This window comes from Nothoprocta perdicaria, unplaced genomic scaffold (genome assembly GCF_003342845.1).
Source record: "Nothoprocta perdicaria isolate Ctin4 unplaced genomic scaffold, notPer1 scaffold_10, whole genome shotgun sequence".
NCBI lineage: Eukaryota > Metazoa > Chordata > Aves > Tinamiformes > Tinamidae > Nothoprocta > Nothoprocta perdicaria.
The window spans coordinates 1,191,032-1,335,210 of record NW_020454094.1 but is presented as its reverse complement, the minus strand read 5'-3'; the positions used below and the strand labels follow the sequence as shown (position 1 = coordinate 1,335,210).

General features: G+C 45.3%; 2 protein-coding genes and 1 long non-coding RNA gene across 7 annotated transcripts; all 3 read right to left on the bottom strand.

Annotated features, from left to right (window-relative positions):
- Window positions 1-23,996: 23,996 nt before the first annotated feature.
- Window positions 23,997-35,055, bottom strand: LOC112946916. 3 transcript variants are annotated; one of them, XR_003249309.1, is made up of 5 exons: window positions 34,956-35,055; window positions 33,072-33,200; window positions 32,872-32,950; window positions 26,873-27,019; window positions 23,997-25,486 (listed from the first exon to the last, which is right to left on the bottom strand). It is a non-coding gene; the product is annotated as an uncharacterized LOC112946916 (long non-coding RNA). The 3 variants fall into 3 exon arrangements; XR_003249308.1 differs by having other exon boundaries at window positions 33,072-33,194; XR_003249307.1 differs by lacking the exon at window positions 33,072-33,200.
- A 3,717-nt stretch (window positions 35,056-38,772) lies between these two features.
- On the bottom strand, window positions 38,773-54,863 carry ACAA2 (acetyl-CoA acyltransferase 2). Of its 2 annotated transcripts, none has more exons than XM_026039923.1 (10): window positions 54,820-54,863; window positions 51,544-51,710; window positions 49,041-49,169; window positions 47,320-47,436; window positions 45,694-45,841; window positions 43,902-44,077; window positions 42,843-42,972; window positions 40,360-40,430; window positions 39,596-39,750; window positions 38,773-39,378 (listed from the first exon to the last, which is right to left on the bottom strand). In XM_026039923.1, exons 1-10 carry the CDS (start codon window positions 54,833-54,835, stop codon window positions 39,294-39,296), a joined length of 1,194 nt encoding a protein of 397 aa, XP_025895708.1. In that variant the 5' UTR covers window positions 54,836-54,863; the 3' UTR covers window positions 38,773-39,293. The 2 variants fall into 2 exon arrangements, with proteins under 2 accessions (XP_025895708.1, XP_025895702.1); XM_026039917.1 differs by lacking the exon at window positions 54,820-54,863 and adding an exon at window positions 52,438-52,514.
- Window positions 54,864-59,598: 4,735 nt separating this feature from the next.
- On the bottom strand, window positions 59,599-133,257 carry MYO5B (myosin VB). Of its 2 annotated transcripts, XM_026039867.1 has the most exons (39): window positions 133,177-133,257; window positions 131,421-131,592; window positions 130,063-130,207; window positions 126,557-126,713; window positions 124,619-124,762; window positions 123,636-123,717; window positions 120,484-120,591; window positions 120,058-120,167; window positions 117,986-118,251; window positions 115,419-115,500; window positions 113,944-114,084; window positions 108,346-108,468; window positions 107,452-107,535; window positions 103,441-103,590; window positions 101,773-101,870; window positions 100,157-100,243; window positions 94,119-94,230; window positions 93,114-93,325; window positions 90,980-91,136; window positions 89,424-89,663; window positions 86,760-86,999; window positions 84,301-84,385; window positions 83,890-84,038; window positions 83,152-83,271; window positions 82,065-82,202; window positions 79,653-79,715; window positions 75,148-75,387; window positions 74,230-74,330; window positions 70,245-70,322; window positions 68,664-68,862; window positions 67,856-67,949; window positions 66,271-66,414; window positions 65,324-65,475; window positions 64,710-64,799; window positions 62,803-62,953; window positions 62,212-62,497; window positions 61,964-62,138; window positions 60,822-60,902; window positions 59,599-59,866 (listed from the first exon to the last, which is right to left on the bottom strand). In XM_026039867.1, the coding sequence occupies exons 3-39, from the start codon at window positions 130,122-130,124 to the stop codon at window positions 59,714-59,716; spliced, it is 5,154 nt and encodes a 1,717-aa protein (XP_025895652.1). In that variant the 5' UTR covers window positions 130,125-130,207; window positions 131,421-131,592; window positions 133,177-133,257; the 3' UTR covers window positions 59,599-59,713. The 2 variants fall into 2 exon arrangements, with proteins under 2 accessions (XP_025895652.1, XP_025895644.1); XM_026039859.1 differs by lacking the exon at window positions 70,245-70,322.
- Window positions 133,258-144,179: the final 10,922 nt, after the last annotated feature.

Genomic DNA, 144,179 nt, shown 5'->3' with positions numbered 1-144,179 from the left:
CCAGAGCAGGGCTCATCCCAAAATAAAAATCAGTGTACAGGAAGATTAATGGGCCCATCAATTCCAGAAGAGGACTCATCCCAACATAAAAATGAGCACACAAGAAGATAAATGGCTGATCACCTTCTGAAGTTATCCCTGCTCAGTGACTACCCAGAGGGTCTGGATGACTAGCTCATACTAAACACTTACCTCTCTCGGCAGCTAGCCAAGGGAGACGCATCTCACCACCACAATAAAGAAGAGATCAAAGGTTATTTTGACATAATAGAGCTTATATCTAATAACGCATCACTGTGAAGCAGGAAAAGAAAAATGCAAAGGATTTCATCCAAGGGTGTGCCTTAATTCCCCAAATACCTAAAGATGAACTGTTCCTATGTAAGATGCCCTGTGCTGAGACATTACTAATATAGACTGCTTCTGGGACTGTGAACTAGGAAATGATCTAATGTTTTATCCACAGAATCTCAGCTCATCTATTTTGTGGGACTTCTGGAATTTATTGTCTTCATTTCTAGCCCAACAAAAAGAGATTTTTTCTTTCACCACTGTATTTGGAAAAACTCCCCTAAATCATGATTTTAGGAAAGTTGAGGTTCAAATGGATGTTAATCTCAGTGTAACATGTACAGGGTTTTATGAATCAATTTCAAAAGCAAAGATGCATATGGTTTATATGATCTGAACATACTGAAGCTGACAATAAACATTGCTTTAAAAAATAAAGCAAAACTCTCACAGTTGAAAATATCAGAAATGTCCATACTATATTAATGGGAATTGACTTCCCTTCAAAATTTATTTAAAATTAAGAACTTCCCCTGTTTTTCAAGTAGCTCTTCCTTGCTTCCAAGAAATACAATCATTCATACTGTATTAGGTGAGAAAAACAATATAACCTTAAGAAAAGCCATTAGAATAGGAAAGGGAAACAATAAAAATAAAAAACCCAGGATATGAGTAATTCATGATAACTTGTTTTCCAAATGTTATGCACTCCATCCACTTCCATTTCCATTCCGAGAATTATATTAGACACCTTTAGATGAAGAGAGGCTCCAGAAAGGAAAACTGCTCAGCTTGTTCCTCCATAAAGAATCACACCAAAGTCTCTAACAAGTGCAAAATACACAGTACCATCTTCCCTACTCCTTAGTTTGCCATCAGTCTATCAGAAACAGATGAAATGCGAGAGGCCCTAATTAATGTCATTAGCGATGTTGTGTCTTTAGCTACAAAAATATCCCACAGCTTGCTCTGAATAGAGATCAGCGTGTTGTATGGAAACGAGCAAACACCCTCGTATCCACCTTTCTGRCCACCCATGAACACATGATTTCCTCCCCTATCTTCTTAAATAATGACAAAAAGCACACAGGAAGAAAAACATAAAAATAAAGCACTCTTCTTTCAGGTGAACTTTTCACTGGGACCCAAAGGCCAGGGACAGCTGCCCAGTTCCTAAGTAGTTGTGTGGACTAAAGGAACTACTGTCCTATCTTGCTTCTTTCCTAGAAAACAGCACTGAACGCAGTGGTGCTTTATTGGGGAGTTCATGGGAGCACTGCCCTGGTTGCCCCATTGGTAGCAGCAGCATCCTTGGTGGCTGGAGATGACTAGATGTTGACTGAAGGTGGGCCCATGTGGTCCCTCATAGCGAGAGATGTTGGAGCAGCTGCTTCCACCTGGTGGGGGTAATTAGTGGTGGGGTGATTAGCAGCTCAGCCAGCTGTAAGGCTGTAATTACCCCTGGCCAAGGCCTTTTCAGGAACTGTCTTTCAAGGAACTACCACCATGAGCAGCTGCTCTGTGGTCTGCAAGTTCAAGGACTTCTCAACCACTGGACTCCTGTAATTCACAGCACCATGGAGATGAAATGGGAAGGAAGAATTAAAGCAAAGCACAAGAGGTTGAATGTGAGCTGTGGTTTTACTGCAAGTTTGGCTTTGTCTTCTATTCTCCAGCCACGCAGCTGAGCTCTGGAAGAAACAGCAGCTCAACAAGCTGTCTTGTACCTGGTGAATTCAACAATGTCCTGACTTCAATAAAGCCTTTTCTTTGAATCCTTTGACTGCATTTGGATTTCCAAAACAAAGACTGATGTCCTCTGCATACTTGGGCTTCTCACTTGGAAGACATTCTGATAATTAATTGCATGTGTCTTTCTAGAGACAATTCATTACTATTTTACCCTACAGGTAAGCTTTTTCTTCTGGTGTTGTCTGGAAATATTCTTAGAAGATTAAGTTTTAGCTGAAGAGAGCTACTTTATATTGAGATGAGAGTTCACTTCATTACTATGGAGCTCTAAATATGTGTAACAGCAGTGATTTATGTATTGCTGAGACTGTACTTATTAGTTAAGAGAGTTTCAGAAACGGGTGATGGAGCAATTACCTCTACATTTCCTCATATGGCTACATTCTCCCAGGTACATGCAGTGGCTTCACCAGGATTGCCTAAATTTAATGATGAGGAAATTTAGTTTGTAGGTGGAAGCAAAAATTCTAATTAATTCYTCAGTGTTAATTGATAACTGAGGTAATCCACCTGGAACCAACTATTAGCTGGCTTCCTGTGGCTAATGGGGGGGTGGGGAGAGGAAAGAAAGAGAGAGGAGAAGAGGTGGAAACAAAAAAAAAACAAACAAAAAAAACCCCAAAAACAAACAAACAAAAAAAAGGTAGTGTATCTCCATTAAAAGCAGAAGATAGGATGGCAGGGCTCATCCATCTGGCCAAAGACTGCAAAGACTGGATGAAAAGTGTCTGAAACCATCATTCARCTCTGCTCCAGGGTAAATTCTTGTGATGATTGGAGAGAATGTAAAGGTTACTTCACATCCTGCTCCCTACCTCTTCTGTTAAGTAACGTGGTATGATGCTAACTACTTTGGCAAAAGAAAATTTAAGGTTTTTTTTTTGTTGTTGTTCAAGAATCTGTCTTTGAAAAGCTCTGGGAAGTTCAGAACATTTCCTCATCTTYCCTCCTGACTTTCAAACCCAGATCAACCTGGGCTTGGTGTGTTTTAATGGCATGGACAACGTGAAGCACATCTGGATTCTGGAGAGCTCGTTGCAGCGTGGTCTGCTTTGTGGCCATATRAAAAATCCTCCCTTCTCTTTGCTTCACATAGCTCCTACTGGGTAATAAAAAATATGCTCCGGCACCATGTTTGAAAGCAAAATGAGCTTTCTGTTCAAAAAAAAAAAAATTTCCACAGATTTTTCAACTAATGGTGTGCATGAAACCTTATGCCCGGTGTGTCCTCCAAATTCAGCCCTATTGCTTTGCCCCCTTGGTTAGTTATGCCTTAATCAGAAAATGCTTTACTGCAAAAAACAGTACGCTACAGTGCAGCGAACAAAACCTAAGCATGTTTGAGATGCATGTTCTGTAGATGTGGGATCTGAATGATTTTTATGGTGTATATAATATCCTAACCTACCAAAATGTTGCAAGATGTGAGTGGAATAAAAGTTTCCAGTTTAGGAAATGTAATTATGTCGCTGTTAAATTTACTCTTTTTTTTTTTTTTTCCTTCTCCCCTACATCATGTACTTCCAATCAACCTCCCTATAAGGCAGAGATGATGGAGGTGACATTAGAGAGACACATTGACCTTACTTGTGCTAGACTGTTGCTATGCTTGCATGGAAATTGAGGGAAAAAGTGAATGACTTCTGGTTCTGGAGAAGCACAGGGAGTTATCTTCTCTTTGCTGGCACTGGGAGTGATTGGGAAGAGCATCCAACAAGATGACACCAAAGACAAATACTTTGCATTCCTGCAAAGGCAGAGCATCATTCACATATGATGGCAATGAATTAAAACCAACTTTGTTTCAGACTTTAAAAAAACAAATGGATTCAATGGTAATCCTGTGAAAAGAAAATGGAAGTATAATTCTAAATCCTTTAAAGGCAAATCTTCCAATACGAACGAGTCTAATTTGTGAAGAGTTACTGCAGGGTTTATCTTGTAAAGGAGACTACGAAGGCATAATCTAACTACAAGAAGTGATTTAGTAAGTAAATGATCTGTAATTCACAAATATATCTATTGAGGGGAAAAAGTGTTTAGATGCAACTAGTCTGTGTGGTTCATTTTTGCAGACACAGCTAAAGCCAAAAGCTCTGTGGATTGCCATAAAAGACACGATGTTTAATGRTCAGTGAGAACATCCTGTGCTCCCCTACCATGTCAAGAAATAAAACAAAAAGACTCAAAGACAGGTCTTTGGAAGGGCACAGTCAAATTGAGAGAATAGTTCATTCCCTGCAAGAAGCTTTCCCTAAAACCTAGCTTTCCCAATTAAGGTTCTTGGCACTTTCCTCGGAGACATCCTGTACAGGACTACTGGAAGTAAGCTGGACCACAGCTTTGATTCCTTAATAATTAGGAATACCTAGGAAAAGAAGTTCCTTAATAATTAACAGTAGATGAGTATATCTGCATAGTGGGTGCTCCTCAAAATCTCCAGTGCACCTTTTTTTTGAAGGAAATTTTTGGTAAAGGGTTGTCAGCAGAACATAAGGCCTGAATGAGATCTGGACAACGGTGGTGCTAAAGGCTGGAGAACGTGCTTTGCCCTCAGGGCAGACACAGGTGCTGGTCCTTCTCTGGTCTCCTGCTGAACTGATGAGACTTCCACTCACTGTGATGGGAACTCACACACCTACTGCACTCAGAGACACGGGTACACATCTAAATATGGACACTGACAGTCCAGACCTGACTCCCACCCACTACGTCCTTCACAGAATCACAGAATATTTAAGTTTGGAAGGGACCTCTAGAGATCATCTAGTCCAACTAGATGATCTAGAGATCATCTAGTCCAACTTCATAAAAACTTGCCCCGAAAGGGAATCCACACCAGTGCCAGGTACTAGATCAGGCCCTCCCAAGGGATTGGATACGATCTCATCGCCAAAGCTGTCTCCTTGAACTCCCCCCAAGCTATTTTCATTGATATCTTTCTTGTTTGAGTTCAATGACTGGAACACTTGGAGGCAAATAACATTTTTCAGGTAGGACTCAATTAAAATCCTTTTTTTTTTTTTTCCCCTCTGAAGCCAAAAATAGCTATTCTTTCCCTCTTATTCTGTCTGCATGCTTTAACACTAACTTCCTGGGAACTCTGGACCAAGACACATCCTCTGAAACAAAGGCTGAGAAGCCAGAAAGATGCCAGTCTCCAAGGTACGAGTCATGCTCTCACTTCATTGGGAGGTGCCCACAAACATGCAATGCATATATTTTGGCACTTGCCCATTCTGAGGGTACTTCCTAATGCTGGAGAAAAAATGTACCCAGCCGTTACCCTCCACTTACTTCAAGCACCTGCAGTGTCACTGTCCAGAAGGCGGGTCCAAGCCCTCGGCAATCCTCTGCTTCCCAAAGCCTCTTCCCATTTATCCACTGTCTCTGCTGGCGCCAGAACCGAGGTGCTATGCGGGAGATAAAATAACAGGCACTTTTAGGGCAYGTTAGCTAAGGTCACCTGAGATGCACAGTGCGGTTTCAGATCAGTTCTCTGCTGTTTGCACACAAACCCACATTTATCCCAGCACGTTTCCGCCTGTACCTGTGATTTCACCTGAATTTCAGACAGGAGGTGTGTGTCCACACTGCGGGTTTCCTTCCTGAGACTGGAAGACTGCAGGTAAATAAGGAGATTATCCAGTCCAAAAAAACTTTGGAACCTCCCAGGTCTGCTCCACGCACAGCTGCCCTCTTATTTTTATATATTTCCTTTCTGCAGCGAGAAGTGAGATGAGGCAGAGATGGGTCATCATTCCCCAATTCTGCACGAGACACAAGGCCCTGCCTGTCCTGCACTGTGGGAAAATGTACAAAATCCCTCCTTTTCTCGTAATGCTTCATTTTTGCCCTGTAAACTCCCATGAACCCACTTCAAGTGGTCTCTTAAGACAAGATTGCTGCATGGCTTTGGAGCACGCCACGGATGTTCCCAGCTCGAGCTGGCGGTCTTTCCGCAGCGTTTGCTTCCCTGCTTGCAGGACACAGCCTGGAGAAGGCAGAGAGCAAGTCTGGGAGCTGAACTAAGATGCTACAGATGCCGAGTCTCGTGGAGCCTCCCTGGTCCTGCCTGGGGCTCCGTGCTGCTCCTTGCACTGCAGGACGTGGAGCTGATGCCGCATCCTGGGGCKGGGAGAAGCTCTATTCCAAAGCGGGGAAAGGCACCCACAGCATCCGCTGGTGCAAATTCATGACCACGGGACAGGTGACAACATTCTCCCTGGCCCAACGCACAACACGTGGTAACAACTGCCTCCTGAAAGCGTCCCAAGAAAAAAACCAGCAGACTTTTCCCTCCATTCCTAAACTAGATCTGCATTTTGAGATAGCTGCAGTTAATACACCCATTTGCCAAAGCAGGCAACACCCTCAATACGGGAGGGYGAATCTGCCAGGTTTATTCCTCCAGCACCACCACTCCTCGCAGACCTGTCGCGGCCGGGGTGACCTTGTGCTCAGGGCCACTGCGTTGGCCGTGCACTGTCCTGTCCCCCCTCGGTGGAGCAGGGCGGTGGGACGCGAGCTGACGTTTGAAAAGACACTTTTCTTCGGCGAGGCCAGCAGTTTCTTAAGCAGATTTCTCCCCGCCTGGCTCGCTCCCCTCCCACCRCTCCCTCTCCCACAAAAGAAAAAACATAAATGGCTCCTGTAGTGTCTGCAATGTAAAGAATTAGCTGAATGGGAAGAAATGAACCATGGGCTTTATGTCCTGGTTACAGTCAGTGCAAACATTGCCTCTAATCCCTGTTGTTGGGGGGCCGGGGGGAGCGGCACCGGGAGATGCCCACTGGGAACATTTTGTCTCTCTCCATCTACACTTGAGATCGCATTTTTTGTGTAATAAGATTGAGCTGCATTAAGAGGCCTCCGTCTAACGCGGAGCTGGGGGGACATTGTCCGGTCGTTCCTACCGAGTGTAGCACCTACAATCTTCCTATTGCAGGGAGGTCTTAGCAACCCATTCTTTTCACGGAAGAAAAAGCCAGCTATTCATGCCCAGCAAATCCCATTTTGCCATGGCAACCCCCCCTCCCCGCCCCTCGCACACAACAGTTGTTCACAGGGGCTGTTTAAAACACCGCAAGAAAAACAAACCGCGGTCCAGCCCGCGCGGGCGCTCGGGCCTTGGAGCCTCCCGGCAGCGTCGAGGCTCTGCCGCCCCGAGAGGCCGCGTGGAATTAAACCGGTGGCCACGGAGGGAAGGAGTCAAGGGGCTTCGCTCTCCCSCAGGGCCTCCTCCATCCCGAATCGCACCGTTTTGGAGACAGGGTGATGCTGGTAACCCGTCCGTGTTGGCTCCGTGTTGGATTTCTCTTTTCTCTCATTGCCCTGCAGCATGCCTGTCCTGCCACTGCAGGTGCCCAGTGTGATCTCCCCAATCATCCTCGCCTGCAAAGCTGCACTTGCCTCATCCCAGGGCGAGGAGACCCAGCCCAGGTGCTCCCTGGACGTGCAGGAGCTGCTCTGTGGCTTTGCAGACCACTGATCTTGCCCTCAAAGCACAGCTCAAGTGAGAATTTCAAACAAAGAAAGAGTGGTTCAAACAAACCGCTAAGAAAGAAATCATTCATCTGCTGTCCAAGTATGGGAGACCCTCTCCAAGCAAAGTGTGGTTCCTGGACACAGCTCTTATCTGAGCAGAAGACCAGTTATTATGTTGAAAGATGCTTATTTGACAAGCAACAGAAGAGTAGAGAAATGTCACACACTGGGATGCCAGAGCGGGATCTATCAAAATACAGGCAAGCAGCATTGGGAAGATACAATCTCCTCAAGGTCCATTCTGCAGGCTGTGCTGCAGATATAGCTGTGCTGTCCATATATACAGCTGTGCTGCATCTGCAAGAGTTTCTCTGCAAGGGGGGCCAAGGCCAAGAGCTGTGGTGGATCTTGGCACTCGGGCACTGCAGGCAAGAGGCTAGATTTTCCTCGGGTTATTTTGTTTGTAAATATTTTCTTAGAGAGACCACAGCCTCCCCCCGGGGGTTTCTCAAGTTCCTCATTTCAGGTGAAGAASAGATAGCCTCCTCCAAGAGAATCTGAATTTGAATTAGAGAGCAAGTGGGGATTATGGGCCTAAATTCAGTTTCCGTAAAAAAACAGAATTAGGAACTAGCTTTGTTTATTTTCTTTTTACAAATATATAGAGAATGAAAAACTTTGGAAAGTTAAAACACGTCTTTGCACCAGACACTTCCAGAATAAGTCCCTGTGATTCCACATATTTTCTCCTACCCTCAATTGTTGACTGAGGCAAATGAAGCCCTTCTGGYGACCCAGACTTCCCCTCCAACGCCACAAGCATAAACCCCATACTTCTCCACAGGCAAACACAGTTAGTCTGCTGGTCAACCACAGTCTATTAATATGCAGATATTTTAAGCGCCATCCAGATCCTTTGGCAAACAACCGTGCCTGGGTTTTTCAAGGAACACAACTAATTTCCTGATTTTCAGGCATGCTTCAGATGGTTCTAGCCTCCCCTGAGCATCTTCTCCTTCCCAGGACGTGCAGCTCATGTTGATGTCTACTCTGAGTGCTGCAATCTCAGAACAAGGAGCTGGGAAGCCAGTGGAGGGTCCTGTCTGCAGAAGGCAACTTGTCTTCTCCTAAGGCAGAAATCCGATTTGGCCGAATTGCCCTTTGCTCCCACCTACTTCTCCCCATTCCCAGCAATAAGCATTTAAGATGAGTTGCTCAGACATTTTCGGTTAGTCGAGATGGATCCCACCAAAAAGCCGCCCTAGAAATTAAATTAAGGGAAAATAAATCCCTTAATGACACCGCTTGGCTCCTGTGAGACAAAGTGCAATCATCAGATAGGGGAGGAAAAGAAACCTAAGGGCCTCTCCACTCTCAGATTTTCACTTGGAGGGCTCTGAGCTGAGGAAAGGCAGATTAAAGCTAAGTGGCTGCGGGAATTCCTGCTCACAGCTGTCTCCATTGCYTCTTTCCCTTCAGCGTCCCCATGCACATGCCACAGACAGCCTGGCTCAAGCAGCAGCTGGGAAACCGCTGGAAATTTCACACCGATTTGGGGCTCCTTTCATATGCAGCGCGCACCGTGCAGCTGCCGGGCAGCTGCTCGGGGACGGCTTAGCCACCCGTGCAGCGGCGATGGGAACCCCCGGGAGGCGCGGGGGGGACGCCTGCCGGGGGCAAAACCCACCGGGGCACCAGCCTGTGCCTCGGGATCAGAGCTTGGCCCCATCCAGCCCTCCTGCTCCGAGATGATTCCAGCTCTCGAGCTGCGGAGGGGCCTCTCCGAAAGGCTCCTGCTGCGTTTCGGGTTGGTACTGAGCACGGCAGCACGTTGCTTTGGTGCTCACTGCTTTTTATCCTCCAGCTGCTGATGTCCACCAGGATGGGGCTTTTCTAGAGGGCTTTGGCTCCAGAGAGCAGGCAGAGCATCAAGTGGCAGGGTTACTCCTCAGGCTGGAGGACCTCCTTGAGCAGAGGGTTGAGGCCATGCATATTCATCATGTGAGCTGCAAGGACCCAGCTTGCTCCTGTAAGCCTTGCTAAAAGGAAACGTAGCCTTAATACCTGTGGAAGGGGCCAAAAGGCACATCGAACCAAGAGCCTGCATCACCAACCTGAGGAGCCACCACTGCACTGGCAAGAAAACTATTCACATATCCCTCAAAAAACCCAGGAGCTTTACCACCATTGCAGCATTTCTTGGGATTTGCACTTACAGAAGTAGCTGAGATACCAGCAAAGGGAAGGAACCAGCATTTCATCCTGCAGCTTCAGCAGGTTCCACTGCAGTTGCATCTCCACGCTTGCTTTTTCCCACCTGCTCTCTGAATCTTTCTCTAACGAACTGAAGGAGACAACAGTGCAGTGAGATTATCCCGTGATCCCGTGGCCCTTCTAATAAGTTAAGCATGACTGTTGATGTATAATTGTRGCCTCTTGATCAGGAAGAGTCAGTTTGTCACTCTTCCAGATGGAAAGATCTTTGGCTTAATTTGTAATCCTAATGATCCTAATTCATATTCCATAATTTGACTAATCTCCTCCATGCTAGATGGGCTAAGAAAACCAAGCAGAGCATCAGCAAATTTCCCCTTAGAAAGAACAGCTGAATAAGTTATGTCTACTAATCTTCATAAAGAGTTCCAGCTCAACCCATCAGTGATCCTGTAAACTGTATTTCCCATGGGAATTATCCCATCCTCTTCCTGGTCTCCTAACAGAGCTACATAAAAGCAGCCCTACATCCCTCTATCATGGACCACATATTTCCTCAATACGTCCACCCAAGAGCAGAAGGTTTTCCTTTCCTTCTAAAGGAAGTAACTAAGTGAAATTCAGGCTGTGTGTTTTAAGGAGCTGCACGCTCTGCAACATTTTTATTGAGGATACATATTAAAAATAACTAAAACACTCGCTCCAACTTGTTACCTCATATAAGCCTCTGCCAAAAGACATCCCTGCCAACGCTGAGCCCTGGGGGTGGGAAATGCCACCAGTCCGGCACTGCAACCAAGTGCTTTCCAAAGGGAAGCAGTGGAAATTCGCTATTTGCGTGGGCTATTTCAAAGCAGGAAGGGCAGAACATCTGATCTACCCAGGCTTGAATTTCCCAGGGTTTCCTATATGCATTACGGTATGAATTTATCTATTCCCACCTTTTGACTTGCTCCCAAAAGTAGTGTTGAACTCTCGTGGATGGGGACTACTTATAGAGGCTGGCAAGTTGGGATTTTTTCCCCCAGAAACACACAGAAAAAAAAAAAATGCCACAATTTTACACATCCTCATCCCCAGTTTTATGCACTCTGCAGATATTCTGATGTGAGAGCATGGACTTGTAGAAACCTGGGTGAGCAGAARCGTTTAAAAACTTCAAACTGAAGAGACAACTTCCCCAGTGCAACATCATYGGCATTTTCCTTTCCTTTTAAAGGAAGCACCTCAAGGCTTTGGAAGCAACTCCATGGGGTGTTTTTTAGGTGTGAAATATTGCAGTGCTAACTGACCTTTTTAATCAACGATGCTGAAACGTGCCCACACAACCCCAACGATAAAATCGATGGCAGCTCTTGCGGAGGGCAGGTCTGTGGCAGGGAGTGCCGAGGCTCCTTCTGCCAGCCAGACAGACTCAGACAAATCCCATTTTCACCCAGCTCTATAGCAAATCGCAGAACAACAAAGCAGACGGGTTTTCTCTGCACAGCGGGAGCTGTGTCCAGGATGGTTTTGGCTGAGAAAGGCCCAGGCATTGCCCTGGCCATGAAACTCCTCCTGGCCTCCAGCTGGATGCTATGGCGTAAAAGAAATGCATGAACAGAGCAAGAATGAGGGCTATTAGACTGGTGGCTTTTCTCTCTATACACAACACTGGCAAGACTAATGCCGGAATAAAACCGTCAATCCTGGAAACCCTCCTTTTAAAAGTGATGTTGTCTCCTGAGGTCTTTCTGGAGCCACCCACATTCAAGGCTGCTTGGATCCAAAGCACAACAGCAACGTCYACCCTCCGAGCCAGCGGGTTTGCTCCAAGCTAACTGGGAAAACAGCTTAGTTAGTGCACACCAATGCTGGGGGAATTCTGGAGATGGGGCTGGAGTTACAGGTTGAGCTCCTCAGCAGCTGGAAGGTCTCCAGGGCAGACCCTATCCCGCTCAAGCCTTTAAGGCACTATGTACTCAGTTAAAAGGAAGATTCAGCCACGTCTTGATYATTGCATATTGACTTCTGGGTTGGGAGAAAGCAAATGGGTACAGGTTAGTATAACTTTAGCGGTGAGTTCTCTTGGCAAGCGGCACAAGAAGTGCCCTCTGAAGTCTGTGTCCRCTTCCAGGGAGCAAGAACCTAGTTTTTCCTGCTGTGCTCACCAGCTCCACCTCATTTGGGAAAAGACCGCRTCTTTCTGCAGTTGTGTCAGGATAGATGTCACCACTCGAAGGAGAGACAGTTTGAAGTCATTGCCTAATGCTTCAGTCCTTCCCTGACAGAAGTTGGTGCGTTTCCAAGCCCATCTCTCATTCTGGGAGCTGAGCAAGCACAAGAGCACCTGTGACCTGGGCAATGCCAAAGAAACCCTGGGGTAGGAAAAAGCATCCCCAAGTAATGTTATTAGTCCTTGAGAGCAGTAAAAATGCGCTTAGCTGTAAAAACTCTGCTGGGGGAAGTTGGCAGGACTCAGGTTGATGAGAAAGGACCTTCACGCAGGCCCAAAGCGTGGACTCCAACCACCATCACCTGGGACATCTCCCAGGCCAGGAACCTGCGAGCATCCAAGCACTGCGAGAATCAGAGTCAGACACTGCAGACAAAAGAGCCACCACCAAGTTAGGGGTTCCTGCAGAGAGAGAGGACCTTTCTGCTCAATGTACCACATCAAGCTTTCCACCTGGTTCCTGCTGATGACAAATTGAGCAGAAGTGAAGCACCCGCTTTGTTTATTTTTTTGTAATTATATTTCTCACCCAATTCATTCAAGTTGTACAGTGCAAAGTTTATTTGCTTGGTGGCCTTTGTCACAGGGTTCCTCTTCCTCTTGAAGGCCCCTCGGAGATGCTCTACAATAATTTTAGGCTTATGAAATTGTTCCAACCTCTGCAGCCCGGTCCCGGGTGGAACAAAGCGTTCTCTGTGCCCTAATGAATAGAAAACATCAGGCCATAGTGATGGAGCTCAAGCTAGTGCCCAGCCCGAGCCACTGCATAAAAGTGCTTTTCAGCATGCACTTGGGAAAAAAAATGTCTTTTTTAATGCTCCCACAGTACTCCTTTTAAAATGCTAACGCCACTTACAGCTATTGATAGGAAGAAGTCAGACTAATCTTAGCAAGAGGTTCCCATGACCTTTTGGTATCTGCAAAACTGCAACTTTGAAAATTATCTTTGCGGGGCACACAATGTAAAATATAGCAAAGGATTTATAGCAGACAAATGAGTACTTGTTAAGAAGCCAAGGTATTGCAGGAAGGGGTTTTTGCTGCTGTCACTGCACATCGGGTGCTGGGGCATGAAGATGAAGAATGAAGAGCAAAAGCAATATTAGCCAAAGGTTTCGGGGTGACTTCTATGACGCAAAACATACCAGAGGAACTGCCTGCCCTGTGAGGTTGCCCCAAAAGGGTTCCTCAAGCAATGCAATGGGGATGAGAGCCTGCAATTCCCTTCATGTTCTTAGCAACAAAGGAAAGGGGGAAATAAAGTTCCAAATGTCTTTTGTGAGGGATCAAATCTGTGGAAGTTGGCAAGGCCTGCAGCCTCTGCATGTCTCTGGCGAGGGTGACTGAAATCCAGAGGGAAAAAAAATGTCAGTTGGAAGAAAATAGTAATTTTGTCAAAGAAATGTGTCAAAGTGGTGCTGAGCGCTACCGGAGAGCAAGGTGGGGAGCCCYGTGAAACAGTCCGAGAGCAGAACTGGAAGTGAAATGCAGTTAGGTCTTCTGAAGCTCCCCAAATGTGTCACCTCTGAGGAGCAATACTGAAAACTACACCAAAATAGCTGTAAAAAAAAAAAAAAAAACCCTATGCAGTTCCCAAGTGGGAAGCACAATATTTCAGAACCAGACCTTTTCCATCCGTAAATGATGAGAGAAGCACCTCATTTCTGATGGCATGGGACGAAAAGTAAAAAATCTAACCCAAGACTCAATTGTTGAGTGCAATTAAAATCTTATAGCCAGATACAGCTGGATTTGAACAAATTTTCCCTTTATTGCCTGTGGCATTTCCTAGGGCTGTGCTAGCACCTGGGGAAATGCTCAAGTTTGCAGAATCTCAACAGGGAAACAGAGACATTAGAGCTCTGGGATTGGCCTCTCTTTCCTGGTACCCAAAGCAAATGCTATCACTGGTGGCTCTGCATGTCCCAGCGTGTGTCCCGACGTGATCCCAGCACTGGTCAGTGAGTGGGATGGACTTGCGGTCATTCCTATCCCACTGCCCTTCTGAAGACTGCAAAAACGTGCATAGATGCTGTTTATTTGCAGGGGGACTGTGTGTTTTTTTGTGTGTTTTAACAGAAAGAAGCAGGCTGGGGTTTTTTTTTTTGCAAACAAACGTGCAAGTTTAAGTAGAAAATTAAACAAACTCCTTCATTTCAAGCAGGCTTTGGAGACTGCATCATTCGCTCTTTACAGGATGTCCTTTCAAGATGTTTTTTTTCTACAGCGCTTACAAAGCAGGAGCTGCAGTTTTTGCTCAAGCAAAACTCTTTTTCTGCTGTCAAGGAGCAGTTTTGTCCCAGTATAAGCAATTATTTATACTAGTAACAGCTGTTGTCCTGGACCTGGCCCAGAAGCATCCATTTCCCCTGTTAGATGTGGCTACTCACAGTGTGCGACCGTCTATTTTGAAAACATCAACCTAATTTCAGCCCCTTTTTTCTAAAGACACTTGGGCTAAAGAAAGCTTTGTCTAATGYGACTTATCCATAATTACTCAAGCTGTTAATTTTACTCTTATGCAAATGTCCTGGGGAAGCAAGGCATGAAGGCAACCACGTGCTGGGTGGCACTGGGGAGACACTGGAGAGACAAGAGGACATCTCTGGGTGCAGGGACAGGGTTCAGCAATGTGGAAATGCTCTCACGAATTCCTAGGAATTCAGGTGGGCTACGTTCAAATTCACATGCCAGCCAAAACATTTTAAATCCCTAACTTTTCCTTTCATCTGGAAAAAAAAAATCATTTTTGTGCACCAGCTCTCCCTACATTGACCCTTCTCAGCCTGGTGGTTCACAGTCCCCACTTCAAACCTTCCAATGGTGAAGCCCTCTGAGGTGTCTTGGTCAGGATTTACAAGGACATTAATTGCCTTAATTCACTTTGTTTGCAAACTTCCAAAGCCGCCTTATAAACAAGCTTATTTTTGCTCCCCACCTGACAGCTGAGAATATGCAGCTCTTCACACATAGGCACCAGCCACTCATTTGGTCTTGGAGGCAAAGCAAACCCAAGCAGACGTGCACAGCAATTACCAGCAGCCTCTCCTRGGCTGTGCAGCCGCAGTGCTAATATTTAGCAGCGTAACCAGCTCTGGTTTTCTAGTCTAAATGTCATTATTCTCTAATAAAAGTGAGCTAGCACTTGGAGCACATACCTCTGGTTGGTTTTGCAAGCCACAAAGATGTTGAGAGCAGGCAAGCGCTCTGCAGAGCCTCGGTGCTGTTGCTTGTCCACTGTAATGGTGGTAAGTGCTGAAAAAGCAAAACACATCCTTAAAAAAAGAAAAAAAAAACCACTATCAGGGCCACCACAAATCACAAGCTCGGCAAATTAACAGACTTTAAGGCTAATTTGTTCAACCGTAAACCTTCACTTCTTAACCACAGACGTGGGCTGAGGTTTTCACATGTCTCTGTTAATTTTTAACATAATGGGGCTGTACCCTACGGCCAGGATTTTTCATCTTGTATTATTTCTTGGGCCTCATTTTTTTTTTCCACTGAAGGTTGAGATTTGTGTGCAGGGAAGTGCACTCCCTTTTCTTAGCTCCCTTGCGCAGACACTTTGCAGGCAACCCACGGAYGTCTGCTACGGATCCTCAGACCCAAAAACGGGGCCCTAGATGTCTTGGAAAGCTTACCAGCTCCTTCCTCTCAGCTATGGAAACACCTTCAGGAGAGGAATAAAGGCAAACACTTTGCTAACTCAAGTCCAGCATCACATTCCCAGCTTCACCATGCAATGTCGTATCATTCTATGGTACTTCTGGAGGGAAAAAAAATAAAGAAAAAAAAAAAGAGGATATTCTCAAGATTTCAAAAGTTTTACCAACCTATCTTTAGACAAATAGTTAGGGAGAAAGCAGCCAGCAAAGCTCTAAATGAGAAGTAAACGTTTGTAGAGGACTACAGGAAAGCAGGACGTCACCTCTCCCAAGTCCACATATTTAATCTAGAAGAAAGCCAAATTGCTTTTGTGCTAGCCAAATTGCTGCTCTAGCTAAGGACATCCTCTGTAATTAAGTATAATCGTAAGAAGGTGTTTGCTCATTTCATCTTGTTTTATCTTTATTCCTTTTCTCCAAATCCATGTTTTTAGCTCCATGTATTCACTCATCTGCTTGTCCTGTCTGGAGGTAGATCAGAACAAGGTGTTCTGCTTTTCCAAGTGCAGGGACCCCTAAAACTGGGGCACAGGGACATACTTGGTAGCTTTAACTCASCAAAACACTGCCAAGGCAAGAGGTTTGCTTTGGGTCAAACAGTGTCTGCGTCACCAGTCATGTTGCACACACAAGGCCTTCCAGCTCCAGCAAGTCACAACTGCTGATTTTCCCCATAACGCCCAAATTTACAACATGGTCAGAAGAAAACTCATGCTTTGTGTTTTGGGATGCAGCTTGGTGAAATATCTGTCACACAGTTACCTGCTGTGTCATTCCTTATTTCCTGCCCTTAGCATTCAGTAGCAGCACAGCTCAGGGCAGCAACCTTCACGTACAACAAGCTATGTCAGTTCTCCTCGTGCTTTAAAATCCACCCAAAGATGCAAAACTTCAACTTTCCCAACTCTAGCTAATCATCGTTATTCATGATAATCTTATTCACAATAAATCTTTTTGACATTTGCTCCAGAAGAGAGGTGCCCAAATTCTGGCCAACAAGCCATGCCCTTTCCACCAGGGCGGTTTATCCAGCCAGCCAACAATTTACGGCCACCCTCATTTTTCAAAGTCCCTACAATATGCTCAGGCACTTGTTTGAGGCCTCATGAATCAACCATTTATAGGAGAATAAAATTAAATAAATAATAAAATAAATAATAAAACAAAACAAAACAAAACAAAATAAAATAAAATAAAATAAAATAAAATAAAATAAAATAATAAAATAAAATAAAATCCTTGAACCTTGACCCCAAGAGTGATTTTACATGTTATCCTCTCAAATATTCCCTAGAAGTCAAATTGTATCTAAACAACAGGCTCGGACACTTCAGAAACCTGTAAAACGTAATGAAAAAGGACTCTGTGTTGRGGCCCCAACGAAGGTATGAGGCTGCTGAAAACCTACGGTGCTGGGGGCTTATGAGTTTGCCCCTCCTGGGAGGATGTTAGGAAGAGCTTTCAGTGCCCAATGGGAACCATACGCTCTTCTTAGTGCTTTACACACTAAAACTCATAATATCCCTTCACATAACATTGGAAAYGCGCCCAAAGCAACTCCACAATCACTTACCAGGCATCGAGCAGCAGAAAAAAATGTCCCTGTTTCATTTCATACATCTTTTTTTTTTAACCACCTAAGCTAAAAGCACACCCAAGGCGGCATTATGTGCAAGCTGAACCTTGCCCATCTAAAAGTACCTTTTATGATGGGTTAATAACGAAATCACAGCTGGTTCACTCCTCCTGGCTGTTATCGGCTCCTGAGGATCGTGGTGTTTAGTGGTTTCCTCAAAATCTTAGCCGCTGGGCTTTAGTGATTACACAAAAACCTTGCTATCACCAGGATAAAACCAAATCCGCAGTTCTTGTGGTTGCTGGAAAAACAATGATGGAAAAGCCCAGAAAGGTGAATAAATCCCACGGAACACACTGCTCCAGACAAGCTCCTACTATTGCAAGAAATCTTTTGGGCTGGTGGTTTGTTGGGAAGATTGGACAGACAAGAAGACTGGACATGATGAAGACTGGACATGATGACTGCGGAAGCTAAACACTTAGGGTGGACACGGAATTCAAAAGTTTCTGGAAGACAGAAGTGAGGGGTGATTTTTTTTCCAGTGACAGCTTCATTTATAAAAATGTTCCGATCCACATGTAAATTATGGCAGGAATCCTGGTGTGATTAAGCATTTTTCCTGGGCTGGAAAGGCCAAGGAAAAACCTCTATAAAGGCTGAATTTTGGAACCCTGACATGAACTGAAAGTGAACAATAAGAACCAGAAACACAACATTAGGCTACCCAGAGCTTCAAAGTTTCAAAAGAGGACTTAGGCCAAACATGATCTAATATTTGAGGCGTCGTTTTTTGTCTCGTATGAGTTAGCTCAGCTGCTCTGTATGAACACAGTAGCCGGCTGGAGCAGAGAACAGCAGCAAGAGGAGCACGTTTCAGATGGACACTGAAGTTAGCAGGGGAGCAGAGCAACGTCCAGTCTACAAAAGACATTTGGCTCAGGGCTGGAGACAACATTTAAGTCCAGGAGCTCCCACAGCTGGGAGAGAAAGAGGACACAAGGATTCACAGAGCAGGTGCATTCTAAGGACCTGAAGACCCTGTGATAAGGCTAAAACCTGCGCAGACTTGGTCTAGCTACAGGTCCACTCTCTTGACCACATTCCCRGGGAGCTCCCTAGTACAAAGGCTCTCTCTGTTGCCATATTAGCACACGAGCTTGCTCCTTTCTTGAGATCTACTCTAGAAGCCCTGGTTTCTGGTGTAATTCGGATCCAYGACCCAACCTCAAACAAACCATCTCTGACCTCTTGAGGTGAATGAAACTTCAAGGAAGTTCTGCGAGGGCTCCCAAAGACCTGGCTTCTGTCCCTGCCCGCGCTTCCCAGCTCTCCGCACACCGCCCTTGCAGGGACCTCTGCTCCCACAGCCCAAGTCACGTCTGGAAACGCTCCCTTCAGACCCACGTTCTACAAAGAACTGCCCCCCCACACAAAAGCTTTTGCAACAGCTTCCCACCAAGCTCAGGCTGTCTAAGAACTACTGCTTCGCTTGTCAACCGGATTCCTATTTCTCTATTTTCTTGTGGTATAAGCACACAGAAGTAGAAGGAACTTTCTGGAGGCACAATTTCTGGTTTCTCTTTGAACTGCACCGCATAACAAATCATTGTCATCAGGGCATTTATTCATTTTCCCCTCCCTCTCTAAATTCTGATGTCTACAAAATGAGTAACTAACAGCACCCAGGAACGGCTCTGCCTCTATAAACTATTAAAAGTCAATTCACAGCATGGAAATGACCAAGCAACAAGGAAAAGGATTTACCGGTGTCTATGTCAGCAAACACACCAGCTCTTGATGCTACGCTGTTTGAGGATTAAGGTGAAGGGACATTAAACAGACAAAGGAATAATTTTAAGGTAGACCATTAAAATGGATTATTTCATTGCTGGGCCAGATTACAGCGTCTACTTCCTCCTATCTCACGTCTGAYTTGTGCTGTCCTTGCAAACTGCTTGTTGTGAGGATGGGGTGCAGGATGAGGCCCCAAAACACATCAGTGCAGGGGAGGAACGTGCCTCTCCATAGGAGAGCAGTTGATATTCAGAGATCACTTGGAGGGGAAAGTAGAAAAAGGAAAGCTGAGACTTAGGATGCAGGATGCCTGAGAAGAACAAAACTAAAGCAGGATAACAGTGAGCTTCAATAAGCAAAATTAACTGGCCCACACGAGCTAATCTTGCACAAACACATTTGCTGACCAGGCAAAGGCAAGATGGACACATCTGATGCTCCCCAAAGTCAAACCTCCCAAATTCGAGAGCAACTGATCCAGGCACGGGACGAGGGCTCAGCAGASGTTTTTACGTCTCGCTGATAAGACTGCTGGGGGTTTCTTTGAACGGCAGCAGCGGATGGCAGGAAACCAAATTCCCCAGCTAGCATTTCAAGGAAACGAGAAGCCTCGCAGGCCGCGTTGAAAGCGCRGCAGAGGCACATCCGCTGAGTTCATTCCTGGAAAATCCCTCTCCGGAGTCGGAGTGCTGAAACCTTCTCAGATGATGAGACCCAGGGAATTTCGCTTGAAGTCAGAAATTCATTTCTGCCAAAGGGAGCGTAAATTTGCTGAAAGAACGAATACAGCTATGTCAAATTTGCTGAGAGAAAGTTTTCATAGATGGGTTTCCTTTTAAATACTGGTGCTGTGGAAGGCATTTCTTCCAACCCTCGGCTGCTCTGCAGAGGGAGAGGGAAGCCCAGGAATTCTCCTAAGCCTGTAGGACAGGATTTTCTTTAGCGGCACCTGGCACTTTTATGGCCTGTCAAATTCCAGTATCGCCCTTCTTGCGCAAACACCAGTAACCTGGCGGCCAAAGCCCTGTGATCTGTGTTCAACTAAGCTAAAGCCTTGATCAGGGTGGTTTATGGCTTTTGAACCATGTGCAACCAATGGGGAGGTTGGGCGCAGGCCCTGGGCCACGTGACAGCTGCCTTGGGCACCCTTGGGTGACGGGAGCGCTTCCAGCACTTCTTCGGGTGGTGGAATAGGGTTTTCTCTGCAGAGATCCCTCCTGTTACCGCTGGTGGGCCTGGGGCTACAGCTCTTCCCGCTGAGCCCTGCAAGGGAGACCCRGGTTCTTCCAGGCTGGAGCCCCCTCATCCAGAACACATGTGGAACATGATTGACACTGGGACAAGGTGGCAGCAACGAGGTTATAGAAATGTCCCAGCTGCACAGGTTCCAGGCAAACACTCCCGGGCACTTCCAGCCACCTGGCTGCTTCCTCCTCGGCTCCCTCGGATTTGGGCTGCCCTCCGCACGCCCTTGCAGCGGTGCCTGTGGTGCTGCACCCGGAGCTGCTCACAAGCAGCCCAGCTCCCAGCCCTGCCATGCAAATACTGTAATTAGAGGGTTTTCTAGGCCCTTGCAGTACGCAGCAAAGCTGGCTACATTATGCACTTTGATGCAGACCACGACATGACTGAGGAACTGTCATGATTGACCAGTTTGGCCTCTTCCACGGAATTATTTGGCTGGGGGTGGTGAAGGCTCCCAGATCAGACTGCCCTCATGCAGGATGAGCAGGACTGAACCACGCTTTCAAGCACAGTGGGGAACAACTGTTGCTACCACTTCTCCCTGTAAGGTAGATCTCAATGTTTTCTAGCTCCTTTCCATATGAATGAGCGAGTCAGGAAGGCTGAGACCAGATGCACTTTGTTTCTCAAGTAGGTTGCCAAAGGAATGAGAACATCCTTTTCAATGTGCCTGTTTTATGGGAAATGACTTAATTCGGTGTCGGTAAAGCCCAGGATAACATAGGATTAGAGAAGAGGTTGAAGAGATCTTTCAAGTCCTCAATAATAGCAAGGGGGAAGAAAAAAAAATATTCCAAAATACTGGAAGAGAATTTGCTTGTAGAAATGCTGAAATCAGTCTGGGCCTGGTTGCTGAAGCCACTCTCAGATTATTTACCTGGCTGAAAGATCTCGGAGTGCATTTAGGTAGGAATATGACACCTTGGATGGGATGGGTTCCAGTCACAGCTTGAAACCCAGTGCATTTTGCTCCTGCTCCCCCGCTGCAGCACTGGGCCCCAGGGGATGTTAGCTCACAGGGAGAGTGGAAGCAGGTGGTTATGGTCGGATCAAGGGGAAAATGTCTTTTGTAGGCAGAGAAGAGAGGTATCCAAGAGCCAGGGAAGCAGCAAAGCCGCTCACAGCACCTCTGTTTTACCTAAACGCTGTTTTAACCAGAGGGCCATTTCTCTTGTTAAGCCCCTTTGGACCCCACTTGAGCAGGTCGCTCCTCCTTAATTTGCCCCCTTTCCTACCCCCTCATCGTCACCCTTGGGCTCTGCGGGGCAACTGCTGCTGCAACAACAAAATCACATCTGAAGTGCACCTAAACCAGGGGCTTGGTGGCCGGGTCCTGTTCTTACCCCACACGCTCAGGGCAAGGCGGGTGGTAAGAGGAGACAGACATGAGGGATGCCAGCAGATGGGGCAGCTTTTTAGCAGAAAATAAGAAACATTTTCTCCACCAGAAGGCTTCCCAAGATGGAAAGTGCCTTAACCTCAAAGCAAGGTGAATTGCTCGTGCCATGTGGCAGGGCTCCAGGTAGGCGGATGCCGCGGAGCGACTGCGGCCTCGCGCTGCAGCCGGCCCCGCGTGTGCAGCCACGCGGCTCCCTGCTCCCGTTTGCACCGYGCCGGGCGAGCGTAAAACTAGAGGCCCTGTTTTAATACCAGCCTTTTATGTGGGTTTCATCATCTCCCAGAAGCTGCCAGACTGCAAAGGTGAAACTCTTTATGAATGTGACTCATAAGGAGATTAAGTGCTCATTGGTCGACAAACTCTCCTGATTTCGCCCCGTAAAAGTGCTTTTCCTATTGGAAGAGCAGGGCTGAGGTGTTACCTAGTCACTACTGCAAGTTCACTGACTTGCAGTAACCCCAGATATTGGTAAAGGGGCGTCACGTGCTCCAAAAAAAATCRCTCATTCATTGCCCAGAGGCCTTGCAACAAATACTCAGCCCCAAAATGCTGGAACTCCAGCAGAAATGCCTCCTTGCATGGGAACAGTTGTTACTTTTACAGCCAACATATTTTACAGAGTAAGACTATCTGCAAGGTTTGGGGGGAAAAAAGAAAAGGTTATTTTTTTTTTTTTCCTCCAGCCTATTAAACTTCCAGATTTGCCATGGTGCACTTAAAGAATTTGATGAAAAGCCTCAATCTGGTTTGAATTTCCTTTAAGYATCAGATCCCACTTAAGAGCCAGGGCCTGACCTGGAGAGAAGAGTTAGAGATAAAGGGAGCGTGGAAAAAGATGAATGAATTTTAGAAATATTTCCAGAGCCGAGATGGGGATTTTGCAAGTGATTCATAAGGACAACTGGGAATTTAAGGTGAGCCTTAGTTCCTGAAATATTAAAATATACCAAATTGCTGGATTGTGCAAAGATCTCTCACGTTCTTGCTCTCCTGCCTCTCCTGGGGCAGGTTCACACATGCAAGTCATGGAGCAGACGGAGACTTGAGAAGAGTGTGAAACTGGAATTTGGTTGTGTCAAGAGGCAGGTTTGATGGAGGAAGAAGATGCGGGAGGGTGGAGGGATGGAAGTGCAGGGAGGAGGTGGCACAAGGGAAGGGAAGGAAAGGAGAGGAGGGTGGGAAGAGACACTGCCCCCCCTCATGCACCTTATGGCCTTGACAAAATAACTCCTCCAAAAGAACAACAACAAGAATTTCTTAGCTCAGCGGATGGCACCTTTTTCCTCATAAAGAGGAATACTTTGCAAAGGGGAAACCCCTGCCACATCATCTCCCCGTTTGCCAAGACAGGAGGTGACTGAAAGGTGAGAGAGAATAAAAAGTAAAACAAAAAGGCGATCAGGAAACAGCCAACTTCCCCGCGGTGTCAACCCGAAGCCGTGGGTCCCAACGTCAGCTGCTAGAGAAGGTACTAACTACCAAGGGAGCTCACACTAACTCATGGCTTAAAATAGAAGCCCATTGGATGGACACCATGCCCTGGCGCAGGTCTACATGCACTCAAATCAGACACTAAAAAAAACTAATAAAGTCTGAAGCTCCATTTTTTTGGGGGCGAGTATCATGTCTATGCAGTGCACTAATTTATGTTAATAATGGGCTTGAAATTTTCTCCTGCTCCTCTGTACAGCTCCCTTGCATGCTTTTGCCTTCTGCTGAGATATTAACCAACTCGGGGCAAGCTCTTTCTACACCACCTTGCTAGAAAAATCACACCCACACAGACCCATGAAAGACAAATGCACTTGTGAACACCCTCCCCATGGCTGGGCCAACTCCACATCCCCAAGGCATTCCCAAGTAAGATCCCCCCTGTCACGCTGTCAGGTATCTCTCATTTTTATACTCCTTTTTTGCCCTTCTCACTATCTATTCCAGGTGTGCTGGAAGGCCACGTCTAAACCGCTGCTGAAGCCTGGAGAACATTCCTTCAAATCGGACACTGCTTTTTCCACGCCTCTCAAAAGCCCTCGCGAGCCTGCTGTGTCACAATGATCACTCAGTTACTGATATGTTTTTTCCCAGAGCAGACATCTCTGCTGGGGGCTTTTTTCTTCCCTTCTTTGCAGCCAGCAATAGAAGGAAGCCAGTACCAAAGGTCAGAGAGAAGTGGAAAGTCCCAAGGACAGATGGAGAAGGAAGAGGAGTCTCCTCTCTGCCCCCTGCTCTGGCCGCTGTCCCACTCATTCTGAACATRTGACAGGTTTGATATCGCACAGGGATTTTTCCGGGATGAATTTGCACGACACAGCCAGTTTCCCAGTGAGCTGTCACCAGGTCAGACTGCAATCCCAAATTCCTCACTTACATCCTTTGCAAGCACCCCCTTCATTCTGCAAATGTCAAAACCAAAACAAAAGAAATCCAGATCTCATTGCGGGGGCAAGACACACACGCATTTCTGCGTCTTACTCATGAATAAAATCATGAATTGCCACAGACCACTAGCAGGACTCATCCGTTAGGACACCAGGGAAAGGAATAGTTTGTGATCAAAATAAACGTACTCATTCGGTCATCCTGTCCTCAAGGATGACGCTGCTCTCGTTTCACCATCCAATCCCCTGGACTTCCGACACGTGCACAGATTGTTGCGACCCCCGTCATCCTCGCGTGGCTTCCAGAGGATGATGCCGGGGTCATTGCTGTGCTCTGCCTCGCACACGTGTCTTGGACTTGAACTCGGGCAGCGTCCTCTGCTCACCACAGTCCCCCAGCACAGGATATGGGGAAGAAACCAGAAGTTTAACCATTTCCTTAACATCGTAGAAGCTGCTACGTGAGGAAGCTGTGGACAAAGCAAAGCTAGCAAGAGAACAAGCACCACGTCGCAGGCTTCACATATGCTCAGAAGAAACATTCAGAGACTCACTGGAGGGTTGAGGTGGGAAGGGACCTCAGGCTATCACCTAGCTCAAGCCCTTGTGCAAGGGCACTGTGCCCAGGACTGTATCCAGACGTGTTTTGAACACCTTGAAGGATGGAGACCCAAAAGTTCTCTGAGGAACCTGCTCCAGGGCACAGTCATCCTCACAGTGAAGGGTTTTGTTACGTTCAAGGCAGATCTTCAGTTTGTGCCTGTTGCCTCTTGTCTTATCACTGGGCACCACTGATGGGCACTATCCATATTTCTCTCTTAAAAGATAATCTCACTTTTGATTGCCAGCTTGAATGCAATTCAGCCCTAATATCTGCATTCACTAACTCCCTTTTATGGCTTTGATTTGGTGATTTACCTGCAAGTGAATTTCACAAGCTGGATTCAACTGTACCACAGAAAACTATCCCCAACTTCATCTTTTCTGGAGGGAAAAACAACAGCCTGGAGTGAAGCGGGGCTGCCGCCTCACCCCAGCTCACTTCAGAGAGGTCGTTGTGGAATTACACGCTACAAAAGAGGCTTTGGTTTCTTCATAAGGAGCTGGTGTCTTGGGAAATCATCCAAGGAAGCTAGAAACCCTGCGCTGGACATGCCAGAACATGATGCGCGCTGGACACGGTCCCTCCCGCAGCTGCCAACTCGCTCCTCCAGGCCTGCTGCTTTATTAGACGACAAGTTTTTCCATTCCCCAGGATCCAATTTAGAAATAACGATCCAGCTAAGTGAGACAGATACAGATGGTTTCGTTGTTAGGAGAGCAGGACATACAGATCTTCTGCTTTATGGAGCATCTGGAGTGCAGGACCGATGGAGCCTGGCCCTGCGCCTCTCTTGATTCAGGATGGTCAGTTTTGGGCAACTTTGAGGGGAATCAGGATGCTCGCAGAAGGGCTACAGCCATCTTAGAGCAAAATTAAGAAAAATTGTAATTAGAAACACAGGGGAACATGAAGATACTTCTTAAAACTCCCAAAGTTAAAGTATTGAAGTACTGAAAATTTTTCTCCTAGCCTTCAGTTAACTGTATTATATCCAAAAGAGAGCAGCTTTGAGGGAATTCTTATCTACTACAGGTAGGAGCTGCCTCCTTATCTCCAGTTTCAGCCCCGTTGCTGCATGACCCTTACACTTGTATGCCCCACAGGTGCAGCTGACTCCCACCCCTCTCTGAATAGCCACCACATGCTCCAAGAGGCTTTGATGACTGCTGTTTTCCAGTGATTACATTTGCAATAAAATTTGAGCAAGCCTATAAAAAACAAGGGGAGAAAATGCATTTTCAGTTCAGGTTCAGCCCGGGGAGCGCTGAGATTTCCACCAGGTTTAGCTCAAGGCCAGGCTCTGAAGCTCCCTGCAGACCCAGCCCAAAGACAGGACCCTATCCCCGCATGGACTTGAAAACCAAATGATGAGTCCAGTTGGCCTTTTAGAAGGTGTGGTCTAAATCCTAACACCGTGATCCAGAAGGTCCCCACTTGAATGGGGTCAATGGTTCACGGGGACTTGGATGGCCAAACGATCCCCTCCTCTTACTCCAGCAGGACTGCCCCAAGATCCAGGGGAAAGATGCCAGCAGGAGCCCAACTGTCCCACTCCCAGGTCCCACTCCAGATGATCTCGGATCTGCAGAATACAAATCCTCGGTAGGTCAAGGCACCTCCAGCATCAGGTAGCCACTGAACAGGAGCTTAGGGAGAGTTAAACGTGAGTTTTAGAGCCCAAACTTCATCTAAATCCCATCTTAGGTGGGGGCAGGACAACTGGAAAGCTGGTCTCCATCTCYAGCACCAAGTTGCTTCCTCACTTTGAGCAAGGACCAACGCTCCGAGCCTCAGTTTCCCTATCTGCATTAACTGCAGTAATTTTCTCTAAGTGTTTTTGGAGTCTACCACCTGCAAGATGGAGACATCCTTGCACAGCAACTACAGGCATAATTCCCCTATTAAACAGGCCTCCTTCTGAGAGCACTTTCTCCACACCCTGTTCATCAGGAAGCAGCAGGTGACCCTGGGGAGCTCTGCTCACGTCACCACTGCTTCAGACCATGGGCTCTTCTACCACATTTCCTTCAGGAATGCAGCAAATGGAGCGTGGGAAGCACCGAGGGACCAGGCCATTGATCCTRCAGCACTCAGAAGACCCCATGGTGCCACTTCTTCCCAGCAGCCGCCGCTGCTTTGTAGTCGTGACCTCTCCCTGGTGAGGCCAGGCTCTTCCTCAGCAGCATTTCAGGGCTGAGCAAACAGAGAATTAGCCACAATATAGCATTCTTTGTTGAGTTACTTACAGTGACATACGTAGAGGTTGGTGTTCTTGCACTGTTGGCAGGTAGGCATCTTCAAGCAGCAAGAGCCGGAGCGAATCCACATGCGTGCTTGTGCCAGAGCGAGCTGCTTTCCTCCATCACAGCCTCCCAGCAGGGCAATCCCGCTGCCTGGAGTGAAACGCTTGGACATGGGATGTTTCCGAGGGCTAAAACTCCCTTTCCTCCTTTGCTGGGGGCACTTCAGTGTCCTCTCTTCTCAACACTAGATTATCACCCACTAGAGCTGGCTCAGGGATCTCAACATGACATAACATCCCATAGCACATGTTAGCAACAAGTCCACACCTAGTAAATCTTGTTGCTCCTCGCACTTGCTTTCCTGATGTCCCTTTGTCCCTCACTCTTTCCACAGCACAGTGACACTGTTTCGGATACATGAAGGACTGGGAAACATCTCAGAAAGAGGCAGTGACTTGCAGATGGCAGCACTATTGCTCTCCCCATCATTCCTAAGGCCTCATTCACTTGATTCTTCCTCATCAATGATAAAAATAATCTTTTGGAGACATTGTCTGCTACTTAGGAGGCTTCACGTACCCAAGGGCAGGGCTTTCCTGACCCTTCCTAGAACAAAGTTACCTGCAGCTCAGGACCTGTCCCATGGTTTGGTCAACCTTATTGATAAACAGGAAAAAATAAATAGGATATATAAAAAGAATATATACACACACACAAAAAAAAAATATCAAAGTTTGACTGTCAAGAAAGACAGAAACCTCTCAGTACACTCAGGAAGGGAGCTCTGCAATGGATCACTGGCTGAGTGGAGCCATCAGAAGGAAAAGCAGGCAGGGCTTTTGTTCCATGCATCCCGTGTCCCACTGCACATGGTTGTTATTCCTCTTGGGAACAAATGCTAAGGCTGAAAGTCTACAAAGAGGAGAACAAAAGAGGGAAAAAAGGAAGAGGAGGAGGCAGAGGGGGAGGAGGATCAGAGGCCAAAGGGCACCCAGGGCCCTGTACAAAGTGTTTTTCTTTTTTGATCTTGTGGATCAAGCAGATCAGTCCCTCTTTTACAGTCACAGGCCTTACTATAACTTGCTTTCTTGACTGAAAGAAATACAACACCAGGTATCTGCAGAGGAACTCAAATCTTGCACACAGGCCTAGAGAAGGGGCACATTTTCAATGAGATCGATGTCTATTATATCCTAAACTGAGAGCATTAAAGGGCCCAAGAGACCCTAAAGGTCCTAGGAGCGTCAGAAAAATCTTGGGCAGAAAAGCCCTGGGACTTTTGGACAGAGATCTCTGAGTTTAGATCCCGTAATTWTTTGCGAGATGGGGAAAACCCAATGCAAGCAAGACTTCGCATAGCATTTCTGGTGGCAAATCCTTAAAAATATCTTGACTGCAGGAAAACTTCCAAGCAAATTTCAGATTTTCTCAGACATCAAAGTCTGTCTCAAGACAAAACTACAGCAAGAATATACAGGTTTCTTTTCTACTGAATGACATACAGGAAGTGTAAAAACAGGTTTCTGAAACATATAATTCAGAAGAGAGCTTTTCACCAGGGACAGGCCCAGGACTAGTTACTGAGCTTGTCTGGCAGACTTAACACTTGATCATAAGGAAGGTCTCCAGTCCAACCCCTGCTCTAAGCAGGGTCAACTACGGAGCCAGGTCAGCTTGCTCAGGACTTTATCATAAAGTTGGGTCTTGAGTATCTTCAAAGATAGAGGCTGTACAACTTCTCTAGACAACTAGATTTTCCTTATATCTATTACTTGTAATCCTTGTGAGCAGAAATACGTATAGATAAATTGCAAACAAGTCAGAGATATCTCACGGTCTGCATGTGTCCATTGATCACTGTTTAGGCTCCACATCAGCACTTGTTAACAGGAGAACATTAACAGCACTGGCATTTTTAACTGCCAAAGAGGAGGCTCCTGCTCTAGCCTGCAGCTCCTGCATTGCAATATCAGCACCGTGGAGATTTGCATTGCCTTTTCTGGGAATGTTCCTCTGCCTCTCTTCAACTGGCCCGCAGGCAGGTTGGACCAGCAGGTTCAACTGGTGCGAGGTAGAGTAGGTGCAAGTCATAGCCCATGCCCAGGCTTCCTTCACATGCCATGCTAGCCCGAGATAGGATCAAGACTGACAAAGCATTTGGCAAGACCAAATGCATCTTAAAACTATGAGTACATGCAAAAAGCATTAGCCCCTGACTCCTCCTAGGAAATGGCTGGATACATCCATAAATGCAGCTATCCGAGACTAGAGGCTATCACAGATGGATGTTGGTCTTGGATAGACAGCAGATTCTGCCCCAACATTGGCTAGTTCTTAAGCTCCTATRTGAAAACAATCACCCATTTCCAAGAGCTTGATGCACACTTTGCAATAGACTACAGATAGCAGGAACAGAAAGGTCTAGATCCCAGTCTTAAGAGATATAAAACTCAGGTGGCCTCTTACACAGATGCTAAGGGATGTCTGGGTTCACCTTCTACCTCCCCTCTCAGTTCCTTCATTGCCAGAGCACATTGCCCTGCAAAACCCAAGGAAAATAATGAACACATCACCATATCTGCTTTTAAATTGCTACCCCATTGACATAATTCTCTAATGCTTTCCTACCCTCACCACTAAACTGCGTCTACTGATCCGTATCTAAGCATTGGGCAGCCTGAGTGTTCTTGTTCTAACTCTAGACTTGGTCACAGGAATCTGGACGTGACCCTGTGCCCCATGTTCTGGTTGTCCCTGCTGGAACAGGGGGTTRGAYTGGATGATCTCTAGAGGTCCCTTCCAATCTCAACTGTTCTGTGATCCTTCGTATCTTGTCAAAGTGTCTGTGACAAAGCTGCTCTCTTGAGCTTCCCTCTGTCTCTCTGCAATACACACCTGAAAGGTCACCCCTCAGGTTTTTACACTCAGGTGTCTTCCAGACATTAACCTCATTAACTTGGCTGGTASAGATTTTTCTTTGCAGATTTGCAGCCCTGGTCCTTCTATGACTTAAGAACAGAGTCAGCTTCTCTTCTGCCTTTCTTTCCAATAATTTCCAAGATGTTTCCTTTCCCTCCACTTTTTTTCACCATAGTCTCTTTCACTCAAGTACTTGATTTGAAGAGCACTACTAGGCAGATGACTTGGCTCCTTGCTCTTACACACAAGTTAAGCTAAGTTGTCTTTGGGTGTCAAAGTTGGATTTATTCCTCTCTCTTCCCTTCCCCATTAAAATATTAATTTCTTGATACTATCACAGACCTCATTACTGCTCCCCCATTAGCACTGTTCACAGTGAGGAGATCTTCTCCCACGCACCACCCAAGAGCAGAGGTACATTGGCCAAGGGAGCCTAACCAGGAGCAGCATTAACCTTGCAGAGTTCCCAGAGGAACATCTATGGAAAAGGGGTTATGTCCCTTCTTGCTTTCCCATTTATTAGCAGTGAATCCCTTCTACTCAAAAAAACTACACCCGCCAATAATTAATGGTCGCCCACATACTATGTACTACTCAAAAACACATATGAAAGCTATTAAGGACTTGATAAAGTAAATTAAATAAACCTGATAAAGTAATTTATCAAGYAAATTACTTAGAAACTAGATTTTTTCTTTGATATCTTTCATATCATTCCTATTTTTTTTAACTAAATCTTTTTTGGAAGTGCCACGGCAAAAGTTATTTTATTTCCTATTGATTTCCTCGAAATAAGGAACCATCACGCAGCACTTGGCAGCCCAGTGCAAGCAGCTTGTACTTTCTTTTCCAGAAACAGCGCGTTGTTGACACTGCCAGTTGCAACACTTTCCTGTGTAACAGCTCCCTTAGCTGTCACCCATCACCACCTCCTTTGAATAAACAGACACTGAAGGCAAGAGCAGCAGGTCAGAAAGATGTCACAGCTGTCCTTACAGCTGGAGGCCAAGTACAGATACGTATTTGGTGCTGCTGCCAGTTGAAAACCTTTGTGGAAGTTCATGGTGAAGCCCCAGAATTCAGCCCCCAAAATTCAGCCCCAGAATTCAGAAGGTGTCACATAACTGCCGGATTAGAGCTGATGCTCCACGTTGGCAGGTTTAAAAACCAAAGACAAGTCCCCAATAAACCAACTCCATTAGAATGGTGTGTAGCAAGCAAACAAAACATTGGAATATAAGATTACATGGAAGTAAGACATAACACCAGAATAGCTTCCAGAAAGCTGACTCTTAATTCTAGAATTACCTATTTCCAAAGTTTCACCTGTGACAACATATCAAGTGTTTTTTAATATTTTTCAGCTGTGGTGATTGAAAGCCTACTCCATGCATAGCAAGATCCAAACTTCCGGAAGACAGGCCACAAGCTGTGCATGTTATTCTATATATTTGTGCATGTTATCCTATGTATTTGTGCCTAGTTCAGAGGTCGGTGCCTGCCACTGCTGGCCGTGGTGAGCCTGCAGGGACACTCCAGCCTGCTCCATGGCACCAARGCAGCAGCCTTGGGACAGCGCGCGCTGGGTTCCTGTTACTCCGGAGGGAAGGCAAACACGGAAAGGGCGAGGAGGTTACGTTCCTGATGGCTCTGCAGAGATTAACCACTCGTGTTACTCTCGCTGTTTAACACCACCAGCCTTCAGATTGCTTTCCAGCTTCCCTTCTCTGCCAGCCCCATGCAGGCTCCAGCACCCCAGCTCTCAGCATCTCTTTACAGAAGTAGCTTCCAAAAGTGGCCTTCAACGAAGCATCTCAAGTTCAAAAGCAGGAAACTTGAGTTAAATTCCCAACAGAACCACAGGGGTTGAGAGGCACCAGAAAGCAACCATCCTCACCACTACCACCCTCTACCTGGTGCAGGACCTCAGAGTTCTCCAGGTTGAGGGCACTTCTCATTTTGGAGGCTCTGTCCTGTGAGCAACCAGCAAACCTACCAACGCACATGGTTTGCGTGCATGTGTGCACAGAGCAGAGAGARGCTCAACAAGCCAGACCAGAGCCCAGCGTAACTGCATGACCCTCATCCTTAGCTGGGCAAACCTGTTGGTGGGTGCACTGTATGCATCACCCCTCAGAGCACAGCCAGGCTGAGGCGGATCGGGATCTACGGGATGCACCAAAACGCAATTCAAATTGAGCGTGCAGTTCCTAGGAAAGCCTTCCCAGGCCCATAAGCGTGACCAGAAGACATTCAGACATTTGCAGAGGCTGCAGGGTTAACACCTGGAAATGAGAAGTCCTGGAAAAGAGCCCCCGTTTTTATTGCTGGAGCCTCACACTGCAAAAACCCCTCACTACAACCCTCACAAGCGAACACTTTGCCTTCACCAAGATCACACACTGCACGGAGAGCACAGCRGGAGCCGTAGTAAAAGGAAGAAATTCATCCTTGTTTTTTTACACTATCGTGTCAGCTGCCAGGTTCCCACTCACRCCACCAGCTCCACGTCAGCTCCTCGCAGGCCGCCCCGGGAGGCGCGTGGGGACCGCGGAGCAGCAGCGCTGGCAGCCGCGCTCTGCTCTGACTCAGCCGCCGCTGACATTTGGGCTTGGCGGGGCTCAAGTTTCCTCCTAGCAAGACATGGGCTGACTCGGCCACAGCCAATCTTGCTCCGAGGCTGCCCATTACGCGGGAGGGAGGGAGGCGAGGGGAGGAATGTGCCCGGCAGAGCCAGCGCGGGCCACCTCCACCGCACACGCGGCCACCTGCGCCGTGCAGAGTGTCATGCTCACCCCGCGCTTCTGCTCGTCCTCCTCACCCTTTTTGCTTTATTTTGCCCCCTTGTAAGGGATCGAGCTTCCCGTTGCTGCCTCGGCTCGTGTTGCAACTGGAGATGAGGGGAAGATTTTTTCCAAGACCAGCAGTGAGTTTCCTGACCCAGGTCGGGCTGGGTGCAACAGGACCAGCAGCATAAAGGGAAATCCTTTATGTAAGGCAGGGTTTCAGGGGGGAAATAAATAAATAAATAAAAATCCACCTCCCACTCCCAAAACACAGTTAAATGGAAGTTTAAGGCATACCAGAAGTGGCCAGCTTGCTGCAATTGGTCGAGCATTGCAAGGAGGCCAAGTTAAAATTGCAGCTCCAGACGTTTCTTCCCTGGATGGAGAAAATTAGAACCAGTCACTCATCCCACACTCGAGCCTTCTGTGGGGGGTGTAAGCCACAAAAAACACACTGCTAGTGGATGTGTCACTGCCCAGGCCAGTGAGGAGCTCACCGCAGCCTGTCTTCAATGCCTAATGGCACAAACACGAGCTGCTGAAGAACCCTTGTGGTCTTGGGAAGGTCTGCAGAGTGCTCCAAGATCTATGTTCCATCATTGTGGCCGCATCCAGATGTGCTGCTCCTCCAGAGATTTCAAGCAGCCCACAAGAAGATAAGGGAAGAGCAGTGTATGGATATTATAAATGCTAGAAACAGGGGTAGTCATTCAGTGTACCACCTTGTCCTGATGTGAAAATGAAAATCCTCCTCTATTCAGTTTAAGAGGAAACACAAATTTGGAGTAAAATTCTGTCATTACCCATGTTTTGCACCAAACTTTTCATTTCTACTGTGTTACCATAACTCTCCCACCTCCTTACACTGTTGTCCCTAGGTCCTCATCTATTGCCCTTGCAACACCAAAACGTGTGGAGTTGTTTGTGCAACTTGCCTGAAAGCTAAGTCGAGCAGCAACATAAAAGCATCTCTTGGATAATGGTAAACATATATGAACTGTGAAGTCCCACCAGCTCATTCAAAAACCTTTACAGGGCCCCTGTTCCCAGTGAAATGCATGGAAAAACTCCTATCAACTCCAATCAGGTTTCTCACACATGCAAAAAATCCCACCTTTCTGAGCACAGTGAACACTCAAGACTCCCTGTGCTCTGTGAACATCAGCTGGGCTTTCTCAGAGGCAGCTCTGACCATGCAGACATGGACTGATGATGTATATGGGCAGTCCAACCTTAGCAGTTCTCCAAGGAGAGCTACAAGCAGCTACCATGTCCATTATGGGCATTTTAGGGGGCTAAAAAGCTGGTCTCACCTCTTCTTGATCACCCCAATCTCTGCTGGTTGAGAAAGTGCCAGGGCATCTCATGATCTCCACCTGATGCACTGTTAGGCCGAGGGCAACAACCTAAGGATATTGAGTCCCTGATGGATATCTTAGAGAAGGCCTCATTCTGGTTGGCAAGAGCCCATAGGTGGTGGTTGGGCAGACTGTGGCTCAGGTATAACCAGCTCGCACTGGCTGCCCAAGGACACTGAGCAAGTCTAAAGACTGAGCCTAAATACAGCCCAGACTGAGCACAAAGCAATTCACTTCTTTAAGGGACACACATGCAGAAGAATCACCATCTCCAACATCTCCCTGGAGGGCAGGCAAGAAGAGAGGCAGCTCCCCTCTTGTCTGTCCTTTAAAACTGTAGGTACATTTCTTTTACTCCGAAATCCAAGCTGCAGTCACACTGCATAGCCTTAGGGCTGACACTGGATGACATCCACCATGTTCAGCAATTTAGACTCTTGTATACATGTTAATTTGGGCTTCCACTGCTCAGGTACCAGCTGAATGGGAACAGAGGGATGTCCTTTAATCCTTCTCAGCACAGAGGAGAACAGCTCCAAGACGTCTGCAAAAGCCAGCAGTGTCTCAGCTCACACAGTGCGTGGCCATTAAGCTGTCAGCACTGCATTAACACGCTGGGAGCCTTTGGTTGGACATCTAACAAGGAGCTCAATAAACTGATGAAAATGTTTTTAGAAATATGGTCACTATCATAGAAGTATCATTTTCCCTTGAAAATGCTCACGTTTTGCTTTCCACTTCCAAGCTTCCATGAATTTAAAGGAACAGGGTGCATTCCAGCTGCAAGTTCCCCAGTAGTGGAGCAAATATCACTAACTTGAGGATTTTTATGGCTGCTGTTATCTTAAAAGATTTAACTTACACCAAATCCACACTTAAAAGAGCTGAGAATCACATAAAAAGCCTGCCAGATAAACCCTCCCACTGGCCTCACAAGTTTATGCAAGGAATAAAACCTCTGCACAGGACAAACAGCTTGGACACTTTGTGAACAGGACACACACCAAAACAACCTTCTCTTACCTCACTCAGACAGAGGGGTTTTCCAGCACAAAGAGGTACAAGATCTAAAGCAGGAGGCCAAGATGAAGCAAGGCATAGCACAGAACAGGTCTATGATCACAAACCTGCCCCCAGCCGTTCAGCACATGCAAAGGCCACAATTCCCTTCTTGAGGGCAGAGGCTCCAGAGCCCTAATTACCTGCTTTGCTCTCTGGAGCCCTTTCATTATCACAAGCAGATCAGCAGCTGCTCCACTTTGCAAGGCTGCATGTGGCTGATCTGAATGTCAGGTGCTCATCACACCATGGTCTTCTCCACCTGCAGCCTGTTATTGGCCAATGTGGAGAGGACTCTTCAGGTCCCCATTGGGAAACAGGCATCTAACACACCTGATACCAGGGTAAGCCTGAGAGTGGGCACGGAAGATGAGATCAGGGTCATGAATCTCAGATCCAGACTTTGATTAACTGTTTTTTTTCCTAGGAGAAGTAATTAAAGCATGCCAGGTTTTGACACCCATGTGCCATGTGCCAGTCTACTGGGTAGTACCAGGTGCCCATCCTGACTTTATCACCAATTTGCAGTAGTTTAATGAGCAACCTGTTGCAGGGAGTCATTTAAAACACCTGATGTTTTTTGTTAACCTGATGTTATTTATCAGGAAAAATATTTCCTGTTGTTCTACATTTAGACAGTAGTTGAACTAACAGCTCCACTCCTGAATTCCAGCCGTGATCCAAAGCCTGTATCCTACTGACTTCAGCTCAAGTTCTGCACAAATGTTGCGGGAAGTGGTGGGCAAGAGCTGGGAGGGAGGAGATTTGCAGTTCAGCCCTTGGCATCTTTATTGAGTCAAAAGATGGACCAGGGCAGCAGTGAAAAGAGGAAGGAATGGTTTGAAGCTCCTAAAACCATCTTTTTTTCTGATGCAATTTGCTTTCCAAATCTCCCTTGTTACTTACTGCTGTGCAGATGTTCCTCAGATCCATGAGTGGGGAATATAAGAGAATCACAGGCGCCCACATACAACTTCAAACCAAGTCACAGAATCTCCTAACACATAAAACCCCTTTTTCTAGTGACACACCTTGAGAATTAGACTGGGGTATAATGATGACTTCACCAAATCTGCAATAACCTCCTGGAGAGGCTCATTCCAACCCAGGCACATCTAGTGATCTTTCTAGCTCGAGCTGTCTCAGGAGGCTGTGCTGCCTAATTGCACCAGTGTCTGAGCAACCCAGAAGCAAGGACAGAAGAGGGAATTAGAGGAAGACAAAAAGGGAACATCCTTATACAGGAAGAGCCCCAAGCTAATTCTCCTATATCACATGTGCACTGTCAGAGTCACTGCTTCTGTTCTTGTCTCCACAGGACAGAGTCACAATGAAATTCTTCACATCTCACAAGCTGGTGATTTACATTGGATTACACTTTCCGCAGCAATGTACTGCAAATTCCTAGGGTGTGATTGGTTCTGAAAGGGTGTCTATTTTTAGGCTTGCAGTTGCGTTTTCCCACTGCCCTGCATTACCTCCCCCTYGCCACAGCACTAGGCAGAGCAGAAATAACCTTTTCCTAGGAAAAGGCTATTTTTCCATCTTCTCAGCTCAGTTTTCATGAGAAATACTATCCGCTATAAAACCCAGACCAGCAATCACATACATGTTTCAAAGGCTCAGCTGCCCACCCGCCTGGTGCTTTCAACTCAGCTCTGCACAGTTGACTCCTTAAGCTAATGAAGCCATCACTGGTGCTGCCCCCTCGGAGCTGCTAGCAGAAGAGGGGAAAACTGCTGCCCTGCTATTCAAGCCCGAGCTCTGGGAAGGATTAATTCCCCSTCGGGTCCCCTCCGGCTGACCCGGCCAGGCAGCACTGACGCCGCAAGGAGAGACTAGACGGAGCCCTGCCCAGCTCCACAGCCTCYGACCACATGGAAAAAGTCTGGATTTGAGGAGCAGGGAAGAACTTGTCACAACTATAACCTTGCCTGAAGCTGATGCTTTGTAGGAGCTTCAAGATTATTATTATTTTCCTTTTTTAAAACACAAACAAACAAACAAAATCCACCACATCTGTATTAGGCTTCCCACCAGCAGCAAAATACAACTTCTAATTTGTAATCTAARAAGCTGGGCAGCAGGTAAGTCTGCCCCATCAGAGCTCCCTGCTTTTTTAGCTCTCTCTCTCTCCCCCATATAATTGCTTAGGGCTAAGGTTTAATGAGCTCATTTTCTGGACAAAGGAAAGACATAATCTGGTCTCTTAATCTTCAGTCAGGTTCATCACTTCTCTCATCATTTTGTTGAATGAGTCCTCTCCAACTGCGGTTGGAATTTGCTCCGTAAAACTGTAAATGCAATTTCTAATTCACTGCAAATTCACTGCAGGGTTTGAACTGGTGTATTGGTACCTGCCTGTTTGAAACTCACTAAAGGCAAAAAYTGGACCTGAAACTTCGAGTAATTCAAAGTTAACTGGCTCCAGAGCTGTAAGGTGTCTACAATGCACCTCCCTGCGGTAGAAAGTTGAACTACATTTATGAGCAAATYTGGAAAGCTTTCCAAGTACAGTGAATACTTCCTACAAGTGTTTTCTCATGCATTTCAGGAACAAAAAAACCCACTTTCCTTATATTTTATAATATAGCTTACTCATACAAAAATAGTCCTGTACAAACTTGGAACACCCAACAAATAAGTTTTCTCCTTAAACCTTCCCTATCTTCTGCTCCTTCTAGGAGGCTTTAATTTCTCCTATACAAACTAGCGTCAGCAAGTCATCTTCATTTCCCAAAGCATAATAATAATGCTACAATTACTGTTGTATATATTATACATTGCTGGGAAACAGCAGAATATACCTTGGTATGATATATAAGCAAAGAGAGGTAACTAGCAGGATGTACAATCATCTGTGCTGATAACATTAATAAGCTGCCTGGAAAAAAAAGGAGTGAACATCATGATGCTTTTTGAAGAAAATACATAATTATTTAGGATGATCAAATTCCAGCTGTCATGGCTGGAATTAAAGGTGCATTTCAAAACACTGAGTAATAAAAAGGGAAAACATTGGGGGCAAAATTAAGTGCATGAAGGGGCCTATTCTTTACTGTACCTACACTGTGATGAGCTCTGAAAAAAAATGGTTGCTCCTCAGGGAAGAGGTCTTGGAAAAAAAAGATCTCTGAAAATATTAAATACATTGTGTCCGTAGGAAATTCCAGAAAGAGGGATCAGCACCCTTCAACTAACTCTAACAATACCTGCTATATCCTGAATTTCCTGCAAAGCTGGACAGTCTCGTTTTGAATGATCTCTTTCACAATCCTCACAGCTCATGCCAGCGGTGTGGCAGGAACAACCTGCAGTAAAACAGTATTTTGATGGGAATAGAGAAAGAGAAAAAAAATATTACAGTATAGATTAAGTGTTTGCTACTATTCTAGTCCACAAAGCACAGTACAGGCTATGAGAAGTGTTAGGTGACCGAGGGATAAGGACARTACCATAAGAAGAAGTCAAGAAATGAGTGACACCACACAGCACTAGTTGCGTGCAGCTCACTCTGTCTTGGAAGGCTTGCAGATTTGTCAGTTCTCCACAAATTACCTGGTAAATACCAAGTACTCCTCAGTCAGGAAAAGCAGCATCTCAAATAACACTTACTGACTAACAATTCTCACAGTAATTTGCGTTTTTAAGAAAACCATCAGGCTCTATTTTTTTTTTTACTTCCATTTATTGTTCTTTTGAAGGCACAGTGGAAAATTTAGCTTTCTCTCATTTTCTTTCCCCCTGCAAAGCAACAGGGTACAAGTTACAATGTACATAATCTACAATTAATTGTAGATTATGAACCTACAATCAGTGTATACTTCAGAAGGTCTACAATTAAATTTTCACCTTTCTGCATGGCAAAAGTAGTACATGTATCAGGCAGCACAAGTAGCTGAGAGAAGAAAATTTAAACCAACACTTGCTTAAAAAGCTGTATTGCTATTTTAAGGCAGGTTTGGTGAAAGACTGATAGGCATTTTCCTCAGGAAATTAAAAGAATTTTGCCTACAGAAATGCATTTACATTGATTGAAAAGAGGTTTTTAGAAACTGTTTCATCAGTGTAAGATGTCTTTACACTTTATTTGGTGTTATTGGCTATTATATTGGCTTTACACTTTATTCGCTTAGAGAAACATAATTTTCTTTTTCAGAAGTCAGACTTCTCGGCCATTCCTCCACCTTGCAGGAATGGCACCAAACGAAGGGGAGGTAGTGAGCCTTTATCTTCACAACAGGCATTGTTTTTTTGGGGGGGAATTATGAATCTGTGCACCAGTGAAGTCTCCAGAATCCCTCAGGCTGTGTTCTCAATGATGACAGCAATGCCTTGGCCACCTCCAATGCAAGCTGACCCGACTGCGTATTTCCCACCACGGCGCCTACACAGAAAAAGTAACAGCCAAAGTGAGATGTGTTTACAAGACCATAGCAGATCTCCTGATTTTATGAAAGGGAAGTAGCTATCAGCTATTCAAATGTTAGAGAAACTCCATTAAAGATGAGGTTTCAGAATACATAAAATCTTGATTTTTTGAAGAAATATTATAAAGCTGGAACTGACTATGAAATATCTCTGTAGAAAAACTGTGTACATACCTTAATTCGTGAACCAGATGAGCTGTGATCCGTGATCCTGAGGCAGCCAAAGGATGACCGATTGCGATGGCACCTCCGTTGACATTAGTTTTTTCAGGGTCAAGGCCCAAGACTTTTTCAACTGCCAGGTACTGGGGCGCAAATGCCTCATTCACCTAAAACACCAGGGAAACAACACAACTGTTCCTGCTTCACTTTCTACTGTAGCTTTCAGCAGCATGTTTGCATACAAGGATGAATGAGGTGCACTTCTCCTGGACGTTTTAAGTAAAAAATACTAAATCCTCTGTTTTTAAAGGTGTATTTGGATGATGTAAAAACTGCCACTCCAACCAACTCTAAGTTCGAATCCTTGACACGTACACAGCTCAAATACGTAGCCTATTTTATAGAAAAAGTGTGATATATTCTGATACAGTGTGTTTGTGAAGAGCCTACTTTTCTAGCGAAAAAATTGCATTGTTCACAAATCAATTACCTTTCAATTACCTTAAATAAAACACTAATAATCCAGCCAATAGAGTAACCATAGGTCACCTGAGAATACTTTCTGTTTTGCTTTCAAATGATTTTCAGTTTCCATGTGCCTCAGATCTTCTGCATGGAAGAAATCGGCTGGTCAGAAGGCAGGGATGTGAGTCGGGACAAGCAAGCTCTGGGCATGCAGGAACACCTCCCTCGCAATGACAGGCTGCACATTGCAAGTGGAATGTTCCTGCTCTAAAGGTGGACAGTAGCCTCCCCGTCCCTGTTAACCTCCTTACCTCCACCAAATCCATGTCCTTCAGGGTCAGTCCTGCCTTCTTCAGGACTTCAGTAATCGCAGGTACAGGGCCTATTTGGGAAATGTATGCACAATTAATAAAAAAAGGAAAAGGCTTTCAAAAATGTCATTCCTAGGATAGCCTCATAAAGCCTCATCAGCTTACCTACCTCATGACCCTTAACTGAGCCAATGAATTCTGGATATGCCCATCACCTGCTTTATTAGGTGGTAAGAAAACTCCTACCTCTCTCTCATCTTTCTCCAGACAGGGACAGGTAGATTAGAAATGTCATTACTTCTGCACAGCTAGGTTGGTAAACACATAACTTCTAAATCAAGAGGACTTACAGTCACCAAAACAATCTCAAGACTCTTCTGAGGTGTTCTCCTCTCCAGGAGTCTTTGCCTCAGTCTCTACCACTTGCTACTTCCAAATTAACAAAATAAAAACAAAAAGACAGGATTTCTGAAGATTGGTGGGATATGTTTACCTTATGAGGATTACTGATTTGGAGGGTTAAATACAACTTACCCATAAGCCTTCTAGTTTAAAAAATAAACAAATAAATTCCTTTGACCCAGATCAAACCAACCAACCAAAATCACTAACGTTTTTTACATGCTGTAGGTGTGCCTGCTACATGCTGTAGGTGTGCCTGCCTGAGCAGGAAGGTTGGACTAGATGATCTGTAGAGGTCCCTTCCAACCTTAAATATTCTGTGAATCTGTGAATCTGTGTTTTTGGAGAGCATTAACTGAGCTGGGTAATAAAATCATCCTCTGGAAAAAAAACGACATCTGCAAATTTATCTAATTCACTAGGGGAGTTCATTCTCAAAGCAGAGCTACCTAGTGAAAGAGACACTTAAAGAGAATTTGAAAGGGCTACTTAGGTATGCAACCTGCAGGACAAAGATATCATGATGTTAGATAGGAGCTGATCATAAAAAAAAGGAATCTCAGAATGGCTAAGGTTGGAAGGAACCTCTAGAGATCATCTAGTCCAACCCTCCTGCTCAAGCAGGGAATGAAAACAATCCCAAAAATGCTATTTAAGCATCTCAGTAACAAAAATGGTATTGATAAATCAAAAAATGAAAATAAAAACAAGAGACTGATCGAAGAGACAGGAAATGCTCTAGGTGTCCCTGCTTAAGCAGGGGGGTTGGACTAGATGATCTCTAGAGGTCCCTTCCAACCTCAGGCATTCTGTGATTCTGTGAGAGATAAAGGGGCCCAGTTCAAAGTTCAGTGGATCATGAGAAAGATACAGGCTTAACACTAGATCTTTTATGCATCTTGTTATATACTGATTTGAGCACACCCGTATGTGGCAGAGTAATGGCAAGATCTCATACAGAAAATATACAGACCATTAAGGAGACTTTTTAAGCTAATGAATTCTCTCACCAGAAACCATGAGGAAGGGCTCCCTAAAACTATCAATATGCAACTCTAAACTCCCCTGTTCTCAGATCCATTTCAGTCATGTCTATGAATCTCATTTGGACTCTCTGAGTAGCTGCAGACAAGCTGTGCTGTTTAAGAGTTACGATACTAACCATTTCTCCATGTGATTTATGAAGTTTTTAAACAGGCTAAAAGAGTTGCCTGACCTGGGAAGAATGGGCTAGTTTGGAAAGCACAATGGAAGCATGAAGTCTGGGGAAAGAAACCCTCCCTCCACATTTCCTTGAAGAGCTGGGTTGGTAGGATTGCCTGAACAAGAAAGCAAACCCGACAAAGCTTCATTTGCATTTCCACGGCCACATGAAACCAGCCAACAATTGCTGCTCTGGCAGAAGGGAAAAGAAATGCTGGAATACAATGCTGTCTACAAACAGAAAATAGGGCAAAAATCCTGGGGTGTCTGGACCAGCTTTGAGGGTTCATTTGCACTTAACAGTTTGATTAGAAAGCATAAAATACGGGGCTAATGGAAAAAGCAGTTGATTCTCCAAAATAACACCTCAAGTTGTTTACTGGACTGCATTCTTCACTGCACAACTGAGTAGCAGCTGAAAGGGATACACAGTCAGTACTCCCACAGCAAGAAGTGAGAAAGACAACTCAAAGTTATACATGTAGAATGGGATTTAAAGCTTCTGGGAAACACAGGTGGATTGGAAGAGAAAACAGTCTTTTAAAAAAAGAAAGGAAGAGCCTCTACTGTTTTGACTTACTGAGTAACAGAGAGAGCAAGTGAAAAAAATGATGCATGGCAGAGAGTATAGTTCAGTAGTTCAGTATTAACACCTACAGGTCATTGCACATACCCTRTAAGTCAAAATACATAGCACTCTGTGGTAAAAGCCACACTGATAAGAGAGAGATGGACAGTGTCTCTATCAGAACTACCAGACTCAGCACACTGCAGCCTCCCTCCCTTATTCCCCACAAGCATATTTTAACCATTTTTATTCCCCACAAGAATATTTGAATATTACTTCACAAATAAATATGTGCTTTATTGCAGCTTACCAATGCCCATTATGTTAGGGTCGCAGCCCGATGCGTGATAAGCTACTATCCTTGCCAAGGGAGTGAGGCTGTGCTTTTTAAGTGCTGCTTCACTGGCGATGATGATTGCTCCACCGCCATCACACACACCCTGGGAATAAAAGAGAAAATCATTCTCAGTGGAAAAAACACTTTAAACTAAGTATGCTCTTCTTAAGAATGGAATCAAGCAGTTGTTATTAACTTTTAATACACAACTGTATTAGTTTATCAAGCCACAATCTTCTGCTACTCTGTGGACTGTGAAACAAAGGTAAATACAGATGTTTATTTAAGTATTTTAGAAAAGTAAGCCACCTTTTTTGCCACTAAAAGTCTCCCTTGCACTGGAAACATCTTTTTGTAGACTTGTAAAGACAATATTGATGTTGAATAATGTATATGTTTTAAAATTAAAAGTCACTTTTTAGACACCAGTATTCGGCGTGGCTATCAGCTATTTCAGGCAGGCATTCAGACTGTAACCCCAAACCCATCAATCAACTGATTAAGATAATGCCTATAAAGGGAAAAGTCCCTAGGGACAAGCTGCTAAACTCCTGGTCTACACTAAGTAGGAGAAAAATGTGTTTTGGACCACAGGGGATACTAAGTGTGGTACAGAGCTGAGCAGCAATACGCCCAGTAAACATCTAAGTGATTTGTAAAGCGAATGTTCAGTAACTCCTAAAGGAAAGAATAGTTAATTGCAGCAGGGCCATAGACAGAGAGAGCAGACATCAATTACATACATATCCAAAGCTGACGAAAAAAATGTGGATGTCTTGACAAAAGGGCAGTGACACTACAAAGTATTCTAGGTCATAGGAGCAGGCTGAAGGATCTCTCAGCATCCAGGGACTGGAATAGTCACCCAGGGACAAGTTGCGTGCTGCAATTCAGTGGCAAAATCAGAAAGCCCTCCTGGCAAAAGACAACTCTGACAGCTACAGATTGCTCAGGAAGGGAGAAGTACAGTAATAAGAAGCCTAGAGAACTTCAGAGGTGACACCTCGCAATCCAAGACTTCGACATACTCACTGAGGCATTCCCAGCAGTGACTGTTCCATCCTTCTTAAAGACAGGTGGAAGTTTTGCCAATTGTTCCAGCGTGGTCTCGGGTCGCGGGTGCTCATCCTTTTGCAGGCTTTCTTTCCCTTTTTTTGTTTTCACTTCAACTGGTGCCATCTCCTCATTGAAGTAACCAGCATCGGAAGCTACAACCACAAAAAGGAAAGAAAAAGACCTGTGACAAAAACAGTAGTGTGTAATTGCCCAGAATGACCAATAATCTCATTTTCATGTATATATAAGTTTCTCTCTGTTTGAACCAGGAGTTCAGGAACAGTTCTTTTTAAACTTATATTTTGTTTAAAAAGACTAGTTGGGGTTTTACTGTTTGTTTTTTTAGAAACTGGTATAAGCCATACAAAACCACTCTCAAAATTCTCTGAAAAAAATCTTGAATATTACAGGGCTATTTCAGGTTTAAACAACTTGACTTTTTTTTTAATGACTAGATTTATTTTTGCTACAAACCTCCATGATTCTGTTTTATTCTATTGTTCTGTAGTTTTCCAAGGGTCAAGAAAGTAGAAATTCCACTTGGATAGGAAGGGGGAAAAATACTGAGCCACATCTTCTCTGTCGATCTCTATCCTCAGCCTGCTGATAAGACACTCCACTTACTCAGTATTTTCAATTCAATTCAAATTTCAGCCCTCCTGGAGTGGGTTACTTGTCTCACAGGACAAACGAAGATACATGAATTACAGTATCTTTGTATCAAAAGGCAGATTACACTAAAATGTTACAGCTAACAATACCACCATAGCAAAGTTACCTTACTTCTCTGAACTTTCAGGAGCTTTTCCCAGGTAAAAATACACTTGTGTTTTCAACAGAAAGACTTCAAAGTGAATTACTTATCTGCTGTGTTTACAACATTCTTATAAAGATTTGATTAATTATTGATATAGCCAGTAAAGCAAAACAACTACATACACCAGGCCATCCAAGACGCATTGGTCTGTGTATACAGAACAATTTTGGATTTTAAAATGTTACTTTTTTGCCTTTGTAAATCTCACTATTCAGGAGATAGAGAAATGTTCTGCAAGATACACTACTTCTATGACTTGGGACTACATCTGACTCCTCAGTAGATTGTGGGGAACAGGAAAACACTCAGTTCATATAACATCTTTTGCAACCCTTTTGTGTTCAAAGCAAAATGCAGTTTGTATGGCTGAAAAGAAAACAAAGGGGAACAACACTAACTTCTTATAGGACAGCGTGGCATCACACCTACCAGCAACACACAACTACCACCAAAGAGGGAAACAATGTTCCTGTTTGGGCAGAACAAAGGGAATATCCCCTTATAAGATACCAAGATTAAGGCAGCCATGTATCCTAGTATAGGTTTTAGAGGCGACCTCAGTACTTCACACAGTGGTAGCTGTTGTCACAAAAATGAGTAAATTTACTGAATAAGATCACATACATTTCGCCACAATAAAATTAAATTTAAAATAAGATCATGTTTTGCTGCCTACTATTTTAAATAATTCCCCAAACTGTTTAGAAGCAGGTGATGGCCTCTTCTCTTCCCGCCACTAAGGGAGCTCCGTTTGGTCCAGGATCTGAAGAACAGACCTGTGACGTGGCACTGCTATTACCATCTTAACAATCTTTGACGTCTATAGTCATGTGTTTTATCAAGGAGACTGAAAGACCACACACACACACACACACACTAAAGGATTTTAAAATTACAAAAATCAGACTGGAAATTGATACCAAGTAACATCCCACTCCCGGAATTACTAACCAGCTTTGCATCTCTGTTGTGTTTTCATTGCGTATCGGTCACAGTCCTCCCGTGTGATGTTGTATTTTACTGCCAGGTTTTCAGCTGTAACTGCCATAGGTATTTTAACGTGCATGTCAGTCAGACTTGACCACATCGTGTCTTCCATCTGCACTGGACATAATTAAAATTATTATGCAGTAATAATTTTAACATTTAATATGCAGTAATAATGCAGTAATTTTAACATTAGTAGCTTTTAATTACTCACTAGCCTCTCAGAAGCCAATGTCACTTTGCAAAATTAAGTCAGGTTACCTATAGACACTTTAATTAGAACAAACACAAAGCAAAGGTGCACGTAAGACTTTGTGTGTTATTTTAATTACTCTATGTTTTGTCCTAGTGTAGCTCCTTTCATTTATATTGTCACTCTAACAGGTTTGGGAAAAGCCTATGTTTTTTAGTTTTTCAGTGCATATGAATATACACTGCTATATGAATTACTTACTAATGAGCTATGAGAAAACATATCTGGTAGCAAGAATGAACAGTGAGGAAGTGTGAAAAATCACAGCAAGTTATTGACTCATTAGCTCTTCCTCTAATGCCAGTTAAAATCTCCACCACATTTGAATTAAAACTTTCTGTGGGTAAAAGGTGTCATGAGAAAACAGCAAATTTTAAATTCACTTAACCTAATAAAGGCATGCCCAAGCAGTCCAGCTAGGTGTCCCACATTTGTCTCTGACAAGTACAATTCTCCAAGACAAATCACTCTTACATGTCTAACTGTGTAATTCAGTTATCTTCACAATAAGGATCTCATGTCACCTGTGGAAGCTGACTGTGACCAGCAACTTTTTAAGGGGCTTTCTGCCAAGACTGAGGCTGTCGCAGTGCCACAGAGGATTCACTGGAAGGGTAGTCTAACATATTTCACATTGTGAAAACAGTGCAGAGGAGAATAAAAAAAATTAAAAAAAAAAAAAAAAAGATGAAATATTTAAAGATACTGATTTCCTAATCTGAGAGTTTGATTTGGTTAAGACCTGCTGAGTAAACAGTAATTATCACGGCAGAAATGCTCCCTTCTGCAAATTTTCCACTGTATTCACTGAGAATTCTTCTTTGGTAGAATAATTTCTCTGTCAATACATTTAACTCCAGTTTTTCAGGTTTAAATTGAAAGATGCTTACAACTCGGAGGCATATGTGTTCTCTACCAGTCTACGCTCCAYCGCTAGCCCTACTACCTTTACCTAAACTCTTTATGTGCCTCTATATCTCACCCTCTGACAACAGAGAAGTTTTTATGTTATATATGCACTACTTTGATGGAATATACCAAGTGAATTAAGTTTTGTATGCAGGAGTTTAATGATCCATTTCACACGGGACAGGAATTCATATATAGTTTTCACAAACTCAGATATATTTTTGAAAACTTTAGAAAAAATGGTATTCTTAACAAAAACTACCTGAACTGCTTTTTTAATGTCTCAATACTTGCTAAATGCTTTATCAACTGAATTTGGATCTATCTCCAATGACTTCATTTACAAGACTACAGCGCTTATGTGTCCAATATTTCTGTTGCTCTGTAAATATGACTTTATTCAAAGGAAAAAGAGGGTAATATTAAACCTTGATATCTGTTCCTAATTTGACTCCAAACCGAATGTTTCGAACAGCGTAAGGAGCCTGGCTCATATTTTCAGCTCCACCACAGAGAACCACTTCTGAGTCATTAAGGCAGATTTCCTGTCAACACAAAAACAAAACAGATCCAGCAGTTAGTTTGCAATTRTCAGAAGACAGTAACAACTGCTTAGGAAAGTACTTTGTCACCTGCAAAGCCACACACAAAATTATTTATGCATATATTTATGAAGGGTATAGACCTATAGACCTCTCTATTAAGAGAGGGTTCTGCCACCTTTAAYATGTGCTCATTCACCCAGCTGTCAATGCAGTAGGATTATATCCATGAGAAAAAGAAGAGAACAAGGGTACCTGTCTGTGACAGGACTAAGGAGAAAAGAAGAAAGTTATTAAGCTCTGCCATTCTTGCATGGTTGAGATGGTTGAGTTAAATGATGTTTGGCCTCTTTTTTTTTTTTTTTTTTTTTTAATATTAGTACAATAAAACCAATTTTTTTGGGGGGGCGGGAGTAACCTGTTTTCTCTCCACATGCAATCCTCTCTGAAGGAAATCAAACCTCAAAATCTGAAACTGGGCCCAACTCATTGGCATATCCCTATCTCCCAAGTGCATGTCCTGGCATTTTAAAATATTGCTTCCTTAAAATGATCCACTTAACCAGAATATTTCTGCAGTGGAATGGAAGCAGATAAAATACCTTGACACGCACTTGACATAACTAGTTAATAACTACTAAATAGTAAATTAATTAATATTAAAAAACTTAGTATTTACTATTCCTTAATAACTTCTATAGCTGACATTAGCTATCTTGAGGAAATATTGAATTTGGAAAGGAACTTTTGAGTACTCTTTCAATGTAGGTGATCAAAAATTCCCAAAAGATTTTGATTTTTTAAACAGAGATTAATTCTCCTTGTATGTTTAGACTTTTCTAGATCATTAGAAAGAACAGCCAGGTGAATATTATTGTAAACTTATAACTTTAACTCTGCATTGCTTTCCACATTCTTCTCTAGAGGATTAGATCTGAAATAATTCTCCAGCTAACAGATTTTTTTTTTAACTATAAGGCTGCTCAAATATTTACAAAAAAAAAAAACCTCAGTTTTCATAGATTCTTTCCTCCTTGACCAACCAACCAATCAAACTAAATAAAAAATCACCATAATGATTAATTGCTATTAGAGTAAAAATTGTGCTGTTTCTTTTCTGAAAATAGAGTAAAAGGTATTTTTTTGGCTGAGARTAAATACTGTGTTAAAAATAGAAAACAAGAGCAACACTTCTCTGTGATCAGCAGAGAGAGCTCACATCAGCATTTTTACGAAAAACAAAGCATTAGTGACAAAATGAACAAAGAGATTTGATTGCAAGAACACTTAACAACCAATCAACTGCACTTGCAGAATGCAACTGCTGCATAACTGAGTTAGCACTTATTGCATTCCTTCCATTAAACTCAAAATAACTTCAATGATGGTTTTCTAAAACCATCCACAAAATCAGTGCTGTGCTAGCTGAACTACTGAACACAAACATGCAGGACAACAGCAAGTCTTGACCAGCGGTAAATAAAAATCCATGATAATACTCACCCAAACACACACTATGTGTTTCCAAACAAGTCTCTCCTCTCAAGTTAACAATGTGACAAAGGGCTAAAGCTAATGCAGAAATATAGAAAGAAAGGGCTTTCTACCTGACATCCATTGGCAATGGACTGGAAACCAGAGCCACAAAGTCTGTTGACAGTGAGGGCTGGAACCGGGATAGGAATTCCCACACGTAAACCAACATGTCTTGCAATATAAATAGCATCTGAGGAGGTCTGCAGATAAAACAAAGGAGAGATTTTGTTAGGCTCTTTATCTCTTTGGGAAGTAAAAGTCTTGCTCAAAAATGTGAATGTTGTCATTAAATCACTGAAAGGAGAGCTCTCTGCTCAACAGCAATTCTACTACTCATAAGAAACACTCTGACTCATTTCAGAAAACACCTCCCTATATGATCAAAGGCCAATGTCAAAACATGTATTTCAAAGAAACTCTGTCCTAAGAGTCAGACATCATACTGAAAAAAAAGTACTGCAGCTGGAAAGATCCTGAAGTCTGTGACTTAACAATATCTTACGTTTTGCTTATACCTTCATTTCAAATCAGTTTAGACACAGTGGGATGACAAAAGACCAGATATGAACTAGAAAGCAATTATTATATCAAGATAAATTAAAACTGCTCAGGTTAATGTGGATAGGCCCTCCAAAAAACAGGCAATGAGAAAAGACAGCATTGCTGTTTCATCTCCGCTTCGTGAAGTATCATATATATCTGAAATTTCAATGCACACAGCTCTGTTCTAACAGCAAAATCAAATTCCTTCTTCAAAGATGGTTATATCACCCTTCTATTTGTACCATACACAGATGAGTCTGTTTTAGATCCACTCCTTCAATAAGCCAAAATTCATCATRGCATAAAACAAAACTGATTTGGCAGCTGCACTTTGACTGCTGAGTCGGCACATGACTGACTAGAGCACAGGAAGAGCCCAAAAGATTGAATTACAACAACCCTGCTATGGATCTTTTCCAAAAAGAAAACTGCTCCAGGGGACCATGGCCCAAGCTAACATGTATTATTAAGACATAGTTCTGAGCACAAAGCTATCTGAAATGGAAGTTCAGAAGAAACATGTAACCCAAGACTATTCTGCTGAAGAAGGGAGATTTAAAATGGTCATTGTTATTTATATTTAATTAAATAATACTTACAAAACATCACTAAAAGAAAATCTACTGGGGTGGAGGAGCTAGATATGAAGCAAGGGAAAAGAAATTTTATTTCAATGTGAAAAGATACATTTTTATTAGCAAAAATATTATCTATTATGTGAAAACATTAGGTGAGATGTGAATGCTGCAGTTTGTCTGCTACTCTAGACCACAGATAATTCTTACAAAAAAATAAAAAGTTGACTAAAAGAAGCTCAGCTGGTAGCTGTAAAAGGAAAACAAAAGCTACCTTTTTTGGCTGAAAGTTCTTAAGAAGGAACAGAATATGCTTGTTCATTTATTGTGAAATTTCTCTGGCATTTGTTTCTTCTGCACCTTTAACACAGTAAATACTGCAAGCAATATATCAGTACCTAATATGGTGAAGTCAAAAAACAAAACAAAACAGAAGAACATTCTTGGCTTTCTTGCCTAAAACAAAGCCTCTAAAACAAAGCCTGGAGAAGAGAAGGCTCAGAGGGGATATGATYAATATGTATAAGTTCAGGAAGGGAGAATGCAGGGAGGAAGGGGACAGGCTGTTCTCACTGGTGGCCAGCAATAGGACGAGGGGTAATGGCCACAARCTGAAGCAYAAGAAGTTCCGTCTCCAGSTGAGGAGCAACTTCTTYACTGTKAGGGTRACAGAGCAGTGGAACAGGCTGCCCAGGGAGGYTGTGGAGTCTCCTACTCTGGAGGTCTTCCAAACCCGCCTGGATGCCACCCTGTGCCACATGCKSTAGGTGTGCCTGCTTGAGCAGGAAGGTTGGACTAGATGATCTCTAGAGGTCCCTTCCAACCTTAAATATTCTATTCTATTCTATTCTCTGATCTAGATATGCGGATATCTGCAGTTTTGCAGTGCTGGCACAATGCATTCAATYGCATCCACATCACAAGCCCCCTGGGAAAGACACAATTCCCCAAATGCTTCTGCAAGTTAAGACACGTATCCTTCAAGATCAAAGTGCAATTACAGTCACTTAAAAAAATCTACAGAGAAAATTCAATGGGAAGGGGCTCAAACCAGTTAAGTCTCCAGAAAGAAAAGGATTTATACAACCCAGTGACAACTCACTGTTCATTATGCTACATGGCTCAACTCATTAAAATAAGAAAAATGAACCAGGGATTAGCCACTCAGGGTTTACTGAATCCACATTTTAGAGAAGATCAGCTTGTCCTGCTTTAAACTGGCTCTGAGGAACTAAAACTGGAAGATAAATCTTGCTCCAGTAATGTCACAAATCAAGTCCCACAAATTTAAGTCCTTTAAATACGAGCAGGAAACACTACACTATGAATGCTCATTCATTCCATTTTCACCCCTTTGATTATTCTTGGCTGCAAATCAGAAGTGATTACCTATAGAATCACACTGAAATAGATGACTGAAATAATCAACGACCAGCACATTTTCCATGTCACCAACCTGCATGACATTGCCAACAATGACACTGTCAACGATCTCAGGAGGGACCTTGCCGGCTGCTAGTGCCGCCCGGGCAGCGTGTTCTGCCAGGTCTATGGCTGTGAAGTCCTTCAGCAAACCTCCATAGGCACCAAAGGGAGTTCGCTTCGCTGCAACAATGAAAACACCTGCAACACAAGCAAGGATTATCCGTAAGGAAGTAACAGGGGAGAAGACAGCTAAGTTCCTTTATTTGCATTTATGTCAGCTATCAGACAGACCTGTGGCAAAGCAAATGAATCAAAAGGTTTTGTATAGGTAAGCAGACACAGCAACTAAGCCAAGCATAAAATCAGCAGGTTGCCCTCAAACAAATAATTCACAAGAGCCTCTTGAACAACATTTCAAGATAAGACAAGGTTATAGCAGCACTTTACACAGAATCAGTGGGCAGAAGGAAAAGCTGAGAAGATGCTGGGAATAACTCTTTTTCAAGAATAGGTTTGGGGAAAAAAACAGAAAAAGGGAAAAAAAATAGTTTGAATATAGAGCAGACAAAGCAGGCTGCCATATCATACCAGACTTCAGTGTTATTGTACTAAAAGCATCAGAGTGGGATTCATGAAATGCTATAATGAGCAACTGTGATATAATCTGTTGGTTAAGGAAAAAAACACAAAAGGCCTTTTGGAAAACACAAGTTCTRTCATCCTACAGTACATTGCTGGTTTATATTCTGAAATGTAATCACAGGCTTATATTCTGAAATGTAAACACTGACATAGTTTTCACACAGAGTAAAATTTAAGCTCCCTTTTAACTTTGATTCCTTTAACTTCAGAGCAAAARTATTCTATAATCAAAAGCACAGTGATACTTTGATAATGATATAGATCATCTAAACTGTCTTGGCACCTGCCTTCCAGTTTCTGAGGAGAAAAGACAGCATTCAGTAGAAAGAAAGAGCCCGTGCAAGGCACACATGAATAAACGAGTTGGTCAGAAAGAGCYTCAGCATTGTCTTTAAACCAAGCCAAAGACCTCTGGACTATCTGGCACAGCAGCTCCCTGCCACGTGAGGCAGCCTGTGAACTTTCGCCCAGTTGAGCAGCAGAGCTCACCCGCCCCCTTCTTCCCTGCTGCTGCCACRAGAACATCTACAATTATTTTAAGCAACACTATAGGGATAAGTAAGGATGCGAAAGTAGCTAAAGCAAAACACCTGTTCCTTATGCTACTTGTGAATGCCACAGGGTTGCCTTCAGGCTGTTTTCTGCAATCTGGGCGATGCAAACTCTTCGGCTAGTTTGGCAGAGAGAGGGTGCTCCCCTCTGTTGCTCATGTGTTTGGAGCCCAGACTGCATGAGTTACAGAAGGGGCCTTTCCAAATGGGTGAAGGTCACACTTGCTCTGCTGGCAAGGATAGGAACACAGTGTTGGGATCTGAAACACAGAATGAATGCCCTTGGAAGACCATGTGGGCTAGAAACTACTACTAAACAACCTGTGAAACTCCATAAGTATTTTATTAACTACAAGCTTACTTCCTCATTAAACATTATCAACATTTTTTTTTAATATATGTATCAATAGGCCTGATTTCTCTCCCTCCTTCTCCTGGTTGCAAGGCTTTGCAGGGCCACTGAAAAACAGATCAAACTTGCTCTTCCTTTTTGGCCAGGTGGTTGGTTATCTATGTTATTTGCTGAATCARCTACACAGTGTTGTAATCAGTCTGGAGGTGGAATTTACTTTATACCTTCCTTTTACGCTCACACTTATCTCCCTCTCTTTCACTAGGCTGTTCACTGCAACCCACTTCTCTGCAACAGCACTGCAGGTCAAAAAACTACTCCAGACCACCGAGGTAGCTGAAAGAAATTCAGAAGCAGGAGAGAGAGAGAGAGAGAGAGAGAGGGGCTAATTTTCATTTAGATCAGTTCCTGTGGTCAGATTTGCTTTCTGGTGGATCAATAAAACAGCAATTACAGACTAAAGGCTGAACTACCTGGGGCAGAGGAACAAGCACAACTGCTTCTAGTGTGGAGTTGTGCTGAAGTGATGAGGGGAATTACTCAAGAGCCTGATTTTGCTTGATAGGAGAGACCTACAAACACCACTCCCTCCGTGGAACAGCTGCATACCAGAAGGGGCAAAGGGTAGCTCAAGTCCTGAGCAAGAAAGGATGAAAGAACAGCAGGAAAGGCTGAGAGGAGGAGGCTCTTTCACAYCCATTACCACTCTAAGATTCCCAAGGTCATCACTATTTTCCAAGCTGATATACACTAGCGGAGAGCAGACTGCTATGAAAAACATGCAGAGCAGCACTGGAAACTTTGGGGGCTATGGAGCAAAGGTCACCCTGAATCCTTGCAATACATTTGATTTAAGACATCTGCTAACACGGGTTTGTTTACGGTCATTACTTAGTTAATGTATTTAGTTATCTAGAACTGAAATATTCACTAACTCCTCAACACTTCATATGAAAGTAGTGGTCAAATCCTATTTTAAACATTTAAAAAACAGCCATTAACCTCAAAAAATTAAGCCACAAGAACAGTGCATGAAAAACACAGTGCCAAGATATGAGAAAAAATCCTGAATTAGGCACCAAAAACAAAGATCAAATAAGTAAACAGGCAAAGCTGTCCCCTCTACCATCCACCTCTGTAGAGCAAAACAAAACACTGAAATGGTGCCAAAACTGCCCTTCATTGCTGAACTTCAAGCCATGATTTCTGTTATTATTTAGACAACTTGGCAAGTAGCAGAACACTGCAAAATATGAAAAAATACCCATGTCAGTAAGTTTCATGTTTGTTTTTTAAACAAAGTAGGTATTAAGTACTGCAAGCTAAGTAGGTGGCAAATGTCTTATTTTTAAGAGGCACAAAATTTAAAGCGCCTACAGCCTCAAGTATTTTTAACATGGAAAACTTAGGAACCAGGAGAACTTATAAAATGACTTTATCCTGCGCTATTGCTGCCAGCAGAGCCAACTGTCAGACGACAGCAAAAGGAACCTTTACACATAAAATTTTCTAGGTTTTTGCAYGCAGACGTGTTTAATTAACAGATATACAAGCACATTCATGTTGTTATTTTAAACTGCCCGCCCCGGCCACCCCACAGCGGCGACAACTCGCAGCAGCGCAGCCCCAACGCGGCCTCCCCTCAGGGGCAGCCACCGGACACCTCCCCACGGCCACGCTGAGCAGCCGGGACCCCCTTTTTTGCCCCTTTTCCTCCTCTTTTTGCCCCTTTCTCTCCCCTTTCCGCCAGGTCGCGCCTCACCCCTCAGGAGCGCCATGGCCGCGCCGCCTCAGCCGCCACTGCCGCCACCGCCCCCCGCTACCCTGCGCGTCCGCAGCCGCGAATTCGCCGCGCCGCCGCGGGGTGGGGCCGAGAGATACCCGCGCCGCGGGCAGTAGAGGTGAAAAGCACGTATTTTATTTTTGTAATTTATTTTAGATTTCAGGTTTTGTCTCTTCTTTTGTTTTTTCCTCGGCCTTCTCTTTCGACAGCCGGCGCGCGCTCCGGGGAATCGGCGGCTGCGGAAACGCAGGGCGGCGCGTGGCTGTTGCCTGGCAACTGCGGACCTGTAGGCCTGTCCACTCGCAACTTCGCCCTATATTACATATATATAAAATAAATATCGTGTGTATATGTGATATATATGCGTGATATATGTTTATATAGAGTATATATTTATATTTTTATAACATAAAATATATAAATGATATACATTAGAAAAAAACTTACATTCCCATTTTTGATAAAGTCACGATTTCTTTAGAAGTGTTTATTTCACAAATTTTCTTTTTTTTCTTTTTATCCACAGCTGAATATTACACTGACTATTACAAGCATTTTCCTATAAACAAAGGTGTAGTTTACAGATTTGTTCAAGACGGCAGCTGTAGCATTTATTTCATCCGCAGCATTCACTCCCGTGCATCATTCAGCTTTTGCAGAGCGGCCAGAACCTTCACAAGTTGCAGTAAAGGGATGTCACAAACTCCAGAACAAAAAAAATAAATAAAACAAAAACGAACCAAAAAAAAAAAAAAAGAAAAAAAAAGAAAAAAAACACCTAGGCATTGCACTGTTACATCACATTTTTTAGATAATTTTGTTGTTTTTCACTCCAACTTAATTTGAACGTCTTTGCTCACTGGCACTTACATTTTTAAAATAAATTACATGCTCGCTTGGGAATACACTCTAGGGATTGTTTATTTAACATTCACGTTGTTGTAAATTTATTGGGAAAAGGCTGTTTAATCTAAGTGAGCCAAAGTTGGAGGCAAAGGTTCATGGCCGTTCATGGAAGCCATTTCAGTGAGGTGGCCACGTTAACATGCAATCACAAAGTGTTAATTTTGCAATTAAACACAGATTTCAAGAATGAATTTGCACGGTCCAGCAAGTTTACAATTGCAAGGGCAGGAAACCAACCTGCTATTCCAAGTGCCTCGCTATTACTTTTTCTTTTAAGCGAATGGCACAAATTGCAGGCCAGATTTTGCAAGGAACTTACCTACATTGCTAGTGCAGTAACGTGACTGTGCAGACTGGACTTTATCCTCTCCGCTTATATGTGTTTTTAAACAACAACATGGACAAAGAGACATGACTCTGTGTGCTTAAACCCTGCCCCCTCTTGTTATTATTTCACTCATGCAGGAAGTCTCACATTAGGTTTAGGAAAGTAAGTTTTACAAGCAAAAATGTTAATGACACAGCATTGCATAAATTCATCTTCCCCCCCCCCAGAATTTTTCCACTTGGAACTTCAGCAATCTTAGTTACAAAACTTCCACCTCCAAAACAATCAGTTAAAATGTGAATGTTGTCCAGGAGACTTTGCAAAGACACCGAATACCTACATAAAGTCATCTTGAGGAGGCAGTTAGTTTGGTTTGGGGTAGGCATGGAGGTTTTCCATACTGGATTCATTTCCAGGGAAATTAGGATTCAATCCTGCTTTTCAGAAGTACAGGATCCATCCACAAACTCATATTGGTCAAGTACTGTTTTCTTCCTAGTCCAACATGTTCTTGCTGACCTTCTTGGAGTCATATTTCTAAGCAGATTTCTATATCCAAAGACAAATTTTCATGGCAGGACAGTAAAATATCCCCACAGGKTAGCACTTGTTTTGGGAACACTCAGTGAGAAGTCAGTTACCTTAGTAACAGCTACAGGCACACAATGGGAAAATGCTCAAGTTAATAATCAATATTTAAAAATAAAAGACATCTGGAAAGCAGCCAGCTTTCTCAAAGCCATGCTTTGTGTTAAATTTGCTCCTTAAATAAAGAAATGCCAATCCGAGGAGAGCAAAGCATGCTTGAGCACAGCTTAAAATTAATGCTTAAAAAACAAAYCTAAAAAATTTGCTAACCGAGATAATTACATACATTAAAGATGTTTAATACAGAGTGCTCTTCCAGGTGGAGTTTAATGGAGCAGCTACATTATTACAGATCAGGACATTAAATTGCAGGCCCTATCTATACATACTGACCATTTGAAGAAAGTCTCTTTATTATACATATAAATTACGATCCTGAAAACTCCAGTGAAAGACCACTAATCGCCAGAAGAGCATTAACCACACATTTCAGAACTGACCAGCAACAAAATCATCGCGGAAGAGGATTCTGTGGCAATCTGTCATTTAATCTGACCAATAAGCAGCGGTTTAATCAGTCTGTTGGGAATAATACACTGAATAATTTACAACAGAGAGAGGTAGAAACCCGAAGAGCCTGAGAGGAAACTGTTGGCCTAAGATGACTACTGAGAAATAGCACTGTGTTATGACCCTGTTGCAGAAAAAGTTCAATTTGAAAGTTATTTCTGTTTTGTACTGTGCCAAAGTACAAGTAGTACATGCTGCTTCTATTATATGGGSGGAAAGAAAGGGATATAATTTAATCAGAAAATTAAATTCAAAGCATTGCAAAAACATTCATTTTGCAAGAGGTGGAAAGAGGTAGGTACCATAAATAAAAATATCGTAGCTGAGCAAGTGAGAGAAGAGCATGTGCTTGTGTGGAGCACTGGTGGTGTCATCCCTACTGTGTGCGAAGGGGAGATGAAGGCACTACTGAAAAGACCTAGTAGAAGCAGATGCTCATGGGCTGCAAGGTGGAGGTAGTGCTGGAACTGTGCAAGCAGTAAATTTTCTTCTGTAATTAGTTGGGTAATCGTTAGAGAAAAAGTAACTGCTGACTAGGAAATGGCCTTAGCTCTGTCCTTCACCGGCAATACCAGTACTAAATCCTAGTCCTCCATTTGCAACATAGCATTTATCGTCAAGCATAGACCAATACAATTCTTAATAGCACTCGTTTTTTTCTTTAAAAATGTGCTTTTGGATAGTAATATACATTTATAGTACATACAGGACTATTTCAGTTTGTATATACATAGCTTATATACATGATGTTGAAAGTAAAACACACTATCTAAAAGAGTGACTGCAGCATGGTGTTTTTTCTTTAAAATGTTGTGCATCCTTAAGTGCCTTTATAAGTTTTAACTCTCCAAATTGACCGGATACCTAATCATTAATTTGCTGCATGAATATAATTGACACCAAGAAAAAGCAGCCTGAACGATGCAGGAAGGTTTTCCAAGAGCTCTGAATCATCACGAAAGTGCTCAGACAACCAGGACCACAACCACAGAAGGCAGTAAGAAAAGATCAGTGCAGAATGGAGAGGCCAAAATGCTCTTTTTTTTTGCCCCTCCTCTGCATTTCAGGARGAAATTGTGGTTTTCTACAGTGACTGTAGTGATTAAATGTAGTGTGCTAAGTACTGAGAAAAATCAATTAGTGCTTTTGGGAGTAGCTGGCCCCTTACAATGCCCAGCTAGAGAGGTCAGAAGGTTTGTTTAATATATTGGCTATTTAAAAAAAGAAAGAAAAAGAAAAAAGAAAAAAAAAGCCCGGTTGATCATTTTTGGTGTTAAACCATTTAATTGCCTAGCCATTCCCTTTTGCTTTCRAACATTTTTTTTTCTCTCCTTCTTAAAGTATTCTTCATTTACCTAAGGTATTGGCACTGCTGGTAAACTTTCTGATTTTTTTTGAGTTAAAAATAATTTTTGCTTCCCAGCCCTTATGGCATGTTTAGGATGAATCCCTGAACAAAGAATGACTGGGGACACGTTTATTAAACTGGTTTGCACTTTCCTGATTTACTTATACATAAGCTTCTGGTACTAGCTATGTAAAAGAAAAGAAATATCTTATTTTCTTGGGCTCAACCACCTTCAGCCACTGCATGAGAGTATTTGACCTCTAAAAGCACAGCAAGGGCCAACCAAGAACGGTCAGGATGGCACTTGGCTGCACAAGAAGCAGGCAGCCTAGGACAGCCCCTTGTCTCGAGATCACATCATTGGACAATATCATCTTTGCAAGCCACTAATATGAATTTGGTAATGGAAGAAAAGTCCAAACTGAAGGTTTATTCGACTTCCCTGTAATGTGCAAATAACAGACGTGCTGCACGAAGCAAGGAAAGCAACAACATTTGTGAAACCAAAAATTCGTGACAAATTCCACATCAGTGGAAACAGTCGCTGTTCAAGCCTGTTACCTTAACCTGAAAGATAAACACACGTTTGTACCTTCTGCAGCTGAATTTCTGAGCTACTGTGATACAGCTGCTAGCAAAAACAATAGGCAGAATTGCATATCTCCATTATTAATATATACAGACCACCTAGAGATCAGACAAATTGTATGTCCTTGAAGGCAACATAAATATCTAGGATTTTGTTTTAGATTTTTAACTGTCATTTCTTCATAGTCACCTATGAAGATCAAAGTAAGCTTTCTCCCACTAATCATTCATTTCTGTTAGTGGCTTTTGGAAATTATTATGGGCCTTGAACTATGGCAGCATAAAATCAAGCAGCTAAAAAAAAAAATGTATTTCAAGTATCCTTATTCTGAACTACAAATTACCAAAAAAAATCACATATAGATCAGTCTTTTTTTTTTTTTTTAGCTGTACAGTCCATTTATTTCTGTGTATTGGCTCTTCCATAAACTTATTTGGTCCACACTTAAAGAGCTCCTTAATTCCTTTTTTGATTTCTCCTTTTTTTTTTTTTTTTTTTTGCTGGAGGTCTCAGGGTAGAAGAAATAGACTTCATTCTCTTTTCTTCAGACTTTAATGAGAAATTCCAAGTTGAGAGCAGCAGGGAGATGAATAGAGTCCATGGTTATGGAGGATGGGTTGAATGGGAACAAAACTGGGAACATATACTTGAAGTCTATCAGCAGCTGTGGAGGGTCATTTCGCGCTTGCAAGTGTGCCTATGAGGTAGGAGAGAAGAAAACACAAATTTTGTATCAACTGTTGTGTTTTATTTGCATTTGTAATGTCTAACAATCAGAAGTTTGAGTATGTATTAGAGAAATGGGTTAATGATGCTTTCWTCTGAAGGGGCAGCTTGTTTTCTGAATGCAGAGCGGATAATAGAGGTAGAAACAGCCCCCGCTTTAAATAGCTATAAATACCARATGTAAATACCTTCCATAGGCACAGGTCAAGCTATACAGATCCCACTCCTCTCCTACAGATTTTGGGATTGGTTTCCAAGTGGAGATCATTTACAAAGGCATTTTCTTAACTACATACTATAGCAGGTTTAGAGGTATTTCAGAAACAGAATTATTTTTCTCTCTTCTACAGCAGGCTTCYTCCAACCGAACACATCAAGAAACTCCTGCAGGGTCTATTTGAAGCTTTGCTTCAGCAGAGCCTAGTTAGATCTTTTACACTTTCTACCTTTAGTTGCCAAATTCTGCCTTGTATCTCAGAAGTAACTCYGTTTCAGCGATCCCTCACTGACTCCTGCAACCTCTCTCCTGAGCCACACAGATCAGGCACAAAATACACTTCTTTTTTAATCTGAAAGTCAAATTTGGGTACTAAAGTCCAAGAGAGCAATCCTCAAGGAGAGGGTCTAATCACACAGGTGCATCTCTCTGACAGGAAATCCATCATGTGCCTGTAGTTCTGTTACCACGTGTGCCACAATGCTGGCTGAGCTCAACTCAGGCGCTGATCTCAGCTTTTGGCCCTTGGCTATCAAATGGCCCTGCGGCCACATTTTGCAAGCAGGCCTGTTCCCAGAGCACTGCGTTAGACCCAGGAGAACACGCAGCTGCAAACCTGTTACTAAGGGCCTAAGTCAGCACTGATGACAAGACRGAATATTACTGTTAAATCAATACCACTGCCTCCATATACAGCCCTTTAATTTACCTGTATGTTCCGTATGAAAGCTACTGTAACACGTTCTTCAAACTCATTCACAGGAGTGTAGAGATTAAGTATTTTTACAATCTGTTGAAAACAAAAATGAATTACAATTAGGAGAGGTCCAATTTTTTCCAGAATACAAAACACCACTAACATTTCAATATTGTCTTGATAGACCATAACAAATATCACACGAGACTACCAAGAATGAGAAGTGGGGGAGCAAAACAGCACCACATTCAGTGCTGTGGATCAGCCAGAGATCTGCACAGAATCRATGAAATACAATAGCCAAGGAAAATCTGCTTGTAGAAAGGGAGATGTGTTATGATCTGCATATTTATAAACTTGCTTACAATATGCTTGTTTGCCCAAAGTGAACCTGTCCTAGGAAACAGCACAATGTCATCTAGTGCTCGTTTGCCTGCTGTAAAGCCTTTACAGTGTCAAGCCTTTACATATCCATCAAAATTCCTTGTTATAACAACATTTGTAAACAAAGAATAGACTTGAACAACAGATTTATCTAGGGATAACCCTTCGGTCGGCCCATGGGAACTTAGGGAGGTTCAGAATAGCAGACTGCTTCCCAGTACAGCTGAGATCACCTCCAAACCCTTCTCCTGATTCTAACTCAATCCCACTGTAGGCCCTCAACGTCCCCTATTACCACTCATCATCTGCCATGGACAGATTCAGGGTATGGAGAGGGAGACATAGGAGAAAGGACCCACGAGGATCACTGAAGATCAACCCATGCCTCCCTAATTTCAACATTATCAAATAAATGGCACACTATTAAACACCAAGGGCTCCTTACTGTTGGACAAGCTCAAGTCAGAACCACTCAGTGCAATTAACTGGTGTCTTAAGAACTGCAGTTCCCAATGCCCTGGCCCAAACATGAATTCTTGCTGGAGATCCCATGGGACAAGACAGATGAGAACCCAGCAGAAGACAAGTGCTGGCTTTATAAGCATAGGCATTTGTTGCTATGGGTTCCCTTCCAACATTTGCCTAAGGCCAACAGTGAATCAGCTCTGAAACCCTAATTCCCAAGCAGGTGAAATAGCTCAATGTGCCAGAAGAGTTACCACTAAAACGTGTCCTATCTGCTAAAGCAWTGTGTCTCCTCTGGCCCCTACCTGCTGGGTGGTGAGCGAGGTGCACAAGGAGCAGATGGCCTCGGCATCCTCCGAGGTCTTCTTCTTCAGCTGCAGGAGCTGCGCTGCCTGAATCAAGGGCTCCAACGTCTGTGCTGCTCCGCTCTGCTGCAGGTTCTTCCCGCGCAGCCACTCCTCCAGCTGGCTTATGTTAAACCTGGATAAACAGCCTGGGTCAGACTTGTGCCAAGAGCTGGGAAAGAGCTCGTAGCCTCGAGCCCCCGGCCCACCTTAGCTGCATGCCAGTGCTCCACGAGCAGACGTCCTTCCGCAGCAGCAGGTTGTTGAGGGTGACTGCGTTGACCATGTAGAAGAGCTGCTTGAAGACCTGCTGGATGATCTCCGGGTCCAGGCCCTGCTCACACATGATGCTGTAGAAGCTGTTCATCTGGCGGATGACCGCGTCCAAGCTGTACGAGCTGTCACCGTCTTCCATGCTGGACGAGCGATTCCTGTAGCCCATGGGCTTCACACCAGAAAGTCCCTGAATGCTCTCATTTTCCAGCATTGCAGACACTGGGACAGGAGGAAAAATAATAATAAGAGAAAATCTGTTCATCACAAGAGGTGAGAAATTGCTTCTTCTGTGGTGAATTTTATGAGCTGTCATAAACACAGAGCAATCTCCAACTGGTACAAGATGCTGGACAGTCTCATAAGGGAATGGATCCACAAATTGATGTGTGTCTGTCTCCAACACACCTTTCTTGCTCTCTGTTTGGGGAGAATCATTGCTAGCGCTGAAGGAAGGTCAGGGAAACATTCAGAGCATCCAGTTAAAGCTGAAAACCCTCCTAAAGGCTAATGCATGGTCCACTTACCTATCATGGGCTGCAGTATGCCCTCCGCTATCTTGATGAGCTGCTGATAGATCTGGATGGAGAGATCGCTCAGCACCTGGCGGTACTCRGTCAGGTCGAAGTTCTTGAGACAGTGCTCGTTCTGCTTAGCAGTGTTCTGTGTCATAAATCCCTAAGCAGAAGAAGATTAAAACGGGTTATTCATCTGCTTGTAAAGTCACTGTATTAAAAAAATAAGCTCAGAATATAATGTATCCAGATACATTAACAATGTATATTCTTATACTCTATGTAGATGTGAATTTTTTGGTAATCATTGCGAAAGGACTGCTTTTAGAAGCAGTTAAGTAGTCATGAAGCAGTAAGCTTGTCACCTGAACTTTAGCAAGGAGAAATACATCTGCATTAACTGCAATACAGATGTGAAAGAGCAACTTGGACCTATCAGAGCCCTGAGAAACTCTTGGCTGTTCATTTGTTTATCTCTGAGCTTCAGAATGTTTTGACAGCAACCCCAAGTATTTCAGCTGGAGATTAAGCTTCAGAAAAGCTGAATATCTTCCCATAAAAAGAGAAAGCAATTTGGTCTTACCATGTACTTTTGACAAGTTTTTAAACTGACTGAACTACCAGATCTAGAAGCTGATCTTTTTTCTTCAGTCTTTAGCTGAAAAAGCAGCTGATCCTCTAATGTTGCAGCTGGCTCCTGCATTAAGAACTGGAGCTATTTTTGCTCATAGAGGTACAGACGACCTCACTTAAATCTCTAATTTGCATAGATGCTTTAATTGCTCATTCACATAGTAGTCTTCCCAGTTTAGTGTAAAAATGAGAGCCGTGCTACTATTTTTCTTTGTTTTGCTTACTAGCAGAATGCAAAAATATAGCATTGTGAGCTGCCCTCACACTCACACTTTCAAATTTCAAATTTCACACTTTCACTTTTTCACAGAAATAAATTAAAAGAAAAAAATGTTATGCTCTTGGAGCTGCAAAAAGTCAAAATTGCTTGGGGTTTCCTTTAACATTTATTTTCTTAAAAGTCAGCTGGGTTTCCAACTAAAGGAAACTATTCTGGAAACCCTCAGATGGGAATGATTCCCTTCCCACCCTGTTTCTTGATACAATCATCAACTCAAGTTGAAAACAGCTGACTCAGCTGACACTGCATAACCAGAACAAACAAATGAAATTTAAGATTTCTTTTTTCCCTCTCCAAGAGGTATTCTGGGAATAATTCTCTTTAAATGCAATGTGGCTATCCAGGCAGAAGAGGGCTAATAGCAGCCTAACTTACTAAGTCTCACCTAAATTGTTACTTTTTCAATTTAGAACTTCTATGTACAGTTTTACAAACTGAACGGTGTTTCTATCAGAGCAATTAATTTGATTCCAAGAAAACTTTGCTTTGTATTCACAATTCTTCTTTATTCTTGAAGCTTGTTAGCTCAATATATCTAACACAAATCAAGATTAAATTAAAAACTGCATAATTTGGCTTTATTGTATGTTTTAATACTAATGCCAATCATTATTCAGAAATAAAACTGCAAGAGTTTGAAACACTTTTCCTCTGGGTAATGAAAGGACTGAAATCAAGAGAAGAGTCTTCAAAGGCAGCCTAGCAGGAGGGATCTCCCTGTTTAGATGAATCACATTGTAAGACTGGCTATAAAATTCAAAACACTGCTAGTATTGGTCAGAAAAAAAAAAATGCAGGTTATACAACATAGGTTATATAAGGGTCCTGGTTTCTGCTCTTCATTGCCTTGCCCCTGTGCTATGTCTCCTGAGGCTGTCGGAGCTGCCTCCTGCTATATCCAAATAAAAGACGGAATCAGCAAGCAGCCAGAGATGAGCCCCGGGAAGAATGGTGCTAGCCTAGAGCAAAATTCCTGGAAAAAGGCAGATATCCTCAAGTTTCTCACCGCATCCCCGCTGTATTGCTTTAAGCAGTGCAGGAGGCGACACGTGTTCGCCAGCCAAAACGACGTCATGTGGAAGTCCTCGTTGTGCTTCTGCAAGAGCAAAGAGACCTGCGTGAGACCCCTCCTCGGCGGCACGGGAAGGCGACAGTTTCCTGCATTACTGAGGATATTTCCTTTCTGTTCTCTGCAAACAGCTTTTTAATCTAACTGCTTGTAAGTGCAATTAGTGGTTCCTTCCTTGCTAAGATAACCTGCATTTTTGCTTTGGGAAAAAACATACAGCAGCAAGAGCAGAGCGAGGGACACTTTTTGCTCTGTCAGTAGTGCTTTTCTCAAGGGTCAAATTGTCATATATTTGCCCCCATCTACACCTGAAAGCAAAGATAAGACACCTTCATCTCCTGCATCAAATCTGGCAAATAAACCGACACTAACAAGATCTAGAGTTTATTCCCAGCTCTGCACTGCCCTAGTGCACAAATCATCCCCTCGCTCTTCTTAAAAGGCAAACAAGGCCAGGGAGTGGGTTTGGAAATCACCTCGAGAGCTGAACACCAAACACCCCGACACGGTCATACCTGTCCCACCGCAAGTCAGAGCCAACCTGCACCCACCTTCAGTACTTTCTTAATGCCGTTGATGGTGGAGGTGAGCAAGGAGTGCACCTTCTGGTCATCGTTGATGTAGTCCGCGTGCCTGATGCACATGTAGAGGATGTAGGCAGGGAGGCAAGGGACGGTGGCAGACACCGTTTGGGGCTTCAGATCTAGAAGGTCAGCAAAACACAACCCAAGTTTGCCAGCTGTCTGCTGGAGAAGTCCTTGGGCGAGACCCCAGGGAAGCTGAGGTTCCAGTTTTGCGGTGCAGATGCAGACCCGGAGGTGCAACAGGAGATGGACAACCTGCTGGGGCCAGCTAAGGCAGGAGGATGGAGCACTGGGGTCCAGGAGGGCAGCACCTTTTGGTAGCACTCGGGGTAGTCAGCAGAMCTACATCTTATTTACCTTATGAATGGCTATCTGAGCCAACACACCAGTCTTGGAAAAACTCCCTGAAACTCTCAGGAATGCTTCATGCAGGCTATGATAAAAAATAACTTCTTTTCCACTCATTTTTTCCTCAAGATACTGAAACTAGACAGCTCCTGCAGGAATTTGTGGCCTCTAAGGCTTAAGAAACAGTCTGTCTAAAGGAACATTAAAAAAATCCTATCTCCAGAGTAGAATGGAGGTCTATCTGCACAAAACCCCACATAATGAGGAATTAGAAATTATACTACCCCATTCTCCCAAACATAGGAAGACCAAATCATTTGGGTTGGACTAGGGGAAGGAGACTGCAGCCACATGCCCGTGTCTGCTCTTCATGGTCACAGTTCTCCCCAAAGAGCATAAGCATTTTGCCAGTTCAGGGCATTAGCTAATTCCTGCTGTGGCTTCAAACCAGCACAATCACAGTTTGCCTATTTCAAGGTCTAAAACCTTGGAAAACCTCTCTCGGTTGAGTTTGCAGTTTATAACCTCCCTCAGCATACGACATGGCTGCTGAACACGCTGCTCACCTGTGATGAGGTTTCGCACGAGAAGAGGCTCGTCCTCTTTGTAATATTCCAGCATTCCCTGGAAATCTTTCTCCTTCCTCTGGACTGCAACCTGCCGGTTGAGCTCGTGCCGCCTCCTCTCCGTCTGTACCAGCGCCTGGGATGCTGCAAGGAGAAGAGACCAAGTGTTAGAGCTGATCCGTTGGCCTTAGACCAAGAACCAGGCGGATTTGTTATATATAAGTCCAAAAGTATATATATTTATTAAAGTCCTCAGCTTTGGACAGACCTTTCAAAAAAGAAAAAAAAACCACACACACACAGATCTTGAATTCCAAGCCAACCATAGTCCTGGCTCAGAGCAAAATAACAAATGCAAAAGTCAGGCCTAGGAAAAAAGATGGGGCAATTTTCTACTTTCCAAGAAAACTCAGACTCTAGCTGGAAGGTCTTAACCCTGTGGGAATCTTCTTAGTGCACCACATCCAAGGAGGAAAAAATACGTCTGAAAAAAATATCTGTGCAACAGATAATATCATGGCACACTACTAAGCGTCGTGCTTGCATACAATTTTAATAAATTGGAAAACTATGAGACTCAAATGCAAGTATTGCAGGAAACATCAACTTGATGAATGCARATTACAGTGACAAGGACCAGCTGTGCGAGCTGTGGAACTCCTCCATCTATCCAACTTAATTTCACTTAATGCCTGTTTTTCAGAAATTAGCTCATAGAAACTGAGTTCTCTGGTTAATCACCGTTTCAACAGAGAAGGAAAAGCTGTTTTTATATGGCACAGATGTCTCGTTTGAGATRCTGAGCATGATTTTTTTTTAACTAAAAACAAAACAAAGCAAAAAAAMCACCAACAGCCACTGGAGCTCTTCTCTAAAGCTCTGCTGGGGTCACAGCACTGACTGCAATAAAGCTCCAAGACCTGAAATACAACCTAGAGCAGAGCACAGGGCAAGCATCTCCTCCACCCTCACTTCCCCACTTCCTCCTGCAAGCTTCAGGGGAAGCACACTGGAAAGCTTAAGGAGGACTCCAGGCTTCTGGACTGGGTCGTTAATCTGTCCCTATCTGACCAAAGACTCCAGCAGAGCTAGGGACACTTCTCCCCTATTAGCCCRCTTTTGGATTCATGTCCAAGGTGAAGGTGGCAGCAGCAGTTACAGGGATGAGGTTGCACCACTTGTGGGCTTCAACTGCACTTCCAGGTCTCCTCTCATTTAAACTTTTTATTGCAAGTTTCCATTTCCACCRGTAGTTACTCAATTCGCTTGTCTCTGTTTTATAGATAGAGTCCAAACTGTACAATCTGACAGTACGACCCTAGATGGCTAAAATAAATGTTAAAACACCAAGAAAGAGGATGTGAACAGATGAGTTTCATAAAATTGAAGCCCAGGTAGAGTCAAGAAAAGAACATATAATTAGACTGAAAAATCACAAGCCCAGACACTCTAAAGGCACAACCAGCAATTGCAGGAGAGAAAGCAAAAGCTCTCAGTGGAAATCTGCAGTTCTCTAAGGCTGGCCAAAGCAGCAAAAGCAGAATGCTGCTCCTCCACCCATAATCTCCAACAAAAGCAAAGTCACCTTCAAAATCTTGGACCTTCTTCATGTAAATCTTTAGCTGTTTCTTCAGCTTCTTTTCATTCTTTTCCAACTTTTCTAGTAACTCTTTGAGATCCTAAAAAAAAAAAGCCAGAAGATATGATAGGTTTAAAAAAACAAACCCAAACCAATCAAAGCAACTTTAACTTCTACAGTGCTACATAGGAGCCACCTTGTTCTGCACTGTCTCTACAGGATTTCTCGGTGCTATAAATCAAATCCCACTGCTGGGGTGGAAAATTAACCATAKAGAAAAGCAATAAAGCAAAGACTATTTAGTTCTGCTGAAGGATACACTTCTGGCATGGCAGGAATGGAGACAAATTGGCCTCCCTGGGTTTTCCTCCCTCAACAGTTTGAAGTGAGCTCCAAGTGCCCACTTACCACGAGGACCCTGGCTGCTTGACACCTTTCTTTCTCTTGGCAAACCCTGTAGTAGACAAGTACTCACAACATACCACCCAGGGAATTTTATTCCTGCCTGTTATTTAAACAGGTCGAACACTACTTAGACTCAACAGGGTTGTGGAGCAGCCCTCAGTCCAACCCTGGAGAGATCAACGTTCACTCTGGACACAAACACAGATACACAAGGTGTGAAGGGGTAAAAAAATACACCCCGTGATCACTTGGCACTTTCAGAGGGACATGGGGCCTCAACCTTGTCAATTAAAGCAAGTAAATGCATGCAAAGCCCCCAGGGCCTTATCCTCCCCTCTGTTTCCTCTCTCATCTCTGCCACTCCATTTTCAGTTCCTTGGGCTGCAAAGGACACAGTTTTTTCACTCACTAGATTCTCGTTGGTGAGGCGCGTGATTTCCTGCTGAAGCCCAAACTCCACCTGGACCTCTGGAGAGAGCTGCAGGGTCTGCAGGAAGGCCTGCTGCTGTCTCTCCATCTCTTCCTTCATTGCCTCTACTTGGCTCTTCAGAGTCTCGACCTCCTCCTCGTGCTCTCTCCGCTGGTCCTGCARCTGCGCTTCCAACAACCTGAGGAAAAGCCCATCCCAACCATCAGTGGTTTTGGTACCATGGCAGTAACTAACATTTTGAGTCTAGATCCTTCAAAGCCAGCCAACCTATGGCCATGGGAGCAAAGGGACCTCCCAGAAACTGATGCATACACACRAAGGGGTGCCACAGCTCTTATTGCAATGCTGCAGATTAAACCATGCATGGGACACACACATGCTCCAGGCATCCCCCTCAAGGCAAGAGCTTTGAAGTTGCAGCAGGACAACCTGCACCCAACCCAGCTCAACACGCCCAAYGCAGAGGACAGCAACGCGAGTTCAGAGGGGAGCCACGACCACGAGCATGCACGAACGTCTCTCCAATTGGAAAAATAAAGGCAACTGGTTAATCAGCAAGAACACTCACTAATCATACACTTGAGCCATCATTTCCAGGCTAAGAGAAAGAGAATTAACCCTGAATTAACTCTGCATTAACCCTGGYCAACTCCTTGAAGGATGCAATGCCCAGCGGGAAGAAAACTCTGACATTGACACCTTGCCTGGGACATGCCTAGGCTGTTGAGCAGTGCCAGTGGGGAAAAAGCTACAGCTCTTCAAGTCCTGCTGGTAAATTCAAGCCTGTGAACCAGGTTCCTGCCAGCAACAATTCCTTTTTTCTCCCCCGCTTGTTTGATAGAGTTCATCAAAGAACACTTGCTTTCTGCAGAAGTTCTCAAGATGAAAAGTTTTAATAATTTTCTCGTTTGGGCTTTTTGCTTATGGTTTGTTTTTGTTTGTTTTTAGAAGATACAAATAACCCAACCTCTCCCCCATTTTCCAGCAAAATATTCAAACATGCATTTCTTAACTATGAAAACACAGACCATAAAATATTCAGCCTCATAATCACATTGTCAGCAGTTGTATTCATAACAGGGCTGGAAAACACAGGATGTCGTTTCAGGTGGACCTAGGCATTTACTACTWCTTTCAGCTCTTCACGTGGGTTTCCGTTAACTGTATGTGGCCCTCAGCAACACACGTTTCCTCTACACACTCCGGTTCCTACCTTCCTTTGAAGAATAAATGAATCACCCATTATTTTGCCTGTCACTCTCTGGATGTAGCCCGATCTCTCCAGAGGTCATGGCTTTGGACTGCCCTATGCAGGAGACCTCACACCTTGCTCTGATCCCTATGGATCCGGATCTGTTGGCGTGGAGATGGGAGACCCTCCTAGAAGCAGAGCTCCTGGCACGTTCACCACCAGCAGAAAACACTTTAGGGAGAGCTCTCCCACGGATGACAGCAGCTCAGGAGTGAAGGAAGAGGAGGAATACACAGAAGGGCAGGCAAAAAAGGGGATGGAAAGAGGAAGCAGCGGGAGAAAGAAGGAAAAAAGAAAAAGCATTTGACCTGGCAACTTGCTTTAAGCCTTGATAAGCCAAGCCGAGCTCTCCATCTTCATTGAGATAACCCCAGTCCTCAGTCTTGCTAGAAGTAAAGGATAGAAAAAAGAAAGCGAGAGGMTAGAGAAAGACAAAAGGTCAATTGCAACAAAAGGAGGAGAAACCCAGAATCCTTATTACATCCAAGTTTTTTTTTTCAAGCACTATTTCACTGTGCTGCATTTTCTTTTCCAGCATGATAAATGAGATGAGAAGAGCCCTGTTTGTCTCATGAGGCCCCAGCTGTGCCCCAGGGGAGCCCTCTGACTCTTGTGGGTGTCTTCTGCTTCCACATCAAGGACACCACCACCCCAGGTGCTTCTGCAGCCCTTTCCTCCCTGTTGCTGACAATGGTACCAGCTTGGGAGGGATCTCCAGAGATCCCCTGGTCCAACCTCCTGCTCGGAGAAGGTCTAGAAGGGATGCTCTGTAGTCATGATTCTTGAGTCCTTCCTGTTTTTCCCAAAAAGCCCAACTCTTGGGAAGTAGAACTTGAGTTTTCATTTCTATATGGCCAAAATGTTTCTTGTGGAAACCCAAGGAAACACTTAGAGGACATACTGGCTAAGTCAGAAATACGTTAAAGTTGTGCTTAAAATTCAGTGCAGAGAAACGAGAATCAAGAGTAATAAGTGAGAGAGCTGGAAGAAGGGGTAGGGAAGGAGTGACATGAGAAGTGCAGGGAGCGCCAGCCTGAGCCACAGTATTGTGCCTAAGGAATAACACCAATGTCCTATGGAAATGCCTGGACAACAGGGTGACCCCTCCTTGAGGAGCAGCTCACACAGCGTAAGGAATGAGGTACATGGGTAAAAGAACACACATCTGTGGGACAACTGGGTCTGCGTTAAGACTGGCTGGCATCCTTTTATCAGAGAAATCTATTTTTTCACAGGTTCCTCCCAGTACCTTTCTTGTGGCTTCACCTGGTCCCTCTTTAAACAACCCACTGCAAGTGGGAACTTCTCTCTGCGACCTCCTTCAGCGARGCAGGCCTCACCAACAGGACATTTTCTGATAATGCGAAGGACAAATTTAGCCATTTCATTCTTCTGCACCAACTTCCACTACTCAAAAATAATTCTCTGCCTTCTGCATCAATCACTGGGTTTCTCAATCATAAAGTCAAACACATGAGAGCCTTTCCTCTAAACAACCTTCAAACTGAACCACTCTTTGATGCTTTTCTCCTCAATTTCCTTCAGAACCATTTAAGATCCAATCTCTTTCACATCCCCCTAGGCAGAAAAATGCCCAGAAAATCCTCCTCTCACTTCATCAGCAGACATTTTCCTTTTAACACTCTTTTTTAAATTACAAAAGGCAGGGGAACTCATTTATCTTCTTTAATGAGGTGTTGAACACATTACAAGTGAATGAAGTGAGYTGGTCAACCTGACCAGGAACACTCACTACAGCAAGATTTTTGGCCTCCATTTGCATTTGAAAGTCTTTTCTTTTTCCCTTTRTTTTCCCATAGAAATAAGGGGGGAAAAAAAAAAAGTATCATTAAACTTCCAGAGGGAAAAGAGTCAAAGCAAGATGCATCACCTGTTTCAAAAAGAAAAGGTGTTCAGTCTGTATTTCTCAAGATGAAATTCCCTTCTCCTGGAAGCCAATAGTGGCTTATCTTTTCCTACCCCCCCCCTTTTTTTTTGTTTTTTTTTGTTTTTTGTTTTTTTTTTTCCTATTCTTCTCCCAAATAAACCTGCATAAGTACATGATTCTCAAAGCCTTCCTGGTGACCTGAACTCTGCAAAATGGAAAATGGAAAGAAATTCCTGCCCYGAACGTTTCCCCTCTCCTCCATGCATCTTTGTAAAAGTAGCTTAATGGACAGGCACATATACTAAATTCCAGGGATACTAATTTTAGCACGGTAGGATAATTTCATCTGTAAATGCAGATATGCTTTTTTTTTTTTTTCTCCCCTCTTTCTCCTCTCCTTTAAAAAGCCACTGTGCCTGCACAAGTCCCCTCAGAGTCACAGTTAGGGCTAACTTTGGACATGAAGTCCCGAGTGCTTTGGGCTATCAGGTTGCCTCCTCTGACGTCACTCACTGTTTTTTTGAGGCTCTACCTTTCAGAAAGAAAATCCCTACAGTTGCAACAAGAAAGATCCCGAGAAGGGAGAACAAAGGTCGCCTGCTTTTACATCCAGTTACTGAAGCAGAAAATTAGCTGGAAATTAAACTTGATGCTTTCCCCCTCCATCTCCTTGCAGCCAAAAGTCAGAAAAAAAAAAAAGAAAAAAAAAAAAATCTGCGTTCATTTCATTTATATGGGGCTGTTTTTAATTCTAGCTCTCCCTTGAGCTGGCACCAGGCTCCATCCCCAGCCTAAGCAGCTGAGACAATCTAAGAGCAACCTAGGAGAGACAGGGGAGGGTTGGCTCTTGCTTATGAATCCCACTCCACAATTTGCATTCCCACTAGAAAAGCTTTGTCTTGCAATATTTATTGATTTAAAGAAGATTGAAAATAGGATCGGGGTTTTATTTCTCACGCTGCCACTTTCAGGTACAGAAGTTTCCTATGTGCAGACTGCAAATTTGTGCTGGAGCAGGGAGGGAACATTAATTTATACCCACAAATATAATAATCCACCTTCCCCCAGCATTTGCTTCCAGCTGTTTTATTGCCATGGGTTGCAGCCCACRGCTTATAAAACAACTCAATATACAAACACAAGCCCAGGACACCATGTGGCAGGGAAGCCTGTGGTGATTAACAAGGCTTTGGACAACTCATGGCATAAAAATTGCCATTTTTCCAGCCAAACGTGAGATGAGAGGCAAGCAAGAGCCAAGTATTCCCGGGAAGAGTGAAAGGAGGAAACTGGAGATCGCACCTAGATGCTCCAATGTCTTTCAGAAAATTAGATTGCTTTAGTGATATTGATGATTTCTGCATGATTCCATCCTCACTGGCAGTACTATTGCTATTATATTTATGGTATTATATATAATCATACTATTACTTTTCACCTGCTGACCAGAGTCAGCATCTCCTCTCCRGGAGCTCCATCCCTGTTAGTGACGGAGCTGAAACAAGGTGGTTTTTCATATGTCGTTCAAAGGCAGTAGGCTTTTGCTCATATTCATGCAGACATTAATAAAATCCCATTACATCATTGTCCTGCCCAGCTGGGGCTTTTAACAACTTCCTGCAACTGCTTTAAAAAGTGGCAACTTAGCCTCACTTACTAGAAGCTGGTGCTCCACAACAGTGATGTCTTTACTGCCTTGCTGAAGGCAAATTGCAGGAAAAAACCCTGAAGCACCAGTATTTGTCAACTAAGAAACAAAGATGAACCTTCAATTCCCTTGTAGTAAAATAAACATTGGCTTTACATATTATCTTGCTGCTTAATCCATATAATTTTGTCCTCTTGCAAGTTGCTACTTTTTTTTTTCCTCCTTTTTTTAAGTTTGCCTGGACGGCTGCAAGGATTGATTTTAAGCCCAGCAATACAAATCCCCGGTATAATAGAGAAAGACTCTTGTCTGCAACACCAGCTCTTGCTACGGGCAACCTGTAATCAGAAGGATGTTCTTGGCTTTATTTCAAAAGCAKGAAAACCAGTAAGGTGAGTGCTGCTGGACTGGAGAGCATTTGGACAGAGCTGCCTTCCTGCTCAGCAGCACAGTCCCATCTCTACCTTTGCTCTCCCCTGGCACAAATGTAAAAATCCAGTTTTGCTCMTGGTAGTGTTGGTTTTTCAGCCTGTCCAGGACCTCTCCTGCCTTGGTGAGGCACAAGCCCAAGGACAAGGGCACCACAGCTCATGATGAAATGTGGACCTTGGCCTCAGCTTCACTGCCCATCCTCAAGACAAGGTCCTGAACAGACTCCAGAAGCTGGTAACGGTCCTCAATATCTATTTTAGTTTTGGATGACACCCCATTTATCAGGATTTGGGCATCCCCATGGCCTGCTCTGGGTCAYGCTTACCGGTTCGTCTCGCACATCCCTTGGTAAGCCTCGATCGCGTCCTCTTGAGCCACGTGCTTGTCACTGTTGGGCCAGCCGGCGTGGGTGTTGACGCTCGTTTCCTAAATACAACAGGCAAAAACAGCAGTGTGAACTCCAGCACATTTCTCCACGTCTTTCCAAGCTCTGGACACTAAACACCTCCCAGTCAGACTCAGCGGAGCCTCCTCAGGGCACCAARCAGGCTGCCAAGTTTTTAGGGGCTCATGCTCACGTGGGCAGATATGGTAGAGGTAGACAGTTGGAGGACAGGTGCCGTGAGCCTAGGACAGAGACAAGGGTGGTTTGTGGTCTGAAATATTAAACACGTTAAAACCTCAAAGAAAGGTAGGGCTGCTAACTAAGAAACTAAGTGGGAATTTCTGAAAATACATCCTTTGGTAAGAACAGCCTCTCTAAGAAAAAAAAAAAAAAATAAATAAAGCCTTCAGGCAAATGAGACAGGCCAAGCACTCTTGTCTCCATCCCAGTATTTAATCTGATTTGATCACCACACTTCCTTGCAGAATAAGGCAGTTACCACAAAACAACACCTGGACCATCTCAGACAACCCTACCTTGATGGAGATAACCATACGTGGGATCCACCTCAGACAACTATACCTGAGATAGAGATGTTTTCCCTTGGGCTTACTAGGCTTTGCCGGTGGTGTCAAACMCCTTCTAGCACTGCAGACACCAAGGGACACATGGTCCTGGGCTGCCTGCAATGAAGTCATGGACCACAGCTTATCCAGAGGATGGTCCTCCCACATCCCCAATATATTTCGATGTTTAGGCTCTCCCAAAGCAAAAACACTATTTATCACTCAGACAGGTGGTGGATTCCCAGCTGCATGCTAGTAAAAGAGAGGAAAAAGAGGAGATCCTCTCCATTACCATATTTTTGCCCGTCTCTTTCTGCTGGGCTGCCTTCAAAATCTGTGTCCTCAGGATAAGGACCTCCTCCTTCCGCACTTCGAGCTCCTCGTTGGCTGACTTCAGCTGGTTCAGCAAGAGCCTGTAGCTGTCCTGGATGTCATTGGAGGAGTTGTTCTGGGTCGCCCGCTCCGCAATAGCCTTCCTCAGCTCGTTCAGCTCGTTTTTCAGCTTCTTGTTCTCTGACTCCAGTTCTTGCCTCTGGAAAACACCAAGCCGTGACCCCCCTTAGATAAACTGCCCTGTTTGTTACATCCCCGACATAACTCCATGAACACAGCTGACCACGCAGGTCATGTCAATGCAGGGATTTTGCTATCAGTCTGGGCCATTTCTGTGTCTTCCTGCACCTCAGTTCCTATCCAGCWGCAATTGGGAGTCTGCTATCATTTAATAATAATGCCACAAAAGTGTCACATGGGAGATTTCTTACTTCTTGCTGCTATTTTTGAGCACAAAGCAATCAGAGAGCCTGAACACATCCGTTTCTTCTCCATTCTAGTTCCTTCCCAACCAAGGGATTGCAGCAAAAAGCCCAGGACATTTAACCCACTCATGCTCTTCATAAGAGAAGCCAGAAGAGCTGATTGCATGCACTGCTTCCTCCTGGCTCACATCCAGTTAGGCRAGTTACAGCTCTCTGAATCCCCACTCTGGATTTTCAACGATCCCCTTTTCTGGGACAGTGATGAACAAGCGTGGCCGTTTTTGTGGAGATGGCCAAGGCTCTGGTTTGCTTTGGCACAGCAGTGGAAGGCAGGCTGGATGAATTTCGACAGCTACAACAGCCCAGGTAGGACCWGGCCCAAGGCTGGCAATGCCAAAATTGGGATGGAGCAACAACCAACAGGCCCTGCTATAATAACATCAAAAAAACCTGGCACCCAAGCAAGGTAAAAAAGTAATTGGCAACAGATTAGAGGTCAGGTCTTCCCAGTGTCTGCAAGAGCACAAGCTTTTCCCTCCAAATTTGGGTCCTTCTCTCCCCCCTTGTCTTTCGACTCTTTCCGTGCTCTTCTCCTCTGATCCTGCTCATGCAGGATATCTGCCTCTGCATRGGCTTTGGCTGAAGCAAATCCCTGGTTCTGAAACAAATGTGCAATTTAAGCAGGRCACAGCTGCATAAGCCTCATTTCCACAGGCAACCAGTGGCATAATTGCCAATTCTTAYGAGTTATAAATAGCATGTGATATCGCAGCAGAGGTGTGAGGGAAAGAGCTGATCTGGCACCTGGGCAGACAGCGTGCTCCAAGCTGAGCAAACACCATCACTGCCAGAGCATCTTCAGGTGCCTTATACCATCTGTCATTAAAATAAATAAATAAGTAAATAAATAAGGAGGGGGAAAGGAATAAAAAATGAATTTGATCCTGTAATTCYTCCATATCCAGTGATGCTGTAGCAAGATCATCACTTCTCCCCACTGTGCTCCCTGATGGACATGGAACGATCTTCAGATGGACATTAATGTCTCTCTAGGCAAAGGCAAGATTTTACTCTCTAATATTAATGAACCTGCCCGTGGCATGAGGAGGATTGACCCTGACAAGTGAGATTTGGCCATCAGATGGACCTCAGCCCTAGCCTATGCTCATATGAACTGCCTCTCCAAATATATGGATGCCAAAATAACACAGTTTTGAACTCGGAAGGGGAGGTTTCTGCTTGGGCTGTGAGAAACGATCTTGTGGATGTRAGAAACCATTCTGAAACACTCCAATGCCAAATATTTGCTCTGCCTAACTTTCTGAGCAGAGCTCATAACTTGTGCTCACACTTGTCCCAGTGTCCATGTCATTGCAAGGACTCCTTGGGGCTTTCTTGCCCACTCCTACTTTCCAGCCAGAAAAAAACAAGCCAGAAAACACATCTTTCACAGATTAATCTTGTGTTGCACAGGCATAACAGAGAGACACATCTCCTAGCTGAATGAATTTCCCCAAGAGAATAAATTATCTGCCCCATATGTCTTGCTTCATGGCTAACTCAACACCTGGCTGGGCACATTTTGGGACAGCAGCTACTGAAAAGTCTGTTTAAAAAKGGCCCATAACTTGCACCTGCTCTAAGTACGTTCCCAGTTAGTCCAACAAGTTGATCAAATTCCATAGCAGCACTACAAGAAGCCCAAATGTGGATTAACCTTTTGAAAGACCTGAGGACTCTGGCACGCTCACACTTCTAAGTGCAACATCTGCACAGATCTGCGCATTAAAAAACAACATCTCAGCCTGGTTTGCAGAATGGATGCACAAGCAACTGGTGCCAACCTGTGCTAAGAGAGCACAAACATCCCTGCCAGCACTCACCTGGCAGCTACTAGCATGTGGGCATTCAGAAATGCTCCTATACCAAATAAAACTGTGAACCTCTTCAGCCAAAGCAGAAAAATGGACAGATACCACTTGATGAAACATGATTTCCACCAGCTACCAGCACTATGGATTCTATTTACCCAAACTGACTTCTATATGGATATTTTAGAATGCATATATTTATAAATAAGTTTACATTCACRTGATTTATACATACTTATATGACTATTTCTCCCATATGAACCCTGGACAGACTGTGTGGACACCACAGATCACCTATCTGACTGCAGGATTGATTTTCCCCAGCACATTTCTCCATCTGYCTCCCAGCCATCCCATACTCTTGCTCTGCTGCTTCACACGCACTAAACGGAGAGAATGGAGAAACCCTATGATGGAAAAAACCTCTTCCCTATTCCCTGTCTCTTGAGCTGCCCACCCTTTGCTATCTGCACACTCCAGACACCTGAGCCTCATTCTGTGAGATRATGACTTTTTAAATGTCTTAACCTGACAAAAAAATAAGTTTAATTAGATAATTCTCTTGAAGGAGCAAAAGGCAGTATAAATATTTGAGATATAAATGAGCAGGAGAAAGACACTATACAGAAGAGAGGCAGAGCTCTGCTGTATTCCCAGAAGCAGCTGTCTTGGGGAAAGGAGGGAAAAATGACACTCAAAGTTAGCTAGAAGTCACTCTTCCACTGCAGATTGCGACTTGAGGCGATGCTCTAGATGCAAAAGTGGGAAAAATGCCACAGCTGGCTGCCCACAGGGAATACCCAGTGCTTTGCTCCAGGATTAGGGGCTTCCTGTCACTGCATCATTCCAAGCAATTGCTCCCTGCTTTTCCCAGGGAGTTCGGCTTTCTTCCTAGCATGGTATCAAATTAAATCAGCCTCTTAGCTCCTCGCTGCAACCTTCAGCTCAGGTTCATGCAGCTCCACAGGGAAATAGTGCAGAGAAGCTGCTGCCTTGCACCTTTGCTGAAAAAGCCATTTCTGCGCAGCTCTATTTCTCTGCATGTGCATTTCCCACCTGCTTCAGGTTAAAGAACATTAAAGAACCCTGCAGTTTGCAACACATCCTATCACTCTATGCTTTTGAAATCATATTGAAAGACGGCTATTGAGGTTTGCTAAAAAGGAATKTAAAGGTGGGAAGAGCCAAAATGAACATTTTCATCTGAATGCCCGCCAGGGTTAAAACACAAAGAAAACATTTGTTTATTCACACAAACACTGGAACTCCAGAAGTCATCTGAGAAGCTGACACTTGTAACCTGCAAGGTATCCCATGCCAAACCACTGCTCTGCTGCACTTTACATCCTCAAGAGCCTTTAAACTTTCATAGCTATGTTTAACCAGTAACACTTGAGCAAATCCTGGCCATTCTGCTCCTCCTGCAGCAGTGCAGGGATACCRAGAAAACTCAGCAGGGATTAACTAGAAATAGGATGTCTAACACGTGCAACACAAATACCATGTTCAGAGACTAAAAGTTAAATGGAATAAGTGCTAAAAAAGCTRCTTCTAGAAATATTTTGTTAGGGAGGACTGAACGTAAATCCCTGCCATCTCTAATTTCTGCTTTATTGCATCCTTAGGAGGAAATAATGCAGGTGCTATTACAAGTGGTTTAGTATGAAATTATTCTGGGTAACACATTTCCACTSTAGATTTGTCAGCTGTATTTCAATAACTGTTAGAAGGTCAGGGATTGAACATTTAGGTCTGCACCAATAAAAAAAATAAAGAAAGAACCCCTTGCAATCCTAGGAACTAGTTATCCAAGGATGAGCAGGGTGCAACAGTGAAGACCCAAAGCATCTGAGTGCAGAGCGGGAGGACCACGGGTCTCCTCCAGAGGAGGAGGATCCAGACAGCAGAGCTACCCAGGCGGGGGATCAAGTTTTCTTCCCAAGGAGCCAGCCCGTGTTGAACAATGTTGTATAATGCTGTCCTGGCACGCTGGACACTCAAGGCCAGGTTGCTGCATGGGAGAGCTATGGGTGCTTTCACGGTGCTGCATGGTTGAGATCCCTTATCAACAGACCCAGGCACGGGAGAGCTCAGTTCATAAGCACTGTCAGGTAATTTGGTTGGAAGAGGTAGGTGACAGGGCACAGTGCTACGTACGTGTTCCTCACCTTCAGGCTGTTGTATGCAAAATCTTCACGGTCTGAAGCCACTTCAGTCTTTGTCTCGATTACCTGTGAGGATTAAAAGAACAAATTGGTGTCTGAGAAGGCTGGGGAATTGGCAGGGGAGCTGAACAAGGCCACCATGGATCAAACAAATAACCTATGCAAGCAAAAGTTCCCTCCCAAATAGTACCCTTCTCCTAAATGTCCCTTATCACTAAAGTAATAAACCCAATCCCAACCCAGCTTCTGCCATGACAATTCAACTCAAACCACAGGTAATTCGGAGTAACATCACTTCTGATGCCCTAAAGCAGGGTCACAGAAATGCAGAAGGGACACAAAGCCCATGCAGCTCCTCAGGGCTCCTCCGATAGAGGCACACCAGTAGCTTTCTCTTCCCATTAAACGAAGGAGAAAAGCTCCTAGTTCCCTAACAGAATCAAATGTTTAAGTTTAGACTCCTAAAAGTAGACATGTAGCTTGTCTTACCCATGGAAACCCAACTAGCAATGAATAAGGCCTTGAACTATTCTCACGGGAGCTGCACTGTTCTCAAGGGAGCTGCACCTAGATGAAGTCTGGAGGAAGATCTCAAGAGAAAATTGTTTAATCTCTTATTAACACCTTAAGGACTGCAGCTTTCATTGTAGTTTTCAAAGCAGCACAGTCATTAGAGTAACAATCTTCAATATACTAATTTTTTTATTATCCGGCTTTGTGGCAATGAGAAGCAATTTCTTTTTTTTTTGCTGCAAATCATTAGCARTGATCAATACAGATATCTGGTCACTCAAGTAAGCAATTGCGGATGATGATTTAATTGAGGCTCCTATTGCATCTATCAATAGACTTCATGCTGCAGAGAAACAATCAGAATAATTACCTAACAACCCAATGAGAAGCCCTGGGTATTTTAATTATGAAGCCCAGAGCAATGGCATTGGCACAATGTTTCGTTTCATACAAGAACTGCAACTACACCACTCACATGCCAAATATTAGCCCTAGAAAGATTTGTGACTGCAAATTCCACTTCTGCCTGCTGGTTACCACTGGATAATATAGTAAATGGTGAAATGGATTTTTTAAAGTGAGTTTCAGACAAACCATCTGAAAAGTAGGGAGATTTTTTTCCCACAAAATAGAAACCATATATGAAGTGAAGATGCCCCCTACAACAGGGGGGACATGTTGCTATCTTGCTATTTCTGACTCACAGTGGCCTCGTTCAGGCTACATTGCTGTATGATCATAGCTGCAGAAGAACATCACATGGATTCCATAAAAAACACCACGCTGGGGACATGAGCCTGATGGACGTGCCCACAAAGTGCTTATCAGCTCATGCCACACAGAGGGAATCAAAGACATGCTGCAAAAACTACAGGCAGGCCTGCAGAAAAAACGGCTTTTGCAACAAAAATCCACAGAAAAGGGAGAGTTGCTGGGCATGACCAAGGTCCTTGTACACACGGCCCCTGAGCACTGCCATGTCCCTAGATCTGATTGAGCCAAACGGCCATACCCGAATCCATCAGATTTCCATGTGCATTCCTAATGCTGCAGCCAGCTCTGCTGCCGAGGGTCCCTTTCCTCCCTCTGGCCTCAGCTAGGGAAACTCAGCTCACAGCTAAAATTTCTTCCGGGACATGTAAAAACAAGATCAGCAGGGTTAGTTCGGCCTGCAGCAAGATAAACCACTCCAAAACTGATTTTCTGTTTCATTGATTTCAAATGTACCGAAAGAGATGTCAACCAGGTGTATTCCCTAACCGTGACCAGCAGGATGATGTGGGTATTTGGAAAAAACACTGCACTTTTCCAGAGATGTCTACAGTCACTGCAAAGCGACTGATCCTACAGTAATCCATATTTGATACTACAGTATCCTGATCCTACATTACAGATCCTACAGTAATTTAAGCCCATCCTAAGAGTATTTCCATGCTCTGAGACACTGCACACCCAATTGACCTGGCTAACTTCCTCTAAAAATCAGTGGGAGAGAGGCTCCTGCCAAGTGCAAGTGGTGGGAGGGCTACATAAAGCTTCCCCSTTCTATGCACTTTATGATGTGTAGGAGCTTGAGGAGATGATGTGGTTCACCAGAGCTGCACAWGCAGTGGTGAAGCACCAGCACCTGGACATTATCTCTGTGAGCCTCCAAGTAAGAGAAAAAGTCCTGAAAGCTCCTCCCAGAGCTCCCAAGGGATAACACAGGCTCTTCCTCCCCTTCCACCGTCCAGCTCTCCTTTGCTGCCAGAAAGGTTTCYGCCCATCTCCCGGATGGGCTGGCTGCCCCATAGCTGGAACTCGCCACTCAAACCTCCCTTCCTGCACTGTGTCCTCAGGCTGCCACAGAAAGTAAATGACAAGCAATGAAAACGCCAGCATCAGCACAAAGACACCTCTCACCGGGGCTTTCTTGCCTTCCTGCTCCTTTTTCTCCAGTTGGGTTTGCAGTTTCTTCCTCTCCTGCTCRAGTTCCCTCACTCGCTTCTGCAGCTTGAGGAAGAGTGTCATGTCCATGGCTGCCTTCTCCATCCCAGCCTCCTGCATCAGGGGGAAAAAAATGGGAAGAGCTCASTGGAGTTTCACAACCATGTGCAATACCTGTATCTAAAGCCTTTTTGCAGCCCCCAGCTCCAGGAGGAGCTCGTGCTACAGGCACTGAAGCACCTTCTTTGGGCCGCTTTACACTCATCTGCTGCAAGTGACTTTTCATTGCAGCGTCACCGAACCAATTAGCAGATGATAGTTCTGATCCCACCTCTCCAAGCTATATACATTTGTCAGAGCTCCAAACCTCAACCAGGCATTTATTTACTTTTTAATTGGCACTTTTAATATCTAAAGCAAAGTATAGTCCTGCCAGGAGGAGGGCAGACCTGGGAAACACTCATCCCTCCATCCATATGATGCACGATCTCAAGTTTCTGAAAACAGAGTTCAAAAAGGAGCCTATCCACATGTAAGCATCACTCTCCTTTTGCACGGGATTTCCTGATTAATTCTTCTTGTCAGAATCATTTAGGATGTCCTTCACCAGCATTGAGGGACTGTTGATTATAGTGACTGTGCTGGCCAGTGAAGTACTTGTAAGAATGGACTGGGATGAAAACAYTCAAGCAAGAGGTAACGCACTCACTGGAGGACACTCACTATATAGATACTGCCATCAGTGCCAGGAATAACTGCAACAACACTTGTAGCCTGGGTACATCTTCATAAGCCTTTAAGCTGGCCCAGGCACAATGCAGCACTTTATTATTTTTAGAGTCTTATTTAAGCCTGGCCCCACAAATGAGTAAGCGTTCGCTGCAGCACCACTGCCTTGCAACTCCTTGCAAGCAATTAGCAGGACATTTCTGCAGCACAAAAGCCATTTTTCCCCACGAAAATGCCAGGCTCCATCCCACATTTCTCCTGTAGGCTCCCTGCAGAGCAAGACCTCAGGTGCCCAGTCCCCAAAAGGGGGAGTGAACTGACCAAATCACCCTACCTCCACTTGCTGGATCACATCCTCGGTGTCCCCGAGCTCAGACGTCGATATCGACGGGTAATTGGAGTCGGACTCCAAGCTGCTTTGGTTGGATGGGTTTCTCCTGTGGCCTGGAGATTGCTGTCAAAGGGATGCAGACACATCAGTGTTTTCAGGAAGGGAACACCTTCAAACAAAATCCTTCAACATGTAAAATGATGCAGAAGCTTCGTTTAAATACTACTCTGCATGAATTAAAGGTTGCTTGGGGCACTAGATGCTGGTGCAGTGTGAAGGTGCAAACCTGTGCTCATTCCTCCGAACAGCCCTCCAGCTGATCAGAGGCCTTCTGTAATCATCCCATCGTTTCCAATACTTCAATACTAAAATTTAACAAAGCTGAGAGGAAAGGCTTAGGCTACTGAAATCTGGAAGATCTTTTAATTCAACATCTACTTGACAGGTCAGCATTACTGACCTCAACAAATTAAAAAGAAAAATAACAACAAAAACAACAAAAAAGAAACTATGAGCCAGCTTTTACCAAGATGCCCAGAAACCTCTATGCTACRAACAGGAGGGAGGTTGGGAATACCAGCATCCTTCTTCAAGAAATGCAAGAAGGCTCTGCCTTCACTCCGAAGTGCCCAATAATGTCAGTTCGGCCAAGTGCTTTGGAATTAGTGAGCCACGTTACCCCATGGCCAACACTGTGACCTGGACAGAAGAGAACAGGGCTAATTCCAGCATTTCTGTTACCTTTATAATAGTAATCTCATCCCTCAGGTTGTCGTATCTCTGCTCCAGCCTCGAATACTCTTTCACTAGGTTCTGGTACCGAGACCTCTCCTCTTCCAGCTCTTTCTTCATCTGCAGATTTTCCTCCACTGTGCTCTGAGCAAATTCATCTTTAAAATAAGAAATGATAGCAGTGAATTATAATCTTTATCCCTAAATTTCCAGCACAGGCAAAGCAGCTCTGTGATCACAAAGTCACTTCTGAGTAACAGCAGCACAAGCTGGAAACATGCTCGAATGTCAAAAGTACCATGAGTATTCACCCCATTTCAGGACATTTTTATTTATTTTTATTCCCTTACAYGCACAAGAGCTTCCTAGGTGGCCAAGACTTTGCCCAGACTGTTTTCCCTGCAGGTTTCTCTTTCTCACCTTGGGCCTGACTCAGGATCCTGTGGTTCAGCTCCTCTTTCTCCTGCTTCAGGAGAGCATTCTCCTCCTCCAGGTCTGATATGCGCTGCAAAACAAGGCAGAGTGTTAGGGCAGAAACTCTTCTCCATGATTAAATTTCACCTGACAAAGATGGGAAGCTTTTTTTCCTCAGCTATCCTTTGCCATTCAGGTATTCTTTGCATGCAACATCTCTGACAAGTTTTTTTCCCCATATTCCTCGTGTGGATCTGCTGATTCCAACAGTTCCCAGCCAAGCACCTGCAGGTCCTTGGAGGTGCCTGCGCTGCCGCACCTGCAAAATCCAAGAAGGTAACGGCAAGGGGCTGACATAGCAAAGGGGCGGTGGGGATAAATGCAGCTTTCTGCCCAGAAAAACAAAATGCAGCTTTTTGCAGGATTTAAGCCAAGATTTCGGGTAAAGGAAATTATGAGGAACGGAGATGTCAGGGATAAACAGAAAATCTGTTGGTTGTTGCAAGCAACATATCGCTTAAGAGGGAACATGGGGCATAGGAGCAGCTTGGAAACCTACTGGGAAATATTTCAAGCTTTTCATCWTTTTTCAAGTTTTGTACCCACTTCATGCAAGAAGAATATAGTCATTTTAACAAAGCTCTCCTACATGCTGCTTCAAAACCCACAGCAGGGTAAAGCACAGGGCTACAAAACAGACATATATCAATTATTAACACTAGTAATCACCTTGCAAAAATTAGTGACAGCAGGAACTGAGTTCTACTAAATACTATTTTTCTCTTTTCCTAGCTTTTCATTTGAAATGAAGGAAAGCAAGGCTACTGCCACAGAGCACACAGAGAGCACACCTGACAGCAGCCTATCCTGTAATTTTGTCTGTCCTCAGGAATTTCAATCCCTTCTGTGGTGCTATTTTAACCAAGACACACACATTACTAAAGAGCAACCTGCAATGCCACGCGGCAGCATGGAGCCTGCCTTGCTGATCCCATCAGAGCAAGGACTGGGAGCAGTGGGACTGCGCTACAACCTCTCCTTAACAGAGAAAGTACCAAAAATGAACTCTTCTGCCCAGAAGGCAGAGGTAGAACAGCTGGAAATTAGGACAGGATAAAAATCTGGAGCATTTTCAACCAAGTTGGAGGAASGTTTTTGATCTGAAAGGCTCGGTGCAATTATTCTCAAGTTGAAAATCTCTCGTATCTTGGTACCTTTAATGTGTTGCATCTCGCTGGTGGGAAAGGTTTCCACCTAAGCTGATTTTTGAAGGTGCTTCAAACACGGCAGCCCCCACAGAGCGGCGCCTGCCCAGATGAATTCCCAGGGAAGATGTTAAGTGCTGCACATTTAGGCCTGCTCTAGCCCTTTCCAAACGCCTCCACTGGCACCAGCCGCTTCCGAAACGTAGCTCCAGTCCCTCCCTGATCTTGGGAGGGGGGATTTTCCTTGAAACTCCTGGCCAGGGTCATTCCAGCTCACCAAATGAGGGGGTTATATATTACGGAAAGCCCTAAGGATAATTGCTGGTGCTCCTCTAGGGTTCTTTAGTTTTGATCATGATACAGAATTGGAAGGATTATTCTAAAACAGGAACTAAAAGCCAGAAGAAAAAGCTTAAAGGGTTTTTTTTCCCCCCAGTAGCTAAGTTAGCTCAGAGACTGCAAAGCCTCCCCATCTCCTGGCCATTTCCATCACACTTTTGGCTTAAAAATCAATTTTTACAGCAAAAATATAATTTTATAGCACAAAAAACGTTCACAGCAATCTTTCCCCTAGCTGCTTCTCAACATGAGCAAGTTTTCAAGAGGCTGGACAGGAGGGACAGGCAGCAAAGCCACATTTTGATCCTCCTCCTTGTCCCCATGCACGAAGGACCTAATCGAGAGCTAAAGCAGAACAGAGAGTCTGCAGCACTCCCTAGAAATGGAACCAACTGCAAGGCTTTATAATTAAACCATTTATTGTCCAGGGAAAGCAGATAATATCTGCTCTGCTGTAGGCACTTCTGAAGCAAGGGGAAGCTTTGCTTTGCTCCTGTGCTTTTGGAGAGCATCRCCTGACTGTGCATTAAATCAACCCTTCCCCAAGCACTGCAAGGGGATGTGCAGGCGAGAGGAAAAAAGAGAAGTGGTTTCTTCCCCAGCCACATCATCACCTGCAAAATAAAGCAATGGGGCTCTAAGGGTCGGTGCTGTGGCTGGGTAATGAAGTGTGCCCTGCACTGAAGTGGGGCCACTGATTCGGTTTGGTTACAGAAAACGAATAATAATTAAAAAAAACAAAAATCACTGCAGTTSTGTCTGTGCACAGTGTGTCTCTGTCTCAGAGCTGCTTGGCCCCTGCAAGGACCGGTACCAGCAGCCACTAGCTGCTTGGCTGGGGCCACCATGGCCAAAACGACACAAATCCACCGGTTCAGACCATCTGGAAGAGACCTCCAGACCATGAGAGGTGACATGTACCTTTCTGAGCAGGTCCTTCTCCCTCACGTAGCTGTCCTCCACCACYTTCCTCTCTCCGTGGGCTTTCTCCAGCTCCTGACGGAGGTTCTCCATCTCTTCTTGCATGCTAACRAGCTGGTTCCCATCGCCCTGACGACACTGCTGATACTGCTCCAGTTCCTTCTTGAGCTTTTCCACTTCGGACGAATGGGCAGAGGTGAGCGTGGAGAGCTGCTCGTTCAGGAGTTTGTACTCCTTGTTCTGCAAGCCAATGGGTCCCCCAGAAGAGAAGAAAATAAGACCATGAGCAAGAGCAGCGCATGCACTGCAAAGGCAGCAGTCAAACATCTCCGAGTCCCATGGAGATGATGCTTTGGACAGCAAACATTTCCACACATATGCTGCTAAAGCTGAGAAGACTACAAACAATTTTGAACCTGCCACAAACRCAGGACAATATTTCCATAGCAGTTACACGGGCAGTTGTTAATTTGATGTCAAAGTCGAGGCAAGAAGCAAGCAACGTTTGCCGGAGCTTGCGAGCAAAACAAAACGCTCCGCTTTTATCGCTGCTTCCACACAGCGCTGCTGAARGCAGGTGGCCTGCAGTATTTCAGCGTGCTGTTCTCCCTTTTTTCCCCATTTTCATGCCCGCAGGAGCCCGCTGTGGCAATGAGCTGCAGCGTAATTGCTGCCTGGCACACAAAGAGCTCCCTCCAGCCCGGCAGCAAGTCGCAGCTCCAGGACTGACAGCGCAATGAAGCCTTTTCCTTTGCTTAGATTTTCCTTTCTAAGCACTTGGAAATGATTTTCTTTCCTTTTACCCCAAGCTCTGAGACCTGAAAATTCTGCAATCCTGGTTGATTGCTGCGGTTCAGCCCAAAGTCCATGGGAATCACAGTGTCAYTAAGAAAACATCATTACTATGAGTTCCAGAGAAGATCCTGCCCGTGTTTCCCTCCAAAGCCACAGAAGAACAYGAGCTGCAGTGAAATGCCCACCAAGAAGGGAATCTTTGCTACCATTCGGTAGGTATTCATGGGGGAAAAGAGAACCATTTTGAAAATAAAGAGTAAGTGAACAAGTGATTTGGAGGATTTCTGTTTTGAAAGGTCTCAACACAGCTTAAAGGTCTGTGCTCTTGACAACCACTGTGCAAAACATCTGTGGTTTGGGGAGTTTTGGGGGTTTTGTTTGTTTGTTTTGTTTTTTCTCCCCCAAAATGTGTTTCAGAAACGCCAGTTTGCGTGTTTCTGGGTTCTGCCACCAGAGCCAGRCCACCACCTGGCAAACGGCCTCTGCCTCTACTAAGTTTAAGTTTACTAAGGGTGCATATAAAAATATCTTGAGGTGACGAAACCAGAGACAAAAAGTTAAAAAACAAAAACAAATCATATATTTCTGATTTAAAAAAAAAAAAAAAAAAAAGAAAGAAAGAAAGAAAAGGCCACTGGAGCAGAGAAGTCCCAGGTTACAATTTCTGACTGATCAGGGCAAGCAGCCCAATTTACCACCTCTTCCTCTGCTGAGATGTCCACTGGAGTCAAATACGGAAGAACAAAATTGAGGATGCAAGAAGAAAGGGCATCAAATGCCCTTTTTTCAGCAGTGCTCCTCTTTGGGCAGAGCCAAAGAAGAGCACAAAACCCTTTGGCCCCTCTGTGCGACCTCCAGAAGTGCCACCTGACTTAGGAACTCAGTTAAACTCAATTAARTAGTCGTGGACGCCACAGTTTACAAGCTAACGCACACTGAAGGGTTTGAATGTTTTCAGAGCAAGATGTGCTCTTCCTCAGGGGCATACTGCGTATTGCGCATCGCTATTCACACATGAACTAAAGTAGTAGAGATAAAAACATTTTCTACCTCATCTCGTCAGATAAGGATACAACTTATCCTTATGCAGCTCTCCAGCTTACCTGCTTTTTTATTATTATTATTATTATTATTATTATTATTATTTTCTTCAAAAACAATGGGCATTTTTAAAGATCAGCCAGGACTGAAATTGGCATACTTCAGGGAAATATGATGCAACAGCTTTGCTGCTGCGAAGAGACTGTGGTGGACCTGAGCTTGGAAGGCTCATTAGCACTTCCAGAGCATCCCAGGGAAGCTGTCATTCCTGAAAGGGCGGTTAAAAATAGCTCACTGGACAGGCTATAATGAGTAGGAGAGTGCAGCAATTCTTCCCTGCAAAAGTTATACAGAAAGCATCAAAGTAACTGCTTAAAAACGGCCTTTGGAGAGATTCAGGGAGATCACGACAAAACCTCCAGCCCCTGATTTCTCCTTAGTTAAAGGCTCGCAACRTCTCTTTCCCTAAAGTAAACCTTTCTCTTTTTATCATAACTCAAAATGAGAAAATCAACATTAACTGGGGATTGTTTCTTGTTTATCGTTGCGCCTCCACACTTCTCCTGGCAGCCAACAGCCTTCCCAAGGGCTTTCATCTCGTGTGACTGTAAGAGCTCTTGACACATCCCAAGCAGAACGATAAACTGTAATTACAAGTGACTGGTACCGCAAATACGTCCCCTGACTTAAAGAAAATTAGAGTTTAAACTCTTACTTTTGCAGGCTGGAGGAGGATATAGATGAATATGAATTTCCCCAGTGGTATTTGTGGGCAGAATTGGGCCCTGGTGAGTATTTCTGGACCTCCGGGCGCAGCTCGGGACGTACCTGCTCGTCGATCTTCCTCTGGAGCTGCACCACCTTGTTCTCCATGCCGATGTTGAGCTTCTTGAGGTGCTGCGCGGAGCGGGCCTCGATCTTGAGCGCCTTGAGCTGCCGGCGGGCCTGCAGGCGCCGGTAGCAGCACTGCAGCACGACGGCGGCCCTGCGCAGGCGCAGGAAGCGAGCGCGGGCCAGCCACGCGCGCACGTACTTCTGCAGGACGGTGGCTTTGTGCTCCACCAGCATCTGCGACACAAAGAAAATGACAATCAGGAGAGGAAAATCCCCGCTAAAGGCGAGGGCAGCCYGGCAGTGCTGTGACATGGTCTGTCCCACGCACGCCGCCCGCCCTACCCAAAGCCCAACTTGCAGGGATTGACTTTTTGAGCGCTCTTCCGTGCCTGCATAAGGTAACTTCTGCTGTGGATAAATGCTGCCCTGCTCGGCTCGCTTATCATCTCGACAGCCTTGAGAYGAGGTCCTGCGGGCTTCTCGCTGTTGTCTGCGGCCAGTTCCCCGGCACGGTGGGATGTCGGCACCTCGCTCGGTTCTGTGAAGCTCCTGTCACTTTGGCATCGTTTTTCTCCCTCAAATCTCCAGTAACCTTTTCAGGAGGTGGCAGCCCAATTCCCTCTCTAAAACTAAAGACTGACATTTCAGAGAGGCAACCAGCAGGTTGCTAATAACTTTCCCATGCTGATCCGTGCTGCAGGGAGGGAAGAAATACCAGGGGAATTTAAAGCCTACAAAGACAGTTTACTGATACKAGCTCGGGCCATGCTCTATCACAAAAGGCAGCGTATCAGTTTCTCCTGACAAATCTTTTGTTTGCAAGCTCCGGTGAGCTTACAGCACCGCTATCTTCAGCCTTGGCACCCGTGCAGATGGAGATATCTGTCCAGGAGCCTCCTCCGACCACGCAGCGAGGCCTCCAGCAGGCTCCGGGCACGCCGAGGATGCTGCAGGGACACCTGCGGCTGCCCACAGCCATGGGCTTGCCCCAACACCCGTAACCAGGTGCTCCAGGATTACATGTCTGCAGATTCCAGGGGCCCGGCTTGAGGGCAACATCTTGACATTAAAAAAAGCTATTCCCGATTTCCTTAGAGGGACAGTGTCTCCCTGTATTTCACCAGCAGCAAACCTTTATATCCCTGCTYTTATCCCTGAGGTTAGTACATAATAGAGAGAACTGATTAAAAAAGGGGCTATATATCAATAAACAGCCTGTTGCTTCCCAAAGCAGACCCTGCCAGTCCTCCCCTGCACCTGTACCACAGCTCAGACACAAATTCTGTTTGCCAGGTAAATTTTGTCGAGCACGGGTAAATGACATTTGCAGATTTCTGAACTGCCTGCTGGCAGTTACATGATGAACTGCATTTAGCTTCTCCTCGCAGGGGCTGCTGCCAAAATCACTGGTGCTTGCACAGCTCTAAATGGCAGCACTTGCAGGCAACGCAGGCACTCCAGAAACACCGCAGGCGTTTGGCTTAGGAAAACATCAAAACATCCGCGATGAGCCAGCTCTTCCTATTCATCCCTGCTCCGTGGGGTCCTACCTTGCGATAAACCCTCCTGACAAACATGCCCCGAGCAAAAGCCTGGATGGTGACAGTGGCGCTGCGGACGCGCTGAAAAGCTCGGCGGATCCTCAGCATTCGGAATTGCTTCTGGAGGACGGTGGCTGCCCGTGTTCTCCGCAGGTGCTCGGCAAGCCTGCAAAGCACCGGGAACAGGTTAGCAACGAGCCCAAGCTCCATCTCCCCTTCTTTTTATCATGGTGTTAAAGTGCATGGAGAAAAACGYCACTTGGCAAAAAGCAGCTTGCCAGGACTCAAGACAGATCATCCCAGCATTAAGAGTGGAAAAAGAGGCTAGGGATTCAATGTCCCTAGCTCTAAAAAGCGCAAGGAATTGGGGTATCCACTGATCCAAGTCCAGCCATGAGAGCTCCACAGCAAACTGATGTRACTTTAAAACCAGCATGTCCTGGTCCATCTATGTCCAAAGGCAGAGCCTCAGGTGATTCACATACGGAGAATAACACAAGATGCAGCTGGCTCTGTACACCTCGCTCCCCTTCACAGACTCAGTCCGTGTTTGACTTGTCATTACATGGCTTAGCAAATACTCATAAAACCTCCCGTTAATTTGCTAACTAGCTTGTTTTTCTGAACTTATGATGCATTTATGGCTCTCAGCACAAAGCATTACAAAAATATTTGCTCCAGCTTTTGTATTTTTTAATTTTGGGAAAAGCACATCATAACTTATCAGTATGTACGTGTGTACTCCCCTCTGGAAAGCTGGTGGTTTCTCTTTATGACCAGTGAAGCAGAGCTTGCTAGGGCGGAGGAGGAGGGATGCTCTGCCTCCAAAAAGAGGAGAGCAGTTTATGCAGCTGGCACCTGCTCTGTGAAGGCAGCACAAAGAGGTGAACTAAAAATGCGCACGTCAGGGAAACACCACAGCCAAAAAAAATCCAAGAAAATGCTRTTAATGGGGAACACCAGGCAGCAGGATTCCTCCTCCAAAGGTGTCTTTCAGCTCCTGCAGTTGTGAGCACTGGAGACATCTGCCTTGGCCTTCACCCTTCCTCATATGCCTGCAAACAACTCCCCCCATAAGAAGGGTCCCATTTTTAACGTCCTCTTTGGCTGCCCATGCTCAGAGGAGCTCATCCCCTCCCCACTAGGACATATCTGTGACCACGTGCCCAGGTCTATAGCAAACCAGGGGTTGTTACTAAAATATATGAAGCACTTCCCACTAGAAACCATTACATACTTTCAAAATACGCTATGATTTATTGGAAACAAAGATGTCACCTTTGAAGAAATACAGAAAATTGCTACCTTCCACTGCCCAAATTAACTGAAGAAGAAAAAAAAAAAAAAAAAAACACACCCACAAATCCACCAAAGGGTGTGTGAGGTGCTAAGGACCAACCAGGTCATGCTGGGCATATTAACTCAGCTGGCAGCATCTCATGGTGCCCCGGTGCTAATCAGGATTATGGAGCTAATTGGGATTATGAGGCAGCATTTCTGAAGGGCAGATATTAATTGCTTAACTGCCCCGTGGTGTAAAGATTCCAGGATATGGAGAGTTCATCTCTCTGCTCGATTATCCTGTATTGTAAATCACCCCACTGCCAGTGATTTGGAGTGACTCCCCTTATAGAGGGCACAGAATGGGTGGTGAGGAGGCACTGACCTGGTCTCTGCAGGAGCACGGGCCAGCTCGTGCAGCGCTCCGTCACCAATGCACATGCCCTTTGCTAGAGGCAGCCCCCCAAAATATTAGCTTTGCCACATACTTTCACCCAAATGGGTCAGAGGACTTTAATTATCCGATTGCAACCTACCTGCCTGCGCTACTACCCTGGCTCAGCACATAAAAATCCAACTAATTCTGACATTAAATCAGGCAAAGAGCTTAGATCATTTGTCCCTGGTCAAGCTGGAGAGGGGTCAGGAACAAGCCCTCACTTTGACACAAAGTTTCCCCATAACATGCATGGTACCTACACACAGAAATACATCTTGTCTTCACAAGGGMCAAAACCTCTAAGCAAAGAGGGAGCACCAGCATTTCCACGCTAAGCACCCCATTATTTTCTTTCTAAGAAAGGAGACTGACTCGACCGAGAATACGAGTGCCCAGAAGCACATCACACCACGAATTCCCTACCTGCGTGCCAGGTGCCCGCGGGCGTAACGCTGGATGACTATTGCAGCCCCCTTCAGCCGCCGGTACTTGAGCCTCTGCAGCCAGCCCCGCACTGTCTTCTGAATCATGATGGTGGCAGCTCTGAACTTATCCGCCCGCAGCTTCTCCAGATATGCCACCTGGCCTGCACGGAAAAAGATCTTGGTACGTCCAAACTGGAACTTGTCTGGATCCTTTTCAAAAGCATAAAGGAAACCGTATTTAATTGAGGCAAACATTTTTTTTTTTTTTAATCTCTGTATGTTGCTCAGTAGATACTAGTAACACAGTTTTGAATCAAGTTTACCAGTTCAGTTCACAATTCTTTTCCATGAAGGTATAATTAGACTCCCAACTACTTCAGCTTCTATATACTCATTTAGGAACATGCCAATAGGAATCAGGCTGAATTTCCACATATCTACACGAATCTTAAGTGCATCTGTTTATAGACCAATGGAAGTCCAGGGGACTTCAAGAAAAGGTTTCCCTCTAGAGAAGATACGGGCTTACATCTGCAGAGGCACATGCAGCTGAGGAGGCAACACTCAGGGCATAGGGAAAAAGTCCTTTGCAGCAAGGAACCCAAATGAGTAAATTCCTCAAAAATTCATTTAAAAACATGGACCAGAAATAGGAATATGACTCCACTACTATGCACATTTTGCGCTCCTTTGCAGCAAGAGAGCCAGAAGAAACCTTTGGGTGTGCGACCATAATTCAAAAGTAGTGTACACAAGTCTGACAGCACAGAGAAGTGGAAGGGATTTACCGATATGCAAAGGACTTTTTTTTTCCTGCATGGAAGTTGCCATTAAAAGTCTCCCATACATCAATATGGGGCATTTTAGAAGACGCTGCCAGCATCTTCTGATGATGATAACTTAATCATCACCTGCACAAGCAGCAGGTGAAATGGGAAAAGGGAAGGAGATTCAGATCAAATCAGTCATGAACTTCTGTGTTACAAGGTCAGTCCCTGCTCACCTTAATGAGGTCTTCCAACAAGGTCTGGCAGATCTGCTTCTTGTCGTTCTTGGAGGCATCTCTCTTCTTCATAAGGACACGGTATCTGTTGAAGAAGTCGTGATAGGACCACCTGAAAGCAAAGSACACCCAGAATCAGCCTGTGCACTGGACACTGCAACTCTCCACATGGATCACAGCTCCTTGAAAAGAGCTACCTTGTCCAAACCTAAACCCCATCTCAGCCCTCCTCTGAACCCCAAACCTATTGGTGCTTCCCCAGATTGCAATGAAAACACCATGAAAAAGGGCATGGGCAGAGGAGCTTGTGAGCATCGCGCTGGGAACATCTTCCTCCCAGTCACCAAATCCTCTTGCTTGCAGCAAGAGTGTAGCAACACTCGTCCAGACTCTGAAAAATATAGAAATTTGAATCATTTCACTCACTAACCACCTGGCATTGCAAGTCTGTGGCTGAGACCTTTAAAACAAAGGTGAAATTTTTTGGACCCTGCAGAGCCAAGGCAGCAGCTTGGACAATGCTTTGCATCTGCTGAGCCTCACCGCTCTCCAATCCAGGGCGCTGAGTTCTGGCCCTCAGAAGCACATTTGCTAATTGAAGCAGCAGGCGTTACCAGCACGGCCAAAGAGCAGCTGCTGTCGGTCCAAAGGAACCTGCACGGCGGATGTCAAGGGAAGGATGGGAGGGGACTGCAGGGATCTTCATTTCTGCTCTCCCACAGCAAAGACATTCATGAGTCTTGACCTTGCAGAACCCCCTTTRCAGCCCAGCAGCTCCACACATGTATTTATCTCTGTGCCACTACAAGCAATTTTTCCTGGTTTTTTTTTTTTCCGGTTATTACAAAAGGCAATATCATGCCAGTGACAAGTCCTTATATYGGGTCTGTTTTCCACGGAGATGTCCTGCCATCTCCATAGCTCCTACGCACAAGATTGATATCTCTATAAAATGTCTCATTTTTAATGAAATTCCCTGCAAGCCRGGAACCTGGCAAGGCAGATGTACCAGAAATCTCTCTCAAGTGAAGTGATGAATACGGCTTCACCTCACTGCCCAAGTAACGCAGCAAGGGAGGAAAGCCAGTATGATTAAAAGGAAGATGTTAATTAAAAGAATACAGCATAAGTGAAAGGTTCATGAAGAGAAAGAAGGGGAAAAAAAAAAAAAAAAAAAAACAGAGGAGGGCTGGGAAGGGCCATCCAGCTCCTGCGTGGAGGAGCTGCATCCTTAACTGTTTGCAAAGAGTACAGGAACAGCAAAACCAGAACAAGTCCTTAGTGCTGCATCTAAAATGAAAGTGAAGACAGTGTTACCAGGAACAGCAAAAATCCCCAAATCACCACTAGTTAGAGAACAGTAACCAAAAAAAAGATGCTGCAAAGATCCGTTTCTGGGATGAGGACAATCACAACTCAATCCAGCAATTACCCAAGGCTACAGGCTCATGGCACAGAGAGCTTCAGCCTAAACTGCTCTCTCTCCTCTTCCTAGTTGCTGTTCTTCGTAAGAGCATTTCCAGTTCAGCACCTCACCTTGGCTCTTTGGCCTTGCACACATAGGATCACGTCTGATGCTCACCCAAACCTAAATTAAAGCTGTTAGGACATCCCAGCTGGCTGAGATGCTGCTCGGGTTGAATTTGTGGCAGAGCTCAGGGGTGGAGAGTGGGAGGAGGAAGTTTTGCAATTAACCTGCCAAAGCCAGCTGAGAGGYTGGTAGTATTAAATGCTGCTATTAAGAGGGAAAAAAATCATCTGGCAGGTGCTGCCAGGCTCCTGCAGCACCAAGCAGATGGTGAAGAGGCAGCCATGACCGAGGGAAGGTGGCCAAGCAGGCAACCCAACAAACCCATCCTCTGGCAGCCACAGAGAAGGGTCAAATTTCAACGATGCTTCCAAACGTGAGTCAGACACCTGCAGCGCTGTGATTTACCAGGATCCAACGGTATCGGGTTCACGGCGCTTCTGCCACTTGCACAGAGCAAACCAATATCAGCTCTGCCACCCCTGGGCCAGGTGGTCAACCAGGAGCTTGATGCCACGGGCAAGAGAAACTGCATCACGGGCATATGCTACTGGAACAGCGCTGGGGAGGGAGAGCAGGGCTGCAAAACACAGGCTGTTCATGCACTGGGAAAGCAGAGGCCATTCATGCACTGAGCTCGGCAGGACACGAGCCTGTTGGCCCCACGGGATGCTCCTTGTGCAGGATCCTCGCTGGTCCAGGCAACGACAGCAGGGTTGAGGCAAGGGAGGCCACAGAGGTTCCCAGCTGCTGTTACAGGATCTCCTCAGAGAAAGAAGCGATTAAAGCATTTAGGTTTAACACAACGTGGCTGTTAAGCCACTTAAGGTTTAAAGCAATATCRAATTACCTTGCAGCTACATGTTTGGAGAGACATGATCCCCCAGCTACACACGAGCCCAAGATCTCTCTTGGGCAGAAATACTGGAGCTTAACGCCTGGGGCATGAACTTAAACAAAAAACCAAACAACACATTTTCATGTGTCTCTTTAGATATCAGCATCTGCAGTAAAGGAGAAAACAAGGAAAGGTCCTTCCCTCCTGCTAGGTACCCGCAGATGAGGGATGTGGCTGCAGCAGGGGTTGGGACAGGAGGGTTATGCTGTCCTTGGGCTTGCTGGGTGTTATTAAAATAGCCCCAGCGGGGTATGAAGGTGGCCTTCGTCTTCAAACAGCACCACAGCCACCACAACACAGGACAAGGGCTAACCTCTTGGCTAGAAACTAGGAAACCCCCATGGACCATTAACTACAGGCAGTTCTGACCTCCTTAGCTTCCACTATCAAGTTACAAGATTCAGACAGGAGATGAGGGAGAAGAAACATTACTGGGATGATCTTTGCATCTGCAAAGCTGGGAGACAGAGAGAGTGAGGAACAAGCGATACTGCTCAAACACTCCCAAGAGAATAACCTCGGGGCYGAGATCAAGCTCAAGCAACTTCAAATATCGAAGCTCTGCTTTGAAGAGGCCACCAAAGAAAAGCAGCAATAAAAGGAATGGAGAGATACAAGAAAATAAATAATGCTGCTGAAAAAAAAACCTCATTGGACAGGAAAAACAAGGAGGATGGTTATTGATTTGACCAGGAGCAGRAGACCTGGTCAACCCATCCAGTGATCTGTCACCTAAGGGAACAGTTGGGACCCAACCACCTTGTCACCTTGGCTGAGCGCAGGCAGCCTTGTGCAGGTGCAAAAGCTAAAATAAAAAATAATAATAAAAAAAAATTCCCAGACCAGGTGAGACTACCCACTGGAAGAATCAATATTTTAAATGGTCGGGGAGGTGGAGGCATCGATCCCTCTGCAGGAGCAGGAGATCCATCTGGGGCCGGGCAGGATGAACAGCAGAGCCAAGGTTTGCTAGGMAAGTTCTTTAGAAACCACAGCCCAGGGAGGAAAATTTCTCCTGCTTTGTTTACTGCCAAACAGATTTGCCTTTCTATTAGCTCCAAAATATTCAGTCTGGCGTTGCTTGAAATTATCTGGAATATGCTCAAAGAGYAGAACGTGGGGTGAGAAAAAAAACACTATTAATAAATTACATTTTTTTTTTGTGAGAAGTGTAGGGGAGTGGACAAACACAATTTATAGACCGTGTCTCCCATGATGGGCTGCAAGATTGTTCAGCACATGTTACGAGAAGTGACTTTATGCACAGGGATGCCCATAAAACTTCTCAGTTCCTCAAGTTTAGCACTCATGGAGTTKAGCAGCTGGGATTTCACACCAAACTGATAAAGGTGAGGCGCCTGGGAGGCAGCTCCAACCAGCAAAGGCATGGGTGAAAAACGAGAAATGTTCCTCATTTGAAAAGAAGTTTCCATGGGGTCACCTGGCAGTCGACCTTGGGGATACAAACACCTTCACAGTGTGCATGAAGGCCRGGGCATGGTTTGGTTAAAATTCAGGTGAAAAACATGTTTCAGAGCATTTTGCTATTTGTTGAGCTCTGTATCAATTCATCTTCTATAGCCTAATATTTATGCAACCAGTTTCTCTAAAGAAGATAAATGGCTCATACGAGGGAGACACGCTCCACGCTTCGCCCACAAAAACCAATGATAGATTCACTATCGGCACCACTAACACGGTCCATTCATCACATTCCCTTATGTACACCATAACAAATACATTTCTTAACAACTTCGTGGCCTTTCAAAACAAATAATACATTTTCAATTGACTTAAATTCATTGCTGAATGCCGGATTCCACAAAAATGATAAAATAAAGGCGGGTGCACCCAAAGCAGGGGAAGGTGAGGCATCACCTTTCAGTGGATCTATATTACGTCTTTCCTATGAGCTGAAAAACAATAAAAAGAAAATAACAGGTATTTCAAGAATACTCACAAGTATTTCAAGATTTGTATGATTCTTTCGATCAGTGTGAATATATAAATTTCACCTGCCAGCTATGTTTCAAGCAATGACCCTTTTTTTGGGTGTTACAAACTGACTTGTATGGATATAAAAGTGAATACACTGGAATAGTTGATGCCCACAGAGATTTTGTGCTGTGATGAAAAGCACGAACACAACCTCCTATGTGTTAACCCAGAAAGAACTAAAACCCCTACTGCATTTCTCACAGAGCAAGACTCTGTAGAAGTAGCTTTTGCCAAGTTTATAAAATCTACTCAAATACAAAGATTATTCATCATTTTACACCATGCTTCACTCCTATTTTCAAGGCTGCAATTGCACTGTCAAGGACGGGGCAGAACTAGCAGCATCCAAAGCAAACACCTCCTTCGGTGCTGCTGGGCACCGTTATCTTCTGGAAATGATAAAGCAAACAAGGAACTGGTCCCTGAAGCATCCCAAACACTGAGCTGGAGGAAGGTCATCCAGAAGAAGAATGAAAACCAAACAGCTATTTGCACCTTTTATTTTCCCAGAGGGAGGAGAGCTGACAAGCTGCRGGGATGGAAGAGGTTTGTTTTGCTCGTGTCCTGGGAGAGATTCTCATCACCGAGAGCATCCATGTGATCACACAACAGGTCACGTCTCACTGGGGTGAGATCCTCACACCAGTAGAGCGTTTCCCCAAAACACATCCTAAATGTTCCCCAGGAGCATCTTCCCTCTTCCCCAGCTATAACTACACATTGATTTTTAGTCCATAGGTTCTACGGGAGAGTGGATCCATCACTGCACGTGATGCAGCCCGATCCTCCCCAAAACCAGGGCCTAGCACAGCGCTCTGCAGCACCGTTCATCAGCTCCACACCGAGGACACCTATAGCCCACAGCTCCCTGCAGAAAGGTGGACAGCAACATGAAACCRCCTGGCAGAAAAGCCCAGCTGATTCATTTTCAGAATTATTTGCCCTTGTCATCTCCGGGCTTTATTTATAGTTTATGCTTGGGGATTTATTAGGCCCTAAAAACCTCTGCTGAATTCTTTTTTATCACCATCAGCAAGAGGCATAGCACCTATAACCTTTTATTTTTATGATGCAAGAGTTTCAAGTCAAATAGGCTTCAGATGTGCTGAGCAGAAGCCTGCAACAATGATCTACAGCCCTTATTTTCTTGCTCTGTGAACACAATAAAATATTTTGGGGCTCAAATTACTATTGCAGTAGGTGTCTGAAGCCAGGAGAAAGGAAAGGAAGGTATAAGGGCCCATAGCAGTGCAAAGAGCCCTGCGGTGTGGGGAGCTTCAGGCAAGCTGCAGGAAACCCCARAAGGCAACTCTGGCTTTCAAGTGAGTCAAATCTGCAGGATTATCAGACCAATATTGGTGTCCCAGGGTATAAAACCCCMCACACTGTCCAGCACTACATGTTGGTAACACAGCTCTTTGCATTGGGGGTGCCCAGGAGCTGATGGGGGTTTTGCAAAATAAAAAAATAGAAGTAAAAAGGAGAAATCCATTCTGGATATAAGCCTTCCAAATTCAACCCCATTTCTCCAAACACTGCTGCTTTCTCCTCCTCCTCCTCCTTTCCATGCTACGACACACAAGCGGAGCGTGGTGCCCAATTCAGGGGCAGTACCTGGAGGGGAAGCCAGCTGCGCTGATGCGGATGGTCTCCAGCACRCCACAAGCTCTGAGCTGCTGCACTGCTCTCTTGGGATCAAATCTGCAATCACAGTTAGGAGACAGTTAGGACACACGCAGCACGGCAGGCGATTCGGTCCTTTATACCCAGCTGGACACTGCACTGCAAGGAAGGAAAGGTCTGAACCAGCTGGACAGCAACCCTCTTGGGTCACTTGCAGACCCAAAAAGGCTCTGCTTTTATCATCACAAAGGAAAGCAAGTGTCAGTGATCCTGCTCATCTGATACTATCTGATCCTAYCTGTCTGATCCTCTCTTTACAATTTATGCCTGATGTCTCCCATCCTCCCACTACTGGGAAGAGTTTGGCCTCATCTTTTTGGTACTCCCCTTGCAGATACTAGAAGACTGCTATTAGGTTCCCCTTAAGCCTTCTCTTCTCCAGGCTAAACGTCTCATCTTAGCAAAAAAAAAGAAAAATGTTCTCACAAGCTGAAAAATGTTAATTTTTAGGGAGAAAATAAACATTTTTTTCTTTTCTTTTTTTTTTTCCCCTGAACAATAAAGCTATAGCACCAAGTGTTTTGCATGATATCACTTTGATGCTAATACAGTGCGGTGCTACTGATATTCCATTTCTCTAATTCCTCCTGGCACTTCAAGCAGARCTGCCTCTGAAATGCAAACTCCTTTACATCTGTGCCAGTTCTCACCATCTTGGTACAGTCATCAGCATTATACACAAGAAAACAGGCTCAATTGAAGTCATAAATCCAGACTGCCCTGGCAATACAGAAATGCAATGTCTCTATTCAGGGCCAGGACATCCTTCTGATATTTTCAGCCCATGGTGAGAGCATTTGCAGAGCATCTACTTCAACTCCACTAGAGAGGGTCAGGAAACACCTCTGTGCTTCATCTAAAGAAAATAATGAAACAAAAAAGCATAATCCTATAATTTCTTTTAGGACGAGGTTCTTCTCCACTGAAGGCCAAACTATTTTGGAGTTAGAGGGAGCAAGATCAGGCACAAATACATAACTCAAGCAGTCCAACAAGGCCATCAGCTACTGCTCCCCATGCTCACAGCTTCCAATATACCTCTCAAGCACAGGGGAAGACCCAGATCACCTTTGCACTCAGCTGTTCACTCACCTGACAATCTGCCTCAGGCTGATGAAAGTCATGTTTTTATTTTTTCACTTCACTTTGGAAGCATCAAGACATTTATTTTGTTCATTTTACAACCAATTTTACAAGCTTGCTGCTATCTACACCTTTTCATTTCTCTCTCTGCTACTTTTCACTGTTTAATACTCTATTTATATCAAAGCGATTAAACACGCTGTCATTGCAAACCAAGAAWGTATCACAGCATGTGCAATTTAAGGATATTTATCTTTCAATACTAGCAGAGCAGATCTGCAAAATCACCAGGATATGCAGAGGTTTTTAGTTCAGTGACACAAAGAATGCCTAATGAAACCCAAGAGAAGCAACTCCAGCTTTTGGGACCTGCCAGGATGGAATGACACTGGCAGAGGATCTCTTATGGAAGAAGAGCTTTGTGCTGCTACACAGCTCAGGACATTATCCAAAAGCCAACTTACTTGAACGGGAGCTTCTCATCATTTGGCTTTATGCAGCGTACGTAGTGTGGGGTGGTGGCATTCAGTGTCTCCATAAGCAAATGCAGCGAGTTCCTGAACTGCGAGACAAAACCATTAATTGTTATGGGTGAAGGTGCTTTAAGGTGCAACCTGCACCTGGCCCTAGCTACAACATGATATGAACCTCCCTATGAGCCCAGCACGTACAGCAGTAATTCAGACAAGACGCTGGCAGGCTCAGGACTACCAGCTCTAAAATGCAAAACRCAGTCAAGTGGGAAGCAGAATCACCAAGTCCTTAAGGGCTGGAGAGCCTGGGAGGTCTCCAGGCCACCTTGTCTGCTCCAGGCAGGGGCAGGTATGGGCTCACACCAGCTTGCTCAGGGTTCTACCCAGCTGTGTCTTGAAAATCTCCAAAGCTGCATAACCTTCTTGGACACCTTCTCCACTGCTAGACTGTCCTCATGGGGAAAAACCTGCTTTTTCTTCAGTCAGAATCTCCCTGAATCTCCCAGAATCTCCCTGACTATATCTGGACTACATTCTGACATCTGGAGATACAGAGTCTAATGAACCCTGCTGCTGTCCCAGTCTGGCTTGTGCCACAGCGCCATCCTTCTAGTCTAGGATTTCCAAGACTTCTAGAAGGTGTCTAAAATACAGCCACACGAATCCCACCMAACAACCATGGTGTGCAGGGAAATCTCTTCAGTTCACACAAGAGCTTTTTATTCATCTCTGTTTCACCTGAAGAGGGAAGGGAGGTGAGACACCTTCAACCGTGAAAATGAGGTGTCAGGATTCAGTTTTCCCATGCCTCTCATCTCATGTTGAGCCAAGTGCTGTATATCTACTTTTTTCCCCTCTTCTTAAAGCTGGTATCTATTAGTTAGCTAAACCTGTGAGCCAAATCACAGGAGCTGAAACACAGGAAGTTCCATCTCCATGTGAGGAAGAACTTGTTTGGTGTGAGGGTGCCCAAGCCCTGGCCCAGGCTGCCCAGGGAGGCTGCGGAGGCTCCTGCTCTGCAGATCTGCCAACCCGCCTGGATGTGAGCGGGTGCCCTGTGCTCTGGGTGTCCCAGAGCAGGACAGGGAGTCAGGGAGTTGGACTGGATGGTCTCTAGAGGTCCCTTCCAACCTTAACAATTCCAACCTGAATCACAGGAGGATACAGTAAGTTTACAGAATCACAGAATAGTTAAGGTTGGAAGGGACCTCTASAGATCATCTAGTCCAACCTTCCTGCTCAAGCAGGCACACCTACAGCATGTGGCACAGGGTGGCATCCAGGCGGGTTTGGAAGACCTCCAGAGWAGGAGACTCCACAACCTCCCTGGGCAGCCTGTTCCACTGCTCTGTCACCCTCACAGTAAAGAAGTTGCTCCTCACCTGGAGACGGAACTTCTTRTGCTTCAGCTTGTGGCCATTACCCCTCGTCCTATCGCTGGCCACCAGTGAGAACAGCTTGTCCCCTTCCTCCCTGCATTCTCCCTTCCTGAACTTATACATTTTAACTTAACTTCAGTTTAACTGAAGTAGMTATGCATTAAGCTCTGGGAGATCTGGTTCCCCTACCAAGGTCACTGCACAGGTCATGGCCACCTCTTATCACTCATGCCAGGACCAAGAGGGGAGCAACTTGCCCACCGCTCACATCACACGGTACCTGGTGTCCCACGGTCTTCTTGTGCTCCTTGTTGGCCGCTTTGACCGCGGGTCTGGCAGAGCGGACGTTGATCTTGGAGGTCCCCTTCCCCACCGAGGTGGCGGGCGCAGCGTCCTTCTCATCCTGGAACAAGTCTGCGACCATCTGGTACTGAAAGGAAAGATGAGGGTTGAGCATCCTCACCACGGCAATAAATGAGAGGCAAGAAATGCTGCAGATGTGGAACCCATATCAGTGGGGACGCTGGGGACCCTCTTTTGCAGTTCATCAACTCTYCAAACATGCATTAAATTGAATGAGCAGAAGAGGCAGCTCATTAGTGGAAGGGCTGTCAAAATCTGCTCACACCACCATTTCCAAAGTCACACTGGCTTTTCAGGACAGACTATGGCGTTTCTACGGCTAGTTATTTTTATTYATTTATTTTAAAGGAACCRGATYTTCAGATTTGCATTAGGCCCAAAGTTAAACACTAACTGCAGCAGCGCCTGGCAGCAACGCCAGCTCCAAAGCCCGGGCTCARTGTGCTGCAAACCACCGATTTGCATCCGAGCTGCTGCTTTGCATTACTCACACCTGCCTAAAAATGAGGCAGTTTGAATGGTGTTCCTCAAGCTCAGCTAATTTGAAACCCCTTCGACTCTATATCTTCTCTGAAAATGCAAAAAGTCATTTGAAATTTGCTACACAAACTTTAACCAAAACACTGCCTTGTTTTCTTACTTGTTGATCATCCCTCAAACAGGATGGCAGGGCCTGAGCAGGTCACAGACCTGAGGTTTGCAAGCTGCTGTTCCACCACCTAAACCTTAACTCTGCTTTTCCTTCTTCCAGAATTATCCCAAGGAAAATAAATGCTTGGTTTGAGCGAGCTTTGAAAGACTGTTGCAGCTCCCACAGCTCAAGGTCACCAAACTGCATTAGACTCCATTCTTCAGCTCCTCCTAAAGGCTAGTTTGGTGTATTTAGAATAAGTTCTCAAAACCCAACAGTGCTTTACCACGTTATACTCTTATTAAAGGCTGYTGATCTCATTTTTACCAGCAGCTGTTGCCTACCAGATGGTTCTCCAGCGCTCACCTGATCGCAGATACGAGTATTTCCAGCCCTGGTGCCGGCTTGTTTGCACAGCTTGCTAGCACAGCAGCCTAAATACTGGGGTGGAAAAGCAGCTGTTTGCACGACACCATCAGATTGTTCGCAGGCTCCGAGCCCGCGCGCGCCGGGGAGCCGCTCTCTGCTCACGGCTCYTATTTTAATCTCCGCAGCTTGCTCGACTCCTACCCGCTGCACGTGCCCAAACGAAGGCTYGCACCTTTCCCCCTGCCATTCAGCCCCCCAAAAGCCATCCCTGCAGCTGTGTGGCTCCCAGCACGTGCAAATCTCTGGCACTCTGACTGCTGCAGAAGCGGGAGGCTTGGGGGRCAGGTGCTCAAGGCTTCAATTTAGCAGCTCGCTGGACATGGCAGCGAAATTCCAGGCTGTCATTTCAGGTTCCGGAATATCTTTTGGTGCTCAGTTGTCTGTGTCATCGATCCCTGGCTCCGTTTGCTGCTCAGAGCATTAGAGAGCTGCTACCAGGCCAGCGACCAGCAGTGGTCTCAGGGCTAAATTTTCAGCTTAGGTAAAGCCAAAGCGCTGCAGCGTGGACCATTTGTACCGGCCCGGAAACTGGAAGACAGGAGAGAAGGACAAAACCTTCCTTCATCACTTCCCAGGTTGAAACCGCTGGTGCATTATTCATAATTACAAAGGGCAGGAATATAATCTCTTTAACAGCAGGCCCCCATGCTCCCGCTTGGCATTCAGACGGGTTTCCTTCACTCGGAGAACATCATCTCTCACCCGTTTCAGCTGACCAGCRCTCTCAGAAGTAATTACCCGCTTTATAAAGTCCTTCTCTCTGTCTTGCTGGCTGAAATAATTGCATTCTAATTAGCAGGAGATAATTCCACTGTGGTGGGAGCTCTTCATCAGCAACATACTTGCTGACGGAGAGATGTTCAAGCCTTTGCCGTGTTAAACTGGCAGTGGTCCCCGCCTTGCGYGTGCATTGCCTTGGTGGGAATACGAGGGGAAGGCAGGACATACTTCGGGTCTGATCCTGATTCTTCCCAAGGCAGGACCAAGTCCTTGTGGCCCAGCCTTCATCAGCACAAGGGCAAGCTTTAGACAAATTAGTATGTGCCTCCAATTTCAGACTTTTTGTTCAGGGAAACTGGGCTGCTTTTTACAGAAAGCATTTTTTTTTCTTTGGTTTAGACATCTGTGGAGTCCATGTGGCATGTGAAAGGAGATGGAATGAGGAAAAACAATTTTTTTTTTTTTTTTTTTTTACAGCCCAGAGAGGTTGTGGAGTCTCTTTCTCTAGAGACGCTCAAAACCTTCCTGGATACGATCCTGTGCTCCCAGATCCCAAATTCAACCTGGGTAATCCTGCTTGAGCAGGGAGCCTCGACCAGATGATCCCTAGAGGTCCTTCCAGCCTCAGCCCTTCTGTGACTCTGAATCTACCTGGCAGAAGGATAAGCAGAAAGCAAAAATAGGGGTGTTTGGGGGCTTTATGGAAAGACCACAGTCCCTCACAGCCCAGGAACCGGCTGCAGAACCACCACAGCAGCACTGGGAACTCCTGAAGTGCTTCTGCCTGATCCAAGCAGCATATAGGTTTGCAGTCACGTAAGTCCAAGTCTTTGGCCTTCAAATACACCTCCTAATAGCTTAAGTTATTGTGCTCCAAGCAAGAAATCCTATGTTTTAGGCCAAGAAAAGCAACTGTGAGGAGTGTGGTTTGGTTCTTCGCTATCAAAGTCCAGCCTACTGCACGGGGCAGGAATGACATTTGTGCAAGAGGCCAACCAAGGTGCGCGTTCCACAACACACCTTATTGTTTCTGGAGTGCCATCCTGATGCCCGTTCCATACAAAGGCATTAAGAGAGGGAGATGTCAGCAAGCCAAGAGAAGGAACCAGGCCTCTTGCTCTTCTTCCCATGGAGCAACTACTGCACGAGGGAAAGGATTTCCCAAGAAAGATTTGCAAGACCTTGCCAAAATCCAACTGTCAGCAGCTGCTGCTGCTGTGCAGGCCACAATGGCAAGGTAAGGGAGGCAGTAAACTGTAACTTTCCCCCTCCTCATTTGGCCACGTGCTTTCATCACAGCTACAAAGCCCTCAGACACCTTCAACCTTGACCCAAAATGGTCATTGCTGGAGCAGTACCTGCGGCAGCAAGTTCAGCACTGGCTAAATAATTTATCATAGAGCATCAATTATTCCCCCGGCCTACCTGGCATTTCTAATAAGCCCTAATCAGGCATGATTTTTGCTCTGGGAAAGCTGCAAGCTTCCTGAGCACACCGTGCTTTTGATTTGGGCATTATTAGAGCCCAGCTTCACAGTTATTAGACCTGCAACTGCCCCCGTGGACAGGAAAATTGCAGATCTTGCTGTCTTCCTATTGAATTATAGTGCAGAAATGCAGGGTGAGCCATTGACAACACTCCATTAATTTCCCACTCTCACCTCTCTTATTTGACAGGAATAAACTCTCGCTTAAAAGACTCCTATAAATAATATTTGCTCCCTTTCCCCTCATTGTGCTCCTTCCCAAGCAAAGGGATCAAAACCTCAGCGTTGACATATGCGTCTGTTAAAAAACATTTAGGGGAATTAAAAACTTAGAGATGCACCTGCAAGTGTAAGGGCAATTGAAGGAAGCCTTAACTCATTAATTAGCAATTAAAGACTTGCAGCAATGACTTTGATTGGCAGGGGAGTGTTTCCAGTCTGTTTCTAAACAATCCAGACATGAATTTCCTTAACAGTCTGTATCTTCCTCATTTTTACCCRAAGCCCCTGTGTGCTTCATGCACGTCCATGTCACATGCGTATTGTCAAGGTGGGTTCAAGGATGGAAACTTGGCAATACGGGAAGTTGATATAAAATCCAACTACTTTGCAGAAAGGTRCAGCCTCTCCTCCACAAAGCAGATCCCTTTCCTGCCTTTACCTTGCTGGCCTTCAGGATGTTGATCTGCTCTTCGTACACGGTGTCCCTGTTCTTCTCGAGAAAGCCCTCGCACTGGTACTCCACCTAATGCAAGGAAGAGGGAAAAGCCAGAGGCCAGAGGTTAAATTCCTCCTCCCCAAAGCCCAACAGCACAGCCACAACACGCTCCTCCTGAGGCAAGTTCACACAAAAAGCTTAAGGGGCAGAGGGGCAAAATTGGAATGTACAGACCCTTTTTTTTATTATTATTATTATTTAAAAAAAGTGAATCTGAACAAGGGCAAAATCACAGATTTTTTTCTTAGTCATTAGACTATTTTGTAGGGCATCCAGATGCATTTTCATCCAAACTAGCRGCAGAATCTCAAGGATTATTATTCCCTTGTCATTATTTATTTTTTTCTTAAAAGACACTCCAAAGCTCCCTGTGAGCTAATCAATAAAGCTCAAAAGGACAGAAGGACACTCTGTACACACACACATGCACTTCTGTATTTGTAGCTTTCCATTTTTAACATGTTCCACTCAACTCCCAAATGTGCATGCAGTCTCYTCACTCCAAACACCAGGACTCCAACACATTGTTCCAAAACTTCTGCTCTCCCAAATAATCCCCAACCCCTATATTTCTTTGGTGAAGCTGCCCTGACAGTAATTCATTTCACTGCGGCTTGGGAAAAGAGGATTTTTCTCTGCTCAGGAAAGCGTGCCTATTTAAAGCTTAGTGCAATAGCTGAGAGGCTGGAGTCTTCAAGSTGATCAAGGTCTGAGCAACCAGCCAAGCCTCCCTCTAACAGGAGCTCGTTGCCCCTATAAATTGAGCATGTGTGGACCTCCTCTTTGCTCCATCCGATTTGCCTTTCTGCATTCAGGCCCCCGAGCAGCCGGCGTTACCTTGTCTGCAAAGTGCACCACGATGAAGGAGGTGTTGGACATGCGGGGCTTCTGGAAGTGCTGGCTGCCGGCGTGCCGGTCGTACAGCTTCTGCGCCCAGTTGTGGTCCGTTCCCTTGGGCACCTGAGCGGGAAGGAAAGGAGCACAAATGCAGTCAGATGTGCAAATACACCCACTGCCCAAAAGCTCCTCTCCTGGATGGCTGGACAGAGRGGAAGGACATCAGGAACGACAACAGGTTGGAGAAGAAGCAAGTCTACGATGTGCATTACAGTCAACAAGAAAAAGTCAAAAATACGGCCCCAAACTCCCATTTCTCCACTAGCATCACAGAAATTCAACAGGCAGGAGCTCGAGAACCAACCTATGAAAACTTCCAGGTCAACATCCCATCTCATCCCTCCATGGCCATTCCCCAAGCCTTCATCCATGCTCCAGCTCCCATTAATCGGAGCGCCAAAGGGACTGCTGCAGCATGTGCTGCCTGGGCAAGGGATGTGGTTGGTTTTGCCATGTTGACATACTGGCATTACCGCTGCTCAATATTAAATAACATGTATTACAAGAATGCTGCCAACAGCAGCTACATGGATATTTAAGAAACAAAGTGCCTGTTCTCCCTGGTTCTAGGAATTGGTGCTATGTTATTTTCATACATAGTTTTACACAAACACAGTAAAATTTCACTTCCAGTGAAAAATGCCTGAGTGTTGGTACTACTCTGACAGCCAAGTAGCTCTCACAGGAAAAGAAAAGAATAAACAGCACTAAATGCTAGGCACAGACATGTTGAAAAGCAATTTTTTAGGTGACCAAATGACAGCCCAAAATTTCACAAACTGCCACCTGACACAATACTCAAGAGGTGTCATTATATTTTAAAATAATTGTAATAAAGTGCTCAAGAAAGCTGCCTAACTGGCATAAGCCCTGGGGTCCARCACAAGAAGCTCACTCTCTCACCACGTATATTGGTACAGTTGCCTCATCCAAAACATTCTGGGCAGAGAGTGAGACCGAGGACAGCTCCCACTAGGCCAAATCCAGTGCTCCGTACCCTTAAGCTTCAACAACATCTCTTCAGGCACTTGCATCCCAACCATGAGATGCAGATATCCCAATTTTCCTGGGCAGCTAGGAACGGAACAGGAATTTTTATATGTTTATATACAATATTGCTAAAGAACAAYCACAGCAGGAGGTCCAGCTTTCCTTTCGGATACAAACTGGGCAGGAGCTGGGAGCAGCGGAGCCCCGTTTCCGTGTTCCCATAGGAAGGTCCCCTCCACCAGCTGCAGCACAGCCACCCCAAACACCTTCTGCACCACACAGAGCAGATTCCCCCTCTCTTTTGGGCCAGGCACTTTGCAGAAAAACCTGCTTATCTGGGAGCCGAGCTCCCTGCACGCGGGCACGCAGCCCGACTGGTTTTATAGCTGCCTGGGAAACACCTGAGAGCAGATAAAAACYATCAGGGCCATTAACTGCGCTGTTATAACAGCTCTCAGTATTGTCTCGGCAGTTTAAAGCCAACGGGGAAGTTATTGGGGGAATATCCCATCGGAGTAAAACTTCTGGGGGAGAGGAGGAAGAGGAAAAGGATGTGGGAAAGAGAGGAAGACCGTGGTGTCTTGAAGGGATTGCCTGGAAATCTTTGTATGGGAATAACCTTAGAGGAGGCATTTATGTGATACCCCTGGTTCTGCTCCTGTCCCAATTGCTATTGTCCATCTGTCACTTGAGGACACTGCTTTTGCATCAGAAGGGTCCCTAGAACAAAAAAAGAAAGGTGAAACCCCCTGAACTTGCAGGTATTTTGGCTGAAGGATAAGAAGGATAATGAAGGATAACCTGTTTTAGCTGCTAGAAACAGGCTCTAGGGTTGCTGGTACATGGCAGAAGGAGCTGGGAGAGGCTAGACAGTGTCTTCGGAACAGCATGGGAAAGCATGTGCTGTATCAACAAGATAACATGATGGTAACCTGCCGTAAAACACCCCAGGAACCCACAGGAGAGCTCGAGAGCAGTGGGGAGCTCACACRTTTGGTCAAACAAACCCTCCTCTGGCAGTCTCAGAGCCACGTCACCCCTCAGCGATGAGAAATCCCCCAAGCTTCATAACAAACAACTGCACAAAGATGTCACGATGGGCACAGCAGTTGGGCAGCAGGATCCTTTACAGGGAGAGCTGGATATCCACAGCAGCTTCAGACGTTACTCCCAAATGACCTTTGGGAACAGTATGGAAGATGAGCTGCACTCAGTGCAAAGCCAAGAGGTCCTAGAAGCCCTGGATCCAAGTAGATGATCCTCCAAGCATGGGTAATGGGGAAGACTGTGACAAGGTCAGGTTGGACTAGATGATCTGTAGAGGTCCCTTCCAACCTTAAATATTCTCAAATATTCTGAAATATTCTGAAGGTCCTTTGAGGACTCCAAGGAAACTGAGCAGAAGGTGCAGGGTCACAGTCCCACAAAGATTATAAGGATTCTTGTGCAGATCAGAGGTGTAACAGGAGGTTGGATCAAATGAGCCCCATCCAGCCTTAATAACTATGACACCTCTCAACTCCAAAGATCTGAAAACTGTCTAGTTAAATCCCAGGAATAAAAACAGTTCTCAATACACTCTTCTCCTACAGCTACAGTTCGCACGGTTTGCTTTCAAGAGACAGTTTTAGTCCTTCAAGACTCCAGTTCCTAATTTAAACCTTTCATTCACTGCTGATTCTCACTCCTGTCCTGTTTGTCTCCCTTCTTCAAATTCTGTGGCAGGACACTCACTGAGCCCCAGAAGGTCTATTACCTCTGGTAGTCAAATGGCTTCAACATTTCTAGAAAACTCTCAAATTCCCATTAAAAATAACAATAAATAAAAAAATCAATCTGTGATGACTTGGACACCAATGTGGAGGATACATTGCCCACTGCACAAACCTCACCACTGTCCCCTTCGTCCCCAAGCAGGTTTCCCACTTTGCCCCATGCTATCACCACCAGCAAGGGGGACCACAGAGCCACCCTGATGGGTGAAGGACCACCAGCAGCAATGWGGGCATGAAGGTTTTCATGCAGACACCACGGCTTTTACTTGACAGTCTTGCTGAGTTCTTCATAAAGCTGAAGCCTTTTTGCAGATTATTACAAACGAGCCAATTTGAGGGCCCATACAGGAGCTGGTGACTAATCAGAGCATCCCCTGGTGACAGACACCACCGAGACAATTGGCACCTCCCGTGCTCCAGTTTCTTGGGCAAAAAAAAGCACAGATTAAAAATACCAAAAGTTAGAGAGAGATTTGCAGCAAAGTTTCCTTTTCTCTGTGCTGTCTCACATTGCCATGATCTTCTAGGAGAAGAATCGCCTCCTAGATGAGAGCAGAGCTCCATCTAACACAACATCCTGTCACCAGGAGCAACCAGCACCAGGCGTTTTCAAGTGCAGCAAAGGGACTTCCCAGACAAATCACCAGGGAAACTTCCCTTCTGGTCCTCTTGATACCTAGGAGCTGCCTCAAGCTCAAACAACTTAACAGGCTTAACGCTGCAGACAAAAAATGAAATTTGGGGGCCAAGTATCAAGCAAAAATTTTTGACCTCCTCCTGAGCCAGCTCTGGGTAAGACGCTATTTTAGGACAGTTAAATTATGTTTAATTTACTTTCATTTTCAAGTGATGTTCAGAAACTGTGACAGACAGGATAAGACAAGCTGGGAGGAAGGCTGAAGCTTTTTCTGTGCTGCGCATAAGCTTTTAGCTGTTCCTGCTAGTCGAGCCTCTGGAGGACCTCAAATGCCATTTTTTAGGTGTTTTCCTCAGCCATGGGCAGAGCCTGTGCAGGACCCGCAGGCTGAGGACAGGTCTGCCGCATGTGGGAACTGTCACACTGCAGAGTAGTCACTTAACAGGTCACCTTCCTTCCACTGGCAAGGACCGGCCACACGTCTCATCAAACCCCAATGGAGACCAAAGTCAAAAATAATGAATCCCAAACTTTTCCCTGTGATACAGCATGACATGCCTGCCCTTGCACCACTGGAAAAAGCCCATGGATCTCATCAGGCCAACAGGGACCAGCTGGGCACCTCTGACGACCTTGGCCATTCAACAGCAAGACCCTTTTCTCCCCTGCGTCCATGCACCACCCCATGCTTCACCTCTCTTGTGTTTGACTACAAACCCTCAAATCCATCCCAAAGATGCCACCTGCCCTAGAATGTATCTAAGACTCAATGGAGACTCTTCCTGAAGAGATGGCAATTAACTGGGCATGTCAACGCCAAACTGGCCCAAGAAACCACTGGGAGCAAAATGAATACATCCCTCCCCACTTCCACAAGGCAACTTTATCCAGTGGCAAGGTTGTCATCTGCCTCTTCCCACCAAGTTCCAAGCCAAAGACCAGGTGCCCCAGCTTGCCAGGAGAATCTCCCACCTAGCACACCTTGTTCCTAGATGCATTTCATAATTTATGGCCAAATAAGAAAAAGTTCAGCATTCCTTCTGGATTCCCATGTAGGTTTGCAGTTTGGCATTTCTTGTGAACTCTTAAGTTTGAGTTAATTTAAGCTGGTATGAGAGACAGGTGGTAAGCATTGCAATCTACTGTTCCAAAATTGCAGGCTTGCCTAGACAAATACAAATAAATATATATTTATTTTTAATGTCTCAAAATTTTCTAATATAATTTGTCTGACCTTTAATTAAGGAAAAAACCCTCTGTCCCTATGGCTTCAGAACTATAGACCAACAGAAGGGAAGGAAGGACCCACTCCAAACCCCAAKGAAAGATTGCTAAATTAGTTATTARTGGGAAGCCAACACGGGTCAGGACACCTGTACAGAATGTCATCAGCAGCTCCTGTTTCTCTACCCCAAAGGAGCCAAGGGGACATTCGATTTCAGTCCTCTGCCAAACTATGGACTGAGGTCAATGTGAGTTTGTCAACAGCCTCAGCAAATCCTCGTAGCGTGGCCAATTCCCTCATTACTCATCACAGCCAGGCCTGATTTTCACCGCTCCAGAACGCAGCCATTCCCCAAAGAGACARATTTCTCACTCGAGGCCTGTGGCACAGCTCAACACAGCAAGGTTACCCAACCAGAAGACCCTCCCAGGCACACTTTCCATATGCCGAGTGCCACAGAAGCATAAGTTCCAAAGTCTGGAGGCTTCACACTAAATGTAGTTGACTTCACCCCAAATAACTCTAGCAGGAGGATTTTGTTCTCCCTTGGGACAAACCATGGACTGAGGCAGGGASGGAATGTCAGCTCCTGGATCATGTTCAAAGATCAGAAAGTCACAAGCAGGAGCTGTCCCCAAAGTGCAGCCTGGCCAGACACACGAGTTTTGATGTTATATGGTATGAACAGGATTCCCCCTTTATAAAGTGGCAACAAAATTCCAAAGAGGCTTGTAATGGTCCTGAAGCAAAACAGTCGATGGCCTTTCCTAGCCCTGAGAACCCAAGCAACACATGTCCCTTACCCTCCTGTGAGCTACAACAGCTAAAGGTCTGTGAGCTGAAGGACAACCCATTCTTCAACCTTTGAGAAAACCTAAACTGACAGCAAAAAGGTGAGCGGTTTTCTTTACCTTGCATTCTTCATCCAGCAGGTCCAAGATGCCAAGTTTTGCTTCTATGAGATCAATACAGGGCTGGTTATCATAGAAGTCTATAAGTGTCCATGGGATTTCTTCCTTCATGTATTCTTCTTGTTCCAGCTTGAACACATGCTGAGATGAGAAGAAAAGCAAAATCACCAACCTTGAAGACGCCAGGGCCAACTCCCTTCATTCTTCAATACCATGAATAGCTTTCCTGCAGCATGTCTAGAAGTCACAGAAACTTTAGATGCTTTGTGCAGGAAAATGTACACGGCCAGGAGATACACCTGGGGCTATTAAAAACCCCCCTCCCTTTTTGGCACTCCCCTGACGAAACAAGGGACCTTCAGTGGGTTCACTAGCATGAAGTCAGGCCAYGTGAAGTATGTATGCACCGACGGATGAGCATCAATTCTCAAAGCCTCCTAGCAGAGCTATCACCCTCAGCACCATAACCTATYCATAAACACCTCTATTGCAGATTCTGATTCTTCTAAAAATAKCAATAGTAATAGCAATAATAAAAGGTTATTTCTATGGCTTATATATTTCAGACCTATCCCCAGGCAGATAAATTGTTTTTGGCTACTTCTGAGACATTAAGCATATTAAAAAAAAAAAAAAAAAGATTTTTCAAGTGTACTTTTTCTTCAAAAGATGGCTTTTTAAAATCTCTTCAAAAATGTCATCTCTGAGTTCGAATTTATAAGCTTTAGAAGTGATAGTTGGACACATTAAGAAAGATACGCACAGTGCAAACAACCTATCACTTCCCTTTCATTTTTACAAGTGGCGATCTGATGTATTAGAGATCTCTCAAATGTTTGTGCCAGGCATGCAATACCATTTCCAAGTGCCCAACTCCTCCTGCTGTACTTAGCTGCTCCAGTTCAACAGATTCTCCCTCAAACCCTGAAATTAATAGCAAGTCTTTCCCTGCCTACAATCAGGGGAGAAGATGACCCGTTAATGATTTTGCTTTCAGTCCAGGAAAGTGCTTATACTTAATAAAATAGAAGAGTTTGTTGTGTCAAGTGAAAAAGGAAGGCCTGGCCAGGTAATCCAGAATTTCAGTTKTTGCTGTTGAAGCCACATTCAATCAGCAGGTTTTCTCTTGTGCTTTATSACACACGGAAATCCAGGACTGGGCACAACCATCTGTCAGCTCCAGCTCAGCTTAGGAATGAAACTATGCAAACCAAAGCTGGTAAACTCCCAACTTRCTCAAAAACATCAGAGGACCTTGGCTTAAACCATCCATAAACCTGCTTCTGGTATCAATTTTATGAATAAACCAAGCACTATTTCCAGCTTGGCCCAAGTATGCAGCGCACAAGCCTTGCCTGTGAGAGATGGTGTCGCAAGGACGACGTTTGGGGCCATTAAAGTGCAAAACGGACAAGCAACTGTCCGGCCCCAGTGAGTTTTCTAAGTTTCATGGCACGTTTCCAAGTTGACCTTACCGAGTTGAACTGCTGCTGGAGCTTTTCGTTGGCGTAGTTGATACAAAACTGTTCAAAGCTATTCACTTCAAAAGTTTCGAACCTGCAAAGCAATGAATAAATCAGCATTAAAGGTCAGTGCTTATTAAAAAAAAATCTACTTCACTCTGTGCGGTGTCATCTACGTGACAGGGAACATCAGCTATTCAGYCTTGTTGAATTTCTTCCATCCCAGGTCTACGCTTTACTCTTCATACCCCAAATTTGTATCTCTCCTTTCCACAACTCAAGGGATTCAAAAAGTCTGTTCTAATAAGTGCAAGTCTGATATTTTGTACAGTTGTAGCTGCTTGTACATTAGACGGTAGTGCTATCTGTGATGAGAAGCGTAACAATGTCTCTTGAGGTAAAATATCATTAAATATTAAGGGCACAAATATTCACTGTGAAGGTGATGGCCAATCACTAGCTGCTGCTGTTTAAAAAAAAATAGTGCAATTTAATAGAGCAGAAAAAGAAAAATTCATAATTACAGCCTCTGCACTGCATCCTCATTTTACTCCTATGATTAATTTTAATAATGATTTTTCCTGCCTTGAATGTTTGGCAAGGTAGAAAAAAGAAAAAAAARGGGGTTTTTTTGACTAATTTCTATGGGAACTAAACTTATAGAAAAAGTGGCAAGGTCCCCTCCATCAAACAAATAAGCTGCTGAATTAAGTAYTGGTGCTTGGGTCGGATAAGGGGTGCTCTATTAAGCCCATGGCACTGTAAGAACAGTCTGAAAGCACTGCACAACTGAAGCACCCTTTTTTCCCTCTCAAAATCAGTGCTTTTAGCACTTTTTGCTTACCAGCTGGCTCTTACCCAGGTCCTGCAGTTTTTACACTTTTGGAACACCTGCTATGTCATACAGAGCTGCCAGACACCAGAGAGTGTGGGGAGGGCAGCATCACTGTGTCCCGCCACCCCCAGAAACCTAAGACAGGTAGTAACCACATTTAAGTTGGTTTTTCCCCCCCAGAAAAGGAGCTACTTATTTTTTTTTCCCAGAAAGGAGGGGGGAAAAAAAAAAAAAAAAAAAAAAAAAAAAAAAACACCACCACCACACCCACACACCACCAGAAGACGAGTCTCTCAAGCATCCAAACGTTGCATTTTCTAATCAGACACTGCAAGGAGCCGGCTCCGAGGGAGCAGATGCAAACCTGCTAGCTAGCAAACCAATCTTGGGCTGTTGGTTAATTAGGAGAGCAGTTTTGCCTGTGTTTTGTGCATCCTTGCTCCAAAAAGGTGCTAAGCTAGGGCTCTGGGAAAAGGTCATAAATGACTATTTTCTTTTAATTACTTTTCCCTATATCTTGGTGCAAGAAAATACAGCTTGACCACCCTCCCCCTCACACTGAATCCAGCTCTGTATTTAACTCCATTCATATTTTTGCACAGCTACTTGCTCCATTTCATCTTTTCTCCTAATTCCACAATGTGACCTGCAAGTCCCAAACCTGCTGCAGTGCTCAGCCTAAAATATTTAAAGATCATAAATAAGACTGGCACACGGCTGGCTACCCCACCGTTCACACTCACTTTCAAGCTGCAAACAGCAGAGGAATGAAAACAAAGGGTCCCTGCCGAATCCCRAAACCTCGGCAGGAATTTGCTCTTCAAAAGGCTCACAAGGAACCATGGAATTGCAGGTGCTAAGTGACCCGTGATTCCTTTGCAGCAAGTCCAGYACATCAAAACACAGAGTGATCAGGCACTGAGTACAGCGTTGGAGTAAACTAGTCTTCATGCAAAGGAACACAGTTCCTTCAATTATTTATTTCTGTTAATAATTTATTCAAGTTACTTGATTATTATTTATTGCAATTCAGCATTATAAGGATGCAAGGTGCTGCTTCTTGCCCTTCGGATGTGACAACCAGGGACGAATGCTCTGCAAAGCAGCAACGTTAATCCCAATGCGGAGGCAACCGCATTGCAACCTGCTCTTTAACACTACACCCATGGTGAAGGACGCATGGTCAATAACCACACCACGGCTTTCACTGCTGCATGCTCCCACCCCCACAACTAACCTGGGATTATGAGCATTATTGCTCATTATTACTACCAGGGCTGAGCACATCCTGGTTGTGCTTCAGCTCACACCATAGCACCCGAGGGGGAAGGCTACATGCTGGTYGCCGTGCTTGACGTGCCATGCGGAGGAGACCAGCACCCAGGAGAGACTTTTGTTCCACACTAACAGGTTTTCATGCCCAGCTTAATCTTTCATGAGCTCTTCTCAGGCCTCTTCTCAGTCCCTGCTGAAAGGGCAAGTCCTTTTTCCCAACTTGGACATCCACTGAGCTATAGCACCCAAGCTTTTCCATCTTACCCTCCTTCCCACCTTCCAGGTCCTCCAGCATCTACCTTGGAAAGGCTGCTTTCCAAGCAAAGGGAGTGGGAAGAGTCATGTTTATGGAGATAAACAGTTCTGGCAACAGAAGATGCTTCAAGCTTCTTTCATGTTCACTAAGAAAACACCTGTTTTCACCTGAGGGCCTGCCCCACAGCCACCTAAAGAGCAAGAGCCTCCCTACCCGTAAATGTCGAGCACGCCAATGAAGGAGTGCTGCTTGATGGTGGTGTGCAGGGCCTTGTTGATGTGCTGCACGATCCAGTTGAATAGCTGGGCGTAGATGTGCTTCGCCAGGGCATCCCTGGCGTTGAGCACCTGCTGCAGGGACATGCTCTTCACATAGGTCTCAGCCGTGGTGACCAGCTTGCGGTGGCAGAGCCAGTGCTGCATCTGACCATGCTCCACGCCCAGCAAGCCACAGAAGGTGYTCAGGTGCTCGTCCGTGCTCTGCGAGGGGAACAACAGGGCATGAACATGGCAGGCACCCTCCAACGCCTGCAGAGCACATCAAAAACTGCTCCCCTTCCCACYGCTGCCACCCAACCCCACTGGACTTGGGCAAAGAGGTGGGATGGTTCACAGCTAACACTGAGCAGTGATGCTGCAGCTTTGCTGTGCTCCAGCTTTCTTTATCATCTCAATCTTCACAGAAGAGTAGGTCTGTATGGCGAGTGCCACCAGAAACGAGCACTGGTGGCTTTGTTCCCACTTTTTGTCCACTCTGTAGTGATACCATGTGCTCCAGAGGAGGTGCTCCCCTTCCAGGAGCGTTTCCCAAAACCCCTTCCATCTCAGCTTGTGCAATGACACGACCRGGAGGATGGACAAGTCGCCACAACTACAACCCCCACCGTGTCATGTCACCAAGAGCATCTAAAGCCACTGAAAGGCAGATTCAGCTCTCCGGCATCTCAGCTCTGCAACTGCTATTTTCAACACGAAGCAGAAGCAGACTAAGACCAACCAGAGCTGAGCACAAAGCCAGGTTGCCATCGTATGCCCTCTTCTACATTAACTCCACCACTTTTGGATAACCAAGCTGCAAAGTGGTGTTAAGAGAAGGGGCATAATCAACAAAATGAAAAGTCTACTTAGTTTTCTTCAGTGTATTTTCTTTCCTTATACAACATTAGACAATGCACTCTGAAGTCTACTATATGAAGGGAGCAGGCACCTTTGGGACAACGAGAAATCAGGTTGCCTTTTGCCACTGYCACACTGAAAGCAAGTAAGCTGTTTCCAACTACAAATGTATTTGCATGGAAAAGGGGATGGGCTTGGGAACAGGCAGAAAAATGCAGTTTCAAAGTCCTCCAAGGCACTTTGTTGCTCTAACGCATTTCTGACTGCAGATTCCTCACAGGGTTGATTTAATACCATGCAATTAAAGTTGAAGCTAATTAAGCAACGTGAACTCCATTGCAGAACTCAACGCTGTCGGAGCGGACAGTGTTTACAAATCCACATTGCCAAATACCAAGCAAGTTACCCCCAGCATCCACCTAATTGCATGCAGTATCATCTCAAGGGTAACACCAGGAGTGCAAGCCGAAGCCATTTTAATATTTTAATTAGGAATAAACGATCTAGTCTGAGAGGCAATGATAACTGATAGGACAGAGTTTGCCACAAAAATTGCACTTTTTTCTTTTTTTGTGTTCCTCTGAACAAACACACGGAAACAGGAAAATCAAGGCATCTTTGGTCTTATTTATTCTCACTAATTAAGTGCAGTACTTAGCAGTCATGCCTTGGTCTGTGCGGTGCTCCTTCAAACTCTTGATGACCGTGGCCATCGAGTGTCAGTGTCACTCTCCAGTAGCACAAAAAATCCTAYATTTTTGCTTATTTTTCCTTAAAATCCCCCTGCCTCCCCACCATATGCTGGTGGCACTCAAAGATTTGCTTTGCTGCAGTTTTCCTGCAGCAAAGGTGGTCCTGAAAAATTAACACTTTTAAGAAAGGAAGAAAAGCTAAGGCAGTGGTGGGGCTTAAAGCTTTAAGTGACATCTGGGGCTATTTTTAAAATGAAGAAAGCATCGTTGCTGTTACAGGCAAGTCAGTGCTAAGAAACAGGGCGCTGCTTCCCGGGGACAAGCCAAGGGATGTGACCCTTGATGGGTTTCCAACAAGAAGCAATGGAAAAATCATAGGAAAAGGATTCCCTAGGGATACATGCCAAGGTCCTGCAAAGCATGAAGCATCCAGCCTAGGCAGCACGGGCAGCTTCTCCCATCCTGGCCACCCACCTACCGAGATGCTGCAGGCCTCCCCGTCGCGCTCCGCTTGGATGTCCAGGTTGCCCAGGTGCAGGATGGCAGCGATGATCCGGAAGATGCTGGTCTGGTGGGACTCCTTCACCCCTGCGGGAGCAACGGAGAGCCCATCTGCCCTGGATGGCACAGCCCATGGCTTTTAAGCCAAACACTGCTGGGAAATTTCCTAGCTCCGATTCTTCTGGAACAACTTCAGCAAATAAACACTACAGAAGGGATGGTCAAGGCCACCATGGGAGCTCTTCACACCCACTACTATGTTTTAACCCTTACTAATAGCACTGTGAGCACAAAGGGACATAAAACAAAACAGGGTGAGCTCCCAAAACTCATTGGGCTCCTTATTGCCGCTGTTAGCAAAATACCAGYGTTTCTTGCAAGAAGCCTGTGCAGGAGCCCTTACCCAGCAGGGCGAAGGCGTGCCTGGTCTTCTCCAGGTCCTCGGCGTCGTCCATGCCCTCGATGGACACGTCACCTCCCTGCGATGCGTAGAAGAAGTCTTCAGCACATGCTGGGGGAGAAGGGAGCAAGAGCAAGGGCATCAGCGAGGCGGCACAACATTCGCGGGGCACAAAATACATCTCTCTGGCCAAGTATATCGATATGTTTTTATATATATATATGTTTATATATATAAACATATACACACACAGACATTTATATATAATTTTTTATCTATACATTTCTATATAAATATATACTATGTATATGGATGCCTCAAGAGTGTGCATGGATACATAAATGAAGTTCAGCAAGTGTATATACATTCATATTCATATACAAGGGGAAATCATGAGGAAAAAAGGTGCATTCCTCATAAGGCTGCTAGTAGCCACAGCCTGTGCTTTTGTGACTCAGGTTGCCACCAGAAGGTCCCTACCCTTGGCAGCCTCCCTGGGGGCTTTTACATTAGCTGTGCTTTCCAGCCACAAGAAAATCCTTTAATTCTTTCTAAGCGTATAACCTCCTSAGACAGAGGGGTTTTGTGACCCAAATTCCGCTCTGGGGACAGAAACTGTCAATTGGCATCAGTCAGGCAACCACCAGCTCCCAACGGCTCCAGCTTAGAGGGACTTTGTCCAATCAGACCTCAAATATCCTAAATAACCGAGTCTGCAAARAAGTGGCCCCTTTTGGAGGATGCTGCTTATTCAAAGCCAACTTTCAAGACACTATTGGCCACCGCTGCTCCAGCGTGGAGCTGTTCACATACTTGTGCTTGCCACCACACAGCAAATGAAGGGAAAACACAGCTGAAAAGCCACCACAGACCATGAAATTTAGAGCAGAAATGAGTCAAGGCAGCTTCCCCTACAGGGAAACCACCTCACCATCAGTGCCACCACCTCCTGTGCCACCAGTTGCAGCCACCACACGTTCCCCCTCTGGAGAACTGAAGCTGAAAGCCACAGTCATAACAGTGTAAAGATGTCCTGGATGACACGTGGGGAGACCGGGATCTCTCACAGCCTTCAACACGACCAGCAGAAACTCTGCTTTGCATGAGGGCTTAAATTTCCATGGGTGTACACGCTCCCCAAGGAAAGGARGGTGGTTGCACAGCTGGAGTTCTACTAATTCATTGCACAGTTTGGGTTGGAGTCAATTATGTCTGATTTTAGGATGCCAGGAAACAACAGCCTCAGTCAGGATATTCTCATTAAGATAAGCCACGTAGTCCACTGGCCAAAATCCTTGGAGATGCTTTTACCAAGCATCCAATGGTGGCCTTTTGGGYGGCATGAGTTTGCAACGAGGACCAACTCGCAGGTGTGTCATAGAATCGTTATGGTTGGAAAAAGACTTTCAAGATCATCAAGTCACTGGCTCTGCAACCATGGCCAGGAAGCCACTACAGGAGGTCTATTATTTGATGACCTTCATAAACCGATGAAGATTGCCACCAGGAAAAGAGATATCCTCCATTTCACTTAATCAGCCAAGGGAGATGCTAAGGTCTTTATCAGCCTCATCTTATTATGGCTAACCCTTCCCCACATACAAAAGCAGAATGAAACCAGGAGCACTTCATTTCAAAGGTTTATAGACACTCAGTAAATGCTCCCAAGATGCCTAAGGTTGCCCAGGAAGTCGATAGTTGCTAATTACCCAGTAACCAAAAGTCTCCCCACTCATTTAAGATTGTTTCTCAGCAAATCTGCATTTCCGTACAACTCAAAATCAACACTTTATTGTTTACAAAACCGTAGTTAGTCTAGAACTGTTTTTAAGTCTGAATGTCAAACTTCTACTGCAAGTAAATACAAATCTGGGGAAAATGCAGGACTGCAGCCCCTTGGGGTGTCCATGCCCTAGCACGGTAGCATTTGAAAGTACTACAAAAACACAGGCCAGGAGAGAAAGTGGAAGCAATCCATAGGAGGTCTCAAACAAACCCAGACCACAACACAAGGGAGGTCCCATCTCCAGGTTTCCAGCTCTTTCGGGTCTTGAGATCAGCTACTATCATCTGCTGATACCCTGTTAGCCTAGGAGGACCACAGCTGTCCACACCAAGAATATAAAGCAAGCTAGAAAGGTGCCCTTCAGAAACTCTCATCTACACGTCTTGCACAGCACGGATGCTTTAAGCTGCCCCAGTAGGTAGCGAGGAATTTATACAATTAGGATCAGAGGAAAATGAAAGTTGAAAAAGACCTCAAGAGGTCATAAATGTAATTATAATGCTTCTGAGTAATTGTTAGCAAGTTATTAGCAACAACAAATCAGAACATCTCAAGTTTTAAGCACAAGTTCTTGCAAAAGTCACCTAAGACACTCAGACAGCTCAAAAAGCTGGGTCACAGGAGCTCTGCTCTCCCGAAAGAGCACCAAGATCAGAACTGYGATAGGAAAAGGCATCCTCGGGAGCATTAGCAGCTTCTGCACCGATATCCTCCTCTCCCCAAAGTGCCTGTTTGGGAGAGCTCTTCTCTGTGAGCTCTTCTCTGCAGAGTTCACAGCAGCCAAGCCAAGGGGTGTGAAAACCCTGCTTTGTGAGGGAAGGACTGTCCATGTGCCTCAGTCACTTTAACGGGCCTGGGCATCATTTTAAACACTTAGAAGCATGTTGGAAGCATCACTTCTCTTTGTAAGTAACAGCAAATAGTGAAGATCACAAACGAGTTACGCCACTTCTCTGCAAAGCCAAGGGCAAGTCCTGACTCAAAGTGCCGTACAGAGGTTTTGCTAAAAATCCTGAGAAAAAAACAAAACAAACAAAGAAAAAAAAAAAAAAAAAAACCACACAACAACCCACAGAAGCAGGATGTGTCCCAGGAATTAGCCAATGACAACAAATCTAAAAGATGACAAATTCAAAGGACAAAGCTACTCTAGTCAAAAGACTGACAAGTCTCAGGGAAGAAGCTCCTGAGACAGTGTGAGCAAATACAAACCTCACCTGCACAGATAAGTCCAAGAGCACCCGCTTTAACCCCAGGCTGGCACCCAAGTCCTATGGGCATTCCCAAACCCACTACATGTTCCCATTGACACCACAGCTGGACACACGCTGGCACGTCCCACAGCCCCCGGGGACGCAGGACTACTTACTTAGCGCGAGCTCTTTGAATTCTGGAAGACTTGCTGAGGCACAGAGCTGATAGAAGATGTGGTAGTTCCTCTCGTCCTCCGCCTGACGGGCGAGACACAAATTAGCCACAGGAAAAACCCAAATTCAAGCTGGGGCAGCTGGTTAGCAAGCCCAATGGGTGCTCGTTGCTCTGGGATAAGTTCACTAAAGTGACCACCCAGCCTGGCATGGGGATCATTATGAAAAACTGCAAAGGACCAAGTCCCATCACGTAAATAAAGAAGCTTGGTCCACTACGGCAGTTAAAACCTGCTTCAGAGGGTGCAGTGAAGCTTTAAACACCAGCACACTGCACTGCATTGCCAATTTAATGCACAAAGCCATGCAGCCTTTTATATTCACATTTTGGCCCACATACATGGCAGGGAACATTTGCTATTCACCCCTGCATTTCTTTTTGAGGGACTGCTGTGCTGCTAGCAGACAGATCAGCTTGTTTTAAGGTCTGCCTTGATTTTCAATAGGAGAAAGCGTGAGATTATCAGGGGGACTGACACATTAATGAACATTACGTGATGCATCTGCCACCGTAATACAAGCTGAGAAGCAATGTCTTGCATTAATCCTGTACAGCCAAACCACTGAGTGGCTGTCGGGCAGACACGGAGATGAAAAATTTGGAGGACTGAGTGCTCGGATGCACCTGACCTGAACCACGAGGTTATCTGCAAAACTACACAGCTCAGGTAACTTGCACATTTGAAAGAAGGAATTATATGAAACATCAAATACTTCAGGAAGAGTTAAAAAACGTAAGCAGGATCGTTTTTTGCTGGTATCTCAGAATTTAATTTAGAGTCCAAAACCAACACAGGCAACTTTTCTTCAGCAAGGGGATTTTCCTTTTAATCCAAAGAAAAGACCCACACCATTAAATTGCAAAAGCAGAGAGCCATAAAGAAAGGATTAAAAAAAAAAAAAAAAAAAACACCACACATCTCACCTGGAACACAACTCTTGATTTTTCCAAGAGATAGGTCCTCATGTTGGCACCGATGATATGGTATCTTTTATCAAAGCCAATCTGAATATATTTCCCAAAGCGGCTGCTGTTGTCATTCCTTGTTGTTTTAGCATTTCCAATGGCCTGCAWGATACAAAATTAAACATCAGAAAAGACAGCCCTCTTTCTGTGTTTGTACATTAACTCTGAAGCAAAGACTTGGCTTTCCACAGCCAATAAAGAAATCATTGCTACATAGATAGTATGGGATGACTGGAGAAAACCCCCATCTGGATGAGCAAAGGCAGAACGCGAGCCCTGATGGCAGAAGAACAGCAATACAACGTTGGAGAGGATGCTGTTCCTGTATGGATCCAACTTCCATGGACTTTTCTTTCACAGAACTTCTGGAAACTCTATGCTTTCAATAAGCAGGACAGTACCCCAGTGGTTAACCCGACCTGAGTGGGGCTCATGCCCCACCAAGCTCAGCCTTTGGTGCTCCCCATGATGCACAAGTGCTGGGAGGAGGGCTCTGGAYAACAGCTATCTGGGCAGTATCTCCCTGCACGTTCAGATGTGCCTTGCATCCTATTCTGCCATAACCAGCAGGGCCTTTGCAGGGGATGCCAAAGAGGTGCAAATCATGGAGGCAAAGAGTGGTTCCCGCTCCTAAACCTATGAACAATGGAGTTGGACRCTTACCCACAACACAGACATGGGAGCACTGTCCCATGCAGTGCTGGTCTTCCTCAGGAGCACTACATGAATAAACCTTGGAGCAGGTTTCATCCCTGCATGGAAGCGYACCATCTCCTACCATTCCTCATTCACTGTCTTTCCTTTCCCCCCGCCATCCACATCTGCCCGGATTATATGTTTCCAGGATTTATCCTTATATGTCTGGCTAATGATAGACAATTCACTAATTCCAATCTCTTCCAAATCCACACTCTCCCAAATAMAAAAAATCTGCCATTTAGACGTAATCTCTGAGAATCCCACCTTCAAGCAACACCAAGACAATCTGCATCTACCAAGAGGTGGGCCAGAGGGATGCAGAAACAGTGGCACAGTGGCACTCATGGACATGTGGGCAAGGGACAATAAGGGTAAGAAGAAGGTGAACAAGAGCCTCCTCTCCAGCTCCTGGATGCAGGCAAGATAAGACTAACCATGGACCTACCAATCAGACCTTGGGCCAAACAACTGGACTGCCTTCGACTTGCTTTGCAAACCACATTGTGTGTTGGCCATGTTCTCTCTCTTGCTGGTGGAAGACTTTAGCTCTTTGCCACGTAGGCAGCAATTAACGCCCTCAGTGGCACAAACGATGCTCAGAATCAGTGGAAAGCAGCAAGCTACTTTTGGCACCCAGGAAAGAGCCTTCAGAGGGGGATGTGGAGAACCAGGAGAGGATCAGAGCATCAGGGTCTGGCCTCACCATCCAAGCTGCAGCAAAACCACAGGACTATCCATTTGCATGCTTAAAATAGTAAGAGCAAAGCACCAAAAAACAGTGCTGCATTGTGATAATTATAACAGATTAAGCAGACAGACTCCTTTCTTCCTCTTACTTTAGATGAGGGAGGGCAATGAGGTGGTAAGAAGAGGAAGATGAAGCAGATAAGCTAACAAYGAAGCACATGAGAGCTGCATGGAGGCCATTGAAGAATCCCAGGATGGCTGAGGTTGGAAAGGACCTCTAGMGATCATCCAGTCCAACCCCCTGCTCCAGCAGGGGCACCCAGAGCACAGTGCACCCAGTCACACCCAGGCAGCTTTGGGAGATCTGCAGAGCAGGAGCCTCCGCAGCCTCCCTGGGCAGCCTGGGCCAGGGCTGGGCACCCTCACAGTGAAGAAGTAACACCTTGGAAAGCGAAAGCCCCCTGCGAGCCGGGCAAAGGGAATGACACAGGTTTCCCGGGCAGACCTCACCTCCATGATGGGGCTCGAGGCGAGGACTTTGGCTTCGATGTTGGTCTCGCTGGCCGAGCCCCCGACGGTGGCAAAGAAGCGCATGGCATATTTGGCGGAGACCGTCTTGCCGGCACCGGACTCGCCGCTCACRATGATGGACTGGTTCTTCTCGTCCCTGGGGTGGCAGAGAAGAAAAGCCCCCCTAAGTGGACGGCTTTGCTATCTAATCCTTTGCGCCGTKCAATAACCCTCCACATCCACATATCTCCCTCGTGTTTTCAGCAYTGCTTTATCACATCTCCCCCGGGTTTTTAGCACTGTCTTATCAACGCCCAGGCCACTCTGCACTCTACCAAAAGGAAAAGCGAATGATGCACAATTGCAAAACATCCTCCAAGGGCTAAAACCCCAAAGGCTGAAATGGAGCTTGGTGGAGTCCCCACCAGGCGCGGCCGCTTTTGGACCCCTGCAACATGCAGCCTTGCACTCAGACGCCTCTTCATTACGGCCTCATTAGTGCACCAGGATAATAAGCACCTGCTGCTTGACATTTGCCCGGGGGAGCATTAAGGCGAGTCTGCTGCCTACGAGCCGCGAATGCTGCACGCGGAGCTTCTCCTCCCAACGCCTCCACGCGAGCATTCATGCTTTTCCGGGAATTAAAGAGGGACAGACGTGAAATTCAAGCAGCATACTGTTACTAAAAGACGGGTATCTGTAAAAATGCCTTTACTTTCAAATGCGACAACTACTGAAGCTGTGCAATCTAGCCCCTTCAAATCAGGAARCAACAGAATTAAATGCAATTAAATGTGGATCGGTATTTTCACCTGTATCTCCGTATTGGTTAACCTCTGCAGCACTAACATCATCTCCCACTTCAGATCCACTTGGGTTCTTATTCCCCAAAGCCACCTAAAATGCAAGTCACTGCTCCAAAGCACAGAAGTAGGACAACGTCACTGAAACAGCCATGGGCAGCGTAAAATGGAAGAAAATACACCCCCAACTGCAGGTTCCAGAGTGGGTAGGTATTTCCAGAGGGATTTTCCTTCTTTTTGGGTGCAGGGAAGTGCCAACAGGAAGAAGGAAGAGCATAAAGAGAGCAGAAACAATTCCTGGTAGAAACCACCAGGAGGAAGTTTCTTTGACTTCCCAAGTTTTTGCAAAACAAAGCAGATTTCCAGAGGAACCAGGCAGCATTCACCAGGGCTGACATCTCTGAGAAGGTGCTGCTTTCAAACCCAGCACGATTGCAGAGATTTTCCCATACAATTTGGTGAGCAGTTACAGTCGATGGGAGGAAAGATGGATGCTCCAGCTCTGCGCACCCGATTAAAACTCAATATTCCAGAGCCAAATCAAAGCAATAACCACTTCCAGTTCCTCTTTAAAGACAAAATTCAACGGCCAGAAAAAAAAAAAAAAGGAAAAAAAAAGGAGTTTTTAAGGGGGTTGCTTTGATACCATTCCCCTAAGGAAATCCCCACAGGAATCAGCAGCCTTTGACGAGCTGCAGAGCGTCATCCCGATGAGCAAACCCGCGCACTAATCCCCACCRCGACGCTAATCCCGCCGTGCTGCAYGCCGAGTCAGTGGGTGTCCCTGCATTTCTGTGGCAAAAATCATATTTAACCTACTTCTGCAAGCACAGGCAGAGGATTAGCGTCCATAGGGCACGCCGGAGATTAACGGCACTGTGAGGACTGGGGTTCATTCAACCCAGTGTTGAGGCCCAGGACACATCTTTGCAGTGGATCTAATGAACGGCTGTGCGAGCGTTTATGGTTTTCCCAGTAGAGGATATTTAYGACTAAATCACCTCACAAAAAAAGGCATTTTGTCCTTCCCACCACAGGGCTGGGTTGGTGGGTTTCTAGCTTTTCTGTGCTGGAAGCCTCTGGCACCTTCTTATGATGGACCTGGAGGAACTGCATCCAGTCGCATTTGCAAAGGCCAGGAGTGAAGACCAGCACGGACACGGTGATGGCATCCCACCAAGAAGCCTCCACTGTCAGGCAAGGATTTGGATACACCAATRCATGGAAACACACAGCGAGGTGCCTACTGTGCTTAGCGCTTGGTAGGTGTTTGGAGGGGAGACCCTGCAAGCGGTGGCCGCTTYGGAGAGGTGCTCGAGGCAGCAGGAGACCCTTCCCCTTGCTCCCACCAGCACGGCAGCTCTGTACCCAGCTCTCGAGTCACCACAGGGACGCCCTTCGCATGGCACTGCTGCATTTTGTTTTGCACTTTATTAAAGCAATTTTGTTTTTAATTTTCCATTTTATTAAGCCTGTAGATACCCATAAAACCAAAGGAAAAGCAAGAAAAAAACAGCATATGTTGCCTTTTGCACCAGTGTGGAGCTATTTCAGGTGATTTCATGCTTCCCGAGCACACCCTTGCCTTTTGCCTTATCAGAAGGGTGCCGCACCCTGCCCTCTCCCTTATCTCCAGGCTCATAAAAGGGCCGCCAAGTTCCACCCTGCAAGTGGCCAAGATGCCACTCGGGGCTGGCTGACACTGTGCAGAAGCCTGCAGGGTCCTTGTGTGTCTCCCCTCAGTTCTGCTTAAATTCCGTATGGAATTACGGAAAACCAAGTGAAGGGGACACCTTCATTACCACAAATAGCTGCTCAGTTAAAATAAATCATCTAGCTTGAGTCCAGATGACCACCACACAATGATACCAACGCAGCAGCCTCCAGCTTCCTCTCTGCTTGCAGGTCACAGACCTTGCTAACATCACAAAAAGAAAATACTACATCGACAGCATAGTAAATACAGAACTAAGCACAATAAACACGTAAATAAATAAAGAAAAAAGCCCTCCTACCCCACACACCTGACACAGATGCTATAGGCATCTGGGCAGTTTGCAAACACCCAAAGGACTCAGTGTCTCTCCCAAAGGCGTCCCATCCAGTAACTTCTCTGGGTCTGGAGGATTTAAGGCAGGCTATACAGTAGCAGCAAACTTTGCCTTAATGCAGCACAAGGGACCAAGACAGGTATCTAAGTTGGTCTAGACATGTTCTTYCTACACCTTGACATAAAATGCTGCRCCAACCACCACTTTCAACACCACCACCATCCTCACAGCTTATGCCTCATACATATCCAATTTGGATCTGAGGGGAGAACAGGCAAATTCACTGGAAAATAAGTGAAAACCACTTGAAAAGATGCTCATGYGGCTCAGGGTACTCACTGTTCTGCGGCAGTGACTGCAAAGCCAGGCTTTAAGAGACCACTGCAACCAGCAGAAGGAACCATCAAGAAAGACCAGGCAAGACAAYTCACAAATATCTCCAGATCCACACATAGAACACATCTGCTTTTATTTTTTATTTTCCTATCAATAAGGCCACGTGACGGAAGACACCATATTCCCAGAGATGAAAACCTAGATTCCACTGTCCCCACTCCCACTCCACTGTCCATGACTTCATCATCTGCTTGCCCCTCTTTGGTGCTTGCACCACCAGCTCAAGGCAGGCAGCGCTCACCAAGTGTCCACTCACCTGGCCATCTGCTTATAGGCTTCTTCAGCCACGGCGAAGATGTGAGGGTCCATGTCCCCCATGTTTTGGCCACTGTACGCGTAGATGACATCTTGTTCGTAGATTGGCAGCTGTTCATAAGGATTGATGGCAACAAGCACAATACCTTAAAGAGAAGAAAAAGTTATGTCATCCTGTGCTTAAGAAGGCTTCATTTTGATTTTTAGTCTGCGGCTTGGAAAAAGAAGGGGATGGGAAGGGAATGAGAAATTCTTATCCCCAGGTCTCCTTGGAAGTGGCACTTGGAGAGCAAGGCAATGAGTTCCAGGACAGCCTCGGAGGAGGAATATGAAGTTGATAAGGAAAGTGAATACTTAAGGCTCCACTGTGCAAAGCTTGACTTTTTAGAAGATCTGAGAAGGAAGGCTAAGAGACACCTGAATTGTAACTTCATAAAAGCATAAAAGTAATTCTTCTCAATCCAAAGCAAACAAATAACATGGATTTTCTCATGGCTTAACTGCTGAGCAAAAGCTCTGAACAAAGGGCACACTCAAAGCAAAATGAAATGGATAGATCATGGTGAGGGAACACCAGGGACTGAGCCTTAAAGGCTCCCTTTGTTCCTGCTGCTGGACACCCATGCCTGGAGCAGGACAGTTGTCAATTTAGGGGCACCTCCTTCTCTGGAGAAATCTGAGGTGACTGCCTGCTTGGGAGAGTGGTTCTTGCATATAGCAATACTGGAACATTCCCAAGTTCCAGCCCTGAAGTATTCTCAGGTCTTATGGGTTTAAAATAAAATTAAATAAATCCAACACCATTGATACTTTGAAGAGCTACAGATAGTTCATGGCTTGCAGTGAGAGAAGAGGCAGGAATRGCAACTGCTGTCTTGGATGCCGTTGGCCGTCTGCCCAAGAAGACTGGCTAACTTGTACAATTTTCTGGGATATCAAATTCCACAGCATGGCTACCTCCACAAACTCACTGGAACAGGGGACTCTACAAAGAGAGAAATGCAACATAAACCTCTCAGTTGGATCCATCTTTCTGGGCAMGGCTGTTCTCCAGCAGCTTCCCAGGTCCTCATGTTTCCCTGTCGATGGTTCATCACATTCACAGCTGGCCTCAAACTCATCTGACGAGGCATTTCTACCAACACTGATGCCCATAAGTTTTCCCAGCAGAGCAGGTAATGGAAGTCCAACCTTTGTACCGATCACATTTGGGGTCTCCTTTCTCTGAACATGCTCCACAAGCTCAGGAAGGTCTCATCACAGTTGTCCTCAAAAGTCACCTCTGATTTTGCAGCCATTACTCAAGATATGAACCCAGAAAGGTCCCCTGGGGCTTGACGGCCATGCCATTACACTCACCACAGTACGTGTAGATGTGGTTGGACTCAAGGAACCTCACTTTGAGGTTGTGGAGAACYGCGGGCTCATGCAGGTAGCTCAGGGCTGTCAGGTCATTCTCTCCCACCAGGATATCGGGATTGCGCAGGAAAGGCAGCTCATTTCCATGGAGGTCAATGGGATACTCGCAGATCTGGAGAGACACACACAAGGGATGTCAAAATGGAAAACTCACCAGCATCTCTAATGGCCAGCAGTTGATCTGAGGACAAGCTTTCTGTGTGGTATCAGATATGACACTTGCCCTGTTTGGCCATAGTCCCTCTGGCTCTGTGTTGAATGAAAGCCCCTTAATGCTGAACACTACAYAGAACAAGCCCCAAGAGAGGCCAACAAGCCCTAGTTCAGATAACTAGAATTTCTTTGGGGCTTATTCCCCCGGGATTTCTCAGCATTCGTTAAACCCAGGTCCAAGAAAAGCTGCTTAATTTTTAATTCCAGCCACGTTAAGTACTGAAAACCTCAGYCCCCTTGAAGCAGGGCCAGGGTGTGGGGAAGCGTGGAGTCCCTGCTGCTCCCACTGCTCAAGAGCGGGTGTTAAAGCAGACACTTGCCCATATGATTGCTATTTTGGGCTCCAAAAGGGCAGCAGCAGGGCCACCAAAAAGAGCATTTTTTCCCAAAAAGTGAAAAACTCCTAACTTTTTGAAGCCACTCCTGCCTCCCTCAGAGCACGGGGATCCGAGAGCACTTGTGGATCCAAGGGCAGTAAGACCCTCGGTCTGCATTTGCACCTGGGCTACGTGTGATGACTGACTCCAGGGCTGTCCCAAGGCAGAGGAGAGGGGGAGAAAATCCACAAAATTGAGCCAAAATCCACTCTTTGCCAAAAAGATCAGGCAATAAACCCACGAGGCGGATGAAGAAGCTGCTGACATCCTGATGTGGCAGCAGCACAATGCATTTAARGAGCTCCAGTGCATTTTCAATCATAATCTCACATTGCTGGTGCAAATTTGCAAGGTTTAACACTCTGTCTCGCATCTTAATTGCCAACAAGTTGGAGATTCCCAGCAAGATTTAAACCCAGCTCTGCATTCAGGAGGAACGTGCCAAACAGAGAGTGTAGCCGGAAACCACAAAATCCATGAAAAATCACTTAAAGCCCACGGACAAAAGCGAAGCATTAAGCAGCTGGGTAATGCACGCCGGCTGTCAGGAACAGAAGGCTTCCTGCAGCTTTCAAGCCCGCACACGTGCTCAGCATCTTCAGCCAACACATACTGCTCCTCTTCGCACTCCAGCCCTACATGCACCTGCACCAGGCAGCCCTTCATGGGGGCAACTGCATTAAATGGGTCTTGCRAGGACCAGTAGAGCAAAAACATCGGTATCTAATCACACAACTTCTTGTTGGATGGAAACGGACCTCGTCCAACATATAGAAATAACTCCGGTTCAAGCAAGCAGGGGTTAAAGGCAAACTGTGCTGCAGGGCTGCCTCATCCACAGAAGAAAAAAATCTGGTATCACAGACTATTGCAAYGTAGCCAGAGGATAAAAAAAGCAGATGATAGAGGTCGAGGGCTTTTCTTGCAGCCTACTTTAACACGAGCATCTCGGGAGGGAAACGGGCAGAGGGAAAGCTGGTAGTGGGGAGGTGATAAGACTAATTTAAAAATAAAAATGTATTCTAGAAAATGCAAGAGGACTCAGGCTTATTMACATTCATTTGAAACTTTAAATAAGGGGAAGAGAATAATGTTGAAAAGCTTACGGTTTCATCTTCGAGCTTCAGACGCAGGCTTTTATCTCCCTCCTTGTAATCCTTGATTATTTCTGCTGATTTCCAAACTTCATCAGGGTCGGGAATCCAAACCCGAGTGTACTGGAGGGGAGAAAAAAAAGAAAGAATGAGTTTAAAAAGCACACAAATCTCAGAAAAATCAAGTGAGAAATAAATTAATTCACCACAGATGCAATACAGGCAAGAGGCATCAAGGGCAACTGGACACCTCAGCAAACGCACATGGTTTTACACCAAAAAAACATCAGCCTTGAGGTTTCCATACATTAAAAATAGGGTGTTATGAGCCTGCTTTGCAACATTAGGGATGTTCTGCTGCTGGGCAGCTCCTGCAGTGGTTTTGGTAGACAGCACGTGCTGCTTTGAACGTCCTCACACGTTCTTCAGGAGGCACCGGAGCACTAGGCAAGACTAGGGTTGGTTCAGTAGCGCAGACCAAGGAACACGTGGCCGTGCCACGGCCACACAGCACCTGCTATGAACATTTCCAGGCACAGCAGACCATTAGCCCAGCTGCATCTCCATCTGGACGTGGCTCTARTCATGTCCACCTTGCAATCCCCACCTGCGTGGAAGAGGGAGATGGTAGGAAAGGTCCAAGCCCTGGCTCTTCCCAAAGGAAAGCTGGAGCTGGGATGTGGCAAAAGGAGTCAGGCATAGTGAGCACAGTCATTCCCTGCACCAGGACAGTCTCTCCAGTAGCTCTGAGGCTGGAGCCACACGCCCCTTCTAGACAGAGGTGAAGGCCATGGTCAAGGAAGGCTTAAAGGCATAAAGGAAGGCTTTTAAGTGTGGACTTGACACTAAAACCGAGGCAAACGGATGGTAGAGAGCACCTCTATGCTCAGCCCCACCAATCTACCAGCCCCTGGGCTGTCAGTGAGGATCAGGCAAGAGGAAACACCAAAGTCACCAGCTTCTGCTGGAGACAAACCTGCAGACAGGCTTCCAAGTGCCAGAAAAATGCCTTGAAAACTCACATGCAACATCTAATGTTTCCAGCAAGGCTCTCCCAAGTCACATTCCTGGTAGGATGGCAGGTCCCTCCAGAGTCCAGCCTGAGGGACCACATCCCAACAAGGGCATAAATCCTTGCCAAAGCTCACCCGGTGCAGAGACCTTAGATACTCGCTCTCCAGAGAAACAAGCAGAGCCCAAGGAGTCCAAAAGCACCAGGTCAACAGTGGATTTTTGGGGGACCTGAGCCTCCAAACTCATCCCACCGATGGAAATAAGATGCACTTGAAGTTATTCTTGCAAGGAAAAGAGGAAAGTCACAGCAAACGCAAAGAGTGGTGGTGCCACCACACTGAAGATGGCTTTGGTCCTTGTCTGGAAGGCCAAGTCCTCACCATGCTATTTCAGATGCTTCTAACTCCGGTGACTCAAGAGTTAAGGAAAGTCTTCAAAGCAGCCTGCTCTGCAGCTCAACAGCAATAGATTTTTTTTTTTAAATGTATAATGTGCAATTATTTTTAGAGCTGTTCAATAGCTAAGGCMGCGGGAACCTCAGATGCTAATGGGGCTATGCAAAACGTATTGCCAGAGCAGCAGTTTTGTCAGTGAGGAAAAAACATATGTAATAATAAAAATAAAAATAGTCACTTTCTGCCTCACTCTGAAGGGCTGGCCAGGCACCCTGGTGCCACGATCCTGCACAACGGGGACTCCAGAAGGTCTCTGATAGCTGGAACTTGAAGACTGATCCCTAATAAGACCCCTAAAAAAGCAAACAACTTGTCTTGGATCCCACTAAAATATCAATATTGAGGAGCCCATCCTCATCCTGTTTTTTTCTGGGTCCCAACGCTGTGGAAGCAGCCTCAGTGCATCCCAGTGGCATCTCCCCTTCCTACCCATCCTCACCCATGAAGTTTCCTGCAGGACCAGGACCCATCACTGGGACTATGGTCAGAGCAAGGGCAGAGGCAGCCGCTCAAACCAGAAYGGGGCAAATCCACTCACAACATCCCCCAAAGGTGCCATAAAGTCCATTTTAAAGAGCTGTGGCTTCCCAAAGGGCTTTAAAAGGTTAAAATWAAATAAAATAAAATCACTTAAGGTCACACAACATACAGTAGTGCTGCTCAGAGACAGTCAAAGAAAGACCCCTCAGCTCCCATTTAATAATTTAAATGGTTTAAATAGTTTACATGCAACAATTGCATTATTAAAATCCATGTTTTCCCTATTAGTAAAGTTTTCCCATTATTAAACTTTTCCCCCTGCTTTGTCAACCCTTATTAAGTTATAGGTGCCCCACACAGGCAGCCAGTGCTCCTGCTGCCGGCTGCTCTGGAGCAGCCGAATTGCAGAAATAAAAAACACTTTTTCTGTGGTTTGTGTAGTAAAAACTACAAGAYTCACAGAAAATCATGGTTCTTTTGTTATTATTTACTGCAGCGGGGCAGCTGGTGGGCGCTAATCTGCTCCTCCCCRTCCTCCCTGGCAGCTCGCACCGGCCTCGGGAACACATCCCGACAACCCGGCCGCTGAAACGGTGCTAAACCCTGGGATTTGGGGCAACGCTTAAGCTCGCTAAGGAAAACCTGCAGCGCTGGGTCAGCAACGCRGCAGCCCCGGGCGGCTCCTCCTGGCCCAGATTTTATTCCAGTTGGTTTGTGCAGTGCCCTTGAGGGATGTTTTTCCCCTCCTGGGTCCAGAAACTGGATGTTTTCCAGGACACATTTACAATCCTCTCCAGCCCCTCCCAAGGGGGAGGCACACGAGTCGGCAGCGATGCATTAAAAATAATAATGATAAAATAGCAATGCACACTCCTTGTGCCAGAGCAAAAGCCCTTGGCGAGTATTAAATGCAAAGTGGTGCACGTGGTGCAGCATTATTTCTCTTATTTTCCATCTGCTGGGGTTAAATAACTGTGTTAAGCTCATGTTTGACATTCCAGCTGGGAAGAGCCCTCTCATCTGCAAAGCACCCCCAAATCAGGCATGGGAGCCCCCCGGGTGTTTAATACATGTGGTGCAAAGGACTTCTGACCCTGAGTTGCATTTACAGCGCATTTCTCTAGCACCTTCTCATCAGAGGGTGCTCCTGGAGGCTGCTTTGGCCTCTCTTCACTGCTAAGCAATGTCAGGACAGCAAATCTACCACGGGTGGTTTAAATAAGCAACATCTTACTGGTCCTAATTAAAAAAAAAAAAAATCCAGCAATAAAGTTTGCCAGCCAGGAAACCTTGTGTGCCTGGAAAGTGGCACCAGTGATCACAAGCTAGCAAAATTGGGCAAAATAATTTTAAAGTATTTACAAATCCAGGTTTGTCCTTCCCTCTTTCAAGGAAGGATCCTTCCAAAGTGCAATAAAACCCACAAGCAAACGGCTCTGGGATGAGATGTTCCACATTCCAGCATTTTTTAAGCAGAACATTTCATGCACAGACACCCATTGCTATGTAAGCCCATGCACGGGCACCCAGTTCTATGCAAATAATTAAGTGTCAACACAGCAAAACACCACAGACAGAAGGGAAAAGGAAGGAGGGAAGGAAGGAGRGAAGGGAAGAGAGGGCAAGGGAGGGGAAGGAGGCATTCCCAGTCACCAGGTGCTGCTCATTCTTTCAACCCCTCTGTAACCAAGTCACCTCACTGCAAGCTACCCACTATGTAGGACCCCATATACATCTACTGCATCTATATATATATATATATATATATGTGTCTTAATGCAACCCCCACGCTGGGGAGCTCGGACATAACTTAGATCCGGTTCTCCTCACACCAAGCGCTTGCTCCCCTCTCTAGGGAACGTTTTGTTCCTCATTAGGTAGATGAATGAGAGGACAAAAAAAGAATAAATAAAGTATTTCCCCTTGCTGGCGTGCTGGTGAAACATCGTTTATCTCCATCATTGATCTCCGCTTTCATAGCTCGTTTTGTGTTTACCTGGTTTTCCATGGCATGAACAGCTACTCCATTTCCTGATAATTAAAGTCAATTAGTAATTTGGATGAGAGAGAGATGCTGCTCTTCTCCCCAAACCGAATGCAACCCACAGAGCTGAYAGCTTGAGAAACGTGGAGACACCCAGAGAAACCCCAGCTTTGCTTCACAAGGAGCCAGCCAAGGTTAAAGGCACTTTAACCTTCACTCTGGGCAGGTAAGGGCATTTTTTAACCAACTCCAAGCCCCAAAGTTCCCCCTGGCACACATGGAGCCACCATGTTCCTGGAGTGCTTGGCCAGCAGCTCTGAAACCACCAAGATTATTTGGTTTGGCTATGGGGAAACAACTCAGGCCCCAACCCACCAAGATCTGCAACCAACAATCTGCAGCAAATCAGCCTAGAGCAGCTCAGGCACCAGTTGGACCAAGCAAGGTCACAAAAGAGGAAATTTTTGCCTTTTTAGTCCTTTGATCTGCCCAGGATCAGAGCATGGAGATCAACAAAAACAAACAAACAGAAGCCACACATTGGAGTTACTTCCTATATATGCCCAAGCCGCCTGGCAGAAGCAGAGAGGGTTTTTTGCCCCCACACGGGCTCGGGGGGACACGAGTCGACCTCTTCCACGCCTGGCATTACGCAGCAGTCGCACCTTGCCGAGCGACACCAGAACTCGAGGTCTTGCTGTGTCCCGAGAACAGTTTGTTCCAATTTTAGGCCTTTATTCAGGCAGCCAGAGTTTTAGGTGGAATTTCAGAGGAGCAAACGCCAAGCAGCTCTTAAGTAGCAATTATAAAAAGATATATATATATWTTTTTGAGCATGTGAAGCTGTAGGAGCAGGGACCGGAATTTGGAGCAAATATTTGATCAGCTTACCAGGTCAGAAGTGGGATATGGAGGATTTCCATATCTACATCTTTTCCTCCTCCCATAACTTTTCAAAGCAGACTTCATCCCTGGAGACATCCTGAACTCGTCAGGACAAGGTTCCAAGCACCCTGGGCTGAGTGGTCCTTCTTGGGACAGAGCTGGACCTCCAGCGCCCAGATGTCCCTTCCAGTCTACAAGCCACATAGCTTTGCATCATGGACCCACACTAAAGGCTGTGGGTCTTTAGTGTCCCCAAATYCCATCTTTTCTCCAGACAAAACAGCACTCACCACTTTCCTCATCTCCTAACGTCCCCCCAACCCCTTTGGAGGGCTAATAACTCAAGGTTTCAGCTCCTCAGAGCAGCAGGTAGAGCTGGGGGACGCTCACGAAGAGCTGGGGGACGCTCACGAAGGGGCAGATCCTCCGCCAGCAGCACCAGGAACCTGAAGCACTTGGGATAATGGCAGAGTTGCCCAAATCTCAGCTAGACAGAGGAGTTTCCATCACAACCTTCCTCTCCACTGAAACCACAGACAGCACTAATAGCCATTTCCTCAGGAATTCCATATGCAAATCCCAAGCTACCATAATTAACAGAAAACAATTAATGAAAATAAGGCATGACAAACACAGGTATGAAATACTTAAGTAATAAAACAACCTCAAATGTGTAATTCAGTAAGTATAATAGTCACCGAGATTTATTTGTGGCAAAGAATTTGTGCCCTTGCMTCTTTTTATCCTGGGATCTTAGCTTTGCTGGGGCACTGGTGCTCCCGAGCACCCTTTCCATCTCCGTCATGGAATGGAAAACAGCTTTTTGGTGCAGACCAGCTCGTTTTTGAAACTCTTAAACTATTCTTTGTCTGGGGACAGAAAACCCTGTTTTCTGTCTCTAGCAAGGGGAAAAGGAGACTCRGGGCACCTCTCGCACTGCCGCTCCCGATAAGCTCCCGCAAGGACGCAGAAACTCCCTTATCAAAGCGTCTCCGAGCCCGACGGCAACCTCCGGATCGCTATTCCCAGCCGCTGGGAAGATAAGCACCTGCTTTCGGTAAACAACCAGCAAATCTTTTAGCAAGAGCAGAGACCCGGGCGAGAGAGGAGCAGCTCCCAGCACGGCACCTGCGGGACGGATTCAGCAGCGGCACTGCAAATATTTGCTCTCCCCTCTTGCTCCCTATCAGATTTGCTCYGTTTTGGGGCTTTTCCATCCCCTAGGGTGTTTGCAACCCCCTTTGGACTTCCTAAAATTGCCCAGTGCAGCTCAAATGTGCATTTATCTTGGGCATGGCCAACTGCCAGGCTGGCTCCTTCTAGCCACCCCCATTGGCCCTTGCTCTGTCCCTACCCACCAAGGTGTCCAGGGTGTTTGGGCAGGAAGAGTGGAGGAGAGGTCTCCCAAAAGGACCTCTTCCTTCCTGGACAAGTTATGTATATTGAAATGTAGCCGCACTGCAGGACAGGTTCTTCTAGATTACAGATAATTTTTAGTTCTTCTTAGCTTTTCAGCAACCTTCCTGAGCACGTGAGCAACAGAGCCTTAGTATGACCTGCATGTACTGAAGCAACGAGATCTTCTTCCCACCAAACTGGGTATTATCGTTCCTCGGTCATCCAAAGATCACATGAGCTTCCAGCATCATGTGTAGTTTCAAAAACAGTGAAAAAAAGCTGCCCCAAAAGCTGCCCCAAAAGCCCCCACAGATCCTACCTAGGCTGACAGCTTGATGTGAATACCAGGACTCTGCTCCTGGCAGACACATCCTATACGTCATTCAGCTGGATGGCTGTCATAGGCTCAACACTTCTCTGCATGGGCACAACCTCCCACGTACTCCAGCCTCAAGCAGAATCCCATAAATAAGTGAAGCCCCCAAGCACTTGCAGGTGTCTATCATGAATCTGTTGGTCCTTTTCTCTCCACCCGGGGCATTGCATGAGGTGGGATTTGCTTCCCAAGAAGCTCCACCAAGGTTTCCACCACCATCACACCATATCTACAACAGCCCTGGGGAGCAAAGCAAGGCAACACCACCTTCATGGACAAGGATCCAGCTGGAGATCAACCAAGAAGCACCCTACATGGCTAATGTGACTGTGTCATACCTAGSTAATAGGTAAGAGGCAAAGGTTGCCTTCAAACGCTCTTTATGGCCACCTATCACCCTTAAATGTTAATGCTACACGAATGTTAGGAGCATATGCATGTCCCAAAGAGTAGATCAAGGAGCTAGCGATACTTTAAAAATCCCACTCAAGGGTTTTATGGGACACGAGCAGAACTGGGAGTCCATAGCTCCCTGAAAACCTCAGTGCCCAATTCCCACACCCAGAGGTTAAGTGCAGAGGAACTGAATTTAGATAAACACACATATATCCTCCAGCAATCTCTGCATATCGCATTCAGGAGCCTACAAGGCTGCTGATCCCAAGGACTGTGGATGTTCTGCCTTCAGGACGAAAGCACCAAGACTTTGGCCTGAAAGTGCTAATCTACACTCAACATTTATTACAACTTGGTAAAAACAAACAAAAGAAATGAAGCAAAACCATGAGACAAAGCGCACACACCTACACAATTTGGGAAGCTATGAAGGAAACTACTTTGAACAAGGTCTCAGGAGCTAAGGGGAGATGCCGGGATATTTCATGGAGACATGCTGCAACTGAACCCTCTGGTCCAGCTAGTCCATCTGCAAGGTGAGAGGACCTTCCACCATCACGGACAGGAACAGAACAGGAACTGTATTTTGAGCTATCCACTTGTGCTCACCCCGAGCAAAACACTGTCCTCTGCAGATGGACACACGCAGAGCTTGGTGTCATCTCTCGAGCTATTTTAAGGCAGGAAACTCTGATTCTCTGGAGCACACAGGCAAATTCCCTCTTTTCCACCAGTATCACTTCATGCTTGTGAGAGAACACAGGCAGGGACAGGGCAGCTGCCCTTCCAGCAGACCCAAGGCGGGAGGGGAAGAAAAAAAAAGAAAGAGAGGAAAAAAATAAAGAGACACCAGATAAGGTCAGTCACTGCAAAGACTCTCTCAGTTCATCTGCAGGGAGGAACAACCACAACTTGCAGGGCTGGAAACAGCAGACACAGCAAGGGAATCTGTGGCTGCAGGTAAAGCTAAGCACCGAGACCAGCACCTGGAGCTGAACCATCACACAAAAGGCTGTTCCTAGGCCCAAAGGCGAGTGGGTGAAACTCCGAGCCCCTTCCAGACTGCACGTCCGCACGGTGAGATGCTCCCTGCCCTTCCCAGGGGGGCTCCGACATTGCTCCATCCCGTGGGACATCACATCATCAGGCTGCGTCCTGACACCCTGATGTGAAATTAAGACAGAAGTTTTGTTGCCTCAGTGTGGTCAGGTTGAAAAGTTCTTTATACAAAAGGCTATGAAGAGTTTTAAACAGAATTTAAAGTTTTTTTTTTTTTTTTAAATTGAACTGCTCTACCTCACAGCTGCAAATATAAACAACCATAAGCTGCTTGACTGAATGTACAGCATCAAAAATGAGGCAGGAACTACCCTCCAGCCCTCTCAGTTTTCAGAAGATCACAGTGTTGTGCCTTTGCAATTTCTATTGGTTTTAGCCCAAAACCCCGACCAACACTGGAGTCGGTACAAACCGCATATTGACACGTAAGGGTTGCAGTGCAAGGAAACTCCACAACCTGGCAATATCGATTGCCAGTCTTCTCCACTTCAGATCCACTTCACAGGAAGGACAACCAGCAGCCCAGACAAGCACCAAAGATCCATCTGATCCATCTGATCCATCTGAGCTCCTTCTGATCCATCCAGAGCCTCCCATCACCACCAGGCTGCAGGTTCCCCACTTTTGAGCAAGCTTCTTCTCTCCACATCCCTTTCAATCGTGACAAAGATTTCCACAAGTCTGCTAATCACATCAGCCCATCGCTCCCAGCCTTATTTTAATTCTAGGTTTTCCACCACCTCAAGAGGAGACCAGAAAGGTTCACCACCAGCTGGAGAAAGGCCACAGCACAACACCAAACCACTGATATCCCAAACCACCACTATCCAAAACCACCACCACAACACTATTAACCACAGCCTCGCACCCAGAGGCATCACCACAAGGGAAACCAACAGTGATGAGGACCTTCAGCTCAGGATGTCCACCTTGAACTGCCAAGCCAACACGCATGGTCCCCAGAGCAAACACAAAGTGGCTCCCAGTGTGTTCCTGGTCCGAGCAGGTCAAGGCCCTGGATCTGGCATGGAGGCTGTGCCAGGAGACCCAGCAAAACCTCGACCAGACCTGGACTCCTTCCCCAGGGCGGCTGCATCCCGGAGAGGCTCCGACCAGCAGCTCCGGCTCGCAGAAAGAGGCAGCACAATACGAGAAAAGGATAAATAGCAATTAAGTATTTCCATCCCGCGGCCATTTCCCCCTCCTCCACCATGGAGTACAACCTCTATTGTCTGAAACGCATTTATCTGAAAGTGGGTCATGTCTCCTGGCGTTACTAAATCTTCCCAAATTTCCCCTGATTAGTCAAATGCAATCTCCTCGGTGACATCTGAATGATTGAGGTGGTGCGTAATGCCATTTTTCCCCTGAATGAGCCACATGAAAGAGGGTTTAGAAGCTGAAAGGCGGCGTGCTAGGTGAATAGTTGTCGGCGGATTGCCCCCAAAAATATTACAAATGAAAATTAAATTGCTTCTAAAGGAGAAACCTTCCAACAAAACGTCCAGACTTCAGTACTGAATTCATGACGGCAAGAAACTGCCTTCAGCTGGTGGACGCATAAAGCCTCGCTAACTTAAGACCTGCACAAATSGATCACTAAAAACACTTTTTCCCACCTCAGTATCAGGGATTTTCCATTGACCACATCTGATCTTCTCTCTAGCACAGAGATAGCAAAAAAGGGTCACGCTGGAGATTAGCTGCAGCCTAAACTTGGGCAATACCGAGCAAACAAGCAAAGGGGTCACCGGGGATTTAAAAGCAAAAGCAAACAAAAAGTCATCCTGTCATTCAGAAGAAAAACAGAGAACATCCTACGAAGCTCTTTGTACAACAGCAAGCAAAGTAATATTGGCCAGGCTCAACTCACGTCCCAAGAGCTGTSCAAGTCTTTTGAACAGGAGAGCTAGAGGAGGCTCTAGTTACAACTGAGAAGCCTCACTCCTTAATAACTAGAATCCTCCTGGTCCACAGGGTCATCGGTGTCACTCAAAACCACCAGAAAAGGTCCCAAAAAATCAAATGTCACAAGTCCAGCAGGGCTGCAAGAYGGTCTCTCCTCATGCATGCAGGTCTAGCCAGGGTAAAGCTGGGCAAAAGACACATAGTGATGAGAAGGAGCTGGAGGGCCTGGAACCAGCCATTTGGTGGCCATTTGGCCGCTGTCCTGCRTGGCTCGTGCAGGACATGAGGCCAGCTACCCCAGTCAGCTCACCTGAAGCTCATGACTTAAAATCCTCAGCACAAGGGGGTATTTTTGATGGGCTCCGCACATTGGGCATGCCCAGAAAGTGGCTGCACCCTGAGGCACAAGGTTTGATGACTTCAATCCTCTTCCYGCGGCGGGAGGCGACGTGGTTTCCATCTGTCTGCGCTGGCCTGAGCTCTGTTTCCTACTGCTCAGCAGTCAACCGCATTCCTAAACACTTCATCTTCTTGCCAAGACAGAAATCTAGAGAAATGAATAATCTTTCTGCCCAGCCACAAAGGTGACATTTTGGGCCATTTTCCCYGCTTTTGATTCAGGAGGGAAGAGGAGCATCCTTTGATAGACCTGCAAGAAGGTCATCCCCATGGGAGAGGCTCAAGGCAGAGGTTTTAAGGACCTTCCCATTCTTTCTCCGATCATCCACAGCTTAGGTCCTCACCAACAGAGGTGGTTCTCAATAGCAAACAAGAGCGAGATGAGAGGTGCAGTTTGTTACAAGCTTCACGTGCTTGAGATTTCCCCAACACAAAGCACCTCCTCACCCTAACCTGCTTTCCAGAGCTTCTCTGCACCTAGAAGGTTAATCCCACCGTGGTGGAGCAGCCCCTGGAGACAGAAGGAGCAGAGTCCTGACTACCTGGCTTGAGAAGCTTCATCATCATTTCCCATGTGGTTTTGCCCTTGGAGATGGCCCAAAGCTGGTCTGTCGGTGCCATCTGTCTCCTTCCCCATGGCCGGCAGCTCCGGGAAGGAGAT

Coding starts and splice junctions, on each gene's coding strand:
- ACAA2 (XM_026039917.1), bottom strand. CDS start 52,471: ATGCTGTCTTTTCTCCTCAGAAACTGGAAGGCAG. Junction 49,170..51,543: donor TTGTTGGCAATGTCATGCAG/GTTGGTGACATG, acceptor TTTTATCTGCAG/ACCTCCTCAGATGCTATTTA. Junction 42,973..43,901: donor TCACTGCTGGGAATGCCTCA/GTGAGTATGTCG, acceptor TTTTATTCCCAG/GGTGTGTGTGATGGCGGTGG.